This window comes from Eleutherodactylus coqui, chromosome 13 (genome assembly GCF_035609145.1).
Source record: "Eleutherodactylus coqui strain aEleCoq1 chromosome 13, aEleCoq1.hap1, whole genome shotgun sequence".
Taxonomy (NCBI): Eukaryota; Metazoa; Chordata; class Amphibia; order Anura; family Eleutherodactylidae; genus Eleutherodactylus; species Eleutherodactylus coqui.
The window spans coordinates 21,651,824-21,796,002 of NC_089849.1; the positions used below are offsets into that span (position 1 = coordinate 21,651,824).

General features: G+C 47.9%; 3 protein-coding genes across 7 annotated transcripts in view; 2 read left to right on the forward strand and 1 right to left on the reverse strand.

The window, feature by feature from the left end:
• Positions 1–7,633, forward strand: part of ADA (adenosine deaminase) — a 99,463-nt gene extending 91,830 nt beyond the window's left edge. For both annotated transcript variants that reach the window (XM_066586269.1, XM_066586268.1), the window contains exons 7-11: positions 868–939; positions 1,020–1,121; positions 2,378–2,445; positions 3,999–4,128; positions 6,237–7,633. In XM_066586269.1, coding sequence (XP_066442366.1) covers positions 868–939; positions 1,020–1,121; positions 2,378–2,445; positions 3,999–4,128; positions 6,237–6,341 — 477 coding nt within the window. In that variant the 3' untranslated portion in view covers positions 6,342–7,633. The remainder of the gene's footprint in view (positions 1–867; positions 940–1,019; positions 1,122–2,377; positions 2,446–3,998; positions 4,129–6,236) is intronic.
• Positions 7,634–13,372: 5,739 nt separating this feature from the next.
• PKIG (cAMP-dependent protein kinase inhibitor gamma) lies at positions 13,373–106,099 on the reverse strand. 4 transcript variants are annotated; one of them, XM_066586473.1, is made up of 5 exons: positions 106,079–106,099; positions 96,288–96,386; positions 33,924–33,983; positions 16,030–16,201; positions 13,373–14,148 (listed from the first exon to the last, which is right to left on the reverse strand). In XM_066586473.1, exons 4-5 carry the CDS (start codon positions 16,175–16,177, stop codon positions 14,069–14,071), a joined length of 228 nt encoding a protein of 75 aa, XP_066442570.1. In that variant the 5' UTR covers positions 16,178–16,201; positions 33,924–33,983; positions 96,288–96,386; positions 106,079–106,099; the 3' UTR covers positions 13,373–14,068. The 4 variants fall into 4 exon arrangements, with proteins under 4 accessions (XP_066442570.1, XP_066442571.1, XP_066442569.1 ...); XM_066586474.1 differs by lacking the exon at positions 96,288–96,386 and having other exon boundaries at positions 106,079–106,097; XM_066586472.1 differs by lacking the exons at positions 96,288–96,386; positions 106,079–106,099 and adding an exon at positions 52,582–52,717.
• Positions 106,100–126,669: 20,570 nt separating this feature from the next.
• The window catches only part of SERINC3 (serine incorporator 3), a 21,378-nt gene continuing 3,868 nt past the window's right edge, over positions 126,670–144,179 (forward strand). The window contains exons 1-9 of the mRNA XM_066587466.1: positions 126,670–126,805; positions 130,265–130,426; positions 133,788–133,981; positions 134,449–134,528; positions 136,111–136,248; positions 136,342–136,511; positions 137,644–137,734; positions 140,017–140,200; positions 143,181–143,405. Coding sequence (XP_066443563.1) covers positions 126,767–126,805; positions 130,265–130,426; positions 133,788–133,981; positions 134,449–134,528; positions 136,111–136,248; positions 136,342–136,511; positions 137,644–137,734; positions 140,017–140,200; positions 143,181–143,405 — 1,283 coding nt within the window. The 5' untranslated portion in view covers positions 126,670–126,766. The remainder of the gene's footprint in view (positions 126,806–130,264; positions 130,427–133,787; positions 133,982–134,448; positions 134,529–136,110; positions 136,249–136,341; positions 136,512–137,643; positions 137,735–140,016; positions 140,201–143,180; positions 143,406–144,179) is intronic.

The window sequence follows — 144,179 nt, forward strand, 5'->3', positions numbered from 1 at the left end:
CATTTTAAAGAGGTTGTACCACTCTTATCACCTACCCATAGGATTAGTCTGATGGGTGGGATCTCACCCCTGAGCCCCCTAGCTATTCCCCTGTTCTCGTCACGTTGGGCTCCCTGCACCCGCTGCAGTGATGTCAGATTGAATGGCGCAGCTCCATCCATTTCAATGGGAACTAGCCGAGTACAAGCGCTCAGTTATCGCGGGCCTTCCCATTGAAGATGGATGGAGCTGCAGCGTGCATGCGCGACCAGCACTTCATTCAATCTCCTCTCCAAGGCGGAGGGTGCAGCGAGGAGAAGGAAGGACACGAGACCCCCATTCTCAGGGTCATTGAGGGTCTCAGTGGTGAACTCCCCACCTGTCAGGCTTTAATAGCCAACGCATCGTCTGAAGTGGCTGTTATATGAATTTTGTCTCATTTGGAGCAGCAGAGCGCCCTCTAGAGGCCTCTGAGTTGGGGAAGTTACATTTCACTAACCCTGTATAATCTGTAATATGGTCCCCATGTGCTGTGTACCATTTAGGGACCTTTCATACAGGACGAAGCCAAATCCGCAGCTATTGAACTCCACAAGGTAACTGCGGACTTCGATGCATGATTGCAGGTCTTAAGCTAATTTCAATTCCGCATCACAATCTGTAGGTGGCCTGCAGAATGGAGCGCAGCTTGCAGTGCAGCCTATTCCGTCTTGTGTGAAAGGTCCCTTATAATACTGGTATCTTCCTATGTGGCAGAGGGACACTTGGACCCCTCAGGGTCTGTTATACCCACCCCAGTACCCCTGATGCCCCTGGACCTGGCAGTGGATGGCTCTAGGATGTATCTCCAGGGCTTATTGCATTAGTAAATGTCCTTTTACCCTGCAGGAAGCTGTAAGGTGCGGCGTTCACAGGACGGTCCATGCCGGAGAAGTTGGACCCCCGAGTGTTGTCAAGGAGGTAAGAACATAGTGCAGAGCAGGGGACTGGGGGTCCGCAGTGGATGGGACGCATCAGACCTGTACTGTGTTGTATTCCAGGCGGTGGAGGTGCTGAAGGCAGAGCGGATCGGGCACGGATACCACACCGTAGAAGACCCGCACCTCTACAGGGAGCTGCTCAACAAGGAGATGCATTTTGAGGTGGGGACTGTAGTGAATAGACTGATGTGTAAAGACATGGGAGGGGGGGGTAGGATTTGCAAGCTTGCTTGCTTATAGTTTTTACGACTGTGCGCGCTATTAGCAGCTAGATGGCGCTGCAGCCTTATAGAAACTACACTGTATATGGAGAAGCGAGGCGCGGGGACATAATTTAGTCTTTGCAACATACTGTTGGGCGACAAGCAAAGTACCAAATATTAAGCTACGGGTACGCGCTACCGGCAATTTGATTGAGATACATTTTTAAAAAGTTTGCCCAGAACATGTTGTGTCACCGCTGCACCGCATCTTTCTATTCACTGGTTTTGAGTAAAATTATGGTTCCTTATGACTTTATAGGGGATTTTACTTTTTGAATGCAATTAAGTGCAGCAGTGAGGTGTGCGTGTGTGTGTGCGCGCGTGCGTGCGTGCGTGCGTTCACAAACTAATGTCTTGCCCAAAAGTGGGTTATGCCTTCTGAAAGTTTGGGAACCACTGTCTAAGGCCATTTACACACGGCCCAGAAAATCATGCAAGACACAAATCTCACACGAATATGGACCCCACTCTTTTGAAAGCGGCCATACACTCGCTCTATCTTTGCGCATTCCTCAGAATGCATCGCCCATGGTTTTCAATGGGGCAGGAAAAACATTGCGCGGCGTGTGAGGTGCATGCAAGTGCGATGGGAGGAACAATGGGGAACTCTTGCCGATCCTCTGATGCGGCTGAAAGCTGCGCCGGAGGATCGTAACATCGCAGAACTGATGGGAGGCGTTTCTGAAAAACTCCTCGGTGCATCACGTTCACGAGTCTTGTTGGATACATTCGCTCAGGCGAGTGACTATTCGGATTCTAGTCGTCCGGTGTGATGCCGCCTATGGACTGTAATCACTCTACTGTATAGTATACGTAAATCTATTGCTGACACAACAGAGATAAGCGGGACGATTAGGTGCCGCTCATCTCTTCCTGCAGGAGCAGTTGGTCACAAATCTCACTGCCAGAAGCATCCTCTCTGCGGCAGCCGCTGATTCATTGTCACGCAGCGCTCCCACCATTCTTAAGCAGCTGCAGTGTATATTATACATTTCTGTGCCGCAGCTGCTGCAGAACCTCACAGCGCACACACAACAGTGCAGCATACAGTATAGTATGATCTGATCATGCAATAATATTATATTATATGGGGTTATTACTTGCGTCTCTCTAGAAGCTCGGAGCGCTCATTTCTGTTGTGTTTCTACTTTCTAGACTTGTCCGTGGTCCAGTTACCTCACCGGCGCCTGTGACCCTGATTTTACCAAACACCCCGTGAAACAGTAAGTCCTCACAGCCGGTGACTGCGCTAAACATAGATGACCAGAAGAACATATCAAAGGGGCTGTAGAAAAACTATTCCTGTGATATGGCCGCAGCCGTGTCTGTCTGATGTCATATGCATCCATCGGGACGTGACTGTGATGTCACCGCATCACTGCGACATGAGGGACAGACTACTATGCAGTTGTATCACTAGAGCTGTGCTGGCAGTTGTGCTACTACAGCTCCTCCCTTGGGTTGTCTTGCTTCAGGTAGTATGAGATGAAGTGTGAAAATACCAGAGGCATTGTGCAAAGAACAGGAGACACTGAAGACCAAGAGCAAATCGGATCAGTTTAAAATGCTGAAAACGGAGATGAAGGGAAAGCAGAGTTTTTTTTAAAGGAGCCCTTTGATGGATCTGCCAAAAAAAAAAACGGAAAGCACTTTGAATGGTCTTATGGACCAGACTCGCCTATTCAAGTCAACGGGGAGAGACAAACAATGGACAAACACGGAAGTTTTTTTAAAGAAGGAGAAAAAAGAATTGGACTTACTTCAGTTTTTCTTCTGACATGAACAACACATGGCATACAGAGGATAAAAAAACGACACGGAAAAAATACGGAGGTCACAGAGCAGCGCATGAATGAAAAGTGTCCGTTTTTTTGCAAACGCCAGTGTGCGCCTAGCCTTACTGACAGTGTGGACCGAGTGCATTCAGTAAAATGGGCCCATAATAAAATGTGTGTATGAATAGCAAATCTTTGCTCTAAAGGTCCTTTAATACGGCCGATTACCCAAACAGTCCTTCAAACCCTTTTGTTAGGAGGTGTAAGAGGACCAACGATCAGCGATGAATGAGTGAATGCGCATTTGTTCGATTGCTCAGTTTCAGTGTAGCAGCGCTCATTCTTGGCCCGTGTAAATGAAAGTTAAACAAGTGGCGATCAACGTGGGTCAGTCGGCGATCACCAGATTGAGCAGACAGTTCAGCCAGCCTAGAAGGACCTTTTAGATGCTGCGTTGTCTAAAGTAGGATCATGTTCTGCATAATCGTGTCATACAGTACTAAATATTACCATCACATCATGCTAAATTATACAGCCACAGAGTGCCCAGATGAGTTACATAGAACCGAAACATATAGCAAAAATACCAGCGCAGTATAAGACCGCCTGCACACGGACGGATTTTAACTACGGAATCCGTAGTAAAAGGAAGTAGGACGCATTCACAATCGTCCGCAAACAGTCGCAATTCGTTTCCGCACGAAATCGCAGGTATTCCGCGGTGGAAACTCGCTTGCGGAATCCAACCCGTTTCTGTGCAGGTGGCCTAACAGATCTTACTTGCACAGTGCTGAAATATCGCCACCACAAGGTGCCCAACTAATAGTGCTGCATAGAGCCGGCTACCGGATACACAATCCATCTCCTGAGCCAGAGGGAAGAGGGCAAACACAACCGCTGCCGGGACACCGGAGGGGGGCATGAAGCCTCTTAGCTTGACCTGGCGATATAAATCTTCTTCTAGCGCTCACCTGACCCATTTCTCCCTTTATTCCTTGCAGATTTATGGAGGACAGAGCCAATTACTCCCTGAACACAGACGACCCGCTGATCTTCAGGTCCACTCTGGATGTGGACTATAATATTGCAGCTAACCAAATGGGGCTCACAGAGGAGGAGTTTAAGCGAGTGGTAAGTTGGGGCCTAAATAAAAAAAAAAAAATTGCAAGTAAATGTTTTTTCGCTCTCTTTGAGCTTTTCGTCAGTTTTATCTGTTTTGGAGAAAGCTGGGTGACAACCGCTTTGGCTGCCATGACGGCTCTCCCCGACCCCTGAATGGCGGATCTTCCTGCTCTCCTATGGGCGTCTTCATCATTGCACTCTCGGGTTACTCTCCGACATGTAACCAAGCGAAGGATGTGACGTAAATGTGCTCCCACTCCAGCAGATCAACCCCTTCACCCTAAAGGACATGCATGTACGTCCTCGGGGTGCGGGATTAGTTTGGAGCAGGATCGGGAGCTGATCCTGCTTGCAACAGCCATGATCAGTGTGCACACTGATAACCCTTTAAATGCCACGGTCAATTCAGACAGTGGCATTTATATACCCTGAGCGGCTTTCGGGGGTCTTAAACAGCCCCATTGTGATGAGATCTGAGGAGCCATTCAATGTAGAGCCTCGTGTGGTGTAGAGTGTTAAGGTAGAAGACATGCAGTACTAAGCTCTCGCTCACGACCTGAAGGTTGAAAGTTCAATCCCCACTTGGATCAGGTAGCCGGCTCAAGGTTGACTCAGCCCTCCATCCTTCCAAGGTCCGTAAAATGAATATGTAATAAAGGGGGGTAATGAATAAATTACATGAAAGCGCTGTAGGATAAGTTGGCGCTATACAAAAACCAAGATTTATTTATTTTATGTAGTGGTCATGGCAGCCCAAGGCCTTCTGCAGGCCCCCAGGGCTGCCATGTCGTTCAAGTCCCCTATAGAGAGTAAAAAAAAAGTTATTGTAAAAGATAAAGAAATTAAAAGTTAACAATAACTTTTTCTAAAATAAAAAAAAAAAAGTTATAAAAAAAATAAAATGGCATCATCGTGCCTATAAAAGTCAGATCTATCAAAATAAAGTTTTATTTATCCCGAATGGAGAAAGTCCTCGTAAAAAATAAACGCACACCGCCAGAATAGCGGTCACCCCATCTGCAACACCAAATGTAATAAAAAGCAATCAAAACGTCATATGTACTCTAAAATAACCAATAGAAACTACAGGACATCCCGCATAAAACAAGCCCCCGCACCACTATGTTGCCTGGAAAATCAAAAAGGAATGTTTGTTAGAGAATGGCGACAGCATGTGAGCATGCTGGCAGTGCAGTGATGAACAGGCAGAGCGCAGTTGTTGAACTGTGAGCATGCTGGGAGTGCAGTGATGAACAGGCAGAGCGCGGTTGCTGCACTGTGAGCATGCTGGGAGTGCAGTGATGAACAGGCAGAGCGCTGTTGCCACACTGTGAGCATGCTGGGAGGGCAGTGATGAACAGGCAGAGCACGGTTGCCGCACTGTGAGCATGCTGGGAGTGCAGTGATGAACAGGCAGAGCGCTGTTGCCACACTGTGAGCATGCTGGGAGAGCAGTGATGAACAGGCAGAGCGCTGTTGCCATACTGTGAGCATGCTGGGAGGGCAGTGATGAACAGGCAGAGCGCTGTTGCCACACTGTGAGCATGCTGGGAGGGCAGTGATGAACAGGCAGAGCACGGTTGCTGCACTGTGAGCATGCTGAGAGTGCAGTGATGAACAGGCAGAGCACGGTTGCACATTGTGAGCATGCTGGGAGTGCAGTGATGAACAGGCAGAGCGCGGTTTCCGCACTGTGAGCATGCTGGGAGTGCAGTGATGAACAGGCAGAGCACAGTTGCTGCACTGTGAGCATGCTGGGAGAGCAGTGATGAACAGGCAGAGCACGGTTGCTGCACTGTGAGCATGCTGAGAGTGCAGTGATGAACAGGCAGAGCACGGTTGCACATTGTGATCATGCTGGGAGTGCAGTGATGAACAGGCAGAGCACGGTTGCTGCACTGTGAGCATGCTGAGAGTGCAGTGATGAACAGGCAGAGCACGGTTGCACATTGTGAGCATGCTGGGAGTGCAGTGATGAACAGGCAGAGCATGGTTGCCGCACTGTGAGCATGCTGGGAGTGCAGTTATGAATACACCTCTCATAGTTGTCAGACTGTAGGAAGAGCAATAATGGAGGCCATATTGTTTGTGGCGCTGACTCTCTTCTCTGATTTCAGAACATTAACGCTGCAAAGTCCAGCTTCCTACCAGAGAAGGAAAAGAGAGAACTGCTCTATAAACTATACGAAGCGTACGACATGGTGCTGACTACAGGCCTTTGAGCTGAATGTACCGCAAGACGCTGGGAATTGTCGTCTTTCCTAACCGCTCTCATCATAGTCTCCCGACAGACCACATTTTAAGGACGGGATTATTTGCAGGATGAGCTGCATTGCAAAAGGTTAGAAAAGATGGTCTGCAGGCCAGATCTGGTATTGCAGCTCAGTCCCGTTCACTTAAATACTGCAATACCAGACACAGCCATGGACAAGAGTGGCGCTGTTTTTGACACGCTTAAAAAAAGGACACTTTTTTCTAGTCTAACACCCCTTTTAAATGTGGAAATGATGGCGTCTGTCTGAGGATATTGGACTTTTTGGAACAGAGCAGATGTTCCTCAGTGCACTGTTACTACACCATTATTACAGTATATACAGCCTTATCTTCACCTCATACAAGAACTGTGGTGCTGCAAAGGATGGCGGGTGTTTGTACATCCAAACCAGATTGTAAGCCCCTATGATCATATGAGCGGATTGAAACATCAAGGACGTTGTTACTGCTTTTGTCGCCATCTACTGGAGGGGAGGACTTCTCACCCTTTGCATAGAAATTGTATAATAGCAGCACAGAAATCTATAGCAGCAGCAGAATCTACGCAGAACAGTCTTCAGCGCAGGTAACGGGGCTCGACAGTCAACCAGTTGATTACCTTGCAGCATCAGAGAGTAACGCCTGGCTGGGGATACGTGCAAACCGGAACTTCACTTCTGTAATAAATATGCATGACGAGAACCGCCACACCAAAAAGCTAAAGAAAATGTTTTGTAACTATTTTCCAACTCTTGTCTTTGTATTTCGTGGAATAGAAACCAGGTTACGACACCATCTGGGTGGTTTACATAACAGGATTTGGTATTCACAGCATTTATTTCTATTACTTCTAAGGTCAAAGGGGTCGTACTGCAGGCACATGTGGATTACGCCCTGTTCACCTAGTTTTCTGCTTTACAAAAGTCGCAATTTTGAACACAGTGTAATACACAATTTTCCCTGTGGGGGTGCTGCAGGGACACTAAACACTTACTGCCAGGTTACCTCTCAGATCACAGCTGATAACGCTGTGCAACACCATTTTTGTAACAGATAAGCAGCTTATAGTAACTTTAGTGCGCTGAATTCAAATATGGTATCCGTTTTTCTCCGCCATGTAAGGTTTTCCAATTATCGGGAATAATGTAATCTAATTGCCGTTGTATTGTATTTTGGGGAAATCTGCCTCTACAATTACTCCAGTCGGCTCGCCTGGTCATTGGTTAGACTAAATAAAAGAATCGAAATCATAAAACACAAATACATGTTTTGTATCGCTGCATCCGTAAAAGTCTGATCTATCAAAGTCGCGCATCATTTACCTCTCATGGTGAACGTCATCCGAAAAAAAAAAAATTAAGAACGCCAGAAATGCACTTTTTTGGTCATTTTGTCTCCAAGAAAAAAATGCAATAAAAAGCGAAAAAAAAGTCGTACGTGTTCCAAAATGATACTAACGAAAAACTACAGGATGTCCCGCAAGAAATGAGCCCTTCCATTTATTGCGCGCAGAAGATGGCGGCAGAAAATAATTAAAAAAAATTAAAGATCTTTGAAAAAAAGATAAAAGTAGTACAGCAAAAAGGAAAACTCCATAAGTTTGCTATCGTAGTAATCGTACTGACCCACAGAATAAAGTTATCGTGTCATTTTTGTTGGGCCGTAGAAACAAGACGCACCATAAGATGGCAGAATTTTGTTTTATTTTTCATTTAACTGTACTTAGAACTTTTAAAAAGTTTCTCAGTACATTATATGGTAGATTAAATAGTAACATTGAAAAATACAAGTCATCCCACAAAAAACAAGCCCTCATACAGCGCCGCCAATGAATAAATAAAGGAGTTATGATATTTTAAACAAAAAAAAAAAAGGCTTGGTCACTAAAGGGTTAAAGAGGTTGTCTCGCGGCAGCAAGTGGGGTTCAGCACTTCTGTATGGCCATATTAATGCACTTTGTAATGTACATCGTGCATTGAATATGAGCCATACAGAAGTTATTCACTTACCTGCTCCGTTGCTAGCGTCCCCGTCGCCATGGATCCGTCTAATTCTGATGTCTTCTTGCTTTTTTAGACGCGCTTGCGCTGTGCGGTCTACTTCCCGGTGAATGGGGCCGCTCGTGCCGGAGAGCTGTTCCTCGTAGCTCCGCCCCGTCACGTGTGCCGATTCCAGCCAATCAGGAGGCTGGAATCGGCAATGGACCGCATAGAGCCCACGGTGCACCATGGGAGAAGACCCACGGTGCATCGTGGGTGAAGATCCCGGCGGCCATCTTGGTGAAGGAAGAAGAAGGAAGAAGTCGCAGAGCGGGGATTCGGGTAAGTAATAAAATTTTTTTTTTTTTAACACATCCTTTGGGGTTGTCCTGCGCCGAACGGGGGGCCTATGGAAAAAAACAAACCGTTTTGGCGCGAGACAACCCCTTTAAATAACTTGAAAATGAGACGTGCTGTTATTCAGTTTTACGAGTGTAAGGCCTCCTTCACACGGGCGCTTTGCTAAAGTGCTACAAATCACATGTATGTGAAGCCCATGCTTTACTATGGGTTAGTTCACATGCGATGTTTTGTAGCATGCAACAACCCAACACAAAAACCTCACGGGTCTGGCAATATGCCCACGACACGGGAGGTTTTGTAGCCCATGTTTCCCTATGGAGCCTTTCTTTCTGTTGCATCGAATGAAAACACTGTTTTTGTGCGGTGCGATGCAACTTTAACAGCAAGAAATCCTATTGTCAAAGCCTAAACAAAGCGCTAGCTAAAGGAAAAATAACAAAAATACACATACATCATCTTACAAGTGCTCTCCAACACTGCCGAGCTTCTCTTCGGGCTCCAGCACTGTTTCTCTTCCATCATCTTCTGGCTGGGGATTGAAATAGCCCCGCCTCCTGGAAGCGCTGGCTGTGATTGGCTGACGTTCGTGGGAAGGAGGCCTAAGGGTGCATTCACACGGGTGAGTGCGGTATGTGGCTGTGAATCCCGCCCCCATATTGCACTCCCCACCATGTGAAAGCCCCAGAGATGCGAGGCGTTTCATGTGAAAACCACCTCGCATCACTATGAGGACGAAGGCATCCTCCGACATGGCAGTCACAGCTGCAACAGAAGATCGGAGTTCCTACTTAATGATTTGTACTATATACTGCAATACTTCAGCTGCAGCTTATGGAATGGTTTCTGGGGAGGAAAAACAACCCATTTTTTCTAATCCTGATCAGCCCTGTTACCGGTTGGTTATTGCATACAAGCTGGTCAGTGACCAGGAACAGAGCTATTTACTAACAACCATAAACCTGAACACCAAAGTACAGAGATGGGACCTTACCTGAATCACCACCACACTATGGCTTCCGAGGTCTCATGCAAGTCCTGACTCAGCAGTGGAGGTACCAGATCCATTATGGGAGGCGGCACAGTTATTACCGCACCACTTACGGAGAATCCGCTTACAATAATGGTGTTGTGATGACAGAAGATCAATAGTCCATTATGAACTGCAGCCTCCGCTCCCGGTCTGCAGCCAAGTCTCCTTCCCCAACAATAAGTCTGTGAATTACTCAGAACCGGTCAAATGAGCCACAAAGTGAGTCCATACTAGAACATGTGAACCAATGAGGTCTATTGCGTTAGATATAGTATGTTTTGACTTTAGTAAAGCATTTGACAAAGTATCTCATACTATACTTATTGAAAAAAAAACAAATCTGGGATTGACAAGGCAACTATTAGGTGGATTCACAACTGGCTGAGTGATCGTACTCAAAGAGTGGTCATAAATGGCTGCACATCCAAGTGGGAGAATGTATCAAGTGGGGTACCACAAGGCTCTGTACTGGGCCCGGTGTTGGTCAACATTTTTATAAATGATCCAGAGGAGGGAGTTGAGGGGAAATTGATCAAATTTGCCGATGACACAAAGCTAGGAGGGATAGGGAAGAGAGAGAGAGGATTCAAAAAGATCTAGAAAAGCTTGAACAGTGGGCAGCGACTAACAGAATGGTATTTAACAAAGGAGAAATGCAAAGGCCTACATCTGGGCAAGAAAAATGAAAAAAGACTAACAGAATGGGAGGAAATGATCTAAGCAGGAGCACATGTGAAAAAGACTTGGGTATACTAATAGATTATAGACTGAACATGAGTCAACAATGTGATGCAGCAGCCAAAAAGGCAAACACAATTCTGGGATGTATTAAGAGAAGCATAGAGTCTAGATCATGTTAAGTCATTATCCCCCTCTACTCTTCCTTAGTCAGACCTCATCTGGAATACTGTGTCCACTTCTGGGCACCTCCCTTTAAAAAAGACATAGATAAACTGGAGCAAGTTCAGAGAAGAGTTACCAAGATGGTGAGCGGTCTGCAAATCATTTCCTATGAAGAACGGTTAAAGGATCTGGGAATGTTTAGCTTGCAGAAAAGAAGGCTGAGAGAAGACTTAATAGCTGCCTACAAATATCTGAAGGGCTGTCACAGTGCAGAGGGATCAGCCCTATTCTCATCTGCAGAAGGAAAGACTAGAAGCAATGGGATGAAACTGAAAGGGAGGAGACACAGATTAGATATTAGACAGTGAGGGGGATCAATGAGTGGAACAGGTTACCACGGGAGGTGTGGAATTCTTCTTCAATGGAACTCTTTAAACAAAGGCCGGACAGACATCTGTCTGGGATGATTTAGTGATCCTGCACTGAGCAGGGGGTCGGAGCAGATGACCCTGGAGGTCCCTTCCAACTCTACCAGTCTATGAGTCTAATTTATTGGCATTTCACTTATTACAGATGTGGCAGAGCTGAACTTGTGGCGGTGCATCGTCATACCAGCATGTTTTTTCACGGTGAATCGCACGGTGTGAAGATACTCTAAATGTTCCCCACTGCTGGCAGTTGTTGGCGCTGATCTCTCAGCAAAGCGATGTGCCTTAGGGTGCGTTCAGACGGAACGACAACTGTTCAAAAGCATGAAAGTGAACGATAATCATTTGGCCTAAACGCAGCCAATGACGAACAAGAATCATTCCTCTTCACCCGGGATAAAGATCATCGTTGGCTCGTTCAGTTCTCATTGCGTTTAAAGACTTCCCGCTCACATAGCGAATGCGAAACGCTGAATGAGAAGTGAACGATACTCAATGATAAATCCGCCGGCTGCATGAGTGCAAGAGAGCTGAAGAGGACATTAAACATACATGAAAAAATACACGTAAACGTACATGAGCAGCCCCTTAGACACAATGGCGCTGGAGCTGCTCGTCTGCGGTTATATCCCATCCGTGCTAAGCAGTGCTGAGCTGCGCTGCTTTTGGATATATTAGTTGAGGCAGCCACATTGCATACGATCGTAATTTGCTTGCTGCACAACGCCTGTTTGTCAGAACAATTCCTGACATCCTCCTCTGACCCCTTTTGGCAAAAGCTGTTTCCGTCCACAGGATCCCCTTTCACTGGATGTTTTTTCTCGATCACGCCATTCTCCATATATACTCCCCACACCAGTATGCAGTTGGCAGTGACATCCCGGCGCCGGCTAGTCTAGCACTGCTGACCCGGCCTCGTTGGAAGTCGCTCAGATCACTGGATTTTCCCATCTAATGTGGATTCACTCTGAAACTGATCCACGGAAAACTTGTCATGTGATTTTATGCTGCACTCGGGGGTCACTGGATAATTTCCAGACAGGGAGGCGCCAATTGTGAAAGGGGCGGGGTCTCTAATAAAGGGGCCATTCAGGGTAATAAGGCCCATTTCAGACGTTTGCATTTTAATGTCCATAAATACCCACAATGCAACTGAAGCTAAGTAGGATCACCCCTCTGGTGATCTGGGGATGGTGATGAAATGCTGCATATCATGGCTGCCTGAAACCAGTCTAACGGTCTTAAGATGAAAGCAAAAAGAAATCCAAAACTTTCCAGTTCTAGTGAAAAAAATAAAAATCCTTTTTTCTTACCAATTTACAAAGCATGGCGTCACAAAAAAAGTCCAATCGAAGCTGCGATTAAGGGCAGAATCCGCCTGAAAAGCGTAAGAGTTACGGACGCTCATGTGCCATCAGGGTTTGAAAGTATCGCCAAATACAACGAGGAAGCCCTTAAACCACAGCTGGAAGGTGCTGGACTTTTTTTTACCTTTCAGGTATATTTGAATTAAATGAAATAACAGTGATGCGCCCACTGCCCTCCGTAGGGATATAGAGTTGTAATGCTTTACCCGGCTGTGGGGTGAGCTGTGCCACACGTCACTTGGATAGGTCATCAATAGTTGATCGTGGGGGTCCACTACTGGGGAACCCTACCAACCTACTGATTGAAGTACCCTGTGGCGCTTGGGTGAGTACCGCCGTTGCCTCAGTCTGTACCAGTCATGCATAGCGCCGTACATTGTAAAGTGGCTGTTGCTGGTATTGCAGCTTATTCCAGTTCCTCTGGATAGGACTCATCATTTTCATTGGTCACATGACCCGAGAACAGCTGTCACATGCCTGAGAAGAGGCCACAACGCTAACCAGGGGGCCGCAGCCTCTTCACTCAGATGATCAGTAGGGATCCTGAGTGTCAGACCCCTGCTGATCAACTACTGATGTTTCCAGAAGACCCCTTTAAGCATCTCCGCAACAGTCGCCCTCTATAGAAGCAAACAGAAATAGCACATAGTCAAAGCGAATTGCAATTAACCAGAGCAGAGGCTTGCAACCTGAGGATCTCCAGCAGTTGTGAAACTAAACTCCCAAGATGCTCCAACATCCCCAGTGCATGCTGGGAGTTGTAGTTTCCCAACAGCTAGAGTGCTTCACTGATCTCCTACGTAATTTGCGCTAAAAACATCCAAAATGATTGGTTGCGGTCGGCCGTCCTTGCTGAGACTAATGATCTAACAACATGCCCACCTATAGGACAAGCAGGCTAGGCTTCTCTGGGACTTGTGGTTCCACAGCGCCTGGCGCACTAATATATATATCTCACTGCACTGCATTCTATAGAAACGGTGAGAAAACTTTAGTGTCTTAATGGTGTTTATTGGATTATTCTTTCACACAAAATCATATTTTAGGGGCAAATATATATTTTTCTGTTCTAAACGGAAGGAAAAAAAAAGTCACACCATTATTTTCTTGTGCGAACTAAATATCCAACTTCTGCGCAATTTCATATCAATCCGAGATGGAGCACTAAAAAATGTGGACTAAGAAAGAAAAAAAAAAAAGTTGGCAGTCTGATGCAGTCGGGCGCCCGGCACCAGATCGGAGATCGGTTTGGTCCACTCAGAAGGTATAAGGCAGTGCTTTGTCGTATTACGTACGTCATCTCCGCTCCTACATCCGCCAGGTCTCCGCGGGCAGAACGGACAATAAATAATCCCATACTTGTACAGAAGGGGGCAGTACCATCCGCAAAACGTCACCCCAAAGAAATATTGCATATGATTCTTCTAGAAAGGAAAAAGATACATCTGCTAAGGCAAGAAGAGGAGGTCACGTGGAGTTTGAGAAGATGCTATGACCGTATTGCGCCACCGGGTGGCGTGTGGAGTCCTGCATTGTGATGCCGTTCTTGGACTCGTAGCGATCACCGGATAGTCCGCCTGCGGCCGCGCTCGGAGGCTCCGTGTGAGCGGTCTCAGAGTTCAGTGGTCTCTTTTTGTACAAAAGAAAAAAAAAAGTCAGCATCGATGTCTGCAAGACACAAGCGATTCACGACGGCGAGCTGCCATCTTGTGCTTCGGGGGTCTGTCCTTCCCCGCTATTGGAGGTCGCGGCTTCTGCTTGTCCTTCTAGGAAAAAAGGAATAAAAGAGGTTCAAATCCTTGCCATGTTTATATAGACTGCGTCACAATCCCCCAACTTTTCCACTCCTGTGCTTGCTGTCAGTGAATGGAAATATTCATATTTACATCCAAAGGCTGAAAGTACAGACAGATCTAATACTTTTCACAGCTGACAGTTTGCTACAATGACATCCAGTCTACATAATCCCCAGCAGGGGCATTCCTAAAAGCAGGAAGGTTTCCAGGGCCTTTGGTGTGACGGCAGAGATGGCTGAATTCCCTTTTTTTCTCTCATAATAAAATTCTGTATTTTGACACAGTTCTGCAGCAGACCGCACCCTTCAATTGAACGCTGCTGCGGATTGGCAGAAAAATGTGTGTCAAAATGCGCATAACCCCCCCATCCCAAGTGTGAGCAGACCCCCGGACAGGACCTGATCACTTTCCATAAATGTGTGTTGTAAATGTAGAAAGCTGGTGGTTTGAGAGTTGGCGATAGTCTTACGCTGTCCTGCAGGTCTCTAAAGACTTAAAAGACACTTCCAGAGAGAATACTATTGATGACGTGTCCTCAGGATAGGTCATCAATAGTTGACTGGCTGGGGTCCATCACTCAGGACTCCGGACGATCAGTTGATTGGGTGACCGCTGGCATTAAACCTACACACTGGGGTAACTGTCCCAAAATCAGCTGGTCGCGTTAAATTATACAATTCTGTCTGCCTGCAACTACCACTAGAGGGCACTCCGTGCAAAGAGATTTGTATAGCTGTGATTCAGACCAATAAATCGGCAAGCAGTGTGCTCCCCCTAGTGGAGACAGAAATGGTTTCAATTAAAGGGGTTGTCCAGGAAGGGGAAATACTTACCTGGTCCAGTGGTGCTAGAGCCTCCACTTCTGGCCCACTTCCGACACCGGATAATGTGGTATTGCCCTTCTGTTGCCTGTCACGTCATCATAGGGGGCTGTTTGTTTTATTTCGGCCATGACAGAGAAGGGGGCAGGGGGAGTAATTGAAATGAGACAAACAGCCCCCTATGATGTCGTGATCCGGTGTCGGAAGTGGGCCAGAAGTGGAGGCCGCAGCACCCCCCCCTCCCCCCCCCCCCAAGCCCGGCTCGACATCTTCCTGCTCACACGGGCAAATAGACCGCCAAAACAGAATGGTCAACTGACAAGCATTTGCTCGTTTGTCGGCTGATTGTTGCCCCGGTACATCGCCGGGTTGTCGGGCGAATGAGCGTTCAGAGAAACATTCAGGCGGAATAACTGGCCCCTGTAAAAGGCCCTTAAAGGGGTCTGCCAGGGAAATATTATCGATGATGCATCCTCAGGATAGGCCATCAATAGTTGATCCACTGGGGTCCATCATTCGGCATCCTGAACAATCAGCTGAGTTGGCATTCGCTGAGAGCGCCGCTACACACAGTGGCCGGTGCTTGTAATTGCAGGCTGATGTCTCACTGAAATCAATAGGAGCTGCACCCGCAGTTACAAACCCCGGCCACTACACAGGTGTTGGAGCAGTGGCTCCCACTACATATTCCTGTGTGTAGCAGTGCTGACAGTGGGTGCCCAATCAGCTGATCCTCCAGGATGCCAAGCAGCGGACCCCGGCTGATCAACTACTGATGACCTATCCTGAGGACACCTCATCAAGAGTCTAGTCTTTCCCCGGAAGACCCCTTTAACTCCTTAAAAAGGAACGTTCTGGAGTCTGCTGACTGTTTCGATCACAGAGGATTGTCTGGACTGGATACAATTGCTGTGAGAAATCTTAAGGATATAAACTAGAATGTTCTATTCACTGACAGCCAACAGGGTTATGATTTATTACGGTTTTCTACAAGAACCCCCTTTACTCCCCGCATGGTCGTGCGGCCCACCTGCTCCCTGGATGGACAGGTCTCCCATGTTCTCCGACAGCTCCCTCACACCCGTAGAGCCGCATTCGCCTTTGATGTCCGGGACCGCATTCCGCCTGCCGCTTCTGTCGCAGGTGATGAATTCCGTGTACGCCGTCTCCACGTCCATAACGTCATATCAGATTCATGAGCTCTGGAAGGAGAAAGAGACCGGAGTTATATATCAGAGCGTGAAGACCACCATAACATATACAAGACCCCCGGAGCTGGGTGGCCACCACTACATTACGAGCATCACTACAAACACCAGTGCATTTGTCATTCTGGGGTCTAGAAAGGCTGGATGGCAACAAGAGCCCCTCCGTCCTGCTCAAGCGAATGGCGCCAAGGTGCAAAACGGACCCAGTGCTGGCCTGAGAGTGGCGCTGTGCTGCATCAAAGCTGCAGTCCCGTCATTCTAGTGACCAGTGGGGTCCTAGCAGGCAGACCCCACGATTATTCAATTATGGCTTATCCTAAAGCACAGGACCTCAACTCGAAAATGATAGATACTAATGGCATATTGAGCAAAATGACAAACTCAGCTGTGCTACATCTGTGCAGATCTATTACAATGGCGGATGGGTCTGACCAGTGACCTAGGTGCACGGTGCCCCATATTGTAGGGCATCATTAGAGTGGTAGCATTTTTTTTTATCGATACTGCAGTGCTGACTGTTGTCCAGCAGATGGCGGCAGTGTAGCGCCCAGTCCTTGGTCACCGATGATGATGGATGGGATGAATGTGAGCAGTCAGTAATGGGGCGACTATTAGGGATACTCCCCACAGGGACACATGGATATACAGCGGGGAGCGGAGGATACATTACATATCTGGTGACTGAGAAGAATACCCAAGAGCGCCCCCATCTGCCTTTGAAAAACCCAACACAGCTTTCAGTGGAAACCGCAGCAGAAATCCGTGACGTGGATTGGAGAAGAATAACTACAGCGGTTATACCCCCTCCGGTCCCAGGGCAGAATCTTCAGGTGTGACTGGCTCAATATGCGGGCGACATCCGCCCGTCCGAGCGAGCCCTGCCTGTGGGTTAGCACAGGAGAGGAGACACACTGCCCTGCGCAGCAGCAAGCAATCTCGCACCCCCCATGCAGGAAGCGATTAGTCGTCCCGTGTAAAAGGTACCTCTAGTTGTCACCGGTGACATCGGACAGGAGTGTCCCTTTAAGTCTGGTAAGGGGGCTGATTGTAAGCTCTCCGCTGCAGGTGGTCACATGACCCCCCCAATCCTCCGCATTAGGCCGCGTACCGCATTAATAACGGCTAATACTAATATTTGAGACAGTCGGCATAAACAAGTCCAGAAATAAAACTTCCTCCGAGTGAAGCTGCAGACGATCCAAGACGTCTTGGCAGTCGCTTCAAAGTCCAGTCGTGTCCTGGAATTACGGGGAGATTTAACTTTGAAGTGGGGTCCAGGGCAGCCGCCCGCAGCGCCAGTGCCACCGCCGGTCGCTGGAGGGTAGAGGTTGTGTATACAAGACTGTGAGAGCTGCCTGGCGGGCACAGCTGTGTGGCAGCAGATCTTGGAATGATCCCCCACTGTGCCACCCGTGCTACCAGGTCGACATCCAACCCTGCGTGCCCAGTGCTACTACACGCCCGTACGGGTGCCGCCATCTAGTCCTACAAGGATAGCTAAAGCCATGTGCTAAACTCCATTCACCTCCAGAGCTGCAATCAAAATTCTGCTGCTAAAACAAATCTGTCAACCCTATAGTGAAAGCCAGACCTCTCACCACATAGCCGAGCCTCCGCAGCGTGCTGTACGTTCTACATCATACATTCAGCTCTCAGCTTACCAGAATGGCGAATGCAGCTTTGGATGTGACTAGAGAATTCAGTTTAACGAAAGCTTTGCATGTGACACGTTGTATGCAGGTCTGTGAGCGGCGTTGGCTTCCATTATATTATGGTCTGTTGTCATCAAACATCATGAAGACCAAAGAGCCGAGAACAATGCAGCCTGTGAGGGCTAATCCCGGGTCTTTCTACGGGGGGCCTTGTGCCAGGATCAGGTGCCCGGGTGGCATTGTGCCAGGATCAGGTGCCCGCTCTAGGCACACAGCAGGAACAATTAGGCTATTAGACATCTGTAGTCAGGAGTGAATTAACGGCTAATGAAGTGGATGACGCCGCTTTGTAGTTACTTAACAGCGGACGCTCGTTCGATTGGCGGCATAGCTCACCTGGGCTCCGACCTGCCACACTTAGGCGCCACTGCATGAAATGGCGACATAGTTATCAAGCACCCTGAAAACGTTTTATGACAATTTTAGAGGGCGTAATAGACCAGATTGGAATTGGTGAATTTGGCGCTCGACTGTTTGGCGGTATTAGTCAATGCACTCCTGCACAGAGCCGATTTACGTACCCACTGCATTGGTCAGGCTTGGTATTGCACACATTCATTTCAGTAGGCACTTTGTGTGCAATACCAACACTGGCCACTGCAGCGGGAACGGAGCTGTCTGCTTCCTGCAGAAATCAGCTCAGTGCATGAGTGTAAGGGCCAGCAAATAGCTGATCAGTGGAGATCCCGGGCAGCAGATCCTCACCAATCTACTATTGATGACCTATTCTAAGGACAGGCCCTTAATAGTTTACAGCTGGACAGCCCCTTTAATGACCCCTGCTAGGATGAACACCTAGGCACAGTTGCTATGCTTTGCCCTGCATGGCAAATATGACTAGTTCACTATGCAGTCACATCCCTCAAACTCCACAGAATGAAGGGGTGCGGGGCGGTCAGGCAGGGCAGCCCCAGTCCCCGTTGGTTGGACCCCTGCCGTAACGGTACGGGTGACTTCTGTCACTTTCTCTGTATAGAGATGGACGCAGTAAGGGTGGCCGGAAGTTGTGAGCTTGTGCAAAGAGAGAGCGCAGAATTTTTGAATGCAGCTTTGGATGGGATTGGAGTAGAAAGCATGAGTGCCATCTACGTACAAGTAGAGCTCAGTATGTACATGATTATCGGAGGTCCTGTGGGGGCATCATAGGGGTCCTACCGGCTTTGCTGGAGCCAGACGCAACTGATGGTGCACTTTTTGCATGAGTCCGGCATCCATAGAGCAACACCGCCGGATCCAAAAACATGGCGGGCAACGTTCTCCCATCCGCTGCGCTGGCCCCCTTTAACTGAGTGATCGAAAACTACAGGATCGGTTCTGGCACCAATAGGCCATAAAACAGTAATTCTGCAGCATTTTTTCTTAGAATTCTCCATCGTGATGTTCCTCTGTTAATCCTCAGGGAAGGGCAGCAACAAATTGATAACTGGGTGCTACAATTCCTCTAGTATATAGCAAATGTTCCTACGGTGACAATGTCAGAGTATGGGGAGACTCGACCAATTTTCAAGCGAAGTAGTAATGTACATTACCAGGAGGAACAACTGAGGAACAGCTAGGAAAAAATCCTAAAACAGATGAGCCAGGAGAGGGCCGAACATGAATGTCGATTTACATTGCATCTCACGTAAACAGCCAGAAAGATACAGAAAAGCGTACTAAAAAAGAGAAAGAAAAGCTGCCGCAGCGCCGAGGGGGGGCGGCGAGCCTCCTCATACATCACACGGCCGGCACACATGGCTGCCCCCCTTTGTTCACATTCAGTACAAGGTGTCTTGCTGTTGGCGGTCTATTCATTGTGCTGCACAGCTGACCGCTCGCACCCGCTTCCAGCATGGAGGTAATCAATATGAGAGAATTAGCATTCAGACTTGTCGCCGCTCTCGCCGCTCCACTAGATTAGGAGATGCCATCAGCCAGTGCCGGGGACATCAGTGCAGCATGGGGCGGACATTCCCTCTCATCATCCATGCTGCACCACGCTGCGATGTCCCCGAATTGCATGATGGATATCACAGTGGGCATCCTGCAGGCCGGGCAATCATGGCAGCCAACTCTACATTTAAAGGAAGGGCGCACTTAAAGGAGATTTACACTTTTCACTGTATTTTATTGCTCCACTGCATGGAAAAAAAAAAAGAAATATTCTTCATTAAAAATCTGCTACCGTTTTGTGTATACAGCTCCTATGCATCCTATGTGTCTCCATGGTTACAGACTACAAACAAGTAGTCTGGAGTCTGACTTTGCAGTCATGTGTCACTCCCAGCCCTTTACTACGGTATGTAGATTAGCAGGAAGTATAGGGCAGATGGGAAGACAACAGGATCAGACTACACAGGGTTGGTATGTAGTCTGTAACCATGGAGACACATAGATCTGTATTAGAGCTGTAGACAAAAAAAACAGGGGGCAGATTTTTACATTTTTTTCCAAAGACTATTTCACAAGTTACTTCATTACCTTTTCATTTAGATGCATTGAAGCAATTGTTGCTAAAGTCCAATTCCTAGCATGCCCTAGCAGAAGGGCATGCTGGGAGATGTAGTTTTGCAATGAAACTGCTGGAAATGGCTGAGAACAGGGGTCCCGTTTCCCCTCTTCTTCTCACTGCGGGCTGATGAAGAGACTGATTGGAGTGGCAGCGTGCTTCCATTCCATTTGTTTTCAATGGGACTGTTAGAGATGGCAGAGCCCTTGTACCCGGCTATTTGTGCCATTCAATCTCCATGTCAGTGCAGGTGGGTGCAATGAACTCGCAGTGACAAGAAGGGGACACGGGACCCCTGCTCTCAGGATCAGTGGGATATCAGAGACCCCCACCGATCGGACTGATCACCTATCCTGGGGTTAACTGTGGTACAAATTCTTTAAGCCCCACCAATATTTCTTTTGGTAAACGGATGTTCCCTACTTGACAAAACACGACCGACCACCGGCGATGCAGCAGGGATGACGGAAACAACCGCGGTCGCCTGAGTTACGCCATTTCCATAATTCCCTTAGAAGTCAATTGGATTTCTGCAAACAGCGCAGCGGTCTATACGTCTGCGGATCCCGAGGTATGGAAACAGTGTAGCTAACTGTGCAAGTCCTATTGACTTCTAGGGGGGTTTGGAAACAACATGGCGCAGGGAGCTTGGTTATTGTCGTCCGCCTGATCACCCCCAAACACCACACTGAGGGTCAGTACGGGGGCGCTAACGCATGGTAGGTGTTAGTCCCTGAGGTGGGACTCCCGCCTGTGCTGTTGATATGCCATACAAGTCTGAGACCGGAATATCCCTTTAAATTCCAGTAAGAAGGGAATCGATCCGGGCCGTTCCCCCCGGACTTCCAGCTCCGTTACGCCAAACCGACTACAGATCCCCTATGGAGACATTCTCCGACCTGCGGCTCTCAGGCTGGTGATAGACTACAACTCCCAGCATGCACAGAGCTGTAAGTGTGCAGGACCTGGGGAGCGTTCATATAGGGATACGAAGTAACAATGTGGTCACCCATAGCAACCAGGAAAATGCCGGCTGCACTTTGCAGGTCACCATGGGCAACACCCTAGGTTTTTTTTTCCGTACCCCACCCCCCAAGATAGGAGGCTGAGGGGTGTAGTCAGCAGGCATGCTGTTTCAGTAAGGGGCTGTCAGTACTATCTGAGCCGCTTATCCCGAAGGAAACACAAAGGTTGAAATTCTACTTCGGGACACGTAGCGAAAGGGTACGGATTTTTCGCAGTGCAGAAATTGCGCCAAGGTGTCAAGTTTCCTTTGCTATTGACACAATGTGGACTTAAAAATCCAAATGTAGAAAAATCAGCGTTTCATGAACTACTATGCAGATTATCGTGGCATCCAGCGGATTATTAACGGACGTGGATTACGCCGTGTCAACATTCTGCTGTGTGAACGGTCCTGGAGGCGGCGGCACAGTCTCGGCAGCGGTGGTCTTTGGACCGGTGTCCCACCATCCCGGGAGGTTTGCCATTTGTCCCAACCACTCCTCCTTCCAGCGCCCATGCAAGAAGCCACGCTGGGATCCGCTGCCTTCTATGTGACGCAGGCGGCGCAATGATGTCATCTGCAGGAGGACAAAATGCCCCGTGAGGGAGGTAAGCTTATTACTTTTAATAAAGGTCTGATATGCAAAATCCCCTTCTGGGTGCGTTGATATGCAGATCTGCGCCAAACATCCACAGCATATTTTGCGCTGTGGATTTTGTCGCGGATCCACACCAAATTCGGGTCAACATCTGCAATGTTTGGTGCAGATTTTGACACGATTTTTGCAGCCAATTTCACTGTCTCAATTAAAGAGGTGACGTAGATCCGCAGCAAAATCAGCGCCAATGGGATGGAATGTGACGCTACGGAAAATCTGAACCAATTCCACTATGTCCCCTTCATCCTGGGGGCTCCCCAGTTATGCACCCTCTATGATCTATAACATGTCCATTCACCATGTAGTACCACATTCGTCCTGTAGGGGTACTGAATGGCCATTTGTCATTGATTACCTGGTACAGCCCCTTTAAATTCCTCTTTGCCAATACAGGATAGATCGGCGGCTCTTTTAAAAGGCAATTTAAAACCGGTCGTGAAGTGGTTAACAGCGACCGTAAATAATCCTGCGCTCGCCTTCGCCAGTCTGAAGAGGGAATTGGGTTTATTCTGAGCATGCAAATGCTGCTCTCCTACCAAGTGCGTCCTCATTACCATTCAGCTGCCGCCTCCGAGAAATGACCGTGCCTCCATCGCCGGCGCTGCCGTTCCGCCGCGTCTTCACAGTAAAGCTGCCATTCTATCTTTAGAATTTCCCTAATGGGTCAATATCCATAACAACAGGCGAATTAACCCGACCGCGACCTCCCCCGCTTCACAAATATTCTAATTATGCGCCGCTGGAAAAGCGCGTTTACTTTAAAAGGCCTTGGCGGCGCACGGACGAGGAGCGGGGATTTGGAGAAATATTTTAGCGACCCCCCCGTGTTACCAGAACAGATGGCTCCCATCTGCATCAGATGCGGCGGCGCTCCGTCTCATCGTCTTACGCTACGGAATAAAATGCCGGGAGGGTCAAGTACTAAAGTATTGCGAATTTTGAAAAATTTGCACCAAATGGCTCCATTTACGTATCGCAAAACCTATGTCGTACCGTCCTAGGAGTTATGTTCCAGACTGCAGCAGAAGTTGGATACCTCCTCTCCCACTGAACTATAAGGCCCAGCATCCAACATGACTTACAGCGTCTAATCATGTAGCTTGTCAAGAACTTTAAGAACTCTGATGTTCTAGCCTTAGGATAGACAATCGATACAAGATCGGTGGAGGTCCAGCTCCTGGCACCTCAATGATCCGCTGTGTGAAGGGGCCGTGGTGCCATCCAGTCTCTGCTACCTCTTTGGTTTTATGACATCACATTCATCGGTCACATGGCCTTTCTGCAATTCAAAGTGAGCTGCAATACCAGGCACCACCACTACAATATGTATGGCGCTGTATCTGCTATACAATGAAGAGGCCACAGCGCCGTGGCCACGTCAGTCCCCAACAGATCTAGTACTGGTGACCTATCCTAAACACAGGCCATCAAAATCATTGTCAAGGCAGGTTATCAATAGTAGATGGGCAGAGGGTTCTCTCGGGATCCCCACCCTGCTGTCAGTGCAAACAGAGCCGGAAGCAGATGGCGCCGTCAACATTGCAGCGTCTGGATTGGTATTATATAGTAACATAGTATGTAGGCTTAAAAAAGACACATGTCCATCTAGTTCAGCCTCCCAATGTTGATCCAGAGGAAGGAAAAAAAAACCCCATTGAGGTAGAAGCTGATTTTCACCATTCAAGGGGAAAAATTCCTTCCCGACTCCAAGTCTGGTGATCAAAATAATCCCCGGATCACCGACCCTTCTGAAGTAATCTGTGATATAACGTAATATTGTATCACTCAAGAAAGGCATCCAGGCCCTTCTTGTACTCTTTTATAGAGTTCCCCGTCACCACGGCCGCAGGCAGAGAGTTCCATAGTCTCACTGCTCTTACAGTAAAGAACCCCCTCCTATGAATGTGCTGCAAGACCAACATGGGCCACTGCAATGTTGACGGGGCTATCTGCTTTCAGCGTTGTCCATACTGACAGCGAGTGTGGGGATTGGCGGATCGTATGGATCCCGAGAGGCTGATCCCCGCCGATCTAGTACTGATGACCTATCCTAAGGTCCTCCGTAGTAAAGTTCTGGACAACCCCTTTAATGTGACATTCAGTGATCGATACCAGATGACGATTCACATCCCACAGGCACTGATCCGATATGACATGGCTGTCCACAGACAGGAACAGGTCAGAGAGGGTCACCTAAGGCCGCGCTCAGCTTCCATCATAGGAGCCAAGCAATAGGAATAACAGAAGTGCCGGATCCATCAGTAATAGGGCCCAGTGGACTACAATGCCCAGAATAGGGTCTGCCCCAGAAACTGAAGGAGAACCTCAACAGTTAAAGGGGTCGTGCCACGTTGAAAAGCCCTCTGCTCTCCACAGGATAGGGGATACCTTTATGATCAGTAGGGGTCCGAATGTTGGGACCCTCAGTGATTCCGAGAACGGAGGTCGTGAAGGTCCCAGCATGAATGGAGTGGAGGTTGTACATGTAGAGCACGGAAACGCGCTCCCAGCTGTAAAGGCAAGTTCACACCAGCATCAATTTGTACGGATCTCATACTTGACCCTCTATGGAACGAGTGCAGTCTTACCAAAACAGCGCCACTCTTGCCTGTGGGCTATTCTAGTATCTATTAAAATGAATGTAATACCAGACACGGCCTATAGGGAAAAGAGGCACTGTTACTGGAAAACAAAAAAGTGGACCTTTACTAATCTCATACCACCTGATTAAATACTGCAGATGTAACGCGGGCTTCATGCAGCTCTATGAGAGGAACGAACCTCTAAAAGATGACCAAACGCCCCCCACTGAGATACTGAAAGGGATCACTATGTGACGGCCCTGGTGGCCAAGAGCAGCGCTGCAACCAGTAAGTAAATACAAGTCAATGTCCCGCCTTTGTACAGACTGGGAACCAGTGAAGGACGACGACACGAAGGGAACAGCTTAATTACACATGGAAGCCATAATTAGCGCCGATGCCCTCCCACAGCAATTCCTGCAGACACCTAAATGATATATGGAAGACGTCAAATGTCAAGGGCACCAGTGCCCGCTTCCATATCATGCCCAGCTGTGTCTACAACAGTGGCACAGCCTCTCCTGATGGCAGCATCTCCTTACATTAACTAATCCTGAGAGTATTAGATTAGCTGTATAATTAATAAGTGGCGTTCAGGGTGCTTTTACACGGAGTGAAAAATTATTGGAACGAGTGATGATGGCAGAGTCGTTATCAACCGCGCAGATAACCGTTTGCATTTTTTCGTCATTCGCTGGTCTTTCAGCGGACTGCGCAAGGGAACGGGAACGACTGCATAACTGCTGCCACTTTTATTATTGCAACCCTCCCTAGTAGAGATGATAGAAGACTGACTTCACAGCAGGCTGTAGAGCGAGAGTGTTATTTTCAGGGTTATAACCTGTAATACTGACATCTAGTGGCCAGAAAAAAAAACTGCAACATTTTGACATTCCCCAACATGACACTTGGGGGATGGATCAGGATCTATGTCCAGATGAAGAATGCGTTTCTGTAGAAGGCGGAGTGCTCTCTGTAATAGGATGTTGTGCCAAGTATTTGCTGTCTAGGGGCTTAAGAGGAATGCGTACAATGTGGATGCAGCAGAGACATGCTGTATATATCACAAAGAGTGGAATGTCGTATGTCATAAAGGCAGGATGCTTCCGCAAAAACAAAAACTGATAATCTGCAAACGGACAGAATTAATCCTCATGCCAGATTAGCAGGCCGACGCTTCAAGGCAGGGGCGTAACTATAGTGGGTGCAGGGGATGCGGTTGCACCCGGGCCCAGGAGCCTTAGGGGGCCCATAAGGCCTCTCTTCTTCATATAGGGAGCCCAGTCATATGAATAAAGCATTATAGTTGGGGGCCCTGTTACAGGTTTTGCATCGGGGCCCGGGAGCTTCAAGTTACGCCTCTGCTTAAAGGGGTTCTCTGGTGACAAAGTCAGATTTTAAAATTAGTGCCAAATGACTGAAAAGAATAAAACAAAAGCATACTTCCCATCCTCAGCCTCAGCCCCGACAATCCAGCACTGCAGCCCCGCAATTCCTCTGGTCTCTGTTGACAGTGGAGGTCAGGTGATCACAGCCTGCCAATCAGAGGCCGCAGTGCCACCGTTTGGAATCCCTGGCATCATGGTGCCCAGGGTGAGAGTGCTGATGACTGTAACGGAACAACTCCAAGATCTAAAGTTATCCCCTATCCACAGGATAGGGGATAATATGATTGGTGGTGGTCTGACTCCCAAGAACGGGAATCCCGACAGCGGAGCGGTGGTCTCACAGGCGCACCACCGATCCTCCATTGCTCTGAAAGACAGCACTGACAATTGTAGAATATGAGCCTTCAGCAATCTCAGCCGATGCATTGAAATGAATGAAATGACAACTGGCATGTGCAACCTCCGCTACATTCATGTGGGGACTGTCGGGACCCCCATTCTCAGCATCAGTTGGTATTTCAGCAGACGGACATCTACCAATTATAAAGTAATCCCCAATCCCATGGGTAAGGGATAACTTTAGATGCTGGTACAAGCTATTGATGGACCTATCCTCAGAATAGGTCATCAATTTTAGATTGGTAGGGGTCTTCTGGTTGGGACCTCCACAGATCTGCTGTCTAAAGTAAGCACCACGACCAGGTCACTACATATCAGGCACAGTGCCGAACATCTCATAGTGGCTGTGCCTGGTATAGCAGTTCAGTCCCATTCACTTGATTGGGACAGAGTCACTCTTAGGCATGCAACATCACATTCATTGGTCACATGACCTAAGACGACACTGCGGTGCTCATTCTGGAAACCCCCTTTAAATCCCAGTGCATGGGTAAGAGTCTGGAAAATGCTACAATGTACTTTGCGGCCGGTGCCAAGTATGCCAGGTTACTAAATTCTACTATATTGTATTATTCTTGCAGGGTTTACCAATATTTGGGTCAAAAAATACTGGTTTGTGGAGAGTTGGAATATCCTATAGCGCAATAGGGAAAAGCAGGCGGTTATCTGTCCGTGCTGAGAAATGTAGTTTTACAACAGCTGGAAAGCAACAAGTTACAAACCAATGCTCTACAAGGGCAGCGTAGCCTCAGGCACGGCTCAGAATGTGGTTTCAGGCCATGACAAGTCCTACCCTCGTCACATGACATAACTCACCCCGTCATTCAGCGACATGCGCCCTTGGCATATTGAGGAGTGCGGATTTAAGATGATCCAATGAATCCCAAATAACCAAGTGAATGGTTATCCAGTAAAAGGAGAACCATCCAATTTGGGTGGAGTTACCCTTTAAGACACAAGGAGTGATCTGGATAAGCTGGATCAGAAGCCCCAATGAGTTCCGCAATGTTTCTCCTTGTGGAGACCATCACTAGAATGTAGGGAGTCTTACAAGTCTTGCAATGCTCCCTGGGAAAAAGCTATGCAAATAAGTGATGGAACAATCCTCCTGCACAGCGCCACCTATTGGAAGGCAGCTACCCTAGGAGTCAATATCTGACCTTCACAATCTGACTAAGGTTGCAAGCCAAATCAGAAAACCCAAGCCTCTGAAAAACTCACCGGTCCTCCGGCTGATCGGCATCCGTATCAGTGAAGCGGGCGGCTCCTATATAAACCCCTTTAGGAACGAGGCGGCTATTCTACTGCCACGCGTAATGCGGGGTCATATATACGTCAGGCAGATACCTGTGATTTTGGGGGACGGAACTCCTGCCAGTTTTCCGTACATCTGACCGTCCATCGATCGCATTAACAGAGAACAAAGAATTGAAAATCGTTTGAGTTTTTTTTCGAGGAGCTGCAATAACGTGTATCTGGGAGTGAGTCATCTGTGAGGATGAAATAATGTCTCATGGCTGTCACCGGCACACGGTCAGGAAAAGCTGCTTATAAAACTACATGTATTATCCCAATGTGGGTGCAGGACACGGGCAAGACTGCCGGCTCAACTAATCAGCACAACTGCACCCACTAAGTGCCCCCTCGTGCCCTACTAAACCTGTGCCACAAGTGCTAACGAGTTCTCCTAACCCCAAAATGAGTTCCCTTCTGGTGACTAACCCGCCAGGGTCTCCCAAATCTCCATCCTTCACACATTGGTCTTATTGGCACCGCTGACTGCTCAGGGATTGTCCAGATTAGAAAACCCATTGTCATACACCCAATTAGTCACCCTGATTTAAAAGGGGTGGTGCCACAGGATAAGGGATAACCTCCAGAGAACGGGGCTCCTGAAGGGCCCCACATATGTGCTGAGCTCCATTCACTTCAATGGGAGCATTGACGATTGACGAGCGCTTGGTAATGTCCAACTGGAGCGGTTGCGCATAAATGTGTGATCTCCGCTCCATTCACACCTCCAGAACCCATGTTCACAGGATCGGTGGGGGTCTCAGTGGGCGGACTGCCACCAATGTTATTCTCTATTCTGTGGATAGGGTTAACTTTATAACTTGGTACATCCCCTTTAATAAAAGGGAAGGTTCTTCTGTTCATGTTTCTCACATCTTGGTCACACTAGAGAGCGTTTGGAGGACTGTCCTGTCTGGTACTATTTAGACAAGCCATTGATATGAATGGGCACTATGTAATATTTCATTTGCCCTGTGGAGGAGCTGCAGGGTTTATTTACCCTGGAGAAAAGATGGCTAAGGGGCGACCAAATAACTAGAAATACATGAGGGGACGATACAAGGATCTCTCCCAGGATCTGTTCATACCCAGGACTACAACGGTAACAAGAGGGCATCCGCTACATCTAGAAGAAAGCAGGTTTCATCACCAACACAGAAAGGGGTTCTTTACTGTAAGAGCAGTGAGACTGTGGAACTCTCTGCCTGAGGACGTGGTGATGGCAAAATCCATAGAGGAGTTTAAGAGGGGACTAGATGTCTATCTAAATTGGCTTCTGTCTCATTGGGGGCTTTTTGCCTTCCTCTGGATCAACAAGGGGTGGTGGTGGTGTGGGAGGGGGACTGGCTGAAGTGGATGGACCTTTTTTTTTTTCAGCCTAGCATACTATGCTACTACATAGGATACATACGTCCACATAAGTGAGCCTTGGAAGGGTCCCCCATCCATAACATAGTCATAAGTGGTCCTGCCAGTGGGATGTTCAGTGATCAGCAGCAAGTGTTCAATCCTCCTACAGCGCCACTACAGCTAAAACGAAGCATTACACAAAGACTGTTGAAATTAATAGGCTACCCATGTAACACGCGTCAGGTGTCGGGTCCTCCAGAAATACGGTCTTTGCCATCGCTCTTCAATTTGATTAAAAGAATGAGACCTCAGATGTCCTCAAGATGTGTGTCGGATCACAAGTCGCCCCCAGATAAGACGGTGGTGAGCTCATACATAGAAGCGTCACGGCTTTCCTAATGAGGTTAGAGGAGTAGAAACACAATATCCTCTAAACCACAACACTAATTAAGTAGGGAAGATCCTGGAGACTGACAGGCGTTCTGTGTGCCTGCCTCTTACCCTCCTGCCGTCGCCAGCGGTAATGGCAGCTCCGTAGATCTCTGCTGCCAAAACAGTTACTTAAGTCTCCGTGGAACAACAGGATAATCTTCCTTTATAAACTCCTGGGCAGGAGAAGGCTGGAACCCCGCCGAGCGGAGAAATGTTCTTACAAAACTTGGAAACAATTGATAATGTGCTCTTATATAAGCCTCGTACCGCGAGCGTGGTGTAGATTGTCCGTGGTGGCGATACAAGACGCGGCACCGTGACAAGTAGCGAGCCACCACCAAGTATGAGCGCCGCTGAGGAGGCTGTCACTCTACTAGGTCTAGTTCACACTGGATGGCCACTTTATTAGAGACCCCGGTCAACTCATGATCAGAGCTCCCCTGTCTGGAAATTCTCCCCGTGACCCCGGAGTGCGGCATAAAATCACGTGACAAGTTTTCCGTGGATCAGTTTCAGAGTGAATCCACATTAGATCGGAAAATCCAGCGATCTGAGCGACTTCCAGCGAGGCCGGGTCATCGGTGCTAGACTAGCCGGGGTCTCACGGCCAATCTTCTGGGGTTTTCTCATGCAGCGGTGTGGAGAGTATACAGAGAATGGCGCGATCATGGTAAAGCATCCAGCAAAAGGGGATCCTGGTGTACGCAAGCTACAAGTCACCAAAAGGGGTCAGAGGAGGATGTCAAGAATTGTTCTGATGAACAGGGCAGCCGAATACAACGATGGTGCACCAACGAACGTGCCTAGATGCACAACTCGCTGTTCCTTAGCACCAATGGGTTACAAATGCAGATGACCAGTTCCAGCGTCAGAATCAGAAAGATGTGACTCCAGCGGGCAAAAGAGCACAAAAGTTGGATCACTGAGCATCGCCTGGTGCACACTTGCATTAAAAAAAACGCCCAAATTGGCTTTTTCAATACGCTTACAGCTCGGCGTGGCATCCGTATTCGGTCCGTGTGTTCGCTTTTTTTCTGTATGCCAGGTTTCCAAAAAACAGACAGAAGCCCAATTTTTTTTCCTTGCAGCCTTACCAAAAACACAAACGCACTTGCACACAGACGGCACCCGTGTTTTTTTTCTCCCCCATTAACTTGAATGAGCAAGTGTTCTTCCGTAAAATGAATTACAATAGCGCACGCGATGCGTTTTTCCCCGCAGTCCGTGTCTTGCGTAAAGTCTGTTGCGCCATAAAATAATACGGTCCGTTCGCCGTCCCTTTATTTACACACAGACAACAAAGAGATGAAAAAAAGGCCTAAAACCAATCGCTACTCCGTGTCCGTATTCCCACATCTGATCGGGTCCAGGGGCCAATATCACATTCTATTTTAGTGGCAGCATCTGGGTACTGGGCGCCCCAGGTGCCATCTTCTCACCGCCAAACACAATAAAAGCGTTCCCCTAAGGGTTAACCCGGGCAGACAATGACCTTATAAAAACTGGTTTCTGTCAGACGAGGTTATTAACGTGCGATTCCGGTGACTCCTTACCGGCGCGGGGGGGGGGGGGGGGGGGGATTCCCATAAGCCTCCTCACACGTCAATCCGCAGAGCGGTTTGTATTCACGTGTACAGCGTTGTGAAGCTTCAGACGTTCGCCAGCTCATATCATCTGCCAGCGCCAGTCCACCTTATTATGCTGCAGCCGAAGGAAGCGCCGCGTAGTCACAAAGGATCAAAGCCCGGCGCGGTTAACCCCATGAGTACCGATAGGTCACCGCTTTACTCGTTATAGCTGGCGAGCATGAGAACAGCATAAAGGGGAAAGAACGGCTCAACATTCGTAACGAGGCGGCTGGTCTCATAGGAAGCCCCTCACCCCAGGCAAGATAAAAGCGGAACAGGTTATTAACCCCAACGGGCACTGGCATGTATCTGGGCAACCCCTCTAAATCTGCAGCACCAGGAAGCTAGAATAACGCATCATTCTTTAACGCCACGAGAAAAGTGCCATCGAAATGGATGATCTAACGGCAAGCTGCGCCTGCCAAAGCTCAGGAACCCGACAGCCCCTTAAGGATAACAAGTCTCTTAAAGGGGTATTCCAAGCATATAAGCCTTTTGCAGCATTGATGACCGATCCTTAAAATAAGTCATCAATAGTCGATCGGCGGGGATCTGAGCAGCGAAACCCAGCTGATCAACTGTTGCATGACCTATCCTGGGGCGGTCATCAATACTGGAAGGGGTTAAATACCTGGAACACCCCTTAAAAGTGCTTGAGATGGCAGCAATCAGGACTCAGCATACGTACTCAATTTCATGGTCCTCTTTTCGATGAGGACTTTGGAGGTACCTAAAATAAAAAGCCGTAAGAGAGGAGACAGCAAGCCAACCTGGGCAGGTGTGAGGGCCTAGTAGGGGAAGGGACTTGTTATTTGTATAGCGCCAACTTATTCCACTTTCAGGTAAATTATTTATTACCCCCCACCAAGCTGGGTACTCATTTTACCAACCTTGGAAGGATGGAAAGATGTTAACCTTGAGTCGGCTACCTGAACCATTGGGGATTGAACTTGCAACCTTCAGCTGCCACCCGAGACCAATAGATATGTGGGGTACACAGGGACACTACACCTGTAGCCGGCACCGAGTGGAGAAACATCCCAGGACTACTTCACCAAGAGCTACAGAAACTACAAACTGTATCGGGAACAATGTGCCCGCTTGGTGCCACTTAATAGAGTTTGACTCTCTGGAGAACTCCTGCACCAATAACTACCCGGGTGACTATGATAAGGGTCCCCCCAAGACAGCAAGGCCTTCAGGGTGCGTACTCACATGGCGGATTTTGGTGTGGATCTGAACTAATACCAAAATCCACACCATTTTGATCCAAATCTGTAGCGGATTTTCATTTGAAGAGGTGCAATCAGCCGTGGATCGGCATCCAAGCCCTCGCCAACAGCGGATGTAGACTTTGACGCGGATTTTCCGCTGTAGGTGAAGGCGCCTTTAGGGTCTGTCCACTGCGTAAATTCTACCTAAATAAAACATTGTAAAGTCCACATCTTTTTGGCGCGGAATTCCCCCTTCTCAATACGCAAAATCCACATGTAGATTTCCGATGTGGCAATGACTTGATACTTCTTGATGTCGAAACGCGATTTTCCGCGCCAACAGTTCTGCATGTGGGTTTTGCCTATTGACAGAGCAAATTTCGTGTGTGGATCCGCGCCAAAAAGCCACGGATTTGCTGTGGAATTTTCCGCTGCGAACATACCCTTAGGGTACCTAGCGCCGCAGAATGTCCTGCACGGAATCCCGCTGTAACACTGCAGCAGATACACACAGCTTTAGTCCCGTTAATAGGCAAAATGTGCGTGCAGAACTCCGACACGGATCACCGTAAAAACGGAAATGTACGGATCTGCTGCAAAGAAATGCAGAAGAACAGCCGCAGATTTGTGCCATTGTTTTACATGGATTTCACAGAGTGTGTCGTGTGAACGAACCCCCAAAGTAACCCTCCGGTCCTGCACAAACCAAGATGGCCGTACGTGAGCAGCCAATCAGAGCAGACCTAGACTGCATTGGTAGTGCATCAGTAGCGAGTGCATCAAGTAGTCAAATCCGCCTTTTTTTAGTGTGTTGTTTGGCGCGGACCCGCATGTGGGATTTGCCCTGTAAATGTTAATGTTAACCGCCCGTGAATTCAGCCTGGTCAGTGCGCAAAATCTACATGTGGGATTTTCAACACGTGACGTAGTGACATGCCACTACTTTACACAGATCCGTGCAGAAATCCGCCGGAATTCCGAATGTGGATTTTGCCCCTCGACAGGGCTAAATCCGTATGCGGCTCCGCAACAAAAACCACAGCAGAATAGCCGCGGACTTCTGTGTGAATATACGCCTGCGGGCGCGTGTTCCTCAGTCAAAAACCAGCATTAAAACGGTAACAAAAACGAACGTGCTACAATTCGCGCCATTGTTGGTTTTGATGTGAATCCTCAGCAGATTTCAACCTTTCAATTGCTGCAGATGCGCATCAATGGCGCAGATTTTAACACGCTTGTATCGCGGTTTAGAGGCAGATTTTGCGCTGAGGTAAGTCTGCACCACCTTGGACCCCATGTGAACATATCCCAAATCTGATCCAAGTTCAACACATTTTAGAACAGCAAACCACACAATAACGACTCTGTACAAAGATCTCTGCTTGCTGTCAGTGAATGGTAACATTCTTCTCTACATCCAGACCTGAAAACCCTACAGTCATAGGCAATCCTCTGAAACCGACAGCATAAATCCTTCTCCTGCCCTGCGAGTTTGTTACAATGTATCAGTGCAGGTAAAACGTATCAGCTGATTAGAACAGGAAGAATGAAAGGGGTCTGCATTACCAGAGGAGTCCGGCGGTCTCAGGAAATCGTTCTCTCATTTGTGGCCGGGCGGAAGATCGTCTGTAATAAAAGAAGAAAGAACCGTCAGCTCTCAGCGTCCTTCGAGGAAAGACGAAACCACAGAGATCCGTGCGGTCCAGCGCATGATGGCAGGCGACAAGTGCTGACAACGGGCCGGATCACTGCGGCTGCATTGTTACTGAGGATATTGGTTAATCTGGATTAAAGGGGTTGTGCAGGATCAGGGAGAAACAATAATGAAGCATCAGAAGCGCGATCAGTCCGGATCACAGCTACAAACGAGCAATGAGGGAAATTAGGGCATTTAATGGGAATCCAGTTCTAAAGAGATTAGAGAAATAGTGTTTCTGCTTTGTGTTCCCCATCGCCCAACGCCAAGGTGACCCTGACAGATAGATCTAACCAACGGCCGAGTGCATTGTGCGAGATCTGTGCGCTCTGAGGCGCTCAAATCTCGCATGAATATGGGGGTCAAATACATGAGCGATTTTTTTTTTCCGGCATCACATGACACATTTGGTGCGGATTCTGACATGGATGTAAGTGCGGATCCGCAGCAGAATTAAAAGGGGGGAAATCTGCTGAACATACCCTAAAATAATCCCGCTATTGCCTTCTTACAGCGAGCTACATGGAGCAATCACATGGCCACCGTAAGTGGCGCACTCATGAGGTTTTACCGCCACATTGTCACAGTTTGCACATGGACTGTTAGTGCGTGCGGCTGGGCAAGTAAACAGTAGTTTTACCTGCTAAACCGCATGGCCATTAACCCCTTCACGCAGAAGGACATCCTCCAGGGGCGGGGCTTGTGTGGAGTCGATTGTGGTCCATACACAGCGGGTGCCGGCCATCTTTGAAAGAGGACATCAGAGTGGAACAGCCACGATCAGTGCTCACACCGATGGCGGCTGTTTAAACTTAAATGCCACTGTCAATTCTGACAGCGCAATTTTAATCCACCATCAGTGTTCAGGGGTCCCGAACGGCCCTCTCTTGTGAGGTTCTGTTTGGTTGTCATGGCAGCCCAAGGCCTACTGACGGCCCCCAGGGCTGCCTTGAATGAATACTAATCAAGGTGTGCCTATGGAAAACCTTCCTAGACTGCATGTCAGAATGCGGTGTAATGCAGTACTATGGTATTGCATTATACTGTATGAGCGATCAAACAATCCCAAGTGCAAATCCCCTATGAAGACTAAAAAAAAAAAGTAGTGTAAAAAAAAGTGTGGATATGAGAAAAGTTTTTTTCTAAACTTTTAAAAGTAAAAACAAGAGGAAAAAAGATCAAAAAAACCTATTTGGTGGCGCTGCAAAAGTATGATCTAATAATGTAACGCCTTAGTTCTCCCTCATAATGAATGCTGTAAAGAAGAAAAAGATACACAATGCCAGAACTCCCCTTTTTTGTTCACCTGTCTATAAGGTGAAATGGAATAAAAAGTGATCAAAAAGTCATACGTTCTCCAAAATGGTATCCATAGAAACTACAGGACATCGAAAAAACAGGCTGACACACAACTATATTGATGGAAAAATGAAATAGTTATGGCGGCTAAAAGATGGCGGAAGAAAAAATAAATAAATAAAAAATAATTATATATATTTATTTTTAAATACTACCGCAATATATAAAAACTAAATAACTTGTTTATCGTAATTGTACTGAAACACAGAATAAAGTTATGTCATTTTTATCGCAGTGTATACGCCGCCAAACCATACCCATCCAAAGATGGCGAAATTGGTGGTTTTTTATTGCTTTTCACTCTACTTAGAAATTTTTTAAATGTTTTTCAGTACATTATATGGTACATTAAATAGCACCATTGAACAACACAAGGCCTTAAGACAGGCGTCAACAGGAAAATAGTTTGGGGTGAAAAAAAACAAGAAAAGGGCCGAGTTAAGGGGGTTAGAGGGGTTGCGTCCTAACAGCGCATGTGAACTTCACAGACAGGGCCCCCCCTCTATGATTTGAAACGTTGGTGTCCTTGCATTACAGGATGGCCGGCATCTGAATCCCATGTGATACGACATTCCGGCTGCTGCAGGATAAATGGCCCGGCTGCCTACAGCTTTCCCTTCCAGCTGTTTGCCGGCAGCCGGACTTTGATCAGTTGTTCTCCCCGAGGGCCACATTCTTTCTCCACATGAGATTGTGATGTGAAATCCTCCATAACATTCCATTTGATGCTGCAGCTTTTGATCACATGACCCCCTTTAGGTTATCTGCTCGCGGGAGGAGTCCACTGCGGTGAATATATACTCACGGTAGCTGCCAAAAATCTGCAGCGGCAACAACCACAACAAAATCTGCAGCTAACCCATCCCATGTGGTCCTAACCTGAAAGGTCCTTTACACAGGGTGATCATCGCCTAAATTCAAGCTGGGAACAGCTAATTCGAGCGATAACGCTGTACAACACAATTATTATAACCGATAAGCAGATAGGCGGCCTATAGTAACTTTAGTGCGCCGAATTCAAATAGGATATCAGTTTTTTTCTGCCACGTAAGGTTTTCCAGTTATGTGGAATAATGTAATCTAATTGCAGTTGGATTGTATTTTTGGGAAATCTGCCTCTACAATTACTCCAGTCGGCTCGCCATTAACCTTGCTTAATAAAAAGAATAACAAAAGTGATTGCGCTACTATGTCACAATCACTGTTACACACTGCGTGCTGACTGAACGCTATAAGGGTAGGTTTATGTAACATATAGGGTACACAGTGTGCTGACTGAACACTATAAGGGTAGGTTTATGTAACATATAGAGTACACACCGTGTGCTGACTGAACACTATAAGGGTAGGTTTATGTAACATATAGGGTACACACCATGTGCTGACTGAACACTATAAGGGTAGGTTTATGTAACATATAGAGTACACACCGTGTGCTGACTGAACACTATAAGGGTAGGTTTATGTAACATATAGGGTACACACCGTGTGCTGACTGAACACTATAAGGGTAGGTTTATGTAACATATTATAGAGTATGTTACTACGTGACGCAAACACTGCGGATCATCCACCAGTAAGCTGTAATTAATTAACTGGGTTTCTACAGGTCATTGGGTAGACTAAATAAAAGAATCCAATTCATAAAACAAAAATACATGTTTAGTATCATTGCGTCCGTAAAAGTCCGATCTATCAACGTAACACATTATTTACCCCGCATGGTGAATGTCGTCTGAAAAAAAAATTAAGAACGCCAGAAATGCGCTATTTGGTCATTCTGTATCCAAGAAAAAATACAATTAAAAAATGATCAAAGAGTCATATGTATTGCAAAATGATACTAACACAAACTACAGGATGTCCTGTAAAAAATGAGCCCCCGCACAACTATGTGGACGGAAAAATAAAAAAGTTACTGAGCCCAGAAAATGGCGGCAGAAAATAATTTTTAAAAATTAAATGTTTAAAAAAAAAAAAAAAATACAAGTAGTACAGCAAAAAAAAACAAAAACACTCCATAAGTTTGGTATCATAGTAACCGTACTGACCCATAGGATAAAGTGATCATTTCATTTTTGTTGCAGTTTGTGCGCCGTAGAAACAAGACGCACCGAAAGATGGCAGAAATTTTTTTTTTTCACTTTACACCGCTTTAGAACTTTTAAAAAGTTTTTCGGTACATTATATGGTACGTTAAATAGCGCCATTGAAATATAGAACTCGTCCTGCAAAAAACAAGCCCTCATACAGCGACAGGGATGGATAAATGAAGGAGTTACGATTTTTTAAAACGCCAAAAAAAAAATGCTTGGTCACTAAGGGGTTATATAACTTGAAAATGAGACGTGCCGCTATTGTTCAGTTTTACCAGTGGAATCAGCAGGTTTTAATTTTACAGAAACGCATCAATTACTTTCTTACAAAAAAACTTTTTAAAAAAATGTTGTTGCGCAGTGTAATCATCCCATTTACCAGCGGCCGGAGTGAGAGAATCGCTCACTTGTCTGAGTTGGTACGTTTTTAGCACAACTAAAAACCAAGCGGCCCGTGTAAATAGCAGCCGCTTAATGAACGGATGCGGGCAGGTCGGAACAATCTCAGCTCACTCCGCTCCATTCACATAAACGGCCATAGCTTCTATGTAAGCCGTCGACTCATGCGCCCGACAGTCGTCCAAAGCAGAGGACCCCGAGAGGGCGTTCACAAGTGGCAGAGTTGTTGCAGTGGAAAAGTCTGTCCCATTGGTGCGGATTGTGACGCTGCTGTGACTGCAGTCCTGGCAATGACATTATCCTAACCTACTGTAATCCCCATGTCTCCTTAGTTCACTACATCTGAAAGCCAGCGTGGCTCCGGGGCGACAGTCTCCTCCTTGACAGCGCCCCCCTGCATAAACAGTGCGACTAGATGAAAACAGAGGACTATTGTTTTGTTTTATTATGTAGTCGCACTTGATAATTGCCCATTTTTAGATGTTTTCTTTAACCCCCCCCTGAGGGGATATGAGCCTCGATCATATGGATGCCAAGAAACTATTTTTTGAAAAGGCTTGAAGAAAGTTTCAGATTTGACCCAGAACTTAGCTAGAACACGCAGGTCACATGACAAAACAATCCTTATTATCGCCCATTATTACGTTAGGCCGTCATCATTAACATGTTTGTATCACCCTTTACACAATGATTTAAAACCCACATCGAATCGCTGCTCAAAATCCACCGCACACCATTAACAGCAACAGCAAAAAGATGAGCGAGTTCTCCATGCTGCAAGAGAGAAGCATGAAGAATGGATAGACGTAAGCAAGGAACAGAGGGCGAGGAATGAAGATGTTCAGCACCGGCCAAAAGCAAAAACAGAATAGGCACCTCTATATAAGGAGTCGTTCAGGAACAGAGTGCTATTGTATGAAGCCGAGAACTACTGTGTTGTATATAATATGTGATTGGACAGATGAAAGTAGACAGTGCTTTACTGTGCAGAGATTATATTTTGGCATCTGCAGGTTTGGAACCGCCATGGGTCCTGCGTTCATGCCTAATAGTGCCAAGCTTGATTGTAAAACCACCCACCATACTCTTCCCTCCCAGTCTGAGATACTTCCTTCTAATGACGTCAATGCAGCATCTTTAATCTAATCTTGCCCTGCAGGTCCCTTGCCCTAAGAACAGGGGGATGTATTTGACTACCGAAGTTTATGCAAATGGGAGATGGAACAACGCCTCTGCAGTGCCACTCATTAGAAGGCAGCATTCCTGCAAGTCAATGTCTGATCTTTTAACAGGCCTTGTAACAATGACGGAGAATATAAACCATCCAGAGTCTTCTCCAGATGGAAAAGATAACCATGTAAAGACAGCTCTTTCAGGGTTTTTGCCCTTCATCAGTGTAGGGTAGGTTGTTGGGGGGTGGGGTGGGGCTTGAGAGGTCTATGATGTGGGTTGGGAGGTGTAAAGTTAAAACACTGACTTGCAGGAATGCTGCCTTCTAATAGGTGGCGCTGTAAAGGCATTGTTCCATCTTCTCATTTGCATAAATTTCCCAGAGGAGCATATATGACCTTATAAGTCTCCTCAACTTTCTACATGCTCTCCCTAAGAAGAAACTTTACCTCTCCCAACTCAAACTACTGAAGCACACTGTGTACAGGGTAGTCTGGGAATCTGGTGATCATTGTAGATACATGAAGAGGAGACTGTAAATGAGACAAACCAAGGCAGCAGTATTAGAAAGGAGGTCACCAGGGGTATTAACTATACATTTTACATGTATAGTGACATTTTTTATGTAAACCGAAGGGTGAGTTCAAAATTGAAATTGGCGCTACTAGGGGTGAGGATAGGACCCATGGCAGTTTCAAACCAATTTGTGCCAAAGTATTTGTGAAACTTTTACTGTGATCTGGAGGGTGGCTATAATCTGAAAGAATGCAACATTCAGGAGCATCTATAAACTAAACTAAAACTGAAGAGAAAAGCTTGGGTGATATGGAAAGCATAGGCGACCTATGAGTAAATCTCGCATACTAATCCCTATGGCTCGGTAGCAGAGGTGATGGGATTATTACCTGCATTGAGGAACAGGCTGAGCACTTCATCCCCAAAATATGTCAACATTACAAAAACACCGCCCAAATAACATTTCCCCTTATGATTTTTTTAAAATCTTTAATGGGTGGATGGAGATTGCTCAAAGATCTGGAATATGGTTTAATTACTGGTCGTGCACAAGCAATCACCAGGAATATATAAAACATTTATATTAGCATCTCTATGAACATTACTGGATCCAGGCCAGGAAGACAATTAAAAAAAAGTTTAAATAAACAATTAATAGGAAATGCAATGAACAGTAAGATGGCTCTTAGAGGCCACTTATAAAGAACTATACAGACTTGCATTAAAGGGGTATTCCGGGACTCTTTAGATGGGTGGGGGTTCGACTCTCAGCATCTCCACCGATCAGCTGTGTACAGAAGCCATGGTGCACCAGAATTAGTGCCACGCTGTACATTGTGTAACCGCCATGAAGGGTTCTGCAAGCTCTATCCCACTTAAGTGAACGGAAGAGAGCTGCAGTACTATTTTGAGCCACAGCACAATGTACAGTGCTGTGCTAGTTTCAGTGTACGGTGGCTCCTGCAAATGGGTGATCATCGGAGGCACTTGGACTTGGTTCAGTTTTTTTCCATTTTATTTCAGTTTCGCTCCTCCAAAAAAGGAGCAGAGAGACGGAAACCCCGAACCAAGCTGACGCAGGTGTGAAAGCAGCCTAACTCACAAAAACGTTGCAACATACGAGCTTTCTGGAGCACCGTGCACCTTCATCCTGCCGATCAGCGAGGATCCCGGGGGTCAGATCCACACTGATCCAACACAGATGGCCCATTCTAAGGAAAGTCCCTTTAAACCCTTGAGGCTTTCAGGAGTACATATACGCCCTCTGGCATTGGGGTTAGTATGGAGTGGGATCTGGAGCCGATCCCACTCCATACACGGCGGTTACTTTGACAGCTGACAGTCACCGGCAACAGCTGCGATTAGCGCTCACATCTATTGCGGCTGTTAGCTCTTCAAATTCTGTTAGCGGCATGTAAATGCCCTGATCTGAGTTCGGGGGCCCGAATGGCCCCCTGTGATGAAATTGTGGGGTGCCATTTGATGGTCATGACTGCCTAGGGACTTCTGAAGACCCCCATGGCTGTCATATATTTCTGACTATTAAGAAATGTAATGAAAAGTGATTAAAAAGTCATCTGTACTCCAAAATGGTGCCGGTAGAAACTACAGGACGTCCCGCAAAAGACAAGCCTGCGCACACCAGTGTCAGCAAAGAAGCAGTCAGAAAATAATGTGTATATTTGTATTTTACATACACACACTTATTGTAAAAAAAAAACATCCGCCCCTAGAAGACGTTGTTCTTTTTTTTTGTAAACTCGGTCTGCAGTTCCATGCAGATCTGTAAATGATGGGAGTTGTGGTGATTAGATGGACGGTCTTGTCACCGGAGGCCCTAGAAGTGGTTCCCCTCTTGGCCTATAAGAGGCTCTCGGAGGCTCCTTGTGTGTAGTGACCTCTTCTTCCGCTTGTGTAGAGCTTGTTGGCCACTAGACGTCTCTACGACGCAGAGAAGAGATGTCACCCCGTTACCAGAGTCTGAGAGGGGCGCAGTATTGGGGTGTGAGAAGCTGGAGGGTCGTATCGATAAATTGTCCCCCACCGGCCATTCTGACCAGACTGTTAGTAGGTGTTGGGACCAGTTGATGTGTGAGGGCACACAAGGTGACCGGGCTCAGGACGCCCCCTACAGACCACCAGTAGAGAGGAGCGTCTGACCAGACTGTTAGGAGGTGTTGAGACCAGTGGATGTGTGAGGGCACACAAGGTGACCGGGCTCAGGACGCCCCCTACAGACCACCAGTAGAGAGGAGCGTCTGACCAGACTGTTAGGGGGTGTTGAGACCAGTGGATGTGTGAGGGCACGCAGGGTGACCGGGCTCAGGACCTCCGACAGACCACCAGTAGAGAGGAACGTCTGACCAGACTGTTAGGAGGTGTTGGGACCAGTGGATGGGGTCACACAAGGTGACTGAGCTCAGGACGCCCCCTACAGACCACCAATAGAGAGGAGCGTCTGACCAGACTGTTAGGGGGTGTTGAGACCAGTGGATGCGTTAGGGCACACAAGATGACCAGGCTCAGGACGCCCCCTACAGACCACCAGTAGAGATGTGTCTGACCAGACTGTTAGGAGGTGTTGGGACTAGTGGATGTGTGAGGGCACACAAGGTGACTGGTCTCAGGACGCCTCCTACAGGCCACCAGTAGGGAGGACTGTCTGACCAGACTGTTAGGAGGTGTTGGGTTTGCATTTTTTTCTAAATTTCACTCCTCTTTTACATTTTTAAGTGTTTTTCAGTACATTATAAGGCACACTTCAATAGTACCAATAAAAAATACAACTCGTACTGTAAAAACAAGCCCTCAGACAGCGAGTAATATGGGACATACATCACCTTATAACCGGGTACATCTGCCACTGATGGGGTGGAGGTGGTTGATGTCCATATGACCCGGCGTTGGCTTCATGAGACCAACCCCGTAAGGGCAGGGAAAACACTAGTGGTCACCTGCCTGCTTGCAGTGGGCAAACTCTGGACCCTTTTAGATCGGAACTATCTTTCATAAAACTCATGGCCGTCCGGTGTGAACTTGGACCCCAGTGACTCAATTACCGGCCAGCAGAATGGTGTCCTCTGGTGTGTTGGATGAGAACAGTGACCCCCGGCCGATAACAGAGAGTGATATCTGACTCCGAACAGATCTCTGGAAATAACTGTCAGCTGCTCACATCCTGGTTTATGCCGTAAGCGCCTGCGACAATAGTGGTGAAAACATCTGTTGGCAAGGGACATGGTAATTTGCTAAAATGTGACCTCCCATGATGCTTTGCTAGAGCAGCTGTTCATCTTCCGAGCAGCTGGTGTCAGCTGAACCCCCTTCACAGCCGGGCGGCAAATACAACAGCGCTAAATTAAAAAAAAGGAAGGCGATAATAAACATTTTATGGGAATTACGCCATAAAATGAGGTCAATAAGTTGCATAAAAGTGGAGCCTCCTTTAAAGTGACCCTCCGATTTCGGGACAAAATCTTGTCCTGAGAGCGGAGGGGGGTGGTATACTACTTACTATTGGTCTTTTGTGCTAATGGCCCTCCGATCCGCCATCCAAGATGGCCGAAGCAATTTTCAGACTGCCTAATCCCCATAGTGCATTGCTAGTGTTCAACTATGGATGCACTAAACCTGCTCTCTGATTGGCCAGCACTGCTCACATGATCAGCCCTAGCCAACCAGAGAACAGTGCACAGAGTAAATTAGGTAGCTAGAAAATTGGAGCTGTCACCTTGGATGGCTGAAAACCGGATTCCAGAACCAGCGAATCGGAGGGACATTGGCAGAGAAGACCAACAGCAGGTAATATACTCCAACGCCTCCGGTCGGAAACTTGTTCTGTTAAAGGCATTGTCTGGTTACTGGACAACCCTGCGTCATTAGAACCCTCAGCATTAAAACAAACTGAAGTACATTTACCCCTCCATGGCCACTGGGATCCTGTGCTGCATCCTGCTGCAGTGCCGCTGATTGTTGTGACATATGATGTCATGGGAAATCAAATGACCGCTGCAGCCAATGAGAGGCTTCAGAATCATGTTCCTGAACTCCTAGCAACACGGCGCCCAGGATATGAACGCTGATGCCAGGAGAACGAGTGGTGACCTAACTTCCGGTGACATCATAGGTCACAACAATCACTGGGACCACAGCGGGCTGCAGCGATGATCAACCCCTGCAGCTAGGGAGGGGCAAATATGATTTTGTTTTTTGTTTTAATGCAGAGGATCCTATTGAATCGGGCTTGATTGGTAACCGGACGACCCCTTTAAAAGGGGTATACCCAAAATAGACTTTGAATCACCTATCACACATCTGACGCCACTTTTTCACATGGCTGCAGGGAAACGGACCTGCCGTGCGGATGTGGTGTGCAGCCTATCGGTCTATGCTGATGATTTACAGTGCAGGCAGGGTAAATCCACTGCAAACTGGCAGCCAAACCCACATTTAATACTTACAGAGGTTACCATGGATTCGCCAAACATTTGCGCAGGCGGTTTTTTTCTGTTGCGCCTGGATGTACCCTCACATTTATACCCAGGTAGAACTATGGCCCAGTACATGTTGTATATCTAACCTATGTTATTACGCTTTACTGATGTACTGCGCAATAGTCCCGGCACCCGGCGGTGTTGTGCTGGGCATCATTACTGCCAGCCTTCTCTCTAAATGCATTATTATCAGCACTATACCTAATGGACGTCCTGGACGGTAATATTTAATAACCCTACGCTGTTACTTTAGGATATTGTTGTGCTTTGCACTTTGTGTTTCTTCCAATTGATGGTACCGTATTAATGGCTTGTTATATATCACTGGTGTATTACGTCCTGGCAGACCGCACTTGCATGATACGGGAAGCTTTGCATTAGTACCTGCGTACTTGGATTTCAGACCGCATATCGCACACATTTATCTGTATTAGTCATGGCGTATCACCCCGTGATGGCCATTCAGACGTTTGGGGAGGTAGTGTTTCTCCTTATAGTGATCACCAAAAGACTTTTAAGCCTTGCAATGCTCCTTGGGAAACGATATGCAAATCAGAGATGAATAAATGTTTCTATAGCGCTACCTGCTGAAATAAGGGGTGCGATAACAGAATTTTTTTCGATTTCCGACATGAACTGAGAAAGAACAGATCACGTCTGGCGCTGCCAGCGTGCCCAGCACATCCACCGGGCCGGAGAAAGAAGATCCAGTCGCGACGGAAGGAAGATCCGCAGCGTCCGGACAGGTGAGTTTAATCTTATTTTTAGCCTCATGTCCCCGGGAAAAGAGGGACCCGCTGCGGGATTCTGCATGGAGAATCCGCGGCGGGCCTGATTTTCTCCGTGGACATGAGGCCTTACTGTTCACCAGGCTGTTGTGCTTGTGCATCGAGTTGATTTCAGCAGGAAGCAGACAGCTTCATTCTCACCGCAGTGGCCAAGATTGGAATTACAAGCAAAAGTTCCCAGTGAAACAAATGCTTGTAATACCAACAGATGCCTGCCGATTTATTATTACTGGTCTATCCCGAAGGGTGGGCCGTCAATACTTTACAACTGGACAATCCCTTTAAAATGGTTTCTCACTCACTCTGTCCTTCCGGTTTGCTGCTGATCGGGTCATTTGACTGCCGCCGCCAATCACTGTCCACAACAGTGATCTTCTATAGCCAGTGATTGGCTATAGAATCACTGGCTATAGAAGATCACTCTTGTCCAGGATGGAAACTGATCGGCTGCTCACCAAGCTGATGTGTTCATACACTCAGCTGATTTCTGCAGAAAACAAACAGCTCCATTCCCACTGCAGTGGACAGGCTTGATATTACACACAAAGTTCGCATTCATTTCAATGGGTTCTTTGTCTGCAATACCAAACCTGGCCACTGCAGTGGAAACAGAGCTGTCTGCTTCCTGCAGAAATTGGCTCAATGCATGAGCACACGTTCCCTGAGAACAACTGATCCACGAGGGTCTCAGGCAACTGACCAGCACTGATTCATCAGATAGGCCATCAATAGTGTATAACTGGACAACTCCTTTAAGCTGCGGGAAAACCCCTTTTTGGGGTGCATCCATTCTCAAAAGAAGTACTGCAGCGGTTTAAGTATGTATAGCAAAAAAATAAGGCCTCCTCTATAGTCTGTGTCGAGAAGAGAATGCAGTCGATGGCGGCAGCATCAAGTGTTTCCTTCCCCCATTTGTGGTTGGGGATCACCTCTCCTCTACAGAGATAGTCACCTGATCAGCACCTGTGAACAATCCCCAACCCAAATCCCCAATAATTTATAGGGTGTGGTGGTGGGGGGGGGGGGGTGAATCCTATAATGTACAGTACATTTTGCATCACATTACTAGGGTGCACAAAGAGTTAATGGCCAGCAATACAAAGACTAATGCAACAGGAAAGCTGCACAAAAAAAAAAAAAAGCTTTCACAACCCGCTAGTAAGAGCAATTATATCATAAAAGCTACATAGGAACTGTCCACTGCAAACACAGGCGCCCAGCGTGGTAGGAGCGCTGATGTCAGCGAGAGCATTGTCCTCTGTGACGCCTCCTGTCATCACCATGCGTGTGATAGATGAATCGGCAAGCCAATGAGTCACAGCAGAGAAGTGTGACCACAGAGCTGATGACATACGGACGAGGGGTACAAGGACGTTTCCTGGATATATTCATGGCCAAGTCACAAAATCCATATTTGCACCTAGAATTCACTCAGTTATTACATCTAATGGGGCCTCTTGGATACAACATGCAGCGGTGGAGGCCAAGAATTTCCTTGGCGAGGGCTAGGACGGCGTTGTAAAGACCAATCATCTATATCCGATAATGAATAAAAACGTAATCTGCGCATTCAAAGAAAGCAAGACGAAAGAGACAGAAATTGTAGGATGATATCTATCCTGTGGGGGGCGCTGTAGTGGGAGAATGAGGCTGCCATCAATGTAGTATATCAGCCAAGTGTGTCTTCAGAAGGCTTCACAAGAGTTACTACGCGTTATATACTGTAAGATTGCTCACTCCTAGATCTTTAATATGAAGCGTTAAAGGTGATAATCATGGAGGTGTCCGAGGTCAGATCGCAATTGGAGGGGGCTTCTACCCCCATACACAGAATGATCACGATTGGAGCTTCCCTTTAAAGGAAATTATCCCCGGGGCCCCAGAGTGCATTAAAAAAAAAAAAAAAAAACACGTGAGAAGTTTTCCGCGGATCAGTTTCAGTGTGAATCCACATTAGATGGGAACATCCAGCGATCTGAGCGATTCCAACAAGGCCGGGTCATCGGTGCTGGACTAGCCGGGCCGAGATGTCACTGCCAACCACGTGGGGCTTTCTGGTCCAACAGTGTGGAGAGAAAACCGACAACGGCGTGATCGAGGAAAAACATCCAACGAATAAGGACCCTATGGACGGAAACCATTTGTCACTGAAAAGGGGTCAGAGAAGGATGTCAGGAATTGTTCAGATGAACAAGTGCTCCACAGTCAGAACACAAACACTGGTGCTCCAGCTAACATGTTCGAATACACAGCTCCTCTGTCCTCAGCACGGACAAGCTATAACAGCAGGCGAGCAGTTCCAGCGCCATTGCTGTTTAAGAGGAATAGAGAGATGACACTTGGCTGTATTAGGTGGCAGAGGGCAACGGACGGCGGTATAAGGTGGCGGAAGGCCACAGGCGGCGGTATAAGGTGGCGGTATAAGGTGGCGGAAGGCCACAGGCGGCGGTATAAGGTGGCGGAAGGCCACAGGCGGCGGTATAAGGTGGCGGAAGGCCACAGGCGGCGGTATAAGGTGGCGGAAGGCCACAGGCGGCGGTATAAGGTGATGGAAGGCCACAGGCGGCGGTATAAGGTGGCGAAAGGCCACAGGCGGCTGTATACGGTGGCGGAAGGCCACAGGCGGCTGTATACGGTGGCGGAAGGCCACAGACGGCTGTATAAGGTGGCGGAAGGCCACAGACGGCTGTATAAGGTGGCGGAAGGCCACAGACGGCTGTATAAGGTGACGGAGGGCCACAGACAGCGTCATAAGCTGGCAGAGGGCCACAGACGGCTGAATAAGGTGGCAGAGGGCCACAGACGGCTGAATAAGGTGGCAGAGGGCCACAGACGGCTGTATATGGTGGCAAAGGGCCACAGACAGCTGTAAAAGGTGGCAGAGATCCACGGACGGCATCATAAGGTGGCGGAGGTCCATGGATGGCTTTATAAGGTGGTGGAGGTCCATATACGACTTCATAAAGGTGGTGGAGGTCCTTGTACGGCTTCATAAGGTGGTGGAGGTCCTTATACGGCTTCATAAAGGTGGTGGAGGTCCATGTACGGCTTCATAAGGTGGTGGAGGTCCTTGTACGGCTTCATAAAGGTGGTGGAGGTCCATGTACAGCTTTATAAGGTGGTGGAGGTCCTTGTACGGCTGCATCTTTTGCTTGTGGAGATTCAAATCAGAAGCTGAACAAAACTGCACCCTCAAAAAGTTGACTACCACCCCAGCCCATGGCCATAATAATTATTATGAGACGCAGTTACGTGATTGACGTGGCAAAGTTAGTGTAGAAACCTATTTTGATGTGACAATAGTCATAAGATTAAATCCTGTAATTAGGGCCTCGCCTCGTCATCACAAAACATCCAAAGACATAATGAAAAGAAAGAGGTATAAAAAACAACACTACCCTAATAAGTCAAATGAGTCCAACGAGCAACAAACAGCAAACACTCCGACGGCAGCAGCTCGACATTATTATGTGTATGGAAAACATGCAAACGATATGCCAACAAGAACCGATCCCAGGATAGGCGAGAGACAGTCATGTTTATGGACGGTAGCTGCCACATTATATGCAATGCCTGTGATCTAACCACAGATCAGAGGTCAGGAGGGTGAATACCAGTGTGGCCTGGCATTTAACATTAACGTCTGGGTGACGGTTCCCTTGTGTATGCCAAGTCATAAGCTTAGGGAGTAGCACCTGGGCTGCATTTACAGTATATGGCCTGTTAGCGCTAGCTGACAACTTTGTATAAAAAAGCACAAAGTTGCACAAAGGTTCCAAAAAAAAAAGAAGCTCACCTCATATAATATAATGCCATTATCTTCAGCATTAAACACCTTCAATAAACCAATACTGAAAAAATCTAAGGATTCAAGTAGCCAACTCGCCTACAACAGGAAGGGCTAGCCTGAAACAAAAGTGTAACACCAGAGCAACCGAAAACTAGTGGACAAGATCTGCATGGAAGATTTACAAACTACAGAATTCCAAGTAGGAAAGTCCAGTGAAAAATATACAACCAAAGCTTTATTTCACAAATTTCGAAAACAATACTAAAATCAGGACCTGAGCCTACCTGGTTAGGCTACTAGTTTCAAACCTCACAAGATTACTCATGGCCACACCCTGTTTGGTTTGAAACTAGTAGGATAAATCGGTATTTCACTATTTTTAAACCCTATAAAATAAAGCCTTGGTTTTATATTTTTCACCAGAATGCGAGACTTTTCTACTCAGAATTCAATGCTACTACCCTGTCCTGACCCTTCATCAGGCAGTATACTGTTGGTATAGTACATGACAGCACAGAGGAATAGTGCCCTCTCTGTGGCCGCACAAAGTAATAGAGCCCCTCTGTGGCTCTTGAAACTGTTAGTTTCCCCTCTGTGGCCCTACAGAACAGTGCCTGCTCTCTAGCCCAATTAATAGTGCCCCATTGTGGCCTCTAAAACTTGAGGTACCCCTCTGTGGTCCTTGCAATCTTTAGTGCTTCTGGCAGTTAGTACCCCCTCCATGCCCCTAAAACCATATTGTATGGCTAAGTTATACGAGTACCACTTACTCTTTGGGCACTTAGATGTGTTTTTTCACTGCAGTCAACAATAGCACAATACATTTTCAGGTTCTTCAAGATCTCAAAATGAGCTATAGAATAGATCTTCACTCCGCCTCACCAGAATGTGTATAGTAGAGCTCCAGCACGTGTGATGCGGTCATATACTCAACCACAGATGTTCAACAGATGGCCTTCCTGTCGACCCCATAATAAATCTTTTATCACATACCGTCCAATTCTTCATTCAGCAGCAAGAGCCTAGATACAGTACGCACAGCAAAAACTTGCATTGAGCTTTTTCAAAAAGTTCTATATATCTGCCCCAGGGGTGCTGGGGAGTTCTGGGCCGTGGCTTTATTAATATCTGCCCTAAGCATTAGGCTTGGTAAGTACCAGCAGCCACCTGACCAAAGTACCCAGAAACCTGCTACCAAAACCCAAACTTTTAGGTTTATTGGGCTTTCCGAGAGGGATCTTGGTGTCTCTCTAAGTCTTAGCGACAGTCTTTCCATGAAAAACTGCAACCCCCCGCCCCCCAGCGCACCCGAGTACTTTTCACCCGAGTAGTGAAGTACTCGAAAATCGCGGTGCTCGATTGCGAAATCGCCCTTACCGAGTACATTCGCTCATCTCTAATGGCAACCAACCGGGTGATAAGCCAGAATTTGTTCACTAGTCATCTCTTCACAGCTTACCTAAAAATAGTCACTGGTCGATCAATCGTTGGTGTAAACAGAATCGTTGTCTTTCAATGCCTAGCAACAACTTTACAGGGAAGTGCCCGTTTCTTCGGCAGGCGCCTCCACCGATCACCGATCACCGCCTGCCTTTCTTTTTTTCCACATTTTGCCCTCCCAGTTAATGCTCATTAGTTCCCGAAAACACAAATACGTGCCAGTGACCCTCGACTGAACAGTCCCTGCTGGTTTTCGAAAGAGCACTCACTCCCACGGTCTCTGGCTGGTTTGGTCTTCAGAGACATACGCTGGAGCACCAACTGTTCAGTCGAGACCGCAGCAGCGAGTGTTCACTCGAAGACCGCACACACGTATTACGTGCGTTCAGTGGATTCGGAAACCAATGAGCGCGTGTTGAGGAGGGTTTGAAATGTGAACTACACCCCCACCAAAGGACTTCACGCCCCTCAACTATCCGACCAATCATATTTCAGCTGTTCTCCCAACAATTCGAGAAATTGAATAATTGCTTCGTGTAAAAGCAGAAACAGCCATTCGTACAACTATTTCGAGGAACTACTAGGACGATAGTTGCCTCGTGTAAAACCACCCCTAGGGTGCGCTCACACGTAGCGTATTTTAGTGCGGATCACACCAAAATCAACTTAAAAAGCCATATAATTTTGTGTAGATTTTGATGCAGATTTTGCTGTGAATCTGCAACAAATTCTGTGTCGGTACGGGTGAACGCGCTCTAAAGTGTATGTTTAGCCTTTGAGGTCATTCCGGCTTGCGGAACTCAATGCTATTCGTAAAAGTGAGTTTCGGAAGGACCACAACCTCTCCCACTCATGGCCCATCTTCTATGCATGTTATATCTTCCAGTGCACATTGCTGCCCGAGGCCCGCATCTAATTTGCATATATGCTAAATGTGACTGTATTTTTACCACCATTAGAGCCAGCCCCACGCACTCTATACACAGAAGCATCAGCCGGCGTAAACTTTAACAGAGCCGCCTCGGGCCGCCAAAAAGGTCACGAAGCAAAATGCAACGCAGATTGGAAATGTGACATTTGCTCCAAAAGCAGAGGGAACCACGACTGCATAACACATCTCTATGTACAGATGTAGCAGAGCTGAATGTGTTGTTAAGGGGATGGCCATACCGGGGTATGTCCATCCGTGAAATGTACTTTATTTTTTATTTTTTGTCCAAAAAATAAAAAACATGAAAATGTAGCGTTTTTCACGGATCTTCAGGCTATAGTGGTTTAAACGCAACTTTTTTTGTATCCGTTTTTTATGATCAGGAAGAAAAAAATTAAAAAACTGTTGAACGCCAAAACTTTATTAGGAAAAAAAAAAAAGTTTCCAGTACAAAAAACGTAGATGGATCAAAACGTGCATCACACGTACGGTTTTAAAAAAGGGCAAGCTTAACCCTTTGCAATCCAATTTTGGATTCAGGGTTTCCTAGGAGGCTTTCTCTTTCTGCCATTATACAATGGTGCCATCTGCTGGCTAGAGCCAGTACTGCGGTATTGAACATGCTGGAGAGGCCCCCGACAACAGAGCGGCCAGTAATATACAGTAAGAATACCCTGCCGGTCGTCTTCCGACATCGGAGCTGTACAGCCTTCAAATAGAATGTCTTTAGACGTCAGACAGTGGATTGGAAAGGGTTAAAATGTGTTTGTTTTTAAGAACTTTTTCTTCATGTATGTTTCTCACAGGCATGAAACGTACCGAAAAGTAGCAGTGTGGACGGGCCCTTACAGTAACTTCGGGGTTGCGCAAAGATTGGACCGTGAAATAACAGATCTAACACTGTGCAGTAGCTGCACCAGAGGACAAACTCAGCTCTGCTACATCTGAATACTACATTACAGTTTCCCAACTACTTTTTCTGGATCCACACAGCTGCCAGGCGCAACCATTATAACACACATCGCGATCGTGGCTCGGACCTAGTGGAGGACAGAGATGCCACCTGCGGCGTTGCAGAATGGCAGGTGCCAGCGAAATCCGAGCTCCAGGTTGACGGAACATGATAAAGTGTAAACCCACAACATATGACGAACGCGATTAACGCCTTCAGTACCAGCGTGGTAGAAAAAAAATAGAATAAAATTGCGCCGTTAAGTAGCAAAACCTGTGCTAGAACGTGCGTTGGATCCGCCGCGGTTGTGGAGCTACAAGTCTCAGCAGGCCGTGCGGCAAACAGCTGGAGAGCTACAGGTCGCAAAAGCGTTAAACCTTCAATGGGGACGAATGACTTGTAAAGGTTGGAAAATGCAAAAAAAAGTCAACGGATCCCCCTCGTGCATGAGCTGTCGGAGAACTACAAGACCCAGCGAGGCTAAAGGAAGCATATATTAACCGTGCAATTAACCTTTAAGTTACCAGTGAGGTAGAAAGCGCAGAAGTGATTTGCAAAGAGTAGCAAGTATTTGGAGAGGGTACTGGTACTTACAGCGAGCCGGATCTCCCCCCGGGCAGAGCGAACTTGGATGGATCAGTAGGGAAGAGTCCAGGGTGGCAGCGGCGGCGGCGGCCAGGCAGTCAGCCTCATACTGCTGGATACTGGGGCTGCAGTGGGTGGTTCCCGTGTCTGCTGTAATCCAATACTAGACCCAGTGATGTCACCATCCACACAAAAGATCCCTCCTGCCGTCCACAGAGCTGTCACCGCATTTCCAGGAACCTCACTATTGTGCCCTTTACAATTTGGGGGGGATCAGATGGATTCTGCGTACGGCTCTGACCGCCAGTGTCCGCTACGGAGGTCGTGTGTCCCGCTTGTAGGTGACATTCATTTCTCCGGCCCCCCATCTACCCCACGTTCACTAGTTGCACCAACACATCCCGTCGCACATCAGTCGTTCTGTAATAGGCGTACGTCATTAGGACTAATTTCATAGGAAGCTAATTAACAGATTAGCACGATTTATACGGAATGAGACCCTCAATTTGTCTTTGCGACCGACAGGTCGCGGTAACTTGCAACGCTACTAGCAGGCGCGGCGGCGTGATGCGTTACGGTCATCTTCCTGGGGACTCCTAGCATCTTGCAACTCAAGCGGCTGCACCTACAAAAACCGCCATGTAGCAACTATAAGGGCGCATTCACACGGGCAATATCACACGGCGATACAGAAATCGGGATCGAACTGACCAGACGAGGTTTTTCAACTACTCAGTGACACAATTTTTGCGCTCTTTTGCCCATTAGATTTTCACCTTTCCGTTTCTCTTAGACACAATGGCGCTGGATCTGGTCATCTGCTAAGGAACGGCGAGTTCGGACACGTTAGCTGGAGCAGCAGCGTTGTATTCGGCCGTAGTTCCCTTGGCTGTGCAGCGCCGGTTCATCAGAATTATTCCTGACATCCCCCTTTGACCCCTTTCAGTGACAAGTTATTTCTGTCCACAGGATCCCTTTACGCTGGATGTTTTTCCTCAATCACGCCATTCTTTAAATACTCCTCACACCATTATATGAGCAAACCCCACGCGGTCGGCAGTGACATCCCGGCCCCGGTTAGTCTAGCCCCGATGACCCGGCCTCGTTGGAATCGCTCAGATCGCTGGATTTACCCATCTAAATGTGGATTCACACTGAAACTGATCCACAGAAAACTTGTCACGTGATTTTATGTTGCACTCCGGGGATAGTTTCTAGCGCCAATCATAAAAGGGGCGGGGCTCTAATAAAGTGGTCATTCAGCGTAGATGCAGCAGAGTCCAGTTCCTCACTCATGGCCCGTCACTCCTAAGACAGCAGAGTCTATTGATCTAGCAGAGCCGAACCGGTCACATGTAGCGGAGCAGAGTTTGCTACATACTGTCATACAATAAACTTTTCCCGAACCCCTCTTGTTGGTTCGGCTCCTCTTTGGCCAGAACCATGCAGAGGACAGACTGATGATCAGGCCGTGTGACCGCCTCCGGAGGCCAAATAGTTACATACAGATAGCAAACTTGTGTCCATTGCGTTTTACGCCTATTTTTAGGGCAAACAATCGGCGGTTTACTTCAGGTTCCCCAGACCGGTTGGCATTTGTGGGTTTTCGCTCACGTAGATCGTAAAAAAAACCACTTGTTACTTTAGGAGATCCCATGGGGGCGAACGTCACGCCATTACGCAGCCACACGGTGGCCGCGGGATAAGGTGACAATGCCCTATTGAGGCAGGAAGGATATTCATTTCATGGCCCTCTAAATAAGTTGCGCTCGCCTCTATCCTGTGTTCGGGACGCAGTAAAATGAGTCAGTGTTAATCCACCTGCTTCCCACACCCGCGACTAGGAGGAAGCATCTGAGCGGCGTATGACAGCTGGGAGATTTCCCCAGGGAGGGACAAAGGACTTATCAGTGTCCTCAGCTGTGGAGGAGAATATATCAGGTTCTACAGAGCAAAGGGTTAAACACAACAGATTCTTCTACAACATGAACACCCGCCACATGTTATTCCCAAAAATTATACTAAGAGTTGTCTAGAGAAGAACAGCGCCACTAATACCCGCAGGTTGTGTGTGGTATTGCATCTCAGTCCTAATTATTGAGCTGCAATACCAGACACAACCTGTGGACAGAAGGGGGTGCTGTTACAACATTGTATTTTTGGTTGTATGCAAAATTTAATCTCGACTATTTTGCATTCGTAGGTTTTGAGATTTTCAATATCTCTGCTTGCTGTCAGTGCATGAATGCATTCCTTGTACATTCAGAGGCAGAACACCCATAGGCCGTGTTCATATGGCGCAATCTGCGGCAAAGAAGCGTATCGTTGATTTCCACATCATGAAAAAAATAGTACTGACGTCACTTTTTGAAGCAGATTCCCCGTCGGGTTGTTCCGCATGCAGACCTGTCCCTTTAATCCCCGTGCGGATCTGCAGCAGTAGTGAAGGAAATCCATGGCAGAAATCTGCGCTTAATCCCTTAATGCTAAAGGGCTGACATGTACGCCTTCCAGCGGTGGGGCTTGTATGGAGTGAGCGGGCCCGGGAGCCGATCCCGCTGACACCAGCCAGCAGCAGCCGTGATCACCAATCAGATCACTCGTGGAGGTTAATACTTTAAATACCCCAATGAGCATTTGGGGGTCCCAAAAGGCTTCCCCACAATGAGATTGCAAGGTGCCATTCAGTGGTCATCATAGCTGGGGGGCTTCTAAAGGCCACAGAGCTGCCATACATTTCTGCCTATTAGGACAGGCCTGTGGCACGTCTTACTAAAATACTAAAGTACTGGGGGAAAAATACACAACCCCAAAATTGCACCAAAATGTAGTAAAAAGAAATCCTAAAGCAATATGTTCACCAAACTGGGACCAATAGAAACCCACAGATGATCCCCCAAAAAAACTATCCCTCACATAGCGCCATCAATGGAAAGATAGAAGTTATGGCGGTCAGAAGATGGTGGCAGAATTTATTTTTTTCAAGATTTTAATTTTTAAAAATAGTACAACAATAAAATAAATTAATGAATGAGGTATTGTCCTAATCGCACTGACCTACAGAATAAAGTTACGCCATTTTAGCCTCAGTTTGTATGCCGGAAACCCCCCTTCCCCCAAAGCGTGTCCTATTTTAGTCCGTATCAGAGTCTGAAATTGTCATTAAAGTCTAAGTGATCGCGTATAAACCGCAGCAAATACGCCGTCGCCAAGAAACACTGGAAGGGGAAAAAAGGGGGCGTTAATTTGGCATTTTTTTTGGGGGGGGGGGTTGCGCACGTAAAAAGTGCAGTGAATACAGATGCAACTTGGACATAACAAAAATGTGTCCGCACCAAAACCGCACGCGGTGAAGACCGACCAAAACTGCCCATGTACATGAGGCTTCAGTGAAGCTGATGGAAATTTGCCGCACGTGGCAAAACGTTTGCGTGTGGCGCCATTTCTCCCGGCATGATGACACTTGAAGGGTAACGTTTTCGGATCACCTCGGAGACACTCGGCGGACGTCAAGCCGCGGCTCCCTTTTTCCCAGGGATATTGTGCAGGTCAAGCAGCGCTTCCTTGGCGAACAGAGCCTCTATTTATATCTCCGCGGACGCACTCGCCGTCATTTGTCAGCGTGTCACTTGTATTTACAGAGCCTTGTTCTGGACTGCATCTTCGGAGGCCGCATTCACTTCAACATCAGGCTCCGCCATAATTAACCCTTCCATTACCAAGGGTAAGTGATGTGCCAGTGTCCAGGTCACATTCTGGGGGATCCCCACTTCAAAAAAAAGAAAAAAAAAATCATAATTTTTTGATTTTTCGGGTGACGCATCTACGTGAGGGCTTGTTTTTTGCGGGACGAGTTGTATTTTTCAGTGGTACCATTCAATGTACTAAATAATGTATTTAAAAGATTTTAAACATTTCTGGGTGGGGAGAAATGGGAAAAATACGCAACTGCATCTTTTGAGGGAGGTGGATTTATACATAACTTTGTCGCCATTTGTGACCCCATAACTCTTCTTATTTTTCCATCAGTGGGGGGTATGTGATGGTTCGTTTTTCACGGGGGCGACCCGTAGTTTGTATCGATAAAATTTTGGAGAACATTGTGAAGTTAACCATGTGGGATTAATAATGTGATATTTAAACATATAAACTGGACCTTTATGGATGTAGTGATACCAATTTAACATTTTTTATTTTATTTTTTAATGCGACTCTGGGATTTTTTTTTAACTTAAAGGGGTTGTCCTGCGCCGAAACGGGTTTTTTTTTTTCAATAGCCCCCCCGTTCGGCGCGAGACAAACCCGATGCAGGGGTGTAAAAAGAAAACCGGATAGTGCTTACCTGAATCCCCGCGCTCCGGTGACTTCTTACTTACCTTGTGAAGATGGCCGCCGGGATCTTCACCCTCGGTGGACCACAGGTCTTCTGTGCGGTCCATTGCCGATTCCAGCCCCACGTGACGGGGCGGAGCTACGAGGAGCCGCTCTTCGGCACGAGCGGCCCCATTCAGAAGAAAGAAGACCAGAATGCGCAAGCGCGTCTAATCGGGCGATTAGATGCTGAAAATTAGACGGCACCATGGAGACGAGGACGCTAGCAACAGAGCAGGTAAGTGAATAACTTCTGTATGGCTCATAATTAATGCACAATGTACATTACAAAGTGCATTAATATGGCCATACAGAAGTATATAACCCCACTTTGTTTCGCGGGACAACCCCTTTAATATTTCTCATTTTCATAATTTTAAAATATTTTACTCATTATTTTAACTTTTTTTAAATTATTTCTCACAGGGAAATTGAACTTGCGATTATTTGATCGCTTATCCAGTATAATGCAATACTTTGGTATTGCCTTATACTGTATTTTAAACAGGCTGCCTATTAAAGATGTGTTGCAGTCACATCTTAATAGGCAGAAATAGATGGCAGCCCGGGGGGCCTTCAGAAGACCCCAGACTGCCATGACACTAGGCTGACACTCCTGCAATCCTATCATCGCGGCGTTTAGGACGTTTAAATCCCGATCAATCCAGACATTTCAAAGCCGCTGTCAGAACTCACAACAGCATTTAGAGGGTTAACAGCTGCAATAAGTTCTCTGTCATTGTGGCTGTTGCTGGCGTCAGTCGTCGGCTGCCAGAGACAGCTGCTACCTGCCGGGTATGGAGCAGGTTCGGCTCCTGAGCCCATGTGATATACAGTATGTGCTGTGGACAGCTATTTACGTCCTAACTGTACGGGGGATGTGCATTTAGTACATAAATAGTCGTATGTATGTCACAAAGGGGTTAAAAGAGGCCATGTACAATCCTAAGGGATCGCCGAATCTGCAATCAAAACTGGCTTCCGCTCTACAAACATAAGGTGCTTGCAGGAGCTGAAGGGGGTCGAGGGTGTATTACTTCAGACCATGTAATTGACGAAAAGCTGGACTATAGCTAAGAGTACAAAGCCATAAAACCCCTCGATACACTCATCCACATCAGCAGGTCCTTTCATTTTCGATGGGGCTGTCGTGTACCTTTGAAAGTCTCAGGGTAAAATGAGATCGACTAGGTTTGCTTTTCATGGCCGATCCTATTCTGAGGCGTCATTCAAGCCAGCACAGAAATAACTCCGAAAGCGTGGTCAAGGCCCAATGACATGGGTCAAGAATTATCAATTGTCAGAGGGAGTACCTTGAAAGGACAAAACAGATTTAGATTGCCAATTACCCAATGAGTAAGGGTATTTTACATGGGCCAATAGTTGCCTGAGGGAGCAATAATGGGCGAATGTTGTCTTATGCAAACATGAGATTCAACTGAGCAAGTGAGCGAGAATTGCTTGATTGTCAAAGTCGGCTATTGGCCCGTATAAACAGGCAGTCGTTCATCTATGAATCACTGCCTGTTCACAGTGAATGGAAGTGGGTAGCCGGAAAGAAATCTATATTTTCCAGCACGCTTCGCCTCCATTCAGAATAATCACACCGGTCTAAAAGAAAAGGAACAATAATAATTGTTGGGAAGGTTGTCGGGCGCTTGAGTGCTCAACAGTCATCCCATGTAAAAGTACCCCAAGGTTGGCCATACACATTAGGTGACACTTGGTTGAACCAGGGCCTTCTAATGGCATTTGTTGGGCTTTCCGCTCCCTTTGTTCTCGGGATTGAGAGGAGTCTGGCAGAGATTTTCTTCCGGTCTCTACATTTAGCTGAGCCAAGCGTGCATGTGTATGGGGGTGTCAGGTGACATAGCCACCAGCTATCTATAATGTATGCCTGGATAAGATACCAACCAACAGCAGGACACTATCATGTCTTCCAGTGATAAAGTCAAGGGTCTTGAAAATATCTAAAAACCTAAAATAAAACTTGCTAGCATCTGGAAACTGGGTGGCCATTCCATGATCAACAAGTCTATTCTTCTAACGCCCCATGGAATGACTAGAACTATGGCAGGAGACATTCACGGTAGCAAACTTATTTTTGGGTTCTTTTCTGTTGGGGTCTTTGAAAATTTGCATTACTGGATCACAACAGCAACAAAAAATAAAGTCATGGCGGCTCCTCGAGTGGTTCAACTAGCTTCCAAATAGCATTTGGAATAGCGGCTTGTCCATTTCTGACTTTAAACCCAAACCAGGTTACTAACATGTGAATGGACCCAGCTGCCAAACCGACTGACGCATTAAGACAGTCTTGACACATACTTTACCCATAGCTATATTTTCGTAGTCCTTCGAGAGTCTAGTTCTCCTTTGGCCTTTTTTTTTAACTCATCCATGGTACATCTAGACTTGGCGAGTCAAAATCAACTGGAAATCTTGAAGACATTTAACCAATCCTCCAGGTAGCTTCCTTGATCAATGGGTGCTGAATGTGTAGTGGAATGCCCCCGAAGTTACATTCAGTTGACTTACCAACTTTTGTCTCAAGGCTAAGTTGACAATTTTATCAGATCTGCTGTCAAATCAACGGACCCCATGACAGAACCCCAGAGTAAGTCAATGGGGATTGAGTGCGGTTTGCATGAAGACGGTGTAAACATGGCTTCCACTGGCACTGAGAAAACAAGTCCATTGGCGCCAAGTTTCTCACGCAGTATTCTGGATGGTTTCTGTAATTCCCATTAAAAGCTCAGCTGTAATCAGAGCCTATGCCAATAGTGAGAGGACCATTGATCATTCTATCTCTCAGTCCGGGGAAGCAGAAAAATGGTTTGATAATTGTATTGACTTTCTCTAGCCTGAGATATCGAACGCGATGCTGAGAAGCAGAAAATCCCACGTTTCCATTATGTTGGATTACTTTTCATTCACAATTTGCGTGATTACAAGACTAGTTACTTTGATAAATATTCAAGCCTGAGTGAAGTTCAAGGGGTTTCCCAGGACCAGATATTGATGATCTACCCTTAGAAGAACTTGAAAAATGGATATCCGGCATATGCAGTCAAAAATAAAACCTATCCGTTATTGCATCTTCTTAAGATGTATAAAGTATGGCAAATTGGAAAGCATCTTACTCCTACCCGTGACTGGCTGTGAACAAGGGCTTAACCCGAAACGCGTAGTTCGTAGATGCTTTCCAATGGGCCATGTTTTATACAATTTAAGAAGATGTAATAGAGGATATGAGGGGTTACCCAAAAGTAAGGAATCATCATCTTCTGGTGGGCGAGGCGTTACTAGTACAGGCTTATGTCTCCGGAATCCTTCTGAGGTGGTGTGCCAGCCGACATTGTTGGGAAAGAGTGCTTTCGGCTCCAGGCATTTTTTTTTCAACAAGTTGCTCAGTTTTCCACCTATTTTGTGATGGCCAGTTCATATGCGCCAAGTGCAGTTGTGAAATGTTGTTTCCTTTTCCACTGGACAATACTAAAAGGAAGTCACACGGAGCGAGATCGGGTGAATGCGGAGGGTGAGGCAAGGGTGGCATGTGGCTTGTCATCAAAAAATTGCTAATCAAGCAGAGCTGTGTGGGCAAACGGGTGATTGGTTCTTCCATCATGACAATGCACCTTGGCGTTTAGCAATTGTTTTAGGGAAACCTTCACAACACCCTTGCCTAACCCTCCGTATGACTTTTTATTACGAGTGTTTTGAGCTGTGGAAAAGGAAACAAAGAGCACTTACTGTTTTGTATACTTAGAATAAGTCATTAATACCAGATCGGCGGTGGTCTGCCACTCGGGATCCTGGCCGATTAGTTGTTTGAAGAGGCCACGGTGCTCGGTTGAGGGTGAAGGACTTGGAGGGTACAAGGGGATCACCTACAAAAATTATCTTGGTCCCAACCGTGGCCCCTCAGGGTTACGAAGTCTACATTGACCAATTAGAGGCAGTATTTTGTTTGCCATGGAAGATTCCTGGTGATCAATTCAGCTCCACGACTCCAACTACAGCCCTCCAGTATGGGGGATCCCTAAGAGGAGCACCCCAGCTTGCTGTCCTCCAGTGCAAGCAGCTTGTAAGACGTGAACAAATATTCGAATACAAGTGGTATGGAGTCAAACCTTCAGCGGCCCTTTTCAGAGAGAGGAGAATGTTTTAGCATTGTATTAGTGGAGGACAAAAGTATTTGAAATGTAATTTTGCTATCAATCCAAAAAGGTTTTTTCTCCATGAAAGCAGTTTTAGACAAAAGCTTCTAGTCCTGCATCTGGGGAACCATGGGGCTTTTTAATTAGAAATTAAAACTTTTCCATTTAAAAGAAAATGGATAGAAGCTTTTTAGATTAGCCGCACATTAGTGCTCACCGCCTGGAACGTTGTGCTTGTTCCATTTAGACTTTGTACAGGTTTATATATGTATACATATGGCCCCTTTATGGAGAGCCCTGGACCATTTCGTGATTGGCACTTCATTTTATGGAAATTAAAGCCGTGACCCCCGGAGTGCAGCATAAAATCATGTGACAAGTTTCCATGGATCAGTTCCAGTGCGAATCCACATTAGACGGGACTTAGCTGTAGCAGCATCTTCGTGGGAGTCTCCCTCCATCTCCGCCATTGACTTCTATAGTTAGCATGAGACAATAGCCCCAGAACACACTTCCTGTTATCTATCTGGTTATTTGTTATCAGAAACTTCACACAACAACAGGCAGTGGACAATCCAATGATCTTAGCAAATTCCAATGAATTCCAGGTCTGGCCATCGGTGCTAGACTAGCCAGGGCCAGGATTTCACTGCCAACCGCGTGGGGTTTTCTCATGCAGTAGTGTGGAGAGTACAGAGAGAATGGTGTGAGCAAGGAAAAACATCCAGTGAGAGGGAATCTTGTGGATGGAAACAACACATCACCGAAAGGGGTCAGAAGATGTCAGGAATCGTTCTGATGAACAGGTGCTGCACATTCAAGCATAAATCCTTATTAATAGTATAAGTAACAGCACCATGGGGAACATTACATAGTGGTACTGAGCAGTGTAGATGTCATTACAGTAGCTGTTACACAGTGAACACTTAGCTGCAGCAGCATCTTCGTGGGAGTCTCCCTCCTTCTCCACCATTGACTTCTATAGTTAGCATGAGACAATAGCCCCAAAACACACTTCCTGTTATCTATCTGGTTATCTGTTATCAGAAACTTCACACAACAACAGGCAGTGGACAGCAATTTAGTAGCAAGGAAGACCCCCTGTGGACAGGACTTAAAGAAATTTCTCAGCACAAAGGCATTTTGGTTAAATGATTTGCACTTTCGCTAGTTATCTCATGTCTGATGAAAAGTCAGTGACCAAGGGAGTCTCCTGGGAGACCTCAAGGTCCCTGTATCATGCATGACGTTGACACGGTCGTGGAGGTCCTGAGAGCACTGCATTTTTTGGTCTCTCCTGCCTTGTACTATGTAAAAATAATTGTGCTACCTACTTTGGAGAACTCCTCCTTACACCCCCTTGCGGTCCTGATGATCCGCTGTTAGTTATGGGTTAATCTAAGGTAAACACAGGTTTAAAAATCAATAAGCCACCATCGCCTCTCCTCATAAAGCATCTGGAGATCAGGAGTAATAGGCCATTCATTATCCTGTGAACAGTAAAGCAAGCGATCTGATGACTGCAGACTGTTTAATACACATATACCCAAACACAAGTAGCTGTATGTACCGATGAGTCACGGCTCTAATAGCAGGCCACCTCCGTTCTGGGAGCCAAGCAGAGGGGATAGCACTCATTAGAGCAATATTACATAACGGCAGCACATGGAGAGCAGAGAGGAAAGCAGTTTATAGCCGCTTCATGCATGATGGGGACATAAAAACTGTTCCTAGATAGTGATACAACGGGTCACAGCAATACAACGGGTCACAGCGGTACAGCGGGTCACAGCGGTACAGCGGGTCACGTACACCAAGGCAAGAGCCCGTAGCTCCTATAGCCTCACTATTCTCCTAGGCAACTTTTACTGTTGAGGTGCTTCCACTAGAGAACTACAATCTCCATCAAAGTCGGAGCATCAGGGCTACAAGAGAGACCATGCAGAGCAGAAGTTGGGAGCGGTATTGTTTCTCCTTGTGGAGAGCGCCAAGTAGGCATGAGGAGACTTACAGGCCACGCAATGCTCCTCTGGGAAACCAAGTATGCAAATGAGAGATGTCATAATGCCCTTCACAACCACCCATTGGAAGACAACTTGCGTATACGTCAATATCTGACCTGCAATACCACACATGACCTGTGTACAGGGAGATGGTGTCATTTGGGGAGACAGCAGCCATGTTTTTCTAACCCCTTAATAGGAACCAAATTTTCGTAAATGGTAATGGTCAGGATTAAAAGTACTCTTGGAGGGTAAGCATCGGGTTACCCAATGGGAATGCAGGAGATACAAATGTTTAGGGTGCTTTTACACAGATTTGGGGGCAGATTTCACCCCTACAGTTTAAATTCAACTGAAAGGATGAAATCTGATGCATATCTGCAGCAAATGAGCTATGTGCGAAGTTAGGGTGCCTAAGGTGTTTAAGGGAACCATAAGCTACCCTGACCCATGATGGTTGTGGGACATTTTCTTCAATCCCTGTTAAAGGTATAATCTGGACAGTGCATAAAATTGCAGGGTTTTCGCCCATCACTGGACAATGAACTTTGTGGCTTGTTATACAAAGTTGTTGGCTGACGCCAACACCCCATATACAGCCTAGTTGCCATTACTTAAATGGGTTGTCTTGTTAGTGGATGAAATTACACGTTTTTACCCATCCACTGGATGAGTGAAAACTGATAGATCAGTGGGGGTCCGACCACTGGGACCCTCACTGATCCTGAGAATAAGGGAGCCGTGTCCCCTCTGTTTCACAGTTCACAATCCTCTCTCACCATTTCCACAGTGTAGTGGCAAATGGCACGCTGGTTGCATATACGCGGCCACCACTCCATTAATCCCAATGGCGTTGACAGATAGCCTCGCGCTATGTTTGGCTATTTTTGTCAGCACCACTGAAATAATGGAGTGGCACTGCTGCATTCATTTCAATGGGGCTGACAAATGGTCATCTGCTCTACTGAGATGAATGGAGTTCCTGCGTCGTATGTGCGACCACCCCCCCAATTTGCCATTACACTACAGAAATGTGAGGAGGGATTGTGAACCGTGAAATACAGAGGACATGGGTTCCCCATTCTTGGGATCGGTGAGGGTTCCAGCCGGACCCCCATGGATGGGTAAAAACTGATATAATTTTATCCACTGACCAGAATCCTCCTATAAGCAAACCAGCAGCAACCATTGTAGGAAACAGTATCTCAAATTGCTGCTTGCTCTTAGTCTACAATACCTTCCCTGACTCGTCTTAAAGGGGTTATCCAGAAATGCCAAAAAATGGCTGCCATCCGTGCAGCCTGTGAAAACATGTTTTAGGTTGGGAGTATGCATGGGCAGGCCAGTGGGAAAGGAGCAGGTTTGTGGTGGGATCGCAGCCTAATGCCAATGGCCCAATATCCTTCCCCCTCCAATCTGCATGGTGAGCCGCAATTTTGTGACATTCCTGTACAACCTACTTAGGGTGACCAGATACGGACTCAAGTTGATGAAAATGGGCGATTTCAACCGAAATGATCGTTTCTAGTCATTCCGTTCCAGCTCAGTGACTAGTGAGCGAGTTCTCACTCAGTATAAACAGGCAGTCATATATCTGCGTCAGCAAGAGATCTCCGGCTGGCTCCACCTCCATTTACCGAACAACGATCGCATCGATGTGAAAGCGCAGGAGCGACAAGTCTTGGGACCACTGTTGGACGTTGATGCACATGGCAGTCGTCTCGTGTAAAAGAACTCTTAGAAATGACAATTTACCAGGCGACTGTTCAACCATCACCCTCCAATCTGATATGTATGGTCAGCTGTAGAGTCAAAAAGAGGTACGTGGGGGCAAATCAGCCATACTGCTTCCGTTGTTGACCACACTGCATCCGACTGCCTTTAGACTTCCATTGGTTCCACTTTATAGGTGTCCGAACACAATGTGATTGGGTCCAATTCTCCAATTCGAGACCTTCCCCCTACTTGTCCTGGCCTGCAAAACCGTTCTGGATAAGCCCCATATAAAGTCAGTCCCTGGACATCCGCACGGCACAGAAACATTTCCATTCTCTGATAGAAGCAGGATGTGCACAATGTAACGTGACAGGCGAACAACCCTCCCTGGGGGAATCCGAGTGATATAATGAGGGGATCTGCTAGTACACAACATGCCAGTGACAACTCGCATCAAAGGCCCAGCGCTGCGCAGAAAGCCACAGCAGGGGAGTATGTCAGTGGAGAAAACATGGCGAGCAAATTTAAGGTCCCCAGAATAGGAATGGGAGTTGTATAGGAGCGGGTGTGGACGCTGCGTTCAGCTTCTGCCGCCTCCGAGAGGAGTTTAAAGGGGCTGTGCCAAGATAATCCACAGGATAGGAGATAAACTTACTAATCGGTGGGGATCTCACCACTGAGACCCCCACCAATCACCAAAACAGGGGTCCCATAACCCTGTGTGCATTTCTGTTTCCCTATGGTTGAGGGCCGCACAGCAGAAGAGCATCACAAGATGCATTTTTTTCAATTTTTCCAGGCATCATTTACAATAAAAACATTTTTTTAAAAAGACCCTAAAGGTTCTCTCCCCCCCCCCCAGAGTGGCAATAACTACTATAATACTGTATCCAGTGGAGGGAGACATGCCGGCCGGGAGGAAGACGCGCCGGCCGTACCCATTCGTTCAAGAGACACGCATGCCCCACCCAGCACAGTGACCGGTTATATAAACCTATATGGCCAATGGACGTGGATCAAGACCACACACCGTTCCCGTGGGTTCGAAACAGGGGCTGCTGTAATATAAACAGATCTATTCAGTGTATCACTTGCCGGCTCTACTTCTCCTCCTCCTCCCTTTATTGTTGGGGATCCTCAAGGTTCGGTACTCCCCTCTTCTCCATCTACACACAGCCCCTATTGGACAAACCATCAGCAGATTTGGCTTTTAGTACCATCTCTACACTGATGACACTCAATTATACACCTCTTCCCGTAACATCACACCCTCGCTGCTACGAAACACCAGCGATTGTCTGTCTCTAACACCATGTCATCTCTCCATCTAAAACTGAAACTCCCCAAAACTGAATTTCTTGCATTTGCGCCATCTACTAGCAGACCTAATCCCAATATGTCCATCTCAGTCTGCGATATCACCATAGGTCTTCGGCAGCACGCCCGCTGTCTTGGGGTCATATTGGACTCCGGCTTTTCCTTCACTTCCCATATTGAGTTACTCGTTCGCTCATCTCATCTGCACTTCAAAAACCTCCCAGAATCCACCCTTAGCTCAGCTAAATTCCTGTTACCCTGATCCATTCTGAGCTTTGCTACCGATCGGTCTTCCCTCATTAAACTCTCCCCTCTCCAATCTACCCTGAAGGCAACAGCGAGGCTCATCACTCTACTGTCTCTCCACCCTGTGCCAATCAATTAACCCATGTCTCTGCCCTATGCCTGTCACTGAACTGATGCCTCTACCCTGTACCAGTCACTAGGATAAACGTATGTAAGGTGAAGGTCGCAACACCATTAAAAAGACTCAGCGCTCCAGGTGGTACTCAGTAATGGAAGTGATGACAAACTTACTTCACAGGGGTGCCTCCGCCAGAGAGCCCCCCTAATACAGAGAAGCAGTAAATCTCCCAGCAAGGGGATTTCTGAATCAGCCAAATTAGATAGTGGTACTCCTCATCTGGAGAAGACTTTTATTCCATATAACAGGTGATGAATTTCAGCTCCATATAGAGCCCTTTTCAAGCTGAAAAAGTGTTGCATTTTACGTCATGGAGAGTCAGCGTATATATATGTTTCTACCTCTCCACCTCAACATTCCTACCCAACTCTGGAGCTCTGCCTTAACCAATATTGCTTCCTGTACCAGTCACTGCACTTGTTGCCCATCCACTGTAGAATACAAGTTAAACTCGTCAATCTCACCCACAGAGCTCTCCACAGTGCTGCACCTCCCTATATCTCCTCCCTCATCTCTATCACCCTAACCGCTATCTCCATTCTCCTAATAACCTTAGACCGAGTTCCTCTTTAAGGCCGAACCTCCTTCTCGCCCCTCCAAGATCTTTCCTGAGCGGCATGAGTTATTTGGAATGCGCTACCGTGGACAATCGGGTTAATTCCCATGTCCACAATTCTAAGCATACCCAAAAAAACATCTTTTTTGGGAGGCCTACCACATTTCCTAATCTAATTCTACACCGCTTACCCCGCTTCTGTAATCCTCTATGGAAACTTGACTACATTCATCCCACACCCCCTAATAGTGGCTGGTGAACGGCTCATACAGCTTTCTGTATACTACCATATTTATAAAAAGATGGCCGGTCCATTGTACAGAACAAGCACTGCTACCTCTAGGGTCACCTCTATTTCATCATAGACTGTAAGCTTTTTAGAGCAGGACCCTCACCCCCATTTTTTCATAGACTGCTAGCTCTAGTGAGCAGGACCCTCACCCCTATTTCGCCACAGACTGCAAGCTCTAGTTAGCTGGACCCTCACCCCTATGTCGTCACAGACTGAAAAGCTCTAGTGAGCTGGACCCTCACCCCTATGTAGCCACACAATGTAAGCTCTAGTGAGCAGGACCCTCAACCCTATTTCCTCATAGACTGCAAACTCTAGTGAGCAGGACCCTCACCCCTATGTAGCCACACAATGTAAGCTCTAGTGAGCAGGACCCTCACCCCTATTTCCTCATAGACTGCAAGCTCTAGTGAGCAGGACCCTCACCCCTATTTCCTCATAGACTGCAAGCTCAGTGAGCAGGACCCTCACCCCTATTTCCTCATAGACTGCAAGCTTCAGTGAGCAGGACCCTCACCCCTATTTCCTCATAGACTGCAAGCTCTAGTGAGCAGGACCCTCACCCCTATTTCCTCATAGTCTGCAGGCTTCAGTGAGCAGGACCCTCACACCTATTTCCTCATAGACTGCAAGCTCTAGTGAGCAGGACCCTCACCCCTATTTCCTCATAGACTGCAAGCTTCAGTGAGCAGGGCCCTCACCCCTATTTCCTCATAGACTGCAAGCTTCAGTGAGCAGGACCCTTACCCCTATTTCCTCATAGACTGCAAGCTTCAGTGAGCAGAACCCTCACCCCTATTTCCTCGTAGACTGCAAGCTCTAGTGAGCAGGACCCTCACCCCTATTTCCTCATAGACTGCAAGCTTCAGTGAGCAGGGCCCTTACCCCTATTTCCTCATAGACTGCAAGCTTCAGTGAGCAGGGCCCTTACCCCTATTTCCTCATAGACTGCAAGCTCTAGTGAGCAGGACCCTCACCCCTATTTCCTCATAGACTGCAAGCTCTAGTGAGCAGGACCCTCACCCCTATTTCCTCATAGACTGCAAGCTTCAGTGAGCAGGGCCCTTACCCCTATTTCCTCATAGACTGTATGCTTCAGTGAGCAGGACCCTCACCCCTATGTAGCCACAAAATGTAAGCTCTAGTGAGCAGGACCCTCGCCCCTATTTCCTCATAGACTGCAAGCTCTAGTGAGCAGGACCCTCACCCCTATTTCCTCATAGACGGCAAGCTCTAGTGAGCAGGACCCTTACCCCTATTTCCTCTTAGTCTACAAGCTTCAGTGAGCAGGACCCTCACCCCTATTTCCTCATAGACAGCAAGCTCTAGTGAGCAGGACCCTCACCCCTATTTCCTCATAGTCTGCTAGCTTCAGTGAGCAGGACCCTCACCCCTATTTCCTCATAGACTGCAAGCTCTAGTGAGCAGGACCCTCACCCCTATTTCCTCATAGACTGCAAGCTTCAGTGAGCAGGACCCTCACCCCTATTTCCTCATAGACTGCAAGCTCTAGTGAGCAGGACCCTCACCCCTATTTCCTCATAGACTGCAAGCTCTAGTGAGCAGGACCCTTACCCCTATTTCCTCATAGTCTGCAAGCTTCAGTGAGCAGGACCCTCACCCCTATTTCCTCATAGACAGCAAGCTCTAGTGAGCAGGACCCTCACCCCTATTTCCTCATAGTCTGCAAGCTTCAGTGAGCAGGACCCTCACCCCTATTTCCTCATAGACTGCAAGCTCTAGTGAGCAGGACCCTCACCCCTATTTCCTCATAGACTGCAAGCTTCAGTGAGCAGGACCCTCACCCCTATTTTCTCATAGACTGCAAGCTCTAGTGAGCAGGACCCTCACCCCTATTTCCTCATAGTCTGCAAGCTTCAGTGAGCAGGAGCCACACCCCTATTTCCTCATAGACTGCAAGCTCTAGTGAGCAGGACCCTCACCCCTATTTCCTCATAGACTGCAAGCTCTAGTGAGCAGGACCCTCACCCCTATTTCCTTATAGACTGCAAGCTCTAGTGAGCAGGACCCTCACCCCTATTTCCTCATAGACTGCAAGCTTCAGTGAGCAGGACCCTCACCCCTATTTCCTCATAGACTGCAAGCTCTAGTGAGCAGGACCCTCACCCCTATTTCCTCATAGACTGCAAGCTCTAGTGAGCAGGACCCTTACCCCTATTTCCTCATAGTCTGCAAGCTTCAGTGAGCAGGACCCTCACCCCTATTTCCTCATAGACAGCAAGCTCTAGTGAGCAGGACCCTCACCCCTATTTCCTCATAGTCTGCAAGCTCTAGTGAGCAGGACCCTCACCCCTATTTCCTCATAGACTGCAAGCTTCAGTGAGCAGGACCCTCACCCCTATTTTCTCATAGACTGCAAGCTCTAGTGAGCAGGACCCTCACCCCTATTTCCTCATAGTCTGCAAGCTTCAGTGAGCAGGAGCCACACCCCTATTTCCTCATAGACTGCAAGCTCTAGTGAGCAGGACCCTCACCCCTATTTCCTCATAGACTGCAAGCTCTAGTGAGCAGGACCCTCACCCCTATTTCCTCATAGACTGCAAGCTCTAGTGAGCAGGACCCTCACCCCTATTTCCTCATAGACTGCAAGCTCTAGTGAGCAGGACCCTCACCCCTATTTCCTCATAGACTGCAAGCTTCAGTGAGCAGGGCCCTCACCCCTATTTCCTCATAGACTGCAAGCTTCAGTGAGCAAGACCCTTACCCCTATTTCCTCATAGATTGCAAGCCCTAGTGAGCAGGACCCTCACCCCTATTTCCTCATAGACTGCAAGCTCTAGTGATCAGGACCCTCACCCCTATTTCCTCATAGACTGCAAGCTTCAGTGAGCAGGACCCTTACCCCTATTTCCTCATAGACTGCAAGCTCTAGTGAGCAGGACCCTCACCCCTATGTAGCCACACAATGTAAGCTCTAGTGAGCAGGACCCTCACCCCTATTTCCTCATAGACTGCAAGCTCTAGTGAGCAGGACCCTCACCCCTATTTCCTCATAGTCTGCAAGCTTCAGTGAGCAAGACCCTCACCCCTATTTCCTTATAGACTGCAAGCTCTAGTGAGCAGGACCCTCACCCCTATTTCCTCATAGACTGCAAGCTTCAGTGAGCAGGACCCTCACCCCTATTTCCTCATAGACTGCAAGCTTTTAGTGAGCAGGACCCTCACCCCTATTTCCTCATAGTCTGCAAGCTTCAGTGAGCAGGACCCTCACCCCTATTTCCTCATAGACTGCAAGCTCTAGTGAGCAGGACCCTCACCCCTATTTCCTCATAGACTGCAAGCCCTAGTGAGCAGGACCCTCACCCCTATTTCCTCATAGACTGCAAGCTCTAGTGAGCAGGACCCTCACCCCTATTTCCTCATAGTCTGCAAGCTTCAGTGAGCAGGGCCCTCACCCCTATTTCCTCATAGACTGCAAGCTCTAGTGAGCAGGGCCCTCACCCCTATTTCCTCATAGACTGCAAGCTTCAGTGAGCAGGACCCTCACCCCTATTTCCTCATAGACTGCAAGCTCTAGTGAGCAGGACCCTCACCCCTATTTCCTCATAGACTGCAAGCTTCAGTGAGCAGGACCCTCACTCCTACTATTCACATTGTGTATTGATTTAATAACGTAGGTTATTATTTTAGCCATGTTCCCTCTGATTTGTAAAGCGCTGCAGAATTTGTTGCCACTACAGAAATAAAGATTAGGATATTTTCCTTAAGACAAGGGTTACTATTCTCATGCCCCTTACAAATGAATTGGCTGCAGGCTCCTACGTCCTGTCCGACCCTGGATGCGATACATACAGACCCCAATTATGTGAACAAGACATCTGTGAGCTAATGATGCCCCCTCCCTGGGACACCACGGGCCCCAAGTGGACCTTGGGAAAGAATGTTAAGAATTTTAAGAGAGCCTATATTAGGAAGTGTAAGTGCTGCGTAATCTCCAAATCTTGGACAAACCCTTTAAGTTCCCATATGGCCATTAACCAACAGATAAGACTTGAAGCTTCCGCCTGGACCCCTTTAAGAAGCGCGTTTGGAGCTGCAGCTTATTTATCAGAGCAGATAATAAGCGGCACGCGGCTATTTATAGGTCTGTTGGGAAGAATTCACCCGCAGGCGCAATGCCTTTTCAAGACATGGGCCGCCGTCAGGGCATGGGAGGCGCTGATTAACACTGGCCATGCAGAAACACGCAGAGCATCCTGCGTTGTGTCAAGGGTAGTGGGCACCCAGGGCAAAGCGTTAACCCTGTCCGACTACTAATGCATTATGGGAGTGGAATAGATTCTACGCCGTTACCGTATATTGTTAAATAGGGGGTTGTATATAGCACACAGGAAGTAGAGTCCCGGCGACCGATCACTTTCTTCCTTTCACCGCCGACTAGACACCTGATGGACGTCACGTGACATTCACTTTTTTAGGCTGCATTCGCACGAGGTTCCTGCGCGACTTCTGTCCGACTCAGAGATGCCAGAACTCACAGAAGCGATTTCCTCTGAGCCTCATTCACACGAACGTAATGTTACCGCGTGTTAATAGTGCGATTTACACGGTGAATGGAGTCAACGGAAGTACATTGATTTGCATTGATCCATTCACATTAGCGCATATACATTGCGCGTAATACGTGCGTGAAAAAGAACGCAGCATGTTCTACTTTTCCGTGCGTACAGCCCGACTCTGTATAGGTTGCGTATTAAATGCTGTACATACGCAATACATTGCATGTGTGTGGCGTTTAATACGCAACATCGCTATGAGACAGAGGGGGGAATTAAAAAAAGAAGAAGAAACTAGTCACACTGCGGATGACAGCGTGCGAGAGAAACGCCGTAATGCGCAGCGCACAATGTCCATATGTGGCGATAGCCGGCTCACATGGCAGTAACACGCTGTGTAATATACGCAGCGTTTTACGCACACAGCCCTGCGAATGAGCCTTAAGGCTGCTCTGACACATGCGTTCAGAAAACGGCGCTCATTGTGATGGGTGATGAGGTGCGTTAAAAAACGCAAAAAAGCAAAAAAATAGAGCGGACAGGGCATTCCAAAATCGCTGCATTAGACACACCGTGTTCGAGCACAAGTCTGCGAAGCCAATCGAAATCATTGGGACCATAGTGAATGTGAGAGCGGCCCGAGAGCAGCCTTACACGGGCATGTTTGCGCAACGGAATATAAGTGGGAAGCGATGCAAATGCGCCCCCGATACCCGTGCAATTCCGCGAGGAAAAGAAGACATTGGGAACTAATTAGGCTAACCTGGCTGTGTTCAGTGCGCAAGTGAAATGGCCCAGTCAGCGCAAAGAGTACAGAAATATATGCAAAAACGCATGTGATGGCGCAACGTCTGCAACACAAAAGCAATGCCCTCCCGCGAGCGTTTTTGCGCACTGCTTTGTGAATAGTCCGAATTAGAAAAACCGCTGCATATCTTATTTTTTGTGCAATTCTTTATTCGAGAATCATCCAATGTTTGCCGTGGGACCGTTAAAACAAAAACAAAAAACGCAAAACAATCGCATTGCGTGCCATCTGCATGTGATTGTGATGCTTCGCTCATGCAGGTTACTATGGAGACGACACGAAGAAAAGGAAATGCAGAGCAGCAAAAGAAACAAGGACGTAAATCGCGTGCGAAAATAAATGAAATTGCAAAAATACATCGCAAATACAGGAAAATCGAGTGGAAAACGGTTACTTATTCACTAACAAGGATCAGACTCCTCCGTGTGAATAAGGCCCAACGCTACAGAATACAGCGCCCCTCGTACCCCAGTGATCATTACCCCAGTATTTCTGGATTATTGACCCCTTGGTGAGTGTGGTCAGCATCCTGATATATAACGCTATGACCCTCCCCTATTTATTGAAGATGCTTTTCGACCCCCCCCCCCCCCCATATATACCCTTTATATACAGGGGGTTGAAAAAAATAAAGCGTCATTTTAGGTTATCACTACCATGACCTTGTTTAGGATTATTGCCTCCATATACATCATCGTTACAGTCTCTGTAGTGGCCCGAAGTCTATATATCCTGCCCCTCCATAACTGCCATACATGTCATGTCTTTTATGTGCATGCACTGTGCACGGTGTCTTGTATTTAGTTATGTGTATTCCACAGCTGCCGCATGTAAGAGGTTAATGTCTGAAAGTGGCTGGGATATGTCTGGAAAATGTAACAAGTTCATCTAGTCACATGGTATTGAATAGTATAAATATGAGTGACTGGGAGTTAGGGGTGGTCTTCTGTCTTCTACAAAGGTAATAAGAGGAGTGAGAGTGCCGGCCACATGGGGGTACCTTCAACCCTCATGTGGTGAAGGGATGGAAGCAGAAGAGAGGTCCCCAATTCCAGGAACCGTCTGTAAGGAGTGAGAGAGGAGTCTGTAGTGCAGTGTCCAAGCGACAGAGTACAAGTGAGTGTAAGCGGAGTGTTCCCTTCCCTCGTCTTCCTCAAAAGTGTTCCCTTTCCAGGATAACTCAGCCTGTAGGTCCGGTGTCATCCTGTGTTCTCCTTCCTGACCTTGCCTAACGGTCATTCCTGCACTGGCGTGTAAAGTTTTGCATTATAAGAAGTAAAGTTCCAGTCACTGCCCGTTCCCAATGATTGAGGTATCTAAGCCTAACAGTGTGTGGATTCTTATTTCTACCAGAGAATCAACGGTGGGAAAGAACGGTGGCGTCACGAGTGACAATTTCTACAGTCCACTACACATCCCTCTACAGGTAACCGCTGTCGCATCGTTGCCTGGAAGAGGCCTAGCGGTGCCTTGGCTAAGGGTTGCCTGCGTCCCTCCGGGGAGGAGTTTGTTAGAGCTACCGTGACAAGTGCCAACTCTACCCCTGCCAGCTCCTCAGTGTGGGCCTTGTGTCTTGGTTGCTGCAGGACACTACATCTCTATTATACAATATGGGAGGGTTGTCATAAGCCTGATGATGAGAGCAAGAAAACAAGCACATAGTCAAGGCACGAACCTGATTTCTCTCTTAACTGGCATATATAACGCATTTCGGCGCATACACCCCTTTGTCAGGGGCACGGCTGTGGGTCAAATAAAAGGCTTAACAATGCGCGACTAATTCTGGTGATGCAAGACCTGGAAGGTGTTTTACATGCTAGATTAGAGAATTCAGGTTCATGCCTCTACGTTTTCTGACGTGTGCACCGCACCGCACCCTGGTTTTCTTGTTCTCGTCATTCCTACTATCTTGCGCGCTCGCCGTAAAGTCTTCTGCCGGATATTTTGCCAACGAATCAAGAGTTGGACCCTTTGCGGTGCGCCATCTTTTAGCACTTGTCTTTCTGCACAAACAGACCTCCTGTCTTCCCAAGAATCCTAATACACTATCCTACTAAAAAGTATGTGGACACCTCTATCAGTAGTATGGATCGTGTCTTATTAGCGGGTCACATGTCCTAAACCACACTCAATAAGATGCGGACACTTGGAGGTGTCAGCCATAGTTAGTGACGGGAACTGCACGCTGTTGCATATCCGGGTTATGCCGCTGCACGCAAGCCGTCCATCACGAAGCACCATGTATCGGCCCATCTACAATGGTGCTGCAGAGCAATGTGGCAATACTCTGGGAATAGTCGGCCATTCTTCCAACAAGGTAACGTGCCTTGTCAGACATCCAATGCTGTTTACGTTGGTTTGAGGATATGGATGTTTTACAATTGGACCGACTGCACAGAGTCCCGACCTGATCTCTACTATCTTTGGAACAAACTAGAACATTGGATCAGGAAATATGAATAGCATCCATTTCCTGAATGCAGCAGCCAGGCTCATCTACTTGTCCAGCCGTTACTCGGACGCCTCTGCCCTGTGCCAGTCGCTGCACTGGCTGCCCATCAAATATAGAATACAATTTAAACTCGCCACCCTCATCCACAAAGCTCTCCAAAACACTGCACCACACTACATTGCCTCCCTCACATCAATCCAACACCCAGCCCATACCCTCCACTAATAAAACCAGACTAAGTGCCCCTTTAATTCGAACCTCTATTTCCCACCCCCCAAAACTTCTCCAGAGCACCAGTGCTCTGAAACGCGCTACCCAAAACTATCCGGCCAATCCCTGTCACACAAAACTTCAGGCGTGCCCTAAAAACACACCTCTTCAGGGAGACATACCACATCCCCTAAACTAAACCCTTTGTACTCAACCTGATAACATGCTCCCTGACCTACTGACTGCAATGTCTGCTAACCACAATCAACCGCCCCTTGCAGTCAGACTGATTCAGCCACTATACGGCCTGACCATTGTCTATGTGTATAGCATCCCTCCCGGAATTCCGCAGCGTGAATATTGAGCTATTACCCTGGTTCAATAGAACCTAATAGCTGCGGCATAACGCCACGGATTTCTGCCACGTAAAATGTGGCAGAAATCCGTCCGTGTGCATTAGCCCTAAGGATTACAATCCCCATCAGTGCAGGATGAGGACTCTTGTCATTTGAATTACATCCTCCGTTATGTCAGGATTGTCACCCCCATCACATTGTTCCTAGGACCTCCCATATAATCAGGATCAGAGCCCTTTGTATGAGGACTAGTATCCCCATACCCTCAGGATTATCTAGAGATTATAGATATTGCACAGTGCTGCGTGTCAGGTTGTTCTGTCCTCGGAGATGAGATTCTTCACCTCAGATAATTCCTTCCGCTGTCCTGAAATTGTTTGTCAGAATTTGCATTTTCGGCAAATCGTCTTAACTAGTTTGCATAACAAAATACAGGGACGCGTTTGCTGTCCCAGACACAAGGACATTCTGTAACAGACAGAGATGATTGGTTTTAATTATCGCAGCATCCGGCCAAGAAGCACAGGCAATAGTATCCATCACTTCTTCTACTTAGTATTATATTACAAGGAGACGTGTCACCAAGAACAAAGGCCTTAGGACATAAAGGATATAATATACTGGTAGAAAGACTTTTCCTACCTCCTATATCACAACCAGAATGCTCATTCCCATCAGCTTAACCCGGCGATCCCCCTTTCCCTGCCAATTAAGTTGCTTCCCAGCGGTCGGTATCATCCAAAGGCAACATATTGCTAAATTGTGACTTGACTGTGTGAAAGGTCCTCGGAGGGTTATAGTGAAGCTTCTCCTCATCTTCTACTTTGATTGTCTAATTTGTTTGAATACTATATAGAAAATTGAAAATTATGTAAAAGATCCAACCACAGTGAATGGCCGCCCCTTTCACGATTGGCGTTTCCCTGTATGGAAATTCTCCCCGTGACCCCGGAGCATAAAATCAGGTGACAAGTTTTTATGGATAAGTTTCAGTGTGAATCCACATTAGATGGGAAAATCCAACTGAGTGACTTCAAATGAGGCCGGGTCATTGGTGCAAGACTAGCCAGGGCCGGGATGTCACTGCCAGCCTTGTGGGGTTCTCGTGCAAGGAGTATACCGAGAATGTTGCTATTGAGGAAAACCATCCAGCAGAAGGGGATTCTGTGGAGCAAACAACTAATCGACAAAAGGAGTCAGGGGAGGGTGTCAAGAATCATGCTGCGCAGTCAAAGAATTTGCTGCCAAATACAATGTTGGTGCTCCAACTAACGTGTCCGAATGCAAAACTTGCTGCTCCTTAGCACCGGTGGCTATAACAGCGGACGAACAGTTCCAGAACCATTGTGTCTAAGAGAAACAGAAAGGCGAGGGCCTTGATGTGGCTACTAGGAAAGGAGGGTGTGGCCTTGCAGTGATAGAAGTGCTCTTACTACTGTGGAAGTGCAGTGTGGCAATTATATGACTACTAGGGGAGCAGGGTGGGGCCTGGCTGTGACTGCTGGGGGGAGCAGGGTGGGGCCTGGCTGTGACTGCTGGGGGGAGCAGGGTGGGGCCTGGCTGTGACTGCTGGGGGGAGCAGGGTGGGGCCTGGCTGTGACTACTGGGGGGGGGGGAGCAGGGTGGGGCCTGGCTGTGACTACTGGGGGGGAAGCAGGGGGGGACCTGGCTGTGACTACTGGGGGGGGAGCAGGGGGGGGCCTGGCTGTGACTACTGGGGGGGAGCAGGGTGGGGCCTGGCTGTGACTACTGGGGGGGAGCAGGGTGGGGCCTGGCTGTGACTACTGGGGTGGGGCCTGGCTGTGACTACTGGGGGGGAGCAGGGTGGGGCCTGGCTGTGACTACTGGGGGGGAGCAGGGTGGGGCCTGGCTGTGACTACTGGGGGGGAGCAGGGTGGGGCCTGGCTGTGACTACTGGGGGGGGAGCAGGGTGGGGCCTGGCTGTGACTACTGGGGGGAGCAGGGTGGGGCCTGGCTGTGACTACTGGGGGGAGCAGGGTGGGGCCTGGCTGTGACTGCTGGGGGGAGCAGGGTGGGGCCTGGCTGTGACTACTGGGGGGGGGAGCAGGGTGAGGCCTGGCTGTGACTACTGGGGGGGGGGGGGAGCAGGGGGGGGGGCTGGCTGTGACTACTGGGGGGGGGAGCAGGGGGGGGCCTGGCTGTGACTACTGGGGGGGAGCAGGGTGGGGCCTGGCTGTGACTACTGGGGGGGAGCAGGGTGGGGCCTGGCTGTGACTACTGGGGTGGGGCCTGGCTGTGACTACTGGGGGGGAGCAGGGTGGGGCCTGGCTGTGACTACTGGGGGGGGAGCAGGGTGGGGCCCGGCTGTGACTACTGGGGGGGGAGCAGGGTGGGGCCTGGCTGTGACTACTGGGGGGGGGGAGCAGGGTGGGGCCTGGCTGTGACTACTGGGGGGAGCAGGGTGGGGCCTGGCTGTGACTACTGGGGGGAGCAGGGTGGGGCCTGGCTGTGACTACTGGGGGGAGCAGGGGGGGGCCTGGCTGTGTCTACTGGGGGAGTAGGGTGGGGCCTGGCTGTGTCTACTGGGGGAGTAGGGGGGGGGCCTGGCTGTGTCTACTGGGGGAGTAGGGTGGCGCCTTGCTGTGACTACTGGGGGAGTAGGGTGGGGCCTTGCTCTGACTAATGGGGAAATAGGGTAGGGCCTTGCCGTGACTACTGGGGAAGTAAAGACCCTTTGCTGTGGCTACTGGGGGTCCCTGCCATGATCACTTAAGAGAAAAGGGGGTGAGATTTCATTTACAGGAGGTAAATGAAGGATGCATTATGAAGAGAGGGGGCTCAATTCTGACTACTGGCACGAAAAACCTATGCTGAATTTCAGCTTTCTAACGATTCTTAATTTAAACCGTCCCAATTGGAGCAAAAGAAGAGCTTTACGTATGAAGCCATGAGCAGCAGCGATTCCTTCCGCTTTCTTTCTATCTATGGGATGCAAACCCTTGTGGTTTGAAAGGGAGGAGTGCAACGCATAAGATGACCCTTTGTGGTAGACCTCATCCTTTTATAGAAAACACAAGACGAAAGCACAATTATTTTGCATGAAATTATGCATAAATGTGTATAACTGTGGGTACAGTAAGAAAAACAGCAGGTGCTATATCTAGGCCTTCAACGACTACAACAACATGCCTCGTCACAAGGGGGCGGCTTGGTGAGACTATGGCTAAGGACAACTATGTTGGCCAAGACATGACTTCTGAACAACGGCAAACCATATAGACAATATACTGGAGCCACCCTATACTGATGAAGTTGTTGGGATTTGGTCATAGATGTCACATCAGAAACAACCCCTTATCTGAATGTGGCCCCTGGGGCAATCAATTGATCGCTCGCAGCAAACAGCTGACTTTGCAGAGCAATGTCACAGCCCGGCATTTTACTGGTAGGGAGTCTGTGGCCACTTCATTAGAAATGGCCATTCACATGAGTAGCCATTTTTATAATACGGGTGTTTTCCCACAAAATTCATCTATCCCCAGATTGGTGGGGGTCCGACTGCTGGGACCCACACTGATCATGTCACTGGGACTTAACTTAGCTATCAGTCTCACTGAAATGCATGGAGTAGTGATGTGCCCATGTGACCGCTTCTGTATTCAGACTCTCATTTTCGTGATCTTTGGAGTCCCAGCTGTCAAACTTCCACCAATCAGAAAGTTATCCCCTATCTTATGAATAGGGAACAACTTTATTTCATGGGACAACCTCTTTAAGGGTGACTGTCCACGGGCGTAATTTCGCCGGCGGCAAACCACTGGCGAATCCCGCCCTCTGAAGTTTTCCATAGCATTGCTATGGAAAGTGCCGGCCCCTGTCCAGTAGAGAATCACTGCGATTCTCCGCTCGCGGCGGGCAATTCGTAGCATGCTGTGAATTGCCCCGATTATCCGCGGTCAGCCTATCTATCAGATAGGGCTGACCGGCAGAGATTCGGCAGCGGCTCCTGCTCCCGGGCGGCGGCTCCCCACTGGGGGATACCGCAACGCTCGTGGACAGGGGGCTTAAGGCCAACAGAATGCCATAATCAGCTGCTTCTACACTCAATGATCGCTGCATTAGCAACACCTACTCAATAACAGGTTGGGCCATGTTTTTGGGTGATCACGGCTTTCAGAGATTGGGGAACAGATTCCACAAGGTGGTTGAAGGATGGCACTGTGGTCCTTCCTGAAGATATGGGTGCAGATTGATCAGCTAACAGGTCCCTGTAGCCTTCACCATTCAAGGACAGTGGTATGATGAGCAACAGTCCTACGGCCTGCCAGGGAAACACTCTCCAGACCATGACAACGCCACCACCACCACTGGCCTGTTGAACCCCAATGATGCACCCGTGGAATACGGCTTTATTTAGGCCAGATATGGACCCAGCCATTTGTATGGTTCAGCAGAAACCGTAATATGCCAGTCCAGATGACCTTTTCCCATCTGCATAAAGGTCCACTGACGTCTTTCCTGGGCTCATGTGAGGTGTTGTTGGCGATGACGCTGGGTCACCAGGTGTGCCCTTGTTCGTCTTCGGTGATTGAACCCCAGTTTATGCAAGGTATGCCGCATCATCACTGTATAAAATATGTCTAACTTTCCTGCTGTTTCTTCCATCCAAAACACCGGCCAGCTGGGCGGACCCCCTAAATAGTCAATGGGTTCAAGCCGGTACTGTTCAGTTCTCTCCAGAGACCAAATAGTTCGGCCTTGGGGATTCCCCTTTCCTTCTCCCGAAACCGAGCAGGAAAGGAGAACCCCCAGCGCAGATGTGTAACCACCCTTATAAATCAGAAGTAGTCAGGCGCCGTCTGTTCCTAATGCAGCGATGGGTCAGTGTATAATGGACATTTACGATAATGCATTTCGACCAATGTAACCGCGAAGACCGGGATCACTTCTCCTTGCGATGGCCCTTTAAGCCACGGTGTTATCTGATCCCGTATCCTTGGCTGAACTCCTTTTGTAAATTAATAAATCCATACCGTCATTTTCATCTCACCAGTTTGAAAGAGGAACTCGGCCAAGAAACTCCAACCTGTCGCTGCAAAAATGAGCTGTGCGTCCTCCCAGCCCGGGCCGGCAACGTCTGCTCCTTCCCCTCCGTGCACAGTACAGCGATTATCATTTATCAGATGTGACATGTCAGGGCATTAGATTGCTTTACGCTACGCTAGCAGCCAGAGTACAACACCTTCATATACCGGGAGTCACGACTACGTCTCGCTTCACGTCTTGGCATCAGTAAGACTCCAGACGAAGCTACAAAGATGTGATTATACTGAATTAGGGGAAGTCTCAAAACAGCCGGGAATCTCCATGCGAGAACGGTGGAGGAGCAAAACCGTCTTGGTGACATCTAAGAAGCCTCACAACTTTTTGGAATAACACTTGTTTAGAGCACAAAGCCTCCCCCCCAAAAACTGTCATTTTCTTGAGGATGAGCCTGACATTAAGGACCATGTTCAACCACTCCTTGGATGTTCAACCATTTCTTGGTGACCAGCAGTTAGTCCATGGCTACTAGACAAAGTGTTTCCTTAGAGAAGGCCTTAAAGTGTCCTCACAGGTGGTGAAAGTGACATATCGCTCAACCTATTTAGTAGGGCCTTTTACATGGCTCGATCAGGCAAGAAGATTGGTTTGCCCAATTGGGCCATGTGAAGGTGCTGCCAATCAGCCAATGAATGGGCAAATGTTTATTCGTTGGGCGATTGTATTTTTCATACAGCACCAAAAATGATCTTTCTTGACAACACATCCCCACATGGATGGAGGATGTGCAGCTGACAGCAATGAAACCGTATAGGGGACGATCAATCACATGAACGATCGTTCATCTCTCATACAGTATGAATCGGCTATTGTGAAAGCCAGATAAACGACTGCCCTTCTCGATGATCGGTGCTAATTACATAGTGGCACGTCTTGCATTTCAAGTATTCCGTGCCCGCGCCGCACTGAGGTATCTAGCGCATGCGCATGACGTATCCTTGGTGTCGGCACAGCATACCTGGAACACAAGCCGTGCTGCTGGAGACCTCTTGTGTTTCAAGTATTCTGTACCTGCGGTACACTAAGGGATCTGGCGCAAGCGCAGCAACTTTCCCTCGGCCAGTCACGTCAGGAAAGATATCCATGCGCATGCGCCAGATCCCTCAGTGCGGCCCAGGTGCAGAATACTTGATACCCAGGGGCATAACTATAGGGGGTGCAGGGGATGCGGTTACAACCGGGCCCAGGAGCCTTAGGGGGCCCATAAGGCCTCTCTTCTCCACATTTGGAGCCCAGTACCATGAATAAAGCATTATAGTTGGGGGCCCTGTTACAGATTTTACATGGGGGCCCAGGAGCTTCAAGTTATGCCTCTTTTAATACCCAATGCTTTTCCAGAACTGGAAATGTCAATCGATACTCCAGGGGGAGTGTTTAGCGGTGGGGAATGGGAAGCCCCCCAGAGCTGGAGGACTTCCCCATCAAACGGTCTGCATGTCATCTACATATTTTGCTGCAGGTGCATTAATATTAATATTCATGTGTCTAGATACTAAATGTACCATTATCAAATCCAATTCAATTAATTTACACTGCTAAAATAAGGTGAGCGACTTCCTTTAGGGGAATAAAATGATTTTGGCATCTGAATATCGGACCCATGGGGTCTGTCTACAAGGTAAAATGGCCTGGTCTTAAAAGGACTATATGGGGTTGGAAAAACATGGCTGCTTTCTTCCAAAAACAGCGCCACACCTGTCCAGAGGATGGATTTGGCATTACAGTTCAGTCCCATTTACATTAATGGAACTGAGCTGCAATACCAGACACAAACCATGAACAGGTGTGGCGCTGTTTCGGGAACAAAAGTTGCCATGCTTTTCTAATGCTGAACAACCCCTTTTAAACCGCTCCTGCAGGTATGTACCAAATCAATTCTCTTACAGCATGATTATAAACCAAATTGACGCTTCATTAGAGCCCACGGTTCTCGGACGTGACCCCGGAGTGAAACCTAAAATATCGTGACAAGCCTTCCATGGATCAGTTTCAATGTGAATCCACATCATATAGGAAAATACTTGCAGTATTTTCCCAATCAAGCAATCTAAGCGCTTCCAACGAGGCCCGGTTTTCGGTACCAGACTAGCCAGGGCCAGAGGTTCACCGCCAACTGTGTGGGGTCTTCTTGTGCAGCGGTGTGGAGAGTATACCAAGAATGGTGTGGTCAAGGAAAAAAAATCCAGCGAAAGGGAATCCTATGGACCAAAAAACTCGCAGCGAAAGGGGTCATGGGGGATGTCAGGAATCATTCTGATGAACAGGCGCCGCAACGAAAACTGCAGCTGAATACAACGCCTACGCTCTAACTAATGCGTCTGAAGGCACAACCCGTCCTTCCTTAGCACAGATGGGCTATAATAGCGAACAACCAGCCCCAGATCTGAACGCTTAACGCACAACTCGCCCTTCCTAATATACTACAAACATATTGGCTGTCCACGAAGGCGTACAGAGATATGCAAGATTACATTGCGAGCTCTACGGGTTCCCAAGACCCGCGGGGTGAATCCACTGGCGCTGCATATGATAAACGATGCAGAAACACCAAAGTATCCCATGGTGCAGAGAACGCGGCTCATGCAGCGAGTTGTAAAGCAGTGCATTGTGGGAACAGTCAGGAGAAGCATTTGGCTCGGTGGAAGCAGCGCAAAAGATTATTATGTGATAAATAAGAAAACAACAGCTGCTTCTACTCACAGCGACGCCACAAACATCTCGTCTGCCCGGAGAGGAGCAAACAAACTTCGAGTCGCTGGGCCGTCGGCGTCTCCACAACTGGGTGGCCGGTAGTAGGCCAACGGTGGGCAAAATAATGGCAGAGAGAAAATGGGCAGCGTGACAGGGATGGGCACAATTGTTTACTAGAGAGACGTCTGCCAACTTTTAGAGGGCGGTGTAATTATAAATGATTACACACTCGGTAAAACATTCACATACAATAAAGTCTGCAGAGCGAATGGACAAACAGACCGATCATAAAAGAGGCCGCTTGTCTACTTATGCAAAGAAGAAAAAAACAACTTTATTTGTGAAGATATAGTACTATCCAGGGAAAGAACGGGAAACGGAAAAACAAAAAAAACCTTTTCACTTATAAACGCTACCTTTTTCTGTCTCACAAGAGGCCTCGAACATGCAATCTTCTGATCATATAATACACTGCAACAGTTCAGTACTGCAGTATATTATGATGGTTTCTGACTTACCAGGTAGCCTATTAGGTCATCTGCATTAAAGGAGTTGTCCAGTTGAAAACTAGTGATGGCCAATCCTTAGGATGGGTCATCAACAGTAGATTGGTAGGGGCCCGTCAGATCAGCTGTTCGCCAGGTCGTCATGCTTTTGCACTGATTTGATTTCTGCAGGACGCAGACAGCTCCATTCTTACTGCAGTTCATTTCAATGGGAACTTGGCTTGCAATACCATGCCTGGCCACTGCAGTAAGAACGGAGCTGTCTGCATCCTGCACAATTTAGCTCAGTATACAAGTACACTGGCTGAGCTGATAGGTGGAGGCCCCGGCAGACAAACCCCTGCTAATCAAATATTGCGGACCTAAACGAAGGATAGGCCATCGCTAGTTTACAACTAGGCAACTGAGCTTACACTCCACCGACATGGAGCCATCAAGGTGCATTGTCCCAGTGAGTAGATATTTATCTCTTATCCTGTGGATTGGGAATAAGGGTCTATAAAAGTGAATACCTCCATAAATCCACAGCACCGAGGATACTTTTGTATTCCAACCATATATCAAGAAATGTGCAATCCATACAAGGTAATACAAAAAGGTGCACAGAGAAAAACCGTCACACGGTTGTGAAACATAACCTCCAACGAGTACATATTGCCATAAGGAAAAATAACCCACATCACACAGCGCTACTTGTGAAGACGCTGCCAGAGGACAACAAGCTACTGCATACAAATGCGACATTTCGGGGTTGTGCAGACGCTCGTTTCCCTCCGGCAGCGTCCATGAAAGTCTTCGCATGCCGGCTTCACATGCTCAGCCAGCGCTCCATTCATTCCGATGTCCCTGCAGGGAAGAGACCCTGCAGTGACAAGTAGAGGGGGTTCATGAGATTGGTGGGGGTCTCAGCTGTGGATAGGGGGTAACTTGCAATATTGATACAACCCCTTTAAACACTGAGCGTTAATGTGTATGGATAAGCTGGGGATAATAGCTATTGGCCGAACGGTCATTCGCCCAACAGCTGTCCAAGGCAGGGCCTAATAGGGCACCTGAAGGCAGGGCCTAATAGGGCACCTGAAGGCAGGGCCTAATAGGGCACCTGAAGGCAGGGCCTAATAGGGCACCTGAAGGCAGGGCCTAATAGGGCACCTGAAGGCAGGGCCTAATAGGGCACCTGAAGGCAGGGCCTAATAGGGCACCTGAAGGCAGGGCCTAATAGGCATCTGTAAAGGGCGGGCCTGGAGGCCATCCTTAGCCTCTGGCTGTAATGCCAAACCATCATCACCCCGTGAAGGCATCACAGGGGGCCAATGGAATAACAGAGGAAGTCTCCTCCCTCTGTTAACCACTTAAATACCACAGCTAGCACCCAAAAAATTGAACAACATTAGTAAGGGATATCAGCTCTTGAATGCAGTTGCATCTTGAAAGTGATGATGGGTGCAAAGTCCTCGAGCCCATGCCATCAATGTGCCGGAATAGTATGGCAACGTACTATTCCGGCGCAGTAAGCGAAGGACTACCTGCACTGTTACTACGGAGCGCTCCTGCTCCGTCAGCCAGTTTCAGCTCTATAGCGCTAAATGGGGACGTCTTCAGCTGCTGCAAGAAGCCCAAAACAGCTGAAGGAGCAGGAGCGCTCCGAAGAGAAAGTGCAGGTAGTCTTAAGAAGTTGCAATCAAACTTCATGGAAACAGATGCAGTCCGACACCGCCTGGGCTGGATCATTATTCTAGCCATGCTAGGAAATGTCCGGTGCGACCTCCGAGGGTTATCTAGGTGGGAAGGTCTAGTGGCAATCTCCATCAACGTGCCAACTGTACCATCTGCACTCTTTTGTAGCTCTCTAACAATTGAGAAGTGAAAAGTGCCAACATGTTCCCCCAATTCATGCCCGGCATACTACGGCGAAGGATGCCACTTCACCCGAACTGAAGGGCCTCGGAGCGCCGTGCATTAACTAGACGGACCCCCACTAGGACCAGGATGAAAGAAGCTCCAGTTCTCCCAGTCTGGACCTTTCCTTACAACAGTTCATTGATTTTCTGCCCACATCCGACCTTCTTTACAAGCTTTTTACAGCCGGCGATCCCATAGAAGCGGCCGGTCTACAAAATCTGCACATTCTGCTGCTGACCCCGGCCAGTCGAATCAACTAGTACATGGGAGGAAATGTAATCAAACATTTCTGGTATGTAGGGTTATTCTTCCCTAATGGCTTTGAGTTCCTACCCATAAAGACTCTTAAAGGTGCCCATACATCTTCAACAGCCGTTGGCCAGGCTGAACCCTTGCACATCCGACAGCCATTTTTCCTGCCCATCCCCCCTCCCCATAGACATGAATGCTCAGTTTGGCTAAGTATTCATGCGTTTTCAATGGAGAGAGTAAAGAAAGCAACGGCTTCTCTGTAAGGGAGCAGAAGGAGCAGACCTTGAAATACAATGTGTCTGACTTTCCTTTCCCCATGAGGTTATATCGCGGGGAGAGTCAGGAGGGTCCCATAAACACGATAATCGGAAGGTTCCTCCGACAATTATTTTGAAGAGCTTATTCACTATGCGTGTGCTGGGAGGCTGTACATCGCAAGTCCTATTTTCACCAATGAATCGCTCGTGTAAATTAACCCATTGAAAAAAAAGGGTTAATGTAAAGCGTGAGTTCTATGCATCTCACAAACGCAGAAAAGTCGGGTCATTTTATCGGCAGTGTAAATATGGCCTCACAGCGAGTCGTTCAGGTTTTCAATGACCAAAATCACAGCAAAATTGCGTTTGCCCATGTGAATAAGGCCCAATATGTATGCCGCCTTTAAGACATACCTGATTTCCAACATGTTGCTTTAAGGCAGTGTTCCCCAACTCCAGTCCTCAGGGACCCCCAACAGGTCATGTTTTCAGGATTTCCTCAGTGTTGCACAGGTGATGTAATTATTGCCGGAGCCTCAGACATTGCCACAGCTGTTCTTGCCATAGGATATCCTGAAAACATGGCCTGTTGGGGGCGCTGAGGACTGGAGTTGGGGACCCCTGCTTTAACCCCTTGAGTGGCGGGTTTCCTACCACCCTGTCGTGCCCACCAGGGCAGGTTTTTTTAAATGGTCTAATCATTGAATTTCAACTAATTTTGCAGTTGCGTCTCAAGAGCCATAACTTTTTCATTTTTCCATTGACATGGCCATATGAGGGCTTGTTTTTTGCGGGACAAGTTGTGATTTTTTTAAACAGGGGGGAAGAAAAAAAGAAATGGGGAAAAAAGAAAAAAAGGGGCCATGTCATTAAGGGGTTAAATAATGTATTAACTTCCTTCTCTGGGTCATTACGACGCATGGATACCACATGTGTGATTTTATTTTTGATTTTTTACAAAGTAAAAGGGAGACAAGTGTTTTTATTATTTTTTTTATAATTTTTTTCCTTTTTTTAAATTTTTTTTTTTTTTTTTTGTCCCTTTAGGGGACTTCCACAGGGACCCATCAGGACCCCTGATCACATTCCGGGGGTCCGATGGTGACAGCCCTTTACATGCTGCAGTCACATAGACTGCAGCATGTAAAGGGTTAACACAGCAGAGAACGGAGGTTTTCTCTGATCTCTGCTGTAAGAGCTGGTACCTAGCTGTCCTCTGACAGCCAAGCACCAGCTCTCCCTGCCACAGAGACCATCGGCTTGCTTTTGACAAGCCGATGGTCTCTATGGCAACCTGTAAACAAAGCAGGAGATTGCCGGCAGATCGGCAATATCTTCTGCTGGTTTTTCAAAGCCCTTGCACTGCTCTCTGTGGGTCTGTGCAGGCAGAGCACACTGCCACAGCTTGTGGCATTGTGCTCTGCAGCTCCCATAGTGATACATAGCCCGGAAATCTTCCGGGCTATGTCGCTATGAGCAGTGGAGCTCATCCCGGAAAATTTCCGGGCGTGCCACTCAAGGGGTTAAGGGTTTACTCACACAAGCGAAATTAGTCTGCTTATTACGAAGTGCTAAAAGCCCATCGATTTACATTGGTGCATTAAGACCTTCCTATTGCGCGTGTGAAAAAATGCGGCATGTCCTCCTTTGGTGTGTAATATGCCCCATTATCATATAGTACGCAGTAAATATGCACGTTACATGTGTATCTGCTGCGTACTGTGTATTTAAGCTTAAGTTTATGGGTTGAAAGTAGGTAAGCCGCTAAGTCTTACACTTATCTCCCCCGTCGTTCCCCCAATGTCAGCGCTGAAAGCCCCGCTCAATGCATTGAGGGGTGCACTAAGGAAGGACAACAGGGGAGGCAAGTATAACATTTACATCCCCCGACTCAGCAGGACACCCATGCGTTTAACTTATAGGGCTAAAAGTAGGTGACAGAGTATCTTTAAATTAGCCCCCCTCTCCGTTCAGCTTCTAGCCCTCATTCAGGAGTACCGGTATAATGAAACACTATGCCCCCTATTTGCACCCCAGTCTTCTTTGCATGCACCCTTAACAGGTTGCTCCTACATATCACTGCCAGTCCTTGGACCAGAACCTCTGCGGGGACTTTGTTACATAGTCTGCTTTGGCTTCTATCCTCTCTGTCATGTTACAATGTTAGATACTGACTTATAGGGGAGCTGCCTTCCAATAGGTGGCTCTGCAGAGGTTCTGTGCCGTGTCTCATTTGATTATCAAATTTCCCAGAGGAGCAATGCTTCGCCTAAATGTCTCCTTAAGCTTACTTGGCGCTCTCCACAACAAGAAACAGCACTCATCCCAAACCATAATCCCTTATAGTCAACTGTGAAAAGCTACAGACCAAGCACCAGGTTGGTATTTAGCAGCCATTACAAAAGGCCCATTTAGATCCAACGCTCAAAATTCGCTCAAAGCCATCTTTTGAGCGATAACCATTGCATCTAAATGTACGGACATTGTGCAATTTTCGTGCACGAGTCGTTCCTCGCTCAATTCTAATTTTCTTGAATTGAGCGATGAACTCTTATCAGCGGTGCAGGCTGTTATCACAGTCGGCAGCGCTGATAAGATTCTTACAGCCCGTGTACCACTGGTAGTTCACAGCGGGAGGCGAGCTGTAATCACGGAGAACAATACAGCTGTTTACTTATGCAAAACAGCTGTATTGTTCGCTAAGTTATAGTGGCAGTGTCCTGCTCTGCCTGCATAGCTTTTAAGTAGCTACTTAGCTACTATAGACTATGCAAAGATGATCGCTCAAAACGGTCACTCAAACTGCCGTTTGAACGACTTTTGAGCAATCATCTGTCAGCGTAAATGGGGTCTTAGTCGAGATTCAGGAACACTACATTTTCTCCTCAGGGAGAGCACCTAGAAGGTGAGTGAGTAAGGAGACTTACAAGGCCATTCATGCTCCTCTAGGTAATATGGTAGATGGAACAATACGTCTGCAGCACCACCTATTGGAAGTTATTGTTAGACTCTTTATAGAAGCCTGACTGGGAATTAAAAGCCAAGTCCCCAAAACACCCTGAAACAGCTGTCTGTGCATGGATTCTGACTTGGCTTTCAATTCTCAGTCATTGTTACAAGACTTGTATAAAGAGTCTAAACACTGACTTGCAGGAAAGCTGCCTTCCAATGGGTGGTGCTGCAGAGTTATTGTTCCATCTCCCTTATTAGTGGAGATTAAAATACTTGCTGATCTGGGCTTTCACATTCAGTCATAATAATCAGTGTACAGCCGGCTTTGAAGGCCACTCTACCACTATATCTAAGCAAGATAAACATACATGACAATTTAATGGGATTGTCCAGTTTTAAACTGCCTACCTCAATAGTAGATGGGTAGTAGTCTGCCAGTTGGCAGCTCTGAGAATCATCTGCTTTGCGGGCCGATGCACTAAGCCGATTCCTGCAGGAAGCAGACAGCTCCTCTTCCCACTGTAGTGGCCATGCTTGGTATTACACCCAATCATTTCAATGGGAACTTTGCCTGCAATACCAAACCTGGCCCCTGCAGTGCGAATGGAGCCATCTGCTTCCTGCAGAAACCAGTTCAGTGCGTGACCGCCAGAGCCCAGAGAACAGCTGATCCGTGGGGGGCCCTGTCGATGGACCTTCACTGATCTACTATTGATGACCTATCCTGAGGGTAAGTCATCAATAATTATAACTACTCAATCCCTTTTATAGATGGTTGTGTACAGTTAAATATTGAGTTTTGGTACCACCCCAGGGGGCTACCCCATGATGTAATACGTTACCCTCGGAAAACAAAAAGGGCTCTCCTTGTCCGCGTAGCAGAAGTGCAGCACCTGCCATAAAGCATCACTGTCTCAAATGATAGGACTATGAATGAGACAATGAACGGAACGTGCAGAAATTGCTCTAAGGCTGATATGCAATGTGACAACGCCATCGAGGAGGGGCACAATCTGTCATTTTGACCTGCTCATCGGAGCACAAGTCATCTGGATAGATGTCATGCCGCTACCGGTAAAGTAAAGGATAAGATTCTGTGCTGCCTTTATCTTCCTTCCCCGCTAACAAAGCCCAGCTCGTACCACAAGCGACAACTCGGGGATGAGTAATTGTGCGCTAATAATATCACTTTGTTCCAAGTTTCTGGTATACTGTACCTAATAACATGCTATAGCGGAGTAATTATCCCGCGTAATCACAGGCATGTCAGCAGAACGTGGACGTGTGCCGGGCCACCAGAGGATAAAAGGTACCGCTGGTGGGACGGTCCACCTCTCACCTCAAGAATATGACAGCTGGAGAGCCCCTTTAATAGAATAGGTGATAACGGTTGTATCACTGGAGGTCTGACTGCCCCCTCCAACAACCGCCACCACCCGAGTCCCTGAGAGAATGGAGCAGCAGGGTGCATGCATGACCATTGCTGCATTCACTTGTATGGAACAGGCAGAGATCGATGAGCTGAGCCATCTCCTGAGTCACATAGAAGGGAATGGAGCGGTGCGCACAATACCGATCCATTGTCCTGGGTGACTCCGGGTGCACCTCTCTTGTGATCCCTGGCAGTCCCAGCGGTAGGACCCCCAGCAAGGGACCATTTATCGTCTATCCTGTGAATAGGGGATTACTGTTTTTGGTGAGGTAAGGGTATGATCACATGGCAAAATTTGCCTCATGAAACAAGAAGTATTAATGCCACGATTTCTGGTGCGGGTCCGCACGCGGAATGCGCCTTTTTAATTTAATGGGTAAAATCTGCTGCGGATCGGCATCAAAAATTGCATCAAAATCTGCAGGACTCCAATATTGATGAACTAACTTTAGAATAGTATCAGATTAGTGGAGGTCTGCTGCTCCGGACCCCCGCTGATCAGCTGAGCACCACAGCATCTTCTCAGGCCAATCACGTCACGTTACTTTGTCACGAGGCCCAAGAGCAGCTCAGTCCCACTCAAGTGAATGAGCTGCAATACCAGGCACAGCCCCTACGAAATGCACAGCGCTGTGACTGGTATGCAATGAAGAGGCCGTAGTATTCGCTTGATCTGATTGGAGGGGGTCATTAGAGGCAAAACCCTATTAATCAGATACTGATGACCTATCCTAATGAGGGCTAGTGGGTGCCGCTAGCGTTCATGTTTTCCTGATAACCACGTGCAGGTGCAGGCTGGTAATCACCGCTATTACACGAGTGTTATCGACATGTAATAGACCCGCTTTTGGCAGCCCAGAAACTGTCTGGAAAATCGCTAGCAGCGGCTGCTGCTAGGACTTGTGATATAGCAGCGTAAGGATTGGCCGTCAATATTGAAGCCCCTCCCAGAAAACCCCTTTAAACAACCCCTTATCTCTCCTGACTTGTCTGTCCTAGAAGATACTTGTATTTCCCATAAAATAAAAGTGGAACATCTACAGTTATAACTTAGTGTGGTTCCTCTGTAATTCCTCCTGGAAATAAATTAATAGATTGTTACCGTGTCCCTTGTTAATAGGGTGTGTCCCTACATGGTCCGAGACTTTAAGACAGTGTCAGACTATTCAGGTCCATACTCACTGAGAAGAAGAAGAATATTAACACCCAGTTAATAGTTTATTCATATATTTCCAGGAGGCATAACAGAGGAATGTCACAATACAGATTATGAGAACAGATGCCCTAGCATTGTTATTTCGTGGGAAATGCAAGCATTTATTATAACAGACATATGAGAGGAGATGACGAGGACGTCTTTAAAGGGTTGTCAAAGATTTTTAAAAAATGGGGTCTACTTTCTTCCCCATTAGAAAACAGCGCCCCTCTCGTCATCAGGCTGTGTCTGGTATGGCAGCTCATCCCCATTCACTTGAAGGCAGTTCCGTCGTACATACGGAAAGCCTCCCCACAATGGCGTCTAGACTGTAAGTGATCGGCGGCTACTGTTGCGCAAAGTGTAAACATGCAAATATCCGTTTAGAGCCGCAGGCACTTTAGACACGGACCGTGGGATTAGCGCAGCGGGAAAGAACAGATGTAACGTTACTTAATACACAGGTCTAAGTGATCACTACAGGGAGCGCTGATCTAAGGGAGCCCAAGAGGCCGACACACAGGAGAAGTCATTCAAGTCCTGGACGTAAATATTTCATCGCAGGCCCGCCACTAACGGATAATTGCTTGGCAATATAATATTCCTTCTGCCGCCGATGAGAGGCTTTTCTTCTAAGGAGCAATTGCTTTGTAATTGCATCCTTGATGTCAGGGCTTGCAGAACAGACAGCACAGATTTCCAGGGAAACCCTATGGGGTTAATTTAACAACTACTGCGTGGGAGCGACTTAAAGTAGAGAGGCGATAGGAATTAGCTCCATCATGTAACCTTGAGCTGAAGTCTCAGAAGTCTGGGGAGTTCTCCGAGTGAGTTAAAAGTGATCTTAGTGCCGAGAACCATAGAGGAGGTGCAGAGAGGAGACAGGAGAGGGTCCTGCAAGTACTAGAAGAAAAGGGACATGATCAGGGCCGAGGGCCACGAACTACTGTTAGACTAAGCAGGGGTGGGGCCCCGTACAATGAAACCTCTCCAAAAGATCACCTCTTAAAGAAGACCACCCCCTTGTCCAGACTAGATTTCCTGTGAGAGATTTTCAGTTCTATCATATAGTATGTATGCTGACTGGCAGGGGGTGGGGCTACATCGTGCAGATAGACTAAGCAGGGGGTGGGGCCACATCGTGCAGCTAGACTAAGCAGGGGGTAGGGCCACATCGTGCAGCTAGACTAAGCAGGGGGTGGGGCCACATCGTGCAGCTAGACTAAGCAGGGGGTGGGGCCACATCGTGCAGCTAGACTAAGCAGGGGGTGGGGCCACATCGTGGAGCTAGACTAAGCAGGGGTGGGGCCACATCGTGCAGCCAGACTAAGCAGGGGTGGGGCCCCGTACAATGAAACCTCTCCAAAAGATCACCTCTTAAAGAAGACCACCCCCTTGTGCAGACTAGATTTCCTGTGTGAGATTTTCAGTTCTATCATATAGTATGTATGCTGACTGGCAGGGGGTGGGGCCACATCGTGCAGCTAGACTAAGCAGGGGGTAGGGCCACATCGTGCAGCTAGACTAAGCAGCGGGTGGGGCCACATCAAGCAGCTAGACTAAGCAGAGGGTAGGGCCACATCGTGCAGCTAGACTAAGCAGGGGGTGGGGCCACATCCTGCAGCTAGACTAAGCAGGGGGTAGGGCCACATCGTGCAGCTAGACTAAGCAGGGGGTGGGGCCACATCGTGCAGCTAGACTAAGCAGGGGGTGGGGCCACATCGTGCAGCTAGACTAAGCAGGGGGTGGGGCCACATCGTGCAGCTAGACTAAGGGGGTGGGGCCACATCGTGCAGCTAGACTAAGCAGGGGTGGGGCCACATCGTGGAGCTAGACTAAGCAGGGGTGGGGCCACATCATGGAGCTAGACTAAGCAGGGGGTGGGGCCACATCGTGGAGCTAGACTAAGCAGGGGGTGGGGCCACATCGTGGAACTAGACTAAGCAGGGGGTAGGGCCACATCGTGCAGCTAGACTAAGTAGGGGTGGGGCCACATCCTGCAGCTAGACTAAGCAGGGGGTGGGGCCACATCCTGCAGCTAGACTAAGCAGGGGTAGGGCCACATCCTGCAGCTAGACTAAGTAGGGGTGGGGCCACATCCTGCAGCTAGACTAAGTAGGGGTGTGGCCACATCCTGCAGCTAGACTAAGTAGGGGTGTGGCCACATCCTGCAGCTAAACTAGGCGGGGGTGGGGCCGTATCCTGTAGCTAAACTAGGCGGGGGTGGGGCCGTATCCTGCAGCTAAACTAAGCAGGGGTGGGGCCATATCCTGCAGCTAAACTAAGCAGGGGTGACCATCCTACATAAACAACAAAGAGGCCCTAATGGTAAAGAGGTACACCACTTGTTTTAATGAAAAATAACAGAGCTTCCTACTGTCTACTAGACTGCATATTAAAGACAGCTTAAATAGGTTTTCCAGGGAAATACTATGGATCATCAGGACCTTAGGATAGGTCATCAATAGCTGATAGGCTAGGATCCGTCTCTGGGGACCATGACAGATCAGTACTGCAATACATAGGACTTGGACCAGAAGCCACTCAGGACCCCGGTTGATTAGATGCACGTTGTCAGCAGTGACGCTATACAGAAGCTGCTGCTCCAAACCCTCTATAGTGGCTGGCACTTGTAACTACAGGTGCAGCTCCAATTGATTTTAATGAACGTTGCACCTGAAGATACAAGTGCCGGCCACTATGCATGTGTCAGAGTAGCAGCTTCCGCTTCGACCCCTGTATAGTGGCGCTGCTAACAGTGTGTACCCGATTAACTGATCGGCTAGGGTCCCGAGCCACACTGCCAAGCCAATCAGCTATTGATGGCCTATCCTAAGGAAAACCTCTTTAGTATTCATATGGCTCACAGTTAAGAGTGCATAAAAATCTGCCATCAAAACGGGCACATCTGTTGGGTAGGGGGCCAAATAGTTTCTATAATGCCTGCCTCTTATTATCGTGCTCAACATCCATGTGAAAGCCACAGGGTTGTGAGGCGTTTTCATGTGAAAGCAGCCTTGCATCACTTTAGGGGAGGCGCAGGGAATCCCCCCGCCACGGCTGTCAGAGCTGAAGCAGAGGATTGCAGAGTTCTCCCATTTCTTTCAATTCAATAAGGACAGGGCTGCTGCCGCCAGCTCCGTTGAAAGCAATGGGGTTGCGATGCGGGATCACACAGGCAGATAGGGTATTGTTGTATCTTGTCTCCACCAAAGTTATGGGTGGAGACATGGGCTGGGCTGCCGGGGCTAGAGGGAACGCCCCCAGCTCTGGATTGGCTGCCGGAGACACACACCTGGACCGAGCCGGGAAGTATCTCTTCCTCCTGCTTATCCTCCTGGCCCCGCTCGCTGCAGTAGTACATTGTGTGCTGGCTGACTGGGAGATGTGGAGAGGCCGCTTCTGAGTCTCCCGTGCCATAATATCCCCGCCCAGCCGGCTGACAGCTGTCACTCAACCCCGACGCTCCTGCGCTGCCACTGTAGCCAGCACAGTGCTGCGAGTAATCCTCCTGCTGCGCCGGTAGAGCGGTGCTTTACAAGGCCACGGTAGCAGCAGGGACTGATGGCTCTGCCTGGTTCCGTTGCTGGCATTTTTTGCGTGGCCAAGTCCGTCCCCCCCCGCCACTTTCCTGTAGTCCTCCTGCAGCGCCGCTTTACGGGGGCCCGCTAACACCATGTCTGATTGCATGTATGTAGCCGCCGGCCCTGTCCTTGAAGGGTAGCAGCGCAGGGAAGGTCTGGGCCCTCTGGGCCCTCCAGCAGGATGTTGGCCAATCCGAAGCTTAGCGGGGTAGGGGGAGGGGGTACAAGGGTTGACCTCTCACTCTTCAGGTTTCCACCTACACTTGTGGTGGAGACAAGATACAATAATACTGGCAGATAGAGCATGCCATGCTGGAAAACATCACTCGTGTATAAATGTGTCTCGCAATGCACAAATATTGCGTGATTTTCTCAGCCATGTGAAGCTGGCCTTACAAACAGAAAAGAGAATGAAGGGCTGATCTGGCCATGCATCAAGAATCAAACATGATTATAACTATAACACACACTCTGTAATGACGCTCAGAAACATACATGGACTATGAATCGATACATGACGTGGGGGTGCATGGTACCGGGGTTGCTATAATTGGGCAAGTTGGCTTGTTTATGGAGGTTGAGGGAGCTGTTTGCCATACCTAGTATGTCTAACAAACTCTCTAAAGTTATATTCTTAATGAGGTGAAATGTAATTTTGTAACAATGTTATAACTTGTATTACAAAGATATTCCTTCACCTGTGGTCTTCTGCCTCGTAGTTCTACATTGGTATCCAATGGTTACGTCCTGTAGGCTCCGCTGTTTTACTGGTCGGGCATGCTCAGTGCCTTCCAATCCTGTAATGACGACAGTTTGTACACCTGTGAATACACACTTGTCGGTAACTGGCAATGGGGCATTGTGGGAGATGTAGTTTTTGCACTCCCCGGTAAAAACTACATAAAGTGGAAATCTGAAGCCGACCGGAAAGCAGCGGTGGCGCGGGTCAGCAAAAAAAGTTATGATGATTTAGATGGACTTTGGAATAATGGCAATGAGTGGAAACTTTAGGAACATTTTGCCCAATTTCTGGAATCCCCCTTCAAGTTTGAGTGCCGTTCTAGACCGGTGTCCACAGCAGCTTAGGATTCTGCAAACTACCGGTTGGTAAAAGGCGGCTTACAGAATAACACATCAGTAATATTCAGCAAAGTGAGCTTTTCGCCCCTATTTCTGAGTAACCCACACTATTCCTATATATGGTTAATGTCATATTTAACTGCATTCTGAATTCTAATTCCATGTACTAGCTGTGTCATAACATCCCTTCCAGTACCCGAGCAGAATGCCTCTTTTGTTCTGTATTATGCCAACGAGCATGGCACCGTGGGGGGTTCTCTCAAGTCTCCATAATTAGCCCTATTTCCTCGTTCCTTCGCCCTGCTTAATAGAAGCTATTGTGGCGTGCGACCAAAATAGACTTGCACTGCGCTTTCGTAATAAACCGAAAACGCACAAAGTTATATTAATGCAATATACACAGCAGCTGCAGTAAGAACATCGCCCCGGGCATCACAACAACCGGCTATTGTGCTCAAATGTGAAGGGTTAAAAGAAAAGTACATAACAATAACAATAAGAAGCAGCCTTCCTCTTCATCATCCACAATACGCCATCTTAAACCGGTTTAAGCCAATGGTTCAACTAAATTCTAAAATAACACGGCCACTAGGGGCGCTATTCTGCTGTAGAATAGAAAATATTAGCTGGAAATGAACTTAAATGAACTTATAGTATATCCTGTGGATACACCATACATGTCCAAGATGGGGATACCCCTTTAAAGGGTCTGTTCTATGAAAAGACGTTACCCTCTATTCACAGGATTAGTTATCACAAATCAGTGGGTGTGCAAGCTTTATCACTAGAGATGAGCGAGCATACTCGCTAAGGGCAATTGCTCGAGCGAGCATTGCCCTTAGCGAGTACCTGCCCGCTTGAGAGAAAAGGTCCGGCTGCCAGCGCGGGTGACAGGTGAGTTGCGGCAGTGAGCAGGGGGAGCGGAGGGGGAGAGAGAGATCTCCGTTCCGTTCCTCCCCGCTCTCCCCCGCCGCCGGGAGTCGAACCTTTTCTTTCGAGCGGGCAGGTACTCACTAAGGGCAATGCTCGCTCATCACTATTTATTACCAAAAACATATTGCCCAAGTAAGGAGGGGGTGTATTTGGAGGAGTGGTTATGGGCATGACTTATTACAGCATATGATTTTACCGCCATTATTCCAGTGTCCCTGCTAGTAATAGTGCCCCCTTTTAGTGCCTCCAGTAGTAATAGTGCCCCCTTTTAGTGCCTCCAGTAGTAATAGTGCCCCTTCTCAGTGGCTCCTATAGCAATAATGCCCCCTTCAGTGTCCCCAGTAGTAATAGTGCCCCCTTTCAGTGCCTCCAGTAGTAATAGTGCCCCTTCTCAGTGGCTCCTATAGCAATAATGCCCCCTTCAGTATCCCCAGTAGTAATAGTGACCTCTTTTGTGTTCCCGATAGTAAGTGGCCACCGTAGTGGCTCCAATAATAATAGTGCATCCTGTGCTCACGGCTATTATTTTTTATCGGTCATTAATATGGCACCAGTCCTTGGATTTAGTTACCAGCCGGGGAGCAACCGCTGGAGCCCCCACCAATCACAAGAATGGGGGTGCCGAGAGTTCTCGAAAGAATAGAGCAGTAGTCACAAACATGCACTAGTGTGCCCCTGTTTACTTCCATGGGACTGCTGGAGGTAGAATTCAATCACTTGGCTAGGCCCATCTCAGTCCTAATGAAATGTATGGAGTGTTCGTGCCATGCCTGATTATCGCTCCATTCGTTCGGGATCGCTGTTCTTGTGATCGGTGGCATCCCAGCAGTCAGACACTTAACCGTCCAATGGATAGGGAATAACTTCTTTTTGTGGGACAACCCAATTAAGGAGGCATGTCCTGTGGGGAGCTATCTGCTTTGGACACTCCCTTTATGTCAGGAGTCCTCCAATAGCCATCACAGATCGTCCTGCTGTTTGAACCTCCAGCGATCAGCTGTAATCAGTGAGAGAACCTGGCAACAACTGTGAACTTCCCTTGCAGCACCCCCACAGGAGAGATAAAGCATTACATAATGCCCGTTGACGTCAATGAGCTGTCAAAGCGAAGCTAAATTCACATGGATAAGCACGATATCGGGCCGAGAAACTCAGCCAGACATCACTCTTGCCAGGAAGCATTTTTTAAGCCCGTGCAAGGCGTTTTTCTTTCAAAAACACCCATAACAGTGCTTCTGTGAAGTTGTGATCCTCAGGCGCGTTTCACGCGTGGCAGAGGATCGCTTCCTATTGATCTCAATGGGAAATGTCACATCGCACGGCATGCTAGTGCCATGCGATATCATCTAAAGACCCACTGAAAAACAACAGGGGGGGGCGCTCTATAGGAACGCCAAAAGATTGAAAAATCACAGTATGTACTTCTGTTATTCTTATGTTTCCACCTTAAATAATCTCAGTCGGTCCTCCAATAGAATTGCAGGTAACGGGTCACACTGAGGGGGAGAGAAATCGGATATGGCAGTTACAAGATGTAGCCTTTTTCTATCCCCTCTTTCCCTCCACGTCAGTCCTGTAGGCTCCGAGCTCCTCACACCTTGCGGCTGCCTGCGGCGCGGAGCGAACGCCGGAGTCTACGGGGATTTCCTTGACTAACAAAGAACGGCTTTGCATAGCGAGAAAAAAAAATCTATTTTTGACTCAATGACCCAACAAAACCGCGACTTTGTTAGTCAAGGAAGTACAATCCCGGGAGAGCAGAGTGTTCCTGCGATGTCACAGCCAGCGAGGGGCAGATAAAGCAAGGACCCCCCACACCAACACCGCCCTATATCATGGCGTCCTGGACCCGCGGCTCGTTGGCAGGTTTTCAAGAGTTACTGTTCTTATTCTGGATCAACCGCACTAAAACAAAGAAATGACATAACTTTAAAGGGGTATTCCTATCTCGGCCAAACATGGGCAAGACTGCCGTAACTCCCATAGAAGTCAGATGGGAGTTATGCAAACCGTGTAGCACGGCGAGCTACGGAAACATTGGGCTTGACTGTTTCGGTCATGTCGACCACACGCAGACACGTGTGCAGAGTGTCCTGACTCAAAAAAGATGCGGGTCCCAGGAGGTGGGAGCCACATCTATCAGACTTTTAGGATATATCCTGTGGATGAGATGGGAATACCCCTTTAAGTAATATAACCCTTTGTTCCAGAACCAACACAATGTATCTGCGCCTCATGACAGCGGTAGATACAACAGACCACACACAGACACTCTCCGTGCCTCCATGTCCCTGGCAGACAATCTTGTGGTCTGAAGTTTATAATATGTTAAATTGTGACGCTCTCCTGTAATTTGGCGTCTCGCCTTCTCATTCTTTACCCTCCCGGGAAACAATGCATTTCATCAGTTTTACACCCTGGAATGCTACAATATGACTGTGCGACGGTCAGATGAGCAGATCTCTAAAGAACGCCCTCCCAGTGGGATAGGGATGTAGAGCCATGACCATGAGAACAACCAGATCATTGGGATTTTCCTGGTGCCATCATCGGATGGGCATGTAGGACAAGCTTAAAGGGGTTGTGCGGAGTTTAAGACTTATCCCCCATCCACAGCATAAGGGACAAGTGTCTGATTGGTGGAGCTCCAAGCACTGGGATAAGCATTGATTGTGAGATCGGTGGTTCTGTGTCCCTTTGTTGGGATGGAGCTGCGGTCAAGGAGGTGCATTACTGGTCCACTCATCTCTATGGGACTGAAGAAGATAGAACCCCTGTTCTAGTGGTCAGCGGGGGTCCCAATAGTCGGCTCCCCGCCAATCAGATGTTTAACCGCCATACTGTGGGTGCGGGATACGTTTAAAACTTGGCACAACCTCTTTTACTCCTTTAGGACGCGGTTCTATTTTTTTTTTTATTTCTCCTCTCCACTTCCAAAAAATGATAACTTTTACTTTTCCCATCAACGCAGCTGTCCGAGGGCTTGTTTTTTTGCGGGATAAATTGTATTTTTCAACGGTATTATGTAATGTACTGAAAAACATTCTTAAAAGGAGTAAAATGAAAGAAAAAAAACCCTGTTTAGTCATCTTTGTGGGGGTACTGCTTTTACGGTATACACACTACAGCAAAAATGACGACAACTTTATTACGGTGACACCCAATTTAGTTTTTTTTTCTGTACGACTTAAATAAAAATATACCATATATACACGCGAGTGAAAAAGCCCCCCCTCGACTTATACCCGAGTGAGGTAAAAGAGATAAAAACGCAATACTCACCTCTCAGCCGACGTCTGCGTCCCCGGCGGTGGGGCAAGTTTCTTCAGTCTTCTCCCCGGCTTGGTTTTGAAATCCCCTGCCGTCAGCGCTGTGTGAGGAAGTGCTGTGATTGGATCGAGTGCTGGCCAATCACAGCCAGCGCTCGATAAACCAATCCCAGCCGGCGCTCGATCATTCACAACCATTCAGTGAATGACATCACTGAATGGCTGTGATTTGTTTATTGATCGCCGGCTGTGATTGGCCAGCGCTCGATCCAATCACAGCACTTCCTCACACAGCGCTGACGGCGGGGGATTTCAAAACCAAGCCAGAGAGATGAGCGGGAAGACGAATGAAGAAGCTTGCCGCACCGGCGGGGACGCAGACGCCGGCTGAGAGGTGAGTATTGCGTTTTTTTAATACTCAAGTATATACGGTATATATTTTCTGTTGCCATAATTAGCTTTCCGTTGATGGGGTTGTTTTTTTTCAGGATGACCTGTGGTTTGTTTTGGCACTATTTTGGTGAACATACTTTTAGATAGCTTTTTTTATTAATTTCTTTCTTGGTGATCAAAAATTGTAATTCTGGCATTGGATTTTTTTCTGCCGACATTCGTTAATGTAATGGATGTATTATTTGGTAGATTCGACTTATACAGATTTAGTGGTAAAAAATACAATTTTAAGAAAGAAAATGTATTATGAATATGAAAAAAAGGGGGGGGGGAGGGGGGTCAGCTTTTAGTATCCTTTATTTTTCATAATAAAAATACTATTTTTCACATGGAGGACTTGAACTTGTGATAGTTTGATTACTCTTGCCATATATATATATAAATAAACACACCTCTTCAGGGAGGCATACCGCATTCCCTAAACAAACCCCTCTGTACTCCCCCTGATAACATGCTCCCTGACCTACTGACTGCAATCCCTGCTAGCCATCATAAACCGCTCCTGCAGTCATACCGTTTCTGCCGTCACACGGCCAAATGTCTGACCATTGTCTATGTGTATAGCATCCCTCACTCTCCACCCCGCCATACCGTGCACATCTCCAGCCCCTTTACCTTCTGTATCACCCCATTACTTGTAGTATGTAAGCTCGTTGGAGCAGGACCCGCACCCCTATTGTTTCCATCAGCTGATTACTATGTAACCGTGGTTCTGTAATGTTTGTACTTTTGTCTCTCTGTATCCCCCCTGTCTATGTAAGCGCTGCGGAATATGTTGGCGCTATACAAATAAAGTTTATTATTATTATTATATAGCAAGATATATGCCAGCTGTCAGAAACAGCCAGCACCTGCCCTATATGTAGCGGGATCAACCCCCAATCACTCTTCATATGAACCCCGAAGCTGGAGGGCGGACATGTATGCCCAAAAGAGTCAAGGGGTTAAAGGCGTATTTACATCTTATGAATCACATATCGCTAGGATACGTCATCACTTTATGATCGGTCATGGTTTGACCTCTGGAGGTTGGAGAATGGCGCACATATTACATTTTCCAGACTGCACAGGAAAAAGAGCGCCTGACAGCAACTTTCCCAGCAAAATCACCCGTTAGCTGGAAGCTGGACCTGCGGGGGATCGGCTGACTGGCATCATGCCACACGCTTTATAGGGCTCTCTGTCAGAAGACAAACCCTTTATGGGCGCTCCTCTAGTCCAGACATCGGAAATGCGGTTTCCATAACTGGCTGTCAAAATGGAGGTGTGGCTGCAGAGGAAAGGGGTGTGGCCTCAGGATCATCATGTGCCCACTTTAATTTGAGATAAAATGTGAGGGGGTCTGATGAGTTCTTGGCTCAATCTGTATAATACTTTGTGAGCAGATTTTGGCCCCACCTTATGCGCCATTCTTGCGTCATGCAGGTTTGGAGACAACATGGCGAGGTCTGCAGTAGACTTCACTGCAATGGAAAGCGGAGATGAAGTTCCTGTTCCTGAAAGGGATATCGGCTAAAGACATTCCCGGTGACACGGTACAAACATTAGATGACAAGTCCCTTCGTACTCCACAGTGAAAAAGTTGGGTCCATAATTCCTGATCATCCGGGGTCTGCCAAGTGGGTCCCAAAATGTTTGCCAGCAGATTAAAAGTGTGCCCAAGTGCCAGCCTCCCGGGGAATTCTGCTGGTTGGTTCCTGGCGTCCAAAGAAGGTCAGAGTGCAGAAGTCATCATCCAAGGCGATGGCATCTGCCTTCTAGATAAAGATGGGATATTGCTTGTGGACGACCTTCCAAAAGGCTCTACCGTCCCGGCTGGCTATTCTACAACCCTTCTGGATACGTTGGAGGTGGCAGTGAAGTCAAAAATGAGCAGAGAGTTGACCAAGGTGTCATGTTCCTGCATGCCAACGCCTCGTCCCACACAGCGGCCATCATTCAGAGCAAGCGGGCTGACCTGGCCTTCGAGGGGCTGGATCATCCTTCTTATTGCTTACCTGATCCGGCCCCTTGGACTATCACGTTTTATAATCTTGAAGAAACACCTCAAGGAACCAGATTTGCCTCCATTTCTGAAGCCGCTCTATCCTGATGGTGCAGAAGTGGCACCGCGGTCAGATTGGCATCCGAGAGGATCATGTAGAATCACTGTGACACTTTATGGTTCTGTCAGTGTTTCTGTGGTTCGCGCCAATAACTCCTCAGCCCCTCGTAGAACCTGCTGTGAACTTCCAGCCGGGAAATCTTCCAGAAGCCATTTAGACACGGCGTTCCAGTCGGCTGCTTTCCATCAGCAGGGTTTATTCTGGGTGCCGCGGGCGGAGCAGATGATGGGAGGCATTATCTGGTAAGCGATCTGTCAGCGGTTTACATGAACCTCACGCAGCAAGGAACAAAAGAAGACACCGAAGTCTGCAGAGGCCAAACCCAGGGCTTTAAGGGGAAGGGCACCGAGGCACAGCGGGCCGTACAGGGAGGGGTAACAGCGGCGCTGTGGCTGCATCCAAGGATTATATGGCAATCTGATTAGAGGGGGCGCGCCGCTGAGACCCCCGCAGGCCGGACACTTAACTTACTGAGCACAGCGGTTGAAGAAGTGCCATTAACCCTTCCCTCTCTATTTCCATAGTCTTCACAGCACTGTTGCATCCCCATTTTCCCTCCTGATTATAGCAGTACCTTGCCCCTCCCCAATTCCCTCGAGCAGTCACACCGGTGTCATGCCCCTCCCAACCTAGCGGTCACACCAATGTCCTGCCCCTCCCACCCTAGTGCACACCAGTGTCCTGCCCCTCCCCCCCAGCGGTCACACAAATGCCATGCCCCTCCCCCCTAGAGCTCACACCTGTATCTTGCCCACTCTCCCTAGCGCTCACACCTGTATCCTGTCTATTCCCCTTAGCAGACACACCACTGTCATGGCTCCTCCCCCTAGCGGTCACACCAGTGTCATGCCCCTCTCCTTACCAGTCACACCAGTGCCATGTCACTCCCCATAGCAGTCACACCCATATCCTGCCCCCTCCCCCATAGCAGTCACACCCATATCCTGCCCCCTCCCCATAGCAGTCACACCCATATCCTGCCCCCTCCCCCATAGCAGTCACACCCATATCCTGCCCCCTCCCCCATAGCAGTCACACCCATATCCTGCCCCCTCCCCCATAGCAGTCACACCCATATCCTGCCCCATAGCGGTCACACCCATATCCTGCCCCCTCCCCCTAGTGGTCACATCAATGTCATGCCTCACCCCCCCTTAGCAGTCACACCAGTGTCATGCCTCACCCCCCCTTAGCAGTCACACCAGTGTCATGCCTCATCCCCCCTAGCAGTCACACCAGTGTCATGCCTCATCCCCCCTAGCAGTCACACTAGTGTCATGCCTCATCCCCCCCTAGCAGTCACACCAGTGTCATGCCTCCCCCCCCTTAGCAGTCACACCAGTGTCATGCCTCAACCCCCTTAGCAGTCACACCAGTGTCATGCCTCAACCCCCTTAGCAGTCACACCAGTGTCATGCCTCACCCCCCTTAGCAGTCACACCAGTGTCATGCCTCACCCCCCTTAGCAGTCACAGCAGTGTCATGCCTCACCCCCCTTAGCAGTCACACCAGTGTCATGCCTCACCCCCCCTAGCAGTCACACCAGTGTCATGCCTCACCCCCCCTAGCAGTCACACCAGTGTCATGCCTCATCCCCCCTAGCAGTCACACCAGTGTCATGCCTCATCCCCCCTAGCAGTCACACCAGTGTCATGCCTCACCCCCCCTAGCAGTCACACCAGTGTCATGCCTCACCCCCCCTAGCAGTCACACCAGTGTCATGCCTCATCCCCCCTAGCAGTCACACCAGTGTCATGCCTCTCACCCCCTACCAGTCACACCAGTGTCATGCATCACCTCTCCTAGCGGTCACACCAGTGTCATGCATCACTCCCCCTAGCGGTCACACCAGTGTCATTCATCTCCCCCCCCCCCTAGCGGTCACACCAGTGTCATGCATTACCCCCCCCTAGCGGTCACACCAGTGTCATGCATCACCCCCCCCCCAGCGGTCACACCAGTGTCATGCATCACCCCCCCCCCCCCCCTAGCAGTCACACCAGTGTCATGCCTCATCCCCCCTAGCAGTCACACCAGTGTCATGCCTCTCACCCCCTACCAGTCACACCAGTGTCATGCATCACTCCCCCTAGCGGTCACACCAGTGTCATGCATCACCCCCCCCCAGCGGTCACACCAGTGTCATGCATCACCCCCCCCCCCAGCGGTCACACCAGTGTCATGCATCACCCCCCCCCCCCAAGCGGTCACACCAGTGTCATGCATCACCCCCCCCCCCTCAAGCGGTCACACCAATGTCATGCCTCTCACCCCCCTTGCGGTCACGCCAGTACTACACCCCCCTTGTGGTCAAACCAGTGTCATGCCCCTCCCCCTAGCGTTCACACCAGTGCTATGTCCCTCCCCCTAGCACTCACACCAGTGCCACTGCACACCACCCAGTGGTCACACCAGTGTCATGCCCCTCCCCCACAGTGATGCTACTGAGGGGCTCATACACTGCAGCTCACTGGTTTTCCCCGTGAGTATAACAACCCCCACCCCGTGCACAGATCTCCCCAGCGCCGCAGGTAACCGCTCCAATGGGCGCACAGCGGATGTCGTGTAACACAAACTACAGCAGGACACAGAGGCGTCACATGAAGAGCAGCAGCTGTGACAGCCGCCATCATCCCCGCGTCCTCCTACCTCTCCGCAGAGCCCGGCTCATCGCAGTCTGTGCACACACTGAGCCGCTCCAGGCTCAACGCGTTACCATAGTAACCAGCCAGCCGGCTACAGGCCGCAGCGAGGGACAAACCTCCTCCTCCGCACACGCAAAATGTCCTTCAATATTGGCTCACTAGACTGTTCATCGCAGACAAGCCCCCCATAAGAGGCCGCTAGGAGGGTCCTGGGTGGAGAAACACCAATAACAATTCATTTCTTCCCATTATCCACGATGCTGAAGTTGCTTACTTCGGGCGCGTTCACACGGACGTATTTTCCCCCATTGATTTCAAGGAGATTTCAAAAAGACGGAAATCAAATGGAACGGCTTCAGTTTGCTTTCGTTTTGTTAGGTTTCCGTTTTTTTCATAGATAATAGCGCAGCCTCAAGCGTTATTGTTTCGTCAAAAAAACGGAAACCTGACGGAATAGAAGCAAATGTGGTCTGGGGGGGGCGGAAAGGTGAAACCGGGGATCCCCTGTTCCGGCTGCGGCAGAAGCCATATCTGTAGCGTCCGGGCACGAAATTCCTGGGATTGTTTCCTCATGGAGAAAGAAGTGGCCGCACACTTTTTCTCAAACTTAATCTTTCAAAAACTGACCTCGTCTTCCAGCGGACCCCCCCAACATCTCCATATCAGTAGTTGGCACCACCATAACCCCCAGACAGCACACCCGCTGCCTTGGGGTCACACTGGACTCTGACCTCTCCTTCACCCCCCCCCCCCCCACATCCAATCTGGCCGAACATGTCAGCTACACCTCAGGATTATTGCTAAAATACGTCCGTTCCTCACCACAGACCCGCTAAAGACACTCGTCGCCATCATCCATTCCTGACTAAACTACTACAACTCGCTGCTCATCAGCCTCCCCCGCAACAGACTCTCCCCTCTCCAATCCATACTAAACATGGCAGCTGGACTCCTCTTTCTATCCAGCAGCTTCTCAGATGCCCCTGCAGTATGTCAGTAACTGCACAGGCTGCCCATACACTACAGAACTGAATACAGAGTCCTCACCTTCACCCACAAAGCTCTCCATGGCGCAGCGCCAGCATACATCACTTCCCTCCGCCTGTACCCCCCTAGTCTGAGCGCTCCGCTCTGTCAACACATTGAGATTAACTGCCCCTCTAATTCGATCCTCACGCTCTCACCCCCAGGACCTCTCTAGAGCAGCAGCATTCCTCTGGAACGCTCTACCGGACAATCCGCGACACACGGAACTTCACACTCACCTCTTCAGGGAGGCATACCAAATCTCCTGATCTTATCCCCCACCCCCAGATCATGCCCCCGGCCCCTCCCTATGGCTCCCCACACCTTCCACTTCGCCTATCGTATACATCTCTACCACCAGCCCCATTGAAATCAATGGGAGAAGATCGCTATCTCCTGCAGCGGGTGTGATGTGAGGCTGTGTCCCTGAGGAAACACCTCGCATCCGGGGCTTTTCAGAAGGATTGCGAGAGCTAGTTGAAGAGCCCTCACAAATAAAACCCACAACAAATAGATCACGCTGCAGATCCAAAATTGCGCAATATGATCAGAATCCGCAGTGAAATTCTTCTACTGGTAGCAAATAGGGTTTGTCAAAACCTCATTTACTAACACTGTACTTCACATAGTTGTGGATTTTTCTGCATGAAAATTTTACAATTTGTACACAATTTGCTAAACGGTCCTTAAACGGTGCCACCATCAGGTACACCTACCCGTGCCACGAGCAGATGAGTGGTACAGCAGAGTAGGTTGGATAGAAGACTGATCAAAGTACGTCTGCAGCAGTGCAGAGGCCATAGGTATACCGGCAGGGGTCGCCGGGGTCGCAACAGCGACCCAGCCCCTGCGCTTGAGGGGGCCCAGAGGCCATCCTCCACCATATACAGGTACACTTTCACTTCGCACTGTCGACGGACGCGTGCTTAGTGCGGTCCGGCCGACAGCACGAGCCAGAGATGAGAGTAGGAGAAGAGAGGAGGAAGGACTCGGAGAGAGGATAGGGGAAGAGGAGGGGGGCAGGGAAAGGAGCAGAGAGGACAGGGTAAAGAGCAGAGAGGACACAGACTCACTGCACAGTATGGCATCGAGTGGAGCAGGGATGATGATGATCATCTCCCTGCTGCTTCCCTCCTGCTGACACTGTGTACAGCTGCTCTCCTCACCAGAGAAGTAGTCCGGGCCTCGGGGTATGCATCTATCTATCTATCTATCTATCTATCTATCTATCTATCTATCTATCTATCTATCTATCTATCTATCTATCTATCTCATATCTATCTATCCATCCATCTTTCTCTCTCTCTTAGGCCTCATGCCCACTTGCACGCATGGATACCACTGCTGAATCTCTCAGTGAAATCCGTGCATGCCCGCGGACATGGAGAGGGAAAATACATCATACTCACCTCTCCGGACGCTGCGGGGCTCTCCTCTGTGCAGGCTGGATCTTCTTTCTTCCGGTCGGCAGCGTGCCGCGTGCATGCACACCAATTTTAAAAAAAAATCTCTTTCTATCCCGCGTATCACTTGGGGCAACGAGTCTGAGACAATTGGGGACAGAGAGAGGCCATCGACAAGGCGCCAAGAAACTGAAAAGGAAGATTGCGTTGAACCACCACCCTCAGGACCGCCACACTATACAGTCTGTTGGAACGCCTACTGACTGTGTCTCTCCTACTGGAGAACGACATTGTGCGTGCCACTGAAAGACTGTTCCTAAGTCTCCAAAACAGACCTTCCCAGTGTTGGCCATTTATTTTTAGGATCTCTTCATATAATGGAATTTTGGCTGCGGAATGCGAGCTGAAAATCCTCTGCAACGTGCAATACAACGTCAGTGAATAAGGCTTGTGCAAACTCCATTCACGTAGGGTACACACACATTAAAATAGTTGTGCCCGACACCCGTCCGTGGGCGGTCCGATTTACTGAACCTCACACATTGACATGTACTACTTTTATCCGAGAGTCGGGCATGCTATAATTTTCTTTTACTCAGACGTGGGCGTGGGCATGTACCCTTCGGCTGGATTCACACGAGCGTATTTGTTTTTGCACAATATTTTTGAGCATTAGGTGTTGCGAATTCCTGTGCGCAATTTTTTACTGTACACAATTGTGTGCAAAAAAATACATTCGCCGAGGCACCACTGATGCCATCAAACCGGCTCTGTGTGAACGCTCTCTAGACAAGTCCTGACGAAAACCAGCTGAGTCTTGCACCTCATTTTCGTGGCCAAGAACCCACCTCTTGCACCTTCCAGCTGCACTACAACAGACAGTCTACAATGCATGTAATATCATACTGTGGTTCTCAAGATTCTTCCCTGTAGTATAAAAGCCACGCAGTTCCTCAGGGTTTACAAGATCTCAGCATGCAGTCATTGAATGGAACCTCCATTGCTTACTTCCAGAAGATGGACTCCAGGCTGCGGGGTTCGTTACGGCTCTTGACTATATTGAGACGCGCACCTGTGACAGCGTCACATGACCAGGAGCTCCAACCTAAAGGAAGAACTCATTCCTGGTGCTGCTCATTTTCATGATTTTTGCCAGGAGCTCCAACCTGTGAAACTAGGGCTTTTTTACATGGGCGTATGCGTATTTCATTCCGTGAATACACAGCATACTCACGGACCAGAATACACTGTTGATTTGCATATTTCTGCCTATCTGTGTTTTTTTTACGTGCTAGAAAAGTGCACCAAATTTGACTGAGGCCTCTTTCACATGGGGAGATACGAGCGCAGAAATTACGTTCAGAGCTCCCCATGTGAGGCCCTAAAATCGGTTACCCCTGTGGCCTATTAAAGGCTCTCGGAGGCTCCTTGTGTGTAGTGACCTCTTCTTCCGCTTGTGTAGGGCTTGTTGGCCTCTACGACGCAGAGAAGAGATTTCACCCCGTTACCAGAGTCTGAGAGGGGCGCATTATTAGCACGTGAGAAGCTGGATGGTCGTATCGATTTCTGACCAGACTGTTAGGGGGTGTTGGGACGAGTGGATGTGCAGCGTACAAGGAGTGGACCCACAGCCGAGGAGATGGCGGGGAATACAAGGATTATTATTTCCGTCACTGAGGCTCTACCATCTCCAACCTAGGGGGTAGCTCGGGACCCATTCAAGTTACTGCTGTGGGAGGTCACAGAGGAATAGTAACCAGGATTTACCTCAATGTCCTTTGTGACTCGTGACGCCAGCGTTCCATCGTCTGTGGTGAAGCTTGACGTTAGAAAATAACTTAGTCCACACACAGGGTTGACTTTTCTGAACAAAAATGGGACCGGTCAGTAATGTCCGTTTACTGAAACTTCCATAAGAGTTCAACAACAGGTTGGCACAGATACAGCAAGAGAAGGTGGTGTGACAGGGAGGATGCACAGGGCAATCCGAACAATCCACAGTCTTAGTTAACTGAGTGATCCCGCTCCTGGCGACTCTCTTTCTCTCTCTCCAACTCTCTACTGGTACACACTCACGCTTCTTGTGCCAGAACACGCCAAGCAACAATACCTCTTCCCATCCGGTACTTACTGGTAGCATCGGTACTAGAGATGAGCGGGCATACTCGTTAAGGCGATTTACTCGAGAGAGCATCGCCTTTTAGAGTAACTGCTGGCTCGTCCCTGAAGATTCGTGGGCCCCGTGGGGGGGGGGGGGTTGCGGAGAGGATCGGGAGGGAGAGAGATCTCTCTCCCTCTCCACCCCGCTCCCCTCCGCCGCCCCCCGCTCACCCCCGCGGCCCCCCTGAATGGCCACCACCATTTATGCAAAATGATCCCTCAAAAGCCTTCTTTTGAGCGATCATCTTTGTGTGTAAATGCACCTTTATACTGCACCCAACTGTTTTAAAGGAGTTAGCCCAAAATTGACTTTTACCACCTATCCACAGTCTGATAGATGGGGTCTAACCACCGATCCTGAGAACAGGGGTCCCGTGTCCACCTCTCATCATCACCGCATGCCCACTGCTCCCCCATGGAATGTGGCGGTGGTCACGTATTTGCGGTGCCGCACCATTCATCTTTAATGCAACTGCTGGAGATAGCTGACTGATATTTCAATCAGCTTCATTGAAATGAATGGGCCGGCACGGTGTGGGTGGTTGCGGCTCCATTCAATCTGCACATCACTGCCGTGCAGTCAGTCCACAGTGAGGAGGAAAGGTGGACATGGGACCCCCGTTTTTAGGATCAGTAGGGTCTCAGTGGTGAGTTTCGAAAATACCCCTTCAATGTCTTCCTCATAGTCGGACCAAACATCTAACATGCGCCGATAATTCTAGAGTAATAGCGCTATTTGCCGGGCTGCGCCTGCCCTTGCAGGTTCAGCTTGGCAATTACGGGGAAAACACAAGTGCTAGCGGCAGCCGCTGGCATTCGTATAATAGCAGCCTAACGCTCACGGTATAGTACAAATTGCTGGCTGCACCTGTAATTGTAAGTTCAGCCCGGCAATTATTGGGAAATCTCTGAGCTGACAGCAGCCACTCATGTAATAGTGCCCTCTCCCGCACCCTGCTATATTCTCCGCAGAAGAACTAGTGATGAGTGTTTCATGGTGGAAGGCTAACAATTTCCTTCTTCTTCCTTGGAATCCTCCGACTTCACTGAACCTTCCATCTATATAACAACTGCCTTGAAGTCTATGTGCAGGAGAACCCGCAGCACACTGATCCAGCAGCGCCCGTCTGCCTGCAGGATCTCGCCGAGATGTAACTCCAGATAAGCACAGGAAGCTTTACAAAGCTCGTTTGTTTGGGATATCCCGATGTTAATGGAAGCCGAGTGGATGCTGAAAAATAAACTTGGGTGTCTTGGCTTCTGTAATCTTAGCCTTGACTGTCACCATTTATACCTGTTGTGACTGTCAGTGGCAGGCGGTAGCAAAAACATGAGTATAGTTAGGTATTGTATTAGAGGGCATGTTCATTGTCACTGACCTTCCCCAATGGCTATGACAATGGGACTGCAAGCCCTCTAGTGAGCGTCTTAGACCCCATTTACACTGAAAGATGATCGCTCAAAAATCGTTCAAACAACACTTTAAGTGACAGTTTTGAGTGATCATCTTTGCATAGTCTATAGTACTAATTAGCTATCGCTCAGCGATCAATACAGCTGTTTTGCATAAGCAAACAGCTGCATTGTTCTCTGCACTTACAGCTTGCATCCCGCTGTGAACTACCAGCGGGACAGGAGCTGAAAGAGTCTTATCAGCGCTGCCAACTGTAATAGCATCCTGCATCGCTGATAAGAGTTCATCGCTCAATTCTAGAAAACTAGAATTGAGCAAGGAATGAATGGTGCACAATAACTGCACAATGTCCGTGCATTTAGATGCAATGGTTATCGATCAAAAGATGGCTTTGAGCGAATTTTGAGCGAGAATCGTTGAGTCTAAATCGGCATTTACCCATTGGCTGCAAGAGGCATAGCTAGAAGATCTGGGAGTACATGTGGTGTAGGGGGCGCTAATGTGAAGTTTCCAGGGCTGCTAGACAGTGGGCAGAACCAAATCTTTGTCCTGCATTAAAGAAGCCCCCCAGCTACATTATTGCCTTTCCCGCTCTGTAACAGGTCGCTCTCACCCGGCAGAGAAAATCGCGCAAGTTTTGTGCATTGCGAGACACACAACACTCGCACGAATATAATTGGTGATCGCAATACTGGGCCGAGTTATATTGCCCAATATCGCACTCACCCTTATGAAATTAGCCTAACCGCGCCAAAAAATGCCAGGTGTGAACACAACCTAAAGGTAAATGAGGCCTTAGGTCGGCTTCACACAGCCGTGACGGGCTCCGCCATGGAATTCCCCGACGGAGCCCGTCACGGCGCCTCCCCAGAGACCCCAATACTTACCTGCGGATCCGGTGTCCTACGTCCCGCATGACGCTTCGGCGCGCATGCGCAATAGAGCGTGTGATGCGCAGCAGCGTCATGTGACGCGCCGGCCGCATCATATGACACGCCCATAGCGTCACATGACGCGCCGGCTGCGGTAGGCGGGGAAGCGGTTTCATGCTATCTTGCGCTGTGCTACAGCGGAAGATACTGTGACGGACGGCTTCCATTGCAAATAGAGCATGCCGCGGGTGAGGACGGGTGATTTTACGGTGCGGAATTCCATGGTGGAATTCCGCACCGTAAGCATTGTGCTATTAGGTTTAATAGAACCTAATAGCTGCGGGCAACGCAGCGGAAATCCGTCCGTGGGAAGGGGCCCTTAAGGCTGCGTTCGCATGTTGTGCTTCTGGTTGCACTTTTTTGTGCATTTCTAAAGTGCAGTAGAAAAATGCATTAAAAAAACTCCTGCTTGTCCGTAATTATCATTAAAGGGGTTGTGTCACAAAGACAAGCACACTTTAAAGGGAAGCTAAAGCAGTGATTGTAGGCCGGTCCGATAAGTCATGACATCTAGACGTTACACGATGGCATGTAAATAAATGTGAGGCATAAATATCCCGGGTCTGCCGGTGTAGAACCGCCCGCTATGATGCCCGTACGTAAGAGCAGCGCAATTAACACTGATTCCACGGAAAATAGGTGCCTCGTTACATTGGAAATCTGCGCCGTCGCGTGGATTTATTTCTGCATGCACATTTCATCTGTATGCGGAAAAGTGACGCAGAATTCCCCATCAGGGCTTCCAGACGAAGGTTTGACCATTGAAAAGGGCTAAATATGCGTGCGGATCTTCCGTGAATATTTGCATAGATGCAGCAGAAATCCGCAGCTCAGCTATGGCTTTTAGAGGCGGAATCCATGCCAGGTTGTGACATTTTTTTTCCTTAATAATAATTTTTATTGAAAGTTCTCCAATATATAGAAGAATAGCAGTACGAAAAATTAGATTGGCGTATTATCGTATAAATGAGTTATCACATTGCAATATTTGACCTGGCTCGATAAACGATACCAAGTTTTTGGTGTTCCGGTATAACCAGAGTTTTCTCCGCCTTTCTTGTAGTTGCAATTCACTGGTAATAATGGCCTGGCCCGGGCCAATAAAGATCAAAGGGGAGGAGGAGGGAGGAGGGGGGGTGTCAGAGGGGAGGAGGATTCTTCTCTCTCAGGGTAACGACCCAAAGGGGGGGAGCTATAAGACTATGTTTTGGGTATTGGATTTATAGAGAGGTTGTTGGGCCAACCTCAGTTGCAGGGAGGGCATAATATATCCATGGGCTCCAATTGGGGTTAGCTAAAGGCTCAGAGGCCCGGGTGCAAAAGTTTATCTCGGGGCCAACTTCCCTTAACCCCTTAACTCAGAAGCGTAACTTGAAGCTCCTGGGCCCCAATGCAAAACCTGTAACAGGGCCCCCAACTATAATGGTTTATTCATACTACTGGGCTCCCTATATGGAGAAGAGAGGCCTTATGGGCCCCCTAAGGCTCCCAGGGCCGGGTGCAACCGCATCCCCTATATTTACGCCAGTGGGTCCAAATACTCAGGAACCTATCATGCCTGTCTTCTATTATCGACGTTAGTTTTTCATTGACTAGATATCAGTTCATACGGCACTTAACCTGAGAGAAGTCCAAGGAAGCGTTACGCCAAGATTGAGCGATTGTTTTGTGGCTAAAAAGAAGGAGATTCGTTTTCTGGAGGGTGGGGGTATATTTTTGATCCTCTTAATTAACAGGGCTTCCCATGGGTTTTTTCTCAGGTTATGATAGGTTACCGAATAAATTAGGGAATATGGCCTCCATATGTGGAAAATGTCTCCTGGGAAGGAGCAGCCCCGGAAGCAATCTCTGGAGTAGCCAGGAACCACGTGTGCCATTCTAGTGGGAACTAAATACCAACATTAGTGTATTCCGGGCACCACAGTTGGTCGACCTCCATATCTGGGACCACTCATCCTCCTCTAAGGAATTACCTATATCTTGTTCCCATCTGGATACATATGATAGTTGTGTGAGGTACGAGGTAAGTACTAGCCTCAAGTAGATTTGTGAAATGAGTTCTTTTGCTCGCTGGTATTTAAGACAGGATGTCTCGAAGGGGTTATGATTAATTAAGAGTTTATATTTTGCAGAAAAGAGGATACGACATTCTTAAATTGTAGGTAATTCAATATTTCGGAAGGCGGAAGGTCATATTATTCCTGAAGAATGGGGAAGTGTAAGGTAAAAGCCTTTGATTTGTCAGGTTGCGCCATTTAAACATCCTATAATAAGACATACGAATGGAGGTCATCTTCTGGAAGGAAGTCTTTCATCCTATTGATAACCTCCCTCCTAAATGCAACCCCATCGGGGATCGGCTGATCCCTACGAGTCATTATAACCCATGAGCTCAGCTGTTACCTGTGAAGTGCCTCTTTAGCTTCTGGGGTATCCATCACCGCATTTTGGGGTGCAAGTTTTCCTTGCCTGACTTGTAGGATAGGGAATAAAGACAGATATGGGGGTACAGTCAGATGATACAACCCACCTGGTGGTCTATTACGAGGGTCTGCACAGATGACTCCTGGGAAGCGGCTGTTCCCAGGAGCACATTTTTGTAGAAGACGCAAGCGCTGACATTCCTCTCTGCGCACAGAACGGCTATTGTTTACGGACAAGGCTTCTTTCTTGATTGAGTTATTTTTCACTCTTTGGCAGAGATAAAACACTGGATACATGAAATGGTATTAGCTGGGGTGGAGCGAACCGTAGAATTGTGCGCTGATGTATACTGCAGGTATATAGGGATGTGTTATATATATGACCTCTCAAGCCGGATCTATAGGAACCCAACGGAATGTCCTCAAGTGTTACTTGGGATCCTATATAGTGACAATCATGGTGGCATCATGCATTGTGACACTTGGGACTCACAGACACTTTGGGTCTTTTTGCACGACTATATGAGAGCCGGATAACAAGTGTCAAGCTGGGTGCATGCAGTCGGATATGCATTGCAGAATCCGGAATGGGCATTCGCCACCGGATTCCACAACAAATACCGCCCATATCATGCCATAGCAAAATGCAATTTCAAATGTGATTTTCTGCTCGCGGAGGAGAAATCGTAGCATGATGTGTGGGTTCCGCAAGGACAGCTTCCATTGAAGTCAATGGAAGCCGCCAGACCCGCGCCCTTCCGCAATAATTATTGCCGGGGGGAGAACTGACAGGTCTCTGCGGTGAGCCTATATGACAGGCATGCCGCGATTTGGATCCCGCGAGCAGAGAATCACTATGCAATGCTAGGGAAAGCGTGCAGTGCGTGACTCACAGCCGGATTATCCCCGTGAGTAACGCAATGCACTTCGTGCATCGTTTGTGGACAGAAGCCCTTAAGTAAATAATTGCTGCCAGAGTGTCTGTGGAGTGACCCCTACCCCCTTCCCAATCCAGAAGCGGTACTGTAGAGATAACGTGGACCGTAGGATCGGTGTCAACCTGTGTCTCCTCCCTGATCTCTTAGCTCTGTTCTGCTTTCACTGTGAAGAATTGTTTTACTAAAGTTTATCAAGTAAAGTTATACTGGGCCCTAACCATTCCTGGGGACCCGAGGTACTATACACAAGTGTCTGTGTTCATTCTCCGCCGTGTGGCATACTGGTGTGTGGGAACAGTGACGTCACGAGTGATAACTACCAGCCCCATCATACCGTTCATTGGCATATCCTATCCTAGGGGTGTTGAAGGTGGCCTGCAATCCATCTCTGGCCTTGGCTACATGCCATCCCACCAGGACCCAAGCCTGGTAAGTGCCACCGTGGCAAGCCAACACTTAACCCACCCAGCTCCCCAGGTAAGTCAGGTGTCCGGAGTACTCCTCTGGAGTGTTGCAATGGCCTGGCATAATCTGTACTGCGCATGTGCGCCAGCGCAACAACTGGCACATCTGCAGCACAGATTAAAAGACTGCGGACAGGTACGCAGGGTCACCGGATGAGAACAAAGTTGGATCCTGATGCGGGATTCCGAATGCAGAATCCGAATGGTCCGTGTGCAGCCGGCCTAAGGGTGAAATCTACTGCAGATCTGCACCAAAATCCACAGCAACTAAGCTATGTGTGAACGCACTCTAAGGACTCCTTCACACGGGTGTGCAAAATGTGTGCGCGCAATACGCAGAGAATAAAACTCATTGATTTCAATGGGCTCACTCACATTTCCTCTTTTCGTGTACGCATTACACGCGTATGCAAAAAAAAGCACAATGCTCTACTCTTGTGCGCACCAAAGGTCCCCACAGAAGTCTACGTTGGGGTGCAAATGTGTGCGCAATTCTGCGGGCAAAAGAACACATCTGGAACTCAGTTGGCTAAATGACCATTTAAATCGGGGTGTGGTTGTGTCCCGTGCGCAAAAAAACATGTCCTGCTGGTGTAAGGCCTCATGTCTGCGGGAAAAATATGGCCCATACGGATTTCTCCTGCGGATGCACTTTAAATTGTCTTTTTTTTTTGCATGCGGGAGATCCATCGAGATGGAGGAGAATTGAGCCCACCCGCGCATGATCCGCGTTAATATTGAGCATGTCACGTCTTTTCCCATGCATGAAATCCGCAAATCACCTAAAATACCCTCCGCAGCTATTTAATTAACCGTGGATGGTCAATGCTTTCCTGTGGGATGCGGGTATGCAGATTTCATGTGCAGGAGAGCCACGCGGATTTGATAAATATAATTTCCCCGTGGACATGAGGCCTAAAAGGTGCAGTAAAATACACTGATCCACGCGCAAAAAGACTAATATATGGCGTCAATTCGTAGCGCTGAGGCATGCGTAATTGCACAGATGCCCATTAGAAGCTGCCCTAATGCAATACGCATAGAATAGAACCCATGGGTTCACAAATCCGTATTTTGCGCGTCCATTTGGGTTTTACAAAAAAAACCCGTATTTTTCTGCATACTTGGGCACCAAAGGTCCGTGTAGAAGTCAATGAGGCGTGCGCAAATATGCGTGCAATACGCAAGGAGATAACACATCTGGAACTCCCAGACTAATAAGCCATTTCAATCTCTGTTTGCCATATGCAAATAAACATGCCTTGCGGGCGCAAAATGTTCAGTAAAATATGCCAACGTGTGCGCAAAAAAGTATCGTTCATCCCGCAAAAATGCTATGCTTAGGTGCGCGCAAATCTGCATACGCTCATGTGAAGTCTGGCCGAGGCTAGAGTCAGATGTGGTGGATATTTTCTGTTGCATGCAATTGAAAAAGGGCAAAAAACACAACATAATATGTAAACTGCTGAAAACCGCGTACCGGACTGTGCGATGCTGTGGACTCCACATCAAACATCTAGAACAATGGGGGCAACAAAAATCCACATGTGGACATGTGGGTATAGGAGTGGAAGTCCTCAGCTGCAGATTAAACAGGCTGTGTGGTTACCAGACGACCCTTTTCTATAGGATCCCCTATTCAGACCTGCAGCCCCGCTGTGGTCCCAGTGATTGTTGTGACAGATCATGTCACAGGAAATCAGCTGACCACTGCAGCCAATGAGAGGCTGCAGTGCCACGTTCCTGAATTCCTGGTGTCATGGTGCTCACAATGCCAGGAGAAGGAGCGGTGACGCTGCAGCAGTCGTTTGATTTCCTGTGATGTCATCTGTCACAGCAATCACTGGGACCACAGCGGGCTGCAGAGCTGGATCCCGGTGGTCACGGAGGGGTAAGTATATCTCAGTTTGCTATATTAACACATGGGGTCCTATTAAAAAGGGGTTCTCAAGAAACCGGTCAAACCCCTTTGTTGTGCATCTTGCAGAATAATTTCGCTCATGTGACAGCGCCCTCACACTGAACAATAATTGGGTTGTTTGGATCGTTCATTGGAACATAACTGCGCCTCTAGTTAACCCTTCTGCCACCGCTTTCTATCCGTAAATCATTACGGCACCTGTTTACACGAAGCGACTTAAGCAGATGAAGATGATTTTTATGTCTGTATGAAAGATCCAATTAACGATTTACTGCTGATCGGTCGCTGCACGTTTACACGTAACAATTAATCATGATAACCATTGGTCTAATGAGTATTCGCACGATAATCGTGTCGCGCAGGAGGGTTCTTAGCCTCCTCTAATGGTATTTGTCTCTACAAGTATTACCGGATCAGCCGTACAAATAACGTCTGTGGCCAATTCACTAAATATTATATCCAGCCCCAAACTGTATGTATAGAAGTAGTAGATATGTGACTGTGGAGTGATATAACAGGGGCCTGTATACTTATATCTGTCTGCAATTGTTTGACGTTGTTCGGTCCATTAGAAGGACTATTAGGCCTCCTTCCCACGAGCGTGACGGGCTCCGCCGCGTAATATTACGCAGTGAAGCCCGTCACGGCGCCCCCCAGAGCCCCTATACTTACCTGCGGGAGATAGCGTGAAAACGCTTCCCCGCCCACCGCCGCCGCGTCACCGCCCGTCACCGCCCACCGCCGCCGCGTCACCGGCCGTGTCACGTGCGCGGCCGGCCGTGTCACGTGACGCGGCCGGCCGCGTCATACGGCGTCATATGACGCGCGGCGGTGGGCGGGAAAGCGTTTTTTCACGCTATCTCCCGCTGGTTACAGCGGGAGATAGCGTGAACGGACGGCTTCCATTGACTGCAATGGAAGCCGTCAGTGCGTACAGCCCGTCCTCACCCGCAGAAAATAGAGCATGCTGCGGGTGAGGACGGGAGAAATCGCGGTGCGTAATTCCGCGGTGGAATTACGCATCGTGAGCATTGTGCTATTAGGTTCAATAGAACCTAATAGCAGGGTGCAACGCAGCGGATTTTTGCCGCGAATTTACGCGGCGTAAATCCGTTCGTGGGAAGGAGGCCTTAGGCCTCATGTCCACGGGGAAAATCAGATCCGCTGCAGATTCTACATGTAGAATCTGCAGCGGGTCCCTCCTGCCCCGCGGACATGAGCGCCGAAAATAAGAATTTAAAAGCATTTACCTATCCGGCGCGGGCGGAGAAGATCAGCTGTTCCTCACGGCCGGATCTTCATTTTCGGCCGGCGGATGAATTCCTGACGCCGGCGGCACGTCGCCGGCACGTCGCCGACGTGCCGCGCGCATGCGCCGGGCACATCCGCCGAGCCGAAGCAAGGAAGATGCGGCCGTGAGGAACAGCTGACCTTCCCCGCCCGCGCCGGATGGTAAATACTTTAAATTCCGATTTTAGGTCTCCCGCGGATCCGGACGGCTTCCATAGGCTTCAATAGAAGCCCGCGGGAGCCGTCCCCGCGGGAGACCCGCACGAAAATGGAGCATGGTCCGGATTTTTCCATGCTCCATTTTTTTTAAAATCCCTTTTATTGACGATCCGCGGGTATTTATCTACCCGCGGGTGGTCAATGCATCCCTATGGGGTGCGGATCCGCATGCGGGAGATCCGCTGCGGATCTTAAATCATATTTTGCCCGTGGACATGAGCCCTTAGGACCTATTTATATACAGATGTAGCGGAGATGAGTTTGTGAAGTAACAATGTATCCTCCAGCTTCATCCAATTATGTGGATACATAAAAAAGGATCTACCTGCTGCCATCTAGTGGCAATTTAGCATAAGTGCATATGAACACATGGCCGCAAAAGGATAATCACCAAGAATTATGGCTCATTCAGACAACCACATTTGCGCAGGTATTTCGTTGCATTAAAAAATCGCACATAAAACGTGACCGTGCGAAGCATTCGATTTCAATTGCTTCATTTAGACTAACAATTTTTTTTTGCCACGGAAAATAATCGTGTGAGGAAAAATAAGACCTGCGCAACAGTTTTCGGTTGCATATTTTATACGGCGCGGGAAAAGATAGTTCTTGTCCTATCCTCTGACGTGATGCGCAGCAAGCTCCCATAGACTTCTATGGCAGCTGGAAAAAAGGAAGGGGGAGGGAGTCACCCTGTGTCAGGGGCGTAACTATAGAGGGTGCAGGGGATGCGGTTGCACCCGGGCCCAGGAGCCTTAGGGGGCCCATAAGGCCTCTCTTCTCCATATAGGGAGCCCAGTGCCATGAATAAAGCATTATAGTTGGTGGCCCTGTTACAGGTTTTGCATTGGGGCCCAGAAGCTTCAAGTTATGCCTCTGTGCAGCATGGTTTAGGTATGGGTACGGGTACAGATACAGATAGGGGGGGGGGCCCAGCTCACCTTTTGCATCAGGGCCCCTGAGCTTTTAGTTACGCCCCTGCCCTGTGTCCAACGCTGGGAAAAGAAGATGGCTGCGCTAATAAGGCATTAACTGTCATTCCAAGCATTTAATAGCGATAGTTGGTTTCCAGCGCTTCAGCGGGTTTCTTTACATCCACGCAGCAGCGCCCGGCCGGATGGCTTGAAATACGCGAATTAAGATCGGGACTTGGGTCAAATATTCATTCATTAATGCAATTATACGTTGCGTACGGGTGAACGTAAAAACGGATGCGGTCTTGTGAAAGAGGCCTAAGGCCGGCTTCACATGGGCAAGAAAATCCCACAAGATTTGTGCATTTGGAGACGCGCAGATATGAACCCCATTCTTTTGAATCGGGTCGCACACATGAGCCGTGTTTTCCCGCATGGCACTGCGATTTAACCCTTTCCAATCCAATTAGTATCCTGGTTTTCCTAGGGGGCTTACTCTTTTTCTGCCGTTATACAACAGCGCTATCTGCTGGCTAAAGCCAGTACTGCATGAGGTGACACATTGGGTAGGCTCTGACAGCAGAGAGGCTGGCAATATACAGTAAGAGAACCCTGACGGATGTCTTCCAACATCGGAGCTGTACAGCCTTAGATCATAATGTCTTCATAGGTCAGACAGTGGATTGGAAAGGGTTAATGCTATGCGAGAACAAAATTGTGGCATGTTCAATCTGGCTGCGCAATCTCGCATTGCAGCCCTGTTGTTTTCAGAAAGCAAGGGGAGAAACTATGCATTCCTCTGCCGCGGATGTGACAGCCACACCGGAGGATCCTTGCATCCCCAAAGTGATGTGAGGCTGTTCTTACATGATAGCGCCTCACATCCACAGGGCTTTCACATGGTGGGGGCGGGATTCCCCATCCAATACTGCGCCCGCTTGTGTGAAGTTGACCTAAGCCTAACTTCACACAGGCGAGTGCGATATCGTGCTCGCCAACATGTGATTTTCCCGCTGCTGCAAAGCATTTTTATATCAAAACCACTTTGCATCACTTTGGGGAAGTAGCGATCCTCCTCCGTCGGTGACAAAGCAGGGAGAGAGAGGGTGGGGCTAACAACACGGAGCTGGGCTAGTACAGAGAGGGAGCAGGGCTGGAAGGGAATCCCCCATAGCAGGGAGAGAGGGTCAGGGCTTTAGAGAGATGGTGGGGCTAGAGTGGACTCTCCGAGGGTTTACCCATAGCAAAGAACGAGTAGGAGGGGCACACCTCTAGCCCCGCCCTCTCCTCTGCTATGGGGTATTCCCTCGGGTCCTAACAGTAGCTTACAGCGGTATATTTGAAACTTACTGTGGACATCGGGGCTGCCGCGATCTTTCTCTCGTTCCCGAACTCCTGAAGAGCAGCACTGTTTTTCTGCATCACGCAGCTCCCAATCATGTGAATGGGTGATTGTGGTGCTAATTAAGCCTAGGACTTGTGCGCACAAAATCTGCGTTTTTTTGATGCACTGAATTTGGCTGCGTGTAGGTCCCTCGTGTGAAAGAGCCCTAAATTAAACGCACTATGAGAGAAGCCATGATGTTCCCTCTTACGCCATCTTGCCTTTGTTCTATCTGAAAGTTTCTTTTAGATTTTTCCCTCTGCTACAATGTGTATGCCGGTGGCTTGGCGCCAGTATAGAGAGATCGGAGGAGTACAAGGTCACCTCGCTGAAGCATGAGAAGAGCATTATTATTTGTATAACTAGATGGGAACTACCTGCGGCCCACTGGGGAAGAAGCGGGGAGCAAAGTATAAGTGATAAGAGCTAGAAACAGATACCTGCCTAATTGGCCAGTATAGCGAGATAGATGTTAATGAGTATTTATATAACTTTCTATGGGTGTGTATGATATGTGTATATGTCTCCATGTAATCCCTATGGTGAATGTACTGGATGATATATATAATAATAATAATATATATTAATATAATAATAATAATAATAATATATAATAATAATAATATAACAGGCAGCCAGTGCAGTGACCGGCACAGGGCAGAGGCGTCCGAGTAGCGGCTGGACAGGAAGATGAGCCTGGCTGCCGCATTCAGGATGGATTGGAGGGGGTAGAGCCTGGAGCAGGGGAGGCCGATCAGCAACGAGTTGCAATAATCGAGCCGGGAGTGGATGAGGGCAACAGTAAGCGTTTTTAGCGTGTCCACAGTGAGAAAAGAACGGATTCTTGTGATGTTCTTGAGGTGCAGCTGACATGTTCGGGCCAGAGAGTGGATGTAGGGGGTAAAAGAGAGGTCAGAATTGAATATGACCCCAAGGCAGCAGGCATGTTGTCTAGGAGTTATGGTGGCGCCACACACTGAGATGGAGATGTCAGGATGAGGTTGGTAAGTGGAGGGCGGAAATACCAGTAAGTCAGTTTTAGAGAGGTTTAGTTTTAGGTAGAGAGAGGACATGGTGTTAGAGACAGCAGACAGACAGTCGGTGATGTTTTGGAGGAAAGGTGCAGAGATGTCACAGGAAGAGGTGTATAGCTGGGTGTCATCAGCGTAGAGGTGGTGTTGGAGGCCAAATCTCCTGATGGTTTGTCCAATAGGGGCCGTGTAGATAGAGAAAAGGAGGGGGCCGAGGACCGAGCCCTGGGGGACCCCAACAGCAAGGGGAAGAGAAGGAGAGGTAGAGACAGCAAAGGAAACACTGAAAGAGCGGTCAGATAGGTAGGAGGAGAACCAGGAGAGGGCAGTGTCCTTTAGGCCAATGGAGCGTAGCATACTGAGGAGGAGTTTGTGGTCAACAGTGTCAAATGCTGCGGAAAGGTCGAGGAGGATCAGTAGGGAGTAATCGCCCCTCGATTTGGCTGTCAGTAGGTCATTGGATACCCCTGTAAGGGCAGTTTCTGTTGAGTGTTGAGGTCGGAAGCCAGACTGTAGGGGGTCTAGGAGAGAGTGCTCTGATAGGTAGCTTACAAGGCGGGAGTAAACCAGCCGTTCTAGTAGTTTGGAGATGAAGGGGAGGTTTGAGATGGGTCGGTAGTTGGCAGCATCAGTCGCGTCCAGAGTCGGCTTCTTTAGCACTGGGGATATGATGGCGTGTTTGAAAGAAGAGGGAAAGATGCCAGAGGTCAGAGAGAGGTTGAATATAGTGGTGAGATGGGAGATGACCACCCGGGAGAAGGAACGGAGGAGGTGTGAGGGGAGAGGGTCGCTAGCGCAGGTGGTGGGGCGAGCAGAGAAGAGCAATTTGGAGACTTCTTCCTCTGTCGCTGGTCTGAGTACAGACAGTGAGCAGGAGCTACATGCAGTGCTGACAAGACTAGAGTCAGGGCTAGTCTGGGGTTGGGAAGTTATTTCCTGACGGATGTCATCAATTTTCTTTTTGAAGTAAGCAGCCAGCTCTTCAGCACGGAGATCCGTCACCGGGGGCGGGAATGTCCTTCATGTAGTCACATATAAATGTTATCCCTATAAGGCCACTTTCACACAGCTGAGGAAATTGTGTGCGATCTGTGCGTTGCGAGACACACAAATCCTGCATGAATATGAGCCCCATTCTTTTGAATAGAGTCATATACATTAGTCATGCGGTGCAGGAAATAGTTGCTGCATGTCCTATCTTTTTAATTCCTTGGAACACATCGCTCATTGTTTAGTATTTATTAATTGGTTAATTAATAATTTACACGCAAAGATGATCGCTCAAAATTCGCTCAAAGGACAGGATGATTGACAGTTTGAGCAATCATTTTGCATGTAAATGAGCCTCCCTGCGCTGTATGCAGAGAACAGCACGTGGTCTGTTATCTGCATACAGCCTCTTTGTTCTGCTGCAGGACTGCAGCTGAATACAATGTTATCAGCGCTTCCGTGGAGAAATGCAGAGTGTGGTCCCTACTATCAGCTCTCCGGCCGCATGATGGATTTTAAGCTCAACTAAAAATCATTGTTCGTCCGAAAAGTAAACAATGATAGGATTTATGTGCAACGATTATCGCTCAAAAGACACTATTCGAGCAAATTTCAGCGATAATCGTTACGTGTAAATGGGGCTTAAGGCTGCTTTCACACGGCCAGGGAAATCGCGCGAGATCTGTGCGTTGCAAATCGTGCACAAATATGAACCCCTTTCTTCACTGTATGTTCTATCTTTGAGTGTTCCCTTAGAATGCTTCGCCCATTGTTTTCAATGAGACAGTAAAAGACCTTGTATGGCGTGCGAGTGCGACGTGGGGTTTCCCATTGAAAAAAACGGGAAACACTTTCCGATCCTGCGACGCGGCTGAAAGTTGCACCAAAGGAAGTGATGGGAGTGAAAACGCACGATATTGCACGATATTGAGACGGCGTGTGTAGGTAGCCTAAAGTAGCGATCCTCCAACACAACTTTCAGCCGGAGGATCGGCAAGTGTTTCCCATTGTTTTCACTGGTAATCCTTGCACTTTATGCGTATTCTGCCCCCACTGTCAGGTGAGTGCCGCAGCGGTTTCAATCCATACCAGGCACAGCGCTGTACATTGTATAGTGGTTGCTCCTGGTATAGCAGCTCAGTCTCAGGCCTCATACACACGGGCACGCAGGGATTCCGCTGCTGAATCCGCCTGTGGCAGCAGACATGGGCATTAAAAGACCAGTTCTTACCATTCCAGATCCGGCACGGGTCTCCTTGCATTGCAATGATGGGGTGCGCTAAAAACATGGTCAAACATGTTTGGAAACGCAGTCCAAAAACGCAAGATTTTTACAGACGCCTGTGCGAGAGAAGCCTTATGGCCCTGCGAGCGTCTTCTAAGGCTGGGTTACCACTGAGCGGAAATCCCGCGGAGTGACCACAGCGGGACCACACGGAAATACTGCGAGATTTCCCCGGCTGAAATGCAGCTTCAAAACTGCGTTCCGCTTTGGCCATTTCTCCCCATAGAGAGGAGAGATGGCCGCAGCGGAGATTGGCATACTGCGGCGTGTCAGTTTCAGCGCGGCTTGGCCGCAACTGCTTCTCCGCAACGCGTGGACGAAAATTTTGGAAATCTCCTCCACTGCTTTATCCTGGGAAATCTGCAGCATTTCCGCAAAAAAAAACCCCATCAAAATCTGCGCTTTTTTAAAATTACGCGTTCCACTCATGAATGTATACTTATTGCCGCACCATCTAGCAATTCCATTGTGCAACACTGCAGTCTGGCTGATAACAGAGAACAAACGCAAACATTCAACTGTATAATATAAAATAGCACAATTTTCAGTTGTGGGTCCCGTTTGGTTGTATCAGAGAAGAATTCTGACACAAATGATTGCAAGAAAAAAATTAAAATCAAAAGGTAATTAGCGATAAAAGCTTTAATACAGCAGTGCGCATGCGTGTTACAGACCAGACGCCGCCTCAGGAATTTCCCTTGCCGCAGCTCACAGACTGAAGGCTAGTGCGCACGCGCAAGTCGCGGTCCAGCCTTAGGATTGTGGGCGGAGCTCTGCAGGAGATGTGACGTCATTACGCAGAGGCGCAGTGTCTGGGAGGAAGAAGAAGCAGCAGCAACAGGACGGGAGGTGCCGAGTAAACAAAGGTCTAGCGAAGTCCGGAGGAGCTGCAGCCATCATGGGGGGCGTCCTGGGGATCTGCTCCATCGCCAGCTGGGTGAGGAGATGTCATCTTGTCGGGCAGGGGGCTTCAGCTCTTATCAGGGTGGGAGTAACAGCTGGAGGGTCAGACATCTGTAGTGCTGGCTGATCCTCCCGGCTGATGGGGGTAGTAGTAGTAGTAATGTGTGGCCGTTACTGTATTTACGGCGCCTGTCTGTACGCTCAGGGCTGTGACATCACCGGCGTCTGTCGCTGCTGTTACTGCAAAGAATCCTTCCCTATAGCTGTAAATGCCCCTCATTTCACTGCGCAAATCTCACTGCGTTAACCTTTCCGTATAACGAACACCGATCGATGATATAGCGGGTCGATTCAAGGATCTGAATGGCGTCGCAACTTGCCATAAACCGTAAGTGGCCGGAACCTCGCCCGCCCGCGGCCTAAGCCTTTGCTGGTGATATGGCAGTATTATGCCTGGCATGTAATACCGTTCTTCAGCCGCTGTTTTGCCTCCGTCATGCAGAAGTGCGTTCCACCCTGGACGTTGTACGTTGCTATGATGGTCGGGTCAGGAGACCCGCGGTCAGCCGGGACGCACTTCCGTATAATGGCGGCTGAAATGCGGTAGTACGCTCCCGGCGCTAGCAGCAAAGTCTTGGAGGGTTTTAGTGGTTCTTTAAAGGGGTTTTCTGACCACTAATTGAAGGGGTTGTACCACAGCTGCAGGTTATCCCCCGCTGATCTCGAGAACGGGGAGGACTTGTAATTCCGGTGCTTTCCCTTTAACGGAGAGCTGGTCTGCGCATGCGCAGAAGACCTCGCCGGCGCGAGCACGCCAGAGAAGCCCCATTCAACAGAGCAGAAGACCGCACAGCGCAAGCGCGTCTAATGGAAGGAGAAGGCAGCTTTAGACGGCACCATGGCGACGGGGACGCCAGCAACGGAGCAGGTAAGTGAATAACTTCTGTTTGGCTCATATTTAATGCACGATGTATATTACAAAGTTCATTAATATGGCCATACAGAAGTGCTTAAGGCCTCATGTCCACGGAGAAAATCAGGCCCGCTCCGGATTCTCCATGTAGAATCTGCAGCGGGTCCCTCCTGCCCGCGGACATGAGCGCTTAAAATAGGAATAAATCAGAATTAACTTACCTCCCGCCCGCTCCGGATACTTCCTTCGCTGCGGCGTCATCTTCTCTCGTCGCGGCCGGATCTTCTTTCTTCGGCTCGGCGGATGTGCATGATGATGTCGGTGACGTGCCCCGCGCATGCGCCGGGCCGAAGCAAAATGATCCGGCCGCGACTGAGAGAAGATGGCACCACGGGGAAGAGAAGAAACGGAGCGTGTGAGTAAAATCTGATTTTTGTGTCCCGCGGATCCGGACGGCTTCCATAGGCTTCAATAGAACCCCGCGGGAGCCGTCCCCGCAGGAGACCCGCATGAAAATGGAGCATGGTCCGGATTTTTTCATGCTCCATTTTTTTTTTTAAATCACTTTTAATTGACGATCCGCCGGTATTTATCTACCCCGCCGGTGGTCAATGCATCCCTATGGGGTGCGGCTCCGCGCGCGGGAGAAGAGTTAAAATCCGCTGCGGATTTTAATTCTTATTTTGCCCGTGGACATGAGCCCTAACCCCACTTGATTTCACGGGACAACCCCTTTAAGTTTGTCTATATCTTTTTTAAAGCCGGGTGCCCAGAACTGGACACAGTATTCCAGATGAGGTCTGACTAAGGAAGAGTAGAGTGGATAATGACCTCATGTGATCTAGACTCTATGGTTCTCTTAATACATCCCAGAATTGTGTTTGCCTTTTTGGCTGCTGCATCACATTGTTGACTCATGTTCAGTCTGTGATCTATTAGTATCCCCAAGTCTTTTTCACATGTGCTGCTGCTTAGCCCAATTCCTCCCATTCTGTATGTGCTATCTTCATTTTTCTTGCCCAGATGTAGGACTTTGCATTTCTCCTTGTTAAATACTATTCTGTTAGTCGCCGACCACTGTTCAAGCTTTTCTAGATCTTTTTGAATCCTCTCTCTTCCCTAGTGTTAGCTATCCCTCCTAACTTTGTGTCGTCGCAAATTTGATCAGTTTCCCCTCAACTCCCTCCTCCAGATCATTTATAAAAATGTTGAACAATACTGGGCCCAGGACAGAGCCTTGTGGTACCCCACGTGATACATTCTTCCACTTGGATGTGGAGCCATTTATGACCACTCTGAGTACGATCACTCAGCCAGTTGTGAATCCACCTAACAGTTTCCTCGTCAATCCCAGATTTGGTCATTTTTTTTCAATAAGTATGGTATGAGATACTTTGTCAAATGTATGTGGTTGTCATGTGCATAAAAAAAAAATTGCATGTACTTCCAATAATTAAAATGGAAAATATCGCACTCTCATGCAAAACGATGGCGTGCAACTGCGATTTCTGTGTTTTTTTTTTTTTTTTTGAAGATCTCATTAAAAATAAAGGGCGTTTTTTTTTTTTTTTTTGCGTGAAGTCGCCCAAAAATTGGACATGCAGCAATCTTTCTATCTCAGACCGTCGGTTCAAGAAGAACAATCGGGATAGGTGTATTGATGTTACTTTATTATCGAGTCCAAACTGTGAAGCCTAGAGACACTTAAACAAGCGGCATAATTGGAGGAGACACGCTTGTCCCGTGTACAGCCGCCCGCTCACATGGCTCTCTTGCTGGGTTACTGAGGTGACCACCGTAAACACCACCGGCACCTTTTCAAGCGAACATGTTAATTGGACTTCGAGGCTCGTTAATTTGAATGTCACTTAATTGATCTTCTTTTTGTAAAAACTTCAATAAACATATTTTGAAACTAAAAGAAGAGAAATTGGTCATGTGACTATAGATACTTCTCACATGCGAATTTCGTCCATATCGGTCGGAGCGTGTGAAAATCGCCCATGTGAATCCAGCCTGCAACCGACACCCGCAGCGCCGGTCCCACATAGGATTTAAGATTCAGTTCCAGGTGTCGCTAACCGTCCGGCTCGTACCTGTTCAGATCTATCCAGGTGTTTCCTTGACACTGCTGGCTGATAACGCAGCACCTAAATCTTCATCTAGACCCCCTCTTATGAATGAGGACCGGCAGGCGATCCTCTGCTATCTGCAGCCAGGAACCCTAATGGGGCAACTAAAGCAAACTCCCTATTAGATGCCGGTGCCACCCTCACTCATCTGGTAGTGTTGCCCAGCATAGCTGTGGTTTGTCATCATGCCAGTCTAACACTATATCAGATAGGAGTTGGCATATTGCCTACATGCAAGGTAGCGCCCCCCTCTGGTGTCCTCCCTCGTTCGCAGTAGGTAAGTAATGGGTCCTGTTATAGATTTTGCTTTGCCCCTGGGGTCCGGGTTACGGTTCCCTGTCTCTGCTGCACGTTGGGTTCTCATGTGACTCGTCTTCTGATGGCGTCTCCAGTATTGCCCATGTGAGCGTCAACTGACCCCATTAATCTGGTACTTATGTCTTTGCAGATTCCATGCCTGTGCAGCAGTGCCACGTGCATCCTGTGCCGCTGCTGCCCCAGCTCCGGGAATTCCACCGTGACCCGGCTTATCTATGCGTTCCTCATGTTCCTGGGGACGCTGCTCTCCATCGTGATGCTGACGCCAGGGATATCCGAGCAGCTAAAGAAAGTAAGTTTCATCTTGATGTTCTCTGGTGCCATCCTGCAATGTGATTGGTATGGGCAGGATGGCACATCGATAAGTCACAGTCGGGTGGCTTTATATGGGGCAACTATCATCCGAATCGTTGCTTGATAGAGCGAATGTAAGGGATGGTTGTTCGTTAAAACACGGCCATCAACCCGGTGCCGAGCGAGAATTAGTTCACTAGTCACATCGGTTCAGCTCACCTAGAAATAGTCGCTGGTTCATTAGTTATCATCTAGTGTAAACAAGTAATGTTGTCGTTCAGCGACTTTGCAGGGTTCAGCGTGCGCCTCTCGCTAATCGCTGATTGGCTCCGACCTTTTTGCTCTCCCACTTAATGCTCTTTGGTTCCCGTAAACACGTAAATGTGTGCAAATGATCCTCTCCTGAAGGTCACTGCTGGTCTTGTGAGATAACTCACTGCTATGGTTTGGGCTGGTTTCAGTCCAGCAAGAGACGCCGCGGCGAATGGTCACACGAAGACGGATCACAAGTTTGTATGTGCGCTGGGCAACCAATGAGTGCGTTGGGGAGGGGTCAGAATTTAAAATACGCGCCCATCAAAGAACATTACGTCCCCTAGATGAATGATATTTCGGCCCTTGTAACCGTCCCCAAAAATGTCAATCGTGAAATTGAACAACTTTCGCTCCGTGTAAAAGCGTACAGTTCCATATAAAGCCAGCCTTACTGTGGTGACATCACAAGGATGATGTCATCGGCGCAGGCTTATAGACCTATAAGGTTGCTGTGACTGCTTGGCTTATTGGTGGCTTTTATAGAAGTATATTACAGCATTGCTATTTAGGCCTTTTTCTAATCTAGCATTCTGCAACCAAAGGCTCTCCATATATCGGAAAACTACAACTCCCAGCATGCCCTGACAGCCCGTGGGTGACAATGTATACTGGGACTTGTAGTTTTGCAGCAGGTAGAGGAGCATTTCCCTCATGTGTTGGTGCAGCTTCATTCGATGCCTCCTTGAACTTGTGTATGAAGTAGAAGAATGTGGTGACATCATCGTTCCGTCTGTCTCATCTTCCATACAGTTTAGTGATGTCGCTTGATTAGAAGGTAACAACCTGCAATTTGCATAATTGTGACATGACGAGCTTCTGATTGCACGTGATTTCCAGGAGTCGGTCAGAAGAAGCTGATGCCAGCCATAACCAACACCTTAAGTGTCCCGTGCCGGGTGCTTCCTGTGACGTCATGCTGGTGACATGCATAACATATGAAGAGTTTCTTACAAAATCTTCACCCGCTTCAAGATCTGATTGCTGCAGTGAATGAGGACATCTTGGTTACGTTAGGAGACACCTTCTCACAGCTGAGAGTTTGTTACAGTGTAGATAAATACAAGAGCAGGAACTCTCCACTGTCCTTATAGTTTGTTACAATGTATCAGTCTGAAGTCCGAGCTGTAGATTGTGTAGACTGGATGCAGTTGTAGCAAACCCTCAGCTGTAAGAAGTGACACCACAGGACCACCGTTTCTCATTAATGGGGTCTTCGGGGGAAAAATCTTTTGTACAGCCATGGAGCTCTATAGAGTCAAGGAAAACGAACCATAATTGCGTATTTCGGTGCTTCCAGTCCCTGCCGCTCCAAAGCTGACTGACGTTTATTGGGCTTGTGATGGCTCAGCCAATCGCAGGCTTCAGCACCCATGGAAGAATCGCTACTGAGGCCTGTGATTGGTGAGTTGGCATACGCCCAATGAACGGCACCACAGGCAGCGTCTTCCAGGCTCGGAGTGGTGGTGGGGACAGGGGGCTTCAGTGCCGGCCAAGCAGCCACTAAAGTACGGGAATATGGGGTGTCGGCCGTGAAAATCTGGCCTAACGCAAAGATAAAGGCACACAGTATATATACAGGAGAGGATCAGAAGCCATGTTGGAAAATACTAGTAGTAGATGCTTGGAACAAACTTCCATTAGATGTGGCTGGGCAATCAACAATAAGTGAATTTAACTACTTGGCGCCCCGTACTGTGGGGATATGGGGGCCTCTCAGACGTCGAGCCGCTCCATACCCCACAGCTTCTGGCTGTTTGACATATCTGCCCCCCTGCCCACAAGAGTTGCAATTGGAGTTTACGCTGATCCCGCTCTCATCTACTGGCATGTCGCGATGAATGCTGACCGCACCGACTACTTTGGCTGGAGCTCCTCTGCGATGGGATGGTTGGGCGCCCGCGGGCCCACATAGCGGCCTGCCGTTTAATAAATCACACAATGTACTGCAATACAGAAGTGCAACTTGCCTGAGACCGCACATGGGACCGCACACGGACCGCACAGATGTGCCGGACACCGCAGGTTACATGTCCTATTCCGATGCAAGACTCACAAGAGTAGGGGATGCAGCAGTTTGTTTTCAGACCATTGCTCCGAGTGATAAGCCGCTTGCGCTCTTTAAAATCAATGTCCGTATTGTAATTGCACGGAACTTGCGCAGAAATCTGGCCGTGTGAATCGGCCCTCACTCTGCTGTACACATCAATTGTCAGATGAGACGACGGATTAATGGTTAACCGAGGGAAGTTGTCGGGTCATTCAGCATTGTTGCACACCCGTATTTCCTACCTCCTCCTCTCGGTAAAGAGTTTATTGGTGCTTTTATGTGTTTGGTAGGAATTTTTAGGGTGTTTTTTATTGCTTTTTTTATGGCATTTTTATCACTGGCTGCTTATATAAATGTCATCGCAGCTCCTGTAGCGGTCCGACCGGTTCCTGGGACTATAATATGTCCATCCCGGTCTTTGGCCTGTGTTATTACATCATGATAGAGCCCTCCAACCGTTGTTAGATGGCCGTTCACCCAACGCTTGTTTCCCCCGGCTCCCCTATACACAACATTCAGCTCAGCCGAGTGTTCGTAGCTTTAGGTCGTCTTGTTAAAAAAGACAATAAATCAAACAGTGCTTCCCCTCCGCAGACCCAGCATTACAGCCTCGGGATTCTCCCAGACTGTGGTGGCAGCAGACGTTGGGTAACCGTTACCTGCCAATCAGAGGCTTCGGTGTTCACGTCCTGGGCGCCATAATGCCAGGAATTTGGAACAGTGGTGCTGTAGCCTCTGATTGGCAGGCAGCAGTCACCTGACTTCCGCTGTCAACACAGATTGGGAGAATCGCAGGGCTGCAGCGCCTGATGGCTGGGGTGGAGGAGGGTAAGTACCGTTTGTTTCATTGTTCTAAATCACTTGTGTCATATATATATATATAAATACGTTCCAGCTGTTATGGAGGTGGGGGTCTAGGACTATGACCTGGAGGGGCTCCCTAAGCACTTAGTCGCAGGCTGATGACTAATCTCACTGCGTGTCTTATGTTCTGCAGGTTCCCGGGTTTTGTGAAGGAGGGTTTGGCACGGAGCTTCCCCATGTAAACGGATATGTGAACTGTAACGTGCTGGTCGGATACAAAGCCGTCTATCGGGTCAGCTTCGCCATGTCCATGTTCTTCCTGGTCCTTTCCTTGCTGATGATTGGAGTCAAGACGAGCAAAGACCCCCGGGCTGCTGTGCACAATGGGTAAGGAGGGTAGAACAAAACAGCATGCCCCCCTCACTTCTGAGATTTGATGGAGGTGGAGCTGGGACATCCTTTCATCCGTTTTCATGGCCGCCATTAGTCAGGGACTATGTGACGTACCCTTATAAGCACTAGTGCAAGAGGAGAAAAAGAGGGTTTGCTTTTCCAAGGGTGGCGCTGTCTCTGTGGTGCAGCAGCTCAGCCCCATTCACTGGAATATACAATACCAGACACAACCCGTGGACAAGAGTGGCGCTGTTTCTGGAAGAAAGCAGCCATGTCTCTTAATCTTGCACGACCCCATTAGAAAATGGTCCCCCTCTACATGGGTGCTACCTGCGTTCATGATTACATTAACCCTTGGAACATACTATAATAACCCTGAATCTCAGGATTGCAAGAGGGGAACATTCATGCGTCTGAAGACCGTGCAGGGCTCTTCACAAGTTTATCTTTTTCTCTTACAGATTTTGGTTTTTTAAGATCCTGGCAATTGTCGGTATTATGGTGGGAGCTTTCTACATTCCGGAAGGACCTTTCACAAGAAGTAAATGAGCTGCATCATCTATATCCATTATGAAAGAGCTGAATGCATTATAGATTCCCTATTAGTGTTCCTGACCTCAGTCCTTGTTTTATAGTTATTTGCTTTCTACATCTGGGAATGAAGTACATTACTTACCCTGTATTATACTCCAGAGCTGCACTCACTATTCTGCTAGTGGAGTCACTGTATACATACATTACTTACCCTGTACTGCTCCTGCGTTACATACTGTATTATACTCCAGAGCTGCACTCACTATTCTGCTGGTGGAGTCACTGTGTAGATACATTACTTATCCTGTACTAATCCTGAGTTACATCCTGTATTATACTCCAGAGCTGCACTCGCTATTCTGCTGGTGGAGTCACTGTGTACATACATTACTTATCCTGTACTGATCCTGAGTTACATCCTGTATTATCCTCCAGAGCTGCACTCACTATTCTGCTGGTGGAGTCACTGTGTACATATATTACTTATCCTGTACTGATCCTGAGTTCCATCCTGTATTATACTCCAGAGCTGTCCTCACTATTCTGCTGGTGGAGTCACTATGTACATACATTACTTATCCTGTACTGATCCTGAGTTACATCCTGTATTATACTCCAGAGCTGTCCTCACTATTCTGCTGGTGGAGTCACTATGTACATACATTACTTATCCTGTACTGCTCCTGAGTTACATCCTGTATTATAGTCCAGAGCTGCACTCACTATTCTGCTGGTGGAGTCACTGTGTACATACATTGCTTATCCTGTACTGATCCTGCGTTATATCATGTATTATACTCCAGAGCTGCACTCACTATTCTGCTGGTGGAGTCACTGTGTACATACATTACTTATCCTGTACTGATCCTGAGTTACATCCTGTATTATACTCCAGAGCTGCACTCACTATTCTGCTGGTGGAGTCACTATGTACATACATTACTTATCCTGTACTGATCCTGAGTTACATCCTGTATTATACTCCAGAGCTGTCCTCACTATTCTGCTGGTGGAGTCACTATGTACATACATTACTTATCCTGTACTGATCCTGAGTTATATCCTGTATTATACTCCAGAGCTGTACTCACTATTCTGCTGGTGGAGTCACTGTGTACATACATTACTTATCCTGTACTGATCCTGAGTTATATCCTGTATTATACTCCAGCCACCGGAAATAAGGAAAGTAATTAGATTGCATTTAACTATAGAGGTCATATCCATATATCTCACTCAAAACTTCATACCTGTAGAGTGCAGCTCAAGATGTAACTCAGGATGAGTACAGGATAAGTAATGTATGTAAAAAGCAGAATAGTGAGTGCAGCTCTGGAGTATAATGCAGGATGTAACTCCGCATCAGTACAGGATAAGTAATGTATGTACACAGTGACTCCACCAGCAGAATAGTGAGTGCAGCTCTGGAGTATAATACAGGATGTAACTCGGGATCAGTACAGGATAAGTAATGTATGTACACAGTGACTCCACCAGCAGAATAGTGAGTGCAGCTCTGGAGCATAATACAGTTTGTCTAAATCCACGGTAAATCCTGTCATTGGCTCATCTCACTGTTCGTATTTCAGCCTGGTTCTGGATCGGAGTCGTGGGCGCCGGCTGCTTCATCGTCATCCAGTTGGTTTTGCTTGTTGACTTCGCTCATTCGGTGAATGAGTCCTGGGTAGAGCGCATGGACGAAGGAAACTCAAAATGCTGGTATGCAGGTAAGCAGTCCTGAGTGGCATGCGTATATAGGCTGTATGTGATCTGTGTGGCTAGACGAGGTCTAATTACTGTTATTTCTGCGGGCTTTCTAGTGCTGCTGACTGTGACCAGCCTGCTGTACATCCTGTCGCTCATCGGCATCATCCTCTTCTATGTGTTCTACACCGTACCTGGGGGCTGCGTTGAGAACAAGTTCTTCATCAGCTTCAACATGATCCTGTGTATCATAGTCTCCATCATCTCCATCCTGCCCAAAGTACAGGTACAGGCTAGATGGTGCTCACCAGATCATGGTGCTGGGGGATCATGAGGGATCACAACAGTCTAAGTCCGCCCACTTGGACATACACTAGATTGACAAAAGTATTGGGACACACATAGAAGGTGGTGAAACTTAGTTTTATTCCCATATATATATATATATTTTTTCAATACGGTTTTGGGCGCCTTTGGCCACAGTTACTGCAGTAACCCTACTAGGTCGCCTTCCACTAAATTTCCAAAGATGTGTGGAGGGATTTGCCTTCACTCCTTCAGGAGAGCTTCAGATAGTGATGCGGGCATTGATGGGCATGTTGGTCGTGAACAGATACGCCATTCTTGTTCGTCTCAAACATGCTTGATCGGATTAAGATTTGGACTTTGGGCCGGGCAATGAAGTCTGCAGACGTTCTGTTCCTCAAACCAAGCCTCAACACCACGTGCCGTATGACAAACCTTCACTGTTGGGACAATGCAGTTGCTAGAAATCGCTCTCCCGGCGACTGTCACACCCAGAGCCATGGCAGGGGACGCTGTGCATTCACTGCTGTGATCTTGGGCTTGTGTGCAGCCGCTTGTTTACGCTAAGTCTTGCATGCGGTTCGCTATGGATGGTTCTGGTGCTCATGGATGTTCCAATGGCCTGTGAGACCCCCCTGAGCGAGGGCAGATGATGTGTGTGATGCCTCCACAGCTCGTACCTTCATTGTCCACGTTCTGTCAGTTTATGGGGTCTCCCCAAATGTGGCAGCACTGCACACACCGGATGGTTTCCATTTCTGAATAGTGGACTTTGAAAGATCCAAAGGTGCTGCGATGCCCTGTACTGATTGGTTGGTGACATCCCACCACTAGACCCCATTGTCAGCTTTTACATTTGGTGACCTTCTGATGGCTTCTGTACTCGGATATATCTGTTATACTCTCCTTCATACCTAATGCACACACACCTGATTTGCATATCCCCTTTCTCTGATGGCATCGGATTTGTGGGGGTCCCAATACTTTTGTCAACATAGCAGATATCACTAGGAAGCGCCATCTATGAGACAAAACCCTTTAATTGATATCCCTTTCGAGTGACTTGTGTCTCTGCCCTCGTGACGTGGATATGTTCTTTCTTCATGTTGCAGGAGTATCAGTCACGATCCGGCCTCCTTCAGTCCTCCATGATTACATTATATACAGTGTACCTGACCTGGTCCGCTATGTCCAACGAGCCAGGTGAGTGAAAATGTGAAATGCTTTGCAGTAGCCAGTCATTAGAAGTATATTTTTAAATTATTTCTTTATTGAAATTCTTTTGAAACTTAAAACAAACTGGAGGGGTAGCGGCCCGGGTCTAAAACAAGGACTCGGGAGGGGTAGCGGCCCGGGTCTAAAACAAGGACTCGGGAGGGGTAGCGGCCCGGGTCTAAAACAAGGACTCGGGAGGGGTAGCGGCCCGGGGCCAAAACAAGGACTCGGGAGGGGTAGCGGCCCGGGGCCAAAACAAGGACTCGGGAGGGGTAGCGGCCCGGGGCCAAAACAAGGACTCGGGAGGGGTAGCGGCCCGGGGCCAAAACAAGGACTCGGGAGGGGTAGCGGCCCGGGGCCAAAACAAGGACTCGGGAGGGGTAGCGGCCCGGGGCCAAAACAAGGACTCGGGAGGGGTAGCGGCCCGGGGCCAAAACAAGGACTCGGGAGGGGTAGCGGCCCGGGGCCAAAACAAGGACTCGGGAGGGGTAGCGGCCCGCGGCCAAAGCAAGGACTCGGGAGGGGTAGCGGCCCGCGGCCAAAGCAAGGACTCGGGAGGGGTAGCGGCCCGCGGCCAAAGCAAGGACTCGGGAGGGGTAGCGGCCCGCGGCCAAAGCAAGGACTCGGGAGGGGTAGCGGCCCGCGGCCAAAGCAAGGACTCGGGAGGGGTAGCGGCCCGCGGCCAAAGCACGGACTCGGGAGGGGTAGCGGCCCGCGGCCAAAGCACGGACTCGGGAGGGGTAGCGGCCCGCGGCCAAAGCACGGACTCGGGAGGGGTAGCGGCCCGCGGCCAAAGCACGGACTCGGGAGGGGTAGCGGCCCGCGGCCAAAGCACGGACTCGGGAGGGGTAGCGGCCCGCGGCCAAAGCACGGACTCGGGAGGGGTAGCACAATACGGGAACAATGGGTGGTAAGAGTTTGTACACTTAAAATAACTGCATGAGTATACAAAAATAATGAATAAAGATTAAAACTAATAAAAGGACTAGAAGTAAAGTGTCCTCCATAGAAAGGAAAAGAACAGAAGCAGGGGTGAACAGTTCAAAGTGGCATACGGGCCTGGTGCAAGTAATGTATCGCTGAAAAAAAGAATAATGTAGGTAATGTGCACATTATGGGGGGGCTTTAAGTCAACTATTCATCCATGGTGCCCAGGAAGATAAAAAGGCGAGATGCAAGAAAGATATGAGGAGTAAACTCCCATCTCTCTATCCAGTTATATGTAGACAAGGAGCAGCTGTCGGTTCTGGGGCCACACAATGAGGTGATATAGTATAAACAAAATCAAAAATACCGATTGACAAGGCAGGACCACCACATATGTCAGTGGGTACCCTCGAGGCCACATCCCCTCCAACATGTTTCAGGGATACAATTGTTCATTTAGCAGGAGTTGGATACCAACACACACATTTTTGGTGAGACTCCCAATGTCTGAGTCCATGTCATGCATACAGTAGATAATATATATATATATATATATATATATATATATATATATATATTAAAAAAAACTAGCACCCCCAAATGAGAAAAGCAGGTGGGTGTACAGGAACCGACTCACCTGGTGTAGTGGGGTCACCCCTACACCTGACAGGTTGGATAGCCTTCTGTGTATAACCTCAACTGGATGAGGATCATCTGCCACCCATGTGGACCTCCTACATGGAGAGGGACAGTCCAATCCAGTGGTCCAGGATGATGGGTATGCTGAAGAAACAAAAGGGGGCATGGAACTTCTTGATGTGGATTCCGTTCTGAATCTGCTTTGAGAATTTAGCATTTGACTTTGCCCATTGATAAGGGCACGTGCGGATCTGTGGACATTCAAGTGCATAGCTGTGCCAGAAATCTGCAGCTCAGTCACAGTTTTTGAGGTGGGTTATGCTTGTGTGATCATACCCTTAAAGGGGTTTTGTCACTTTGTACTATTGATGGCCTATCCTCATTGGGAATCAGCTGGCACCACTGTCATTATAGACCAAGCAGGAAGCAGACAGCGCTGACCTTCGCATAGTTGCTCTGGTTGGAATTGCAGGTCCCATTGAATTCAATGAAATCCCACCTGGACCAATGCACAATGGTCAGCACCGTCTGCGCTGTCCTGGGTGACAGCGGTGCTGTGGATGTCGAGCAGCCGATCTGCTATTGATGATTTATGATGCGGATAGGTCATCAATACTAAAACTAACATAACCCCTTTAATGATCATGCTGGGGTGTCCCCCTGAGCCAGAATATTGGTCAGATTTGATTTTTGTGTTCCTCCAGATCGTACCTGTAACCCGAGTCTGATAAGCATCCTGAACAAAATCGCTGCTCCTACAATTAATCCTCTCAATGTATCGGCAATGCCGGACCTTCCCACGCCGGAGCCACCCAAGTCCCTGCAGTGGTGGGACACTCAGAGTATCATCGGCCTCGTCATGTTTGTGCTATGTCTCCTGTATTCCAGGTGAGGATTGAAGCTCGTGTTATATGTTGTACACCACATCTCGTTACTGGTGGTGCTTTATTCTTCAGCTGTTCCAGAAGACTTTCTCATAAAGCTATCACCAGTAGGGGGCAGTATTATAATAGTTACATTCTTGTACATAGGGGCAGTATTATAGTAGTTATATTCTTGTACATAGGAGGGAGTATTATATTAGTTATATTCTTGTACATAGGGGGCAGTATTATATTAGTTATATTCTTGTACATAGGGGGCAGTATTATAGTAGTTATATTCTTGTACATAGGGAGCAGTATTATAGTAGTTATATTCTTGTACATAGGGGGCAGTATTATAATTGTTATGTTCTTGTACATAGGAGGCAGTATTATAGTAGTTATATTCTTGCACATAGGGGGCAGTATTATAGTAGTTATATTCTTGTACATAGAGGGCAGTATTATAGTAGTTATATTCTTGTACATAGGGGGTAGTATTATAGTAGTTATAGTCTTGTACATAGGGGGTAGTATTATAGTAGTTATAGTCTTGTACATAGGAGGCAGTATTATAGTAGTTATAGTCTTGTACATAGGGGGCAGTATTATAGTAGTTATATTCTTGTACACAGGGGCCAGTATTATAGTAGTTATATTCTTGTACATAGGAGGCAGTATTATAGTAGTTATATTCTTGTACATAGGGGGCAGTATTATAGTAGTTATGTTCTTGTACATAGGGGGCAGTATTATAGTAGTTATGTTCTTGTACATAGGGGGCAGTATTATAGTAGTTATATTCTTGTACATAGGGGGCAGTATTATAGTAGTTATATTCTTGTACATAGGAGGCAGTATTATAGTAGTTATATTCTTGTACATAGGGGGCAGTATTATAGTAGTTATATTCTTGTACATAGGGGGCAGTATTATAGTAGTTATATTCTTGTACACAGGGGGCAGTATTATAGTAGTTATATTCTTGTACACAGGGGGCAGTATTATAGTAGTTATATTCTTGTACACAGGGGCCAGTATTAAAGTAGTTATATTCTTGTACATAGGGGGCAGTATTATAGTAGTTATATTCTTGTACATAGGAGCAGTATTATAGTAGTTATATTCTTGTACATAGGGGGCAGTATTATAGTAGTTATATTCTTGTACATAGGGAGCAGTATTATAGTAGTTATATTCTTGTACATAGGGGGCAGTATTATAGTAGTTATATTCTTGTACATAGGGGGCAGTATTATAGTAGTTATATTCTTGTACATAGGGGGCAGTATTATAGTAGTTATATTCTTGTACATAGGGGGCAGTATTATAGTAGTTATATTCTTGTACATAGGGGGCAGTATTATAGTAGTTATATTCTTGTACATAGGGGCAGTATTATAGTAGTTATATTCTTGTACATAGGGGGCAGTATTATAGTAGTTATATTCTTGTACATAGGAGGCAGTATTATAGTAGTTATATTCTTGTACACAGGGGCAGTATTATAGTAGTTATATTCTTGTACATAGGCAGTATTATAGTAGTTATGTTCTTGTACACAGGGGGCAGTATTATAATTGTTATGTTCTTGAACATAGGAGCAGTATTATAGCAGTTATATTCTTGTACATAGGGGGTAGTATTATAGTAGTTATATTCTTGTACATAGAGGGCAGTATTATAGTAGTTGTATTCTTGTACATAGGGGGCAGTATTATAGTAGTTATGTTCTTGTACATAGGGGGCAGTATTATAGTAGTTATGTTCTTGTACATAGGGGGCAGTATTATAGTAGTTATATTCTTGTACACAGGGGCCAGTATTATAGTAGTTATATTCTTGTACATAGGAGGCAGTATTATAGTAGTTATATTCTTGTACATAGGGGGCAGTATTATAGTAGTTATATTCTTGTACATAGGGGGCAGTATTATAGTAGTTATAGTCTTGTACATAGGAGGCAGTATTATAGTAGTTATGTTCTTGTACATAGGAGGCAGTATTATAGTAGTTATAGTCTTGTACATAGGAGGCAGTATTATAGTAGTTATAGTCTTGTACATAGGGGGCAGTATTATAGTAGTTATAGTCTTGTACATAGGGGGCAGTATTATAGTAGTTATAGTCTTGTACATAGGAGGCAGTATTATAGTAGTTATAGTCTTGTACATAGGAGGCAGTATTATAGTAGTTATAGTCTTGTACATAGGGGGCAGTATTATAGTAGTTATATTCTTGTACATAGGGGGCAGTATTATAGTAGTTATGTTCTTGTACATAGGGGGCAGTATTATAGTAGTTATGTTCTTGTACATAGGGGGCAGTATTATAGTAGTTATGTTCTTGTACATAGGGGGCAGTATTATAGCAGTTATGTTCTTGTACATAGGGGGCAGTATTATAGTAGTTATATTCTTGTACATAGGGGGCAGTATTATAGTAGTTATATTCTTGTACACAGGGGCAGTATTATAGTAGTTATATTCTTGTACATAGGCAGTATTATAGTAGTTATATTCTTGTACATAGGGGGCAGCATTATGGTAGTTATAGTCTTGTACATAGGGGGCAGCATTATGGTAGTTATAGTCTTGTACATAGGGGGCAGCATTATGGTAGTTATAGTCTTGTACATAGGGGGCAGCATTATGGTAGTTATAGTCTTGTACATAGGGGGCAGCATTATGGTAGTTATAGTCTTGTACATAGGGGGCAGCATTATGGTAGTTATAGTCTTGTACATAGGGGGCAGCATTATGGTAGTTATAGTCTTGTACATAGGGGGCAGCATTATGGTAGTTATAGCAATTTTTTTAGTGATTTTAGATTTTCACCTCATTTAGTCACTTCTCAGACCGTTGAGTGACTAGGCTTGAGCCAGGGCTATGCACTGAGCAGTAGTCCCTTCCCCCACACTTTTCTGTACACACTGCAGTCCTTTCCTTCATTACATACTTTTACTGACCGCATTGTATATGTCCGTCCCTTTATGTTCTTCGCAGTATTCGCAGCTCCACCAGCAGCCAAGTGAGGAAGCTGACCCTTTCTGGCCATGACACCGCCATGCTGGATGACACTGTTGGGAATGGCGGAGATGTTGAGGACGGCGAGGTTCGGCGTGTTGTGGATAACGAGAAGGACGGTGTCCAGTACATTTATTCCTTCTTCCATTTCATGCTGTGCCTTGCTTCGCTCTATGTTATGATGACCCTCACCAACTGGTACAGGTGAGACCCATTATATTTTTATTGGTTGGGGTCAGAGATCAGGTTGACTTCTGTCTACAGATGTTGCTGTAATCTTGTACTTGGTCATTTAGCAACGATGTACTCACAATTCTGTGTCCCACAAGTCTATGGGGGTTGTGCAGAGTTGTGCTCTGTTTCATTAATAATCACTGGTACACCTTTTTATTTATTTTTTTAAAGGGGGTGTCTTATTTTTAAAGGCCTTATTTGTAGGATAAGTGGATAAATGTCTGACCGCTGGGTCCATCACTGTTCCTGCGACGGCATAGCAATGTGCATACTTCACCGTTCCTTTTGTTTCGGTGGGATGGAAGAACATTACCGGGCACATTGATCTTTGCCTGTCCCATAGAAGTGAATGGTGGTGGAGCATGGGCACTGCCGCTTCATTCATGCGGAGAATTAACGTGTCGTGATCGCTGAGGGTCCCAGCGGTCGGTCAGTTATCACCTCTCCTGTCACTATACTCTGCGCTCTTGGGCAGTTTGTGGGGACAAGTCTGCTGTACTATTAGCTGAAGTGGCGCAAAAAATATTGTTTTTGGGAAAGTTGGCAGAGATCTAAACTTTCACAGTTGGCAAACTTAGAGTCATTCTGAAACTTTGTTGGTGATATCCTGCCACTATCCAATAAAACGTGTTGCTGTGTGATGGATGGCAGCACAGGGGGCGCTCTGACAAATTGTGTCCGACATGAAAGTGCGTAGAAAGCAAAAGGGGTTCTAATTGAATTCCTCCATGTGGAAAAAAGTGC

Bases quoted from the DNA above. Each gene is read 5' to 3' on its own strand.
- PKIG (XM_066586473.1), bottom strand. From the start codon at position 16,177: ATGGACGTGGAGACGGCGTACACGGAATTCATCACCTGCGACAGAAGC. The intron at 14,149-16,029 runs GTGGGCCGCACG...CTTTTTTCCTAG, and splicing joins CCTGTCCATCCAGGGAGCAG to AAGGACAAGCAGAAGCCGCG.